Source organism: Schistocerca serialis, chromosome 5, assembly GCF_023864345.2.
Source record: "Schistocerca serialis cubense isolate TAMUIC-IGC-003099 chromosome 5, iqSchSeri2.2, whole genome shotgun sequence".
Taxonomy (NCBI): domain Eukaryota; kingdom Metazoa; phylum Arthropoda; class Insecta; order Orthoptera; family Acrididae; genus Schistocerca; species Schistocerca serialis.
The window spans coordinates 819,554,789-819,698,967 of NC_064642.1; the positions used below are offsets into that span (position 1 = coordinate 819,554,789).

A 144,179-nucleotide genomic window follows, 5' to 3' on the forward strand; every position below is an offset into this window, starting at 1 on the left:
GGTGGCCAACCTCTCCTGCAAGGCTGTTCCATCTTTGCATTGGATAACCGGTGCCAGGAATTGCTCTGGTAGAGCAGAATGCCAATCTGTAGTGCCCTGCTGCCACGTTGGAGACTGCTCAGTGTGGACAGTAGATGATTAGATGGTACAGTGTGAATGGCCCCCACGTATGTCAATGAGAGCACCGCTAGATCAGACGATACCTTCTCCTCCAGGTCGGCAGTTGTGTGATGCGCCGTTGCATACAATTTGGTCTGAGATGGCCATCTTGCTGCATTCAAAACAAGTATTTGGTTGGCTGTCATAAATTACTGGCATGGAATCCTCAGATGTTGAAATAGGATGGGGCATGTTTAATGAGGTTTGTGCACACCTGGCGCACCCCATTAAAAACTGGTTACGAGGTAAAGTGTCCCCATTTTGCTACAGAGTCTCAACGCTGCGACCAATGTATCTGATGGTACCTCAAATGGCAACTCGAATACACGAACTGTCCTCTGGCCTACACATGCATGTTTTACTTTCACAGGGCCAATGTGTCCACACAAATGTCTGAACTCAAGGTCGCTCGTCTTTTCGAGAAGCCTTTCACAAGCGTGCACCAGTTTCACGTAGACGAAACTGCACACGACGGAGAAGTGAATCCCTATTTGTTCGTGATGAACACCTTTTAAAAACTGTTCAATTTCCAATGCTTTCAGTCGTGCATACACGATCGTAAAACTGAACCTCAATGTCAACCTCCGTTGTGAATATGTCACGGGGCGTCGAAGGAAGTCAGCTGCACGGAGACTCGCAACAACACAGCGGATGCGCTAACGCAGCACGAGAGACGTAAGCAGGACGTGCGAGCGCCTGCCCTGCTGAGGGCAGGCTGCCCAGATGGCGATCCGAGCAGGACTCACGGCCAGAATATGTCGTCAACCATGTTGTCTACACATACAATGGAGGCTTTCACGACCGGACGTTTCAGTTGTTAAGAATTCTTCCGGGCTGTATGGACGTGGTCCATAGAACTCTTCAATCCCTGACGTTTCGTCCAAGGTTACGTTGGACATCTTCGGAGGTGCTCCTGGTTGTGCTGTGTCTTGCCTGTACTAGCACATACATTATGCATATTCCCGTACAGGGGAGACATTTTACCTCAACGTCGCTTACCCAGTGTCAACGGATATTCCGAATAACGCAGGCACTGCAATATTGTATTTATCCGCTGACATCGGGCAAGCGACTTTCAGGTAGAATGTCTCCCCTGTACGGGAATAAGCATAATGTATGTGCGAGTACAGGCTGTGGACACGTGGCTGGCAAAATATGGAAGTTTGTGTCTGGCCGTGAGTCCCGCTCGGGTGGCCAAATCTCAGGACGGCCGCCCGCGATGAGCGGCAAACAGGGGTTCGAGTCCCGGTCCGGGGCAATGTTGCCTGTCGCCATTCCATTATACAGCTGATGCTTGTTCGTATTCGCAACTGCGAATACATTTCATAAACATTTCTAAGGGCAGATGGGGGAAATTGAAGGCGCATATTGTATAATACTTACTCCAGAATGTATTTCAAATGTGTTTCAACGCGTCCTTCGCCGTTATTCGTAATTGGAAGATACTTTAAATATAGTAATATACTGTGAAAACTGATTAACAATTGATATACACAATTTTATGTGTCGTACAATTTCGTGAAATAGTGTTGCACATTTACTCTCTGAAAGAGACAGATTATTCGAAGAAAGGTGAAGTTAAGATTTCATGTAGGGCATCATTTAACTAAGTAGGCTGTCGGATAAAGATGTAGAGCCAGACTGTTGAAAAATTGAGATATATATCAGTTGCGCTTATTTGGGGATTTGAAATTAGAACAAGACGTTTATTCAAATTTCGCACCTGTCGCATAAGAGTAACGCTAGTAACGCCAGTATGGAGATGCAAATCAGCTTTGCTTTGAAAACTCGCTGCGACTGTCGTGAGAGTTAGTTACCTGTGAGGCTGGATGGATCGAGTTGATGAATGTCATAAATGTTTAAAGGGTACAGTACCGCCCAAAATTGAAAATAGGTACAACATACTTCATTATTTTTGTCAGAACAACATATTTTTTTCTAATAATAACTCAATTTCAATTAATACAGCGAAGCCGGATACCAGTGTGGGAAAGAATGACAATTTATTTATTTAATTGATCACATGTGCACTCCCACAAAATAAATCCCTACATCCAGTTTGGTGAGATCTGTGAAATGAATGAATGTATGGTCATCTGCTAACCGCAGATAGTGAATGTGAATATATGATCATCTTTGAGACGATCCTTTGGCCACCTTTGGTGGGACCAAAGAGATGAAATTTACCTGAGCTTTGAGCGCCTGAAATGTGGCTGACCAATACGGTAGCAAGGTGCTCCCCCACTTCGACAGAGGTGCGAGATGACCTGCAGAAGGGCCATGTTTCAGCACTCTGCCGCTGGATCTTGTGCTGTTAAGACCTGCCTTATGTGTGCTTCGTAAAGACAATAGAGTGGAGACATGGTATGCATGTGGAATATTTAAGAGTAGTTTGAAATAATAATTTCTCTATTTCAGGAACTTTTGTGGGGAGAATTAAATGTCAGGCAGGTAATATTAATGGGATCGTAGTAATCTTCGGAAGTGACCAACGGTCACAATGAAACCACGTGTAGCAATAAGTTGAAATACTTCCGTGTCCTTAAGTTAAGCTGAATTACTAGCGTGTGTACTATAAGTTGAAATATTTAAGAAATAGCGTGTGTACTATAAGTTGAAATATTTAAGAAATAGCGTGTGCAGGACTTGAAATTAGAGGCGAGTACTTCCACGTGGTGAGTACTGTGTGAGTCTCAATCTGTGTATGAGACAAAGGATAGAGAGAAGTACTCGTCCATGGTATCAATTGAGGACTCGTGTGTGTGATGAATATGTTCTTAATATTACTTTGCGAGATATGTTTCCGTGTGACGCTTGATTCAAACTACAACACTCTGAGAGAGAATCAAGGTGAGTCACCCGTCTATCCAGCAACGCCACTTGGCTTCCATTGCACAGGAAGACGTGCATATATCTCCAGAGTTCATAGTAGGAAAGTAGAATTACGAAGTGGGGCAGTGTCGTGTGAAACTGGGATAAATATTAATTGAAGTGGGAAAGCTGAAAGTGATAATGTTGTGACTATTCCGTGTGTTGTATTTCATGTTGTAGTGTGGTGTATGTCACGTAATTTAAGTATGTGTGGTTTGCATGGGAGAGTAGCAAGGTAGTTTCAGAGGTAGTGGGTTATGCGTGTTCCTTTTGTACTGCTCGGTCTGGAGGAAAGTTTCGTGATGATGATTGTGAGAGTCGAAGTGTGAGAAATAATAAAAGATCCACCATCCTGTCCAGAAAGTGCACTGTAGCGTTAAATAATTACGAGACCATAAGAGAGATTCACCAATGTAAAGCCATGCCCACTGGGCGGAATTTCTCATGTGTTATTGTTGTAGGTTATAGAATTTGTGTGTTTAGGTTATAGAATTTATCGGAATAAATAAGATAGTGAAAAGAAAAAGATTGGTGGCCTTTTCCTTCGAACTGTATGTTGTCATGATATCCAGAATTTATAATGCATGCGCCATTCATATTCAGTGCGATGGCCACGTGTTGATAAAAGCCGTTCGATAAAAAAAAAAAAGGAAAATGTGGTATTGCCAGTGTGTAGTGAACAGTCAGAGTTCTGTAAATTACTGATAGTCAGATGTGAGTTTCCGTTGCGTATTATTCATACAGGAGGATAATTTGTAACTTTATTGTGAGTACGAGAGTTCATATTACTCGATAAATAAGAATGAATTCACTCGCTTGGCAGACCACTCATCTTGCAGGCCTGACTGCTTGATGCCGCAGTATGAGCAAGTCATGTGGGTGCCTCTCAATGTCTTAAAGGCGACAAAGACGACATGATCAACATCTCACTGAGTTCGAACGCGGTCGTGTAATAGGGCTACGTTAAGCTGGATGTTCCTTCTGTGAAACTGCAGAAAGACTTGTCAGGAACGTAGCCACTGTATATGATTGCTGCCAGCGGTGGTCGCGGGAATGTACGGTGGCTGGAGGACCACGCTCTGGATGGACACGTGACACTACCGAGAGGGAAGACCGTTATACTGGACGTGTGGCTCTGTAGCATCATCTGCATCTGCAGCAGTAACCTGAGGAGCAGTTGGCTCCATAGTGAAACAGCAAACTGTTGCAAATCGATTACTCCAAGGAGATCTCCGAACCAGACGCCCCGTATCGTGCATTCCACTGACCCCAAACTACCTCCATTTGCGATTTCAGTGTTGTCAAGTGGGAACTCATTGGAGGGCTGAACGGAGGTCTGATGGAGGTCTGGTTCTGCCGCAGTGCCAGAGATGGACGTGTTTTGGTTAGAGAGAGTGGAGTTGAGGTCCTGCAACCACCCTGCCTGCGTGTCAGACACACCGGATCTGCACCTGGAGTTACGGCCTGCGATGCTTCTTCGTATGACAGCAGGAGCGCTCTCCTAGTTGTGCCACGCTTCCTGGATGCAAATCTGGTCAATCTACCTGTTGTGCTGCCATTCGTGAACAGCATTACAGGGGGTGTTTTCTAATAGGATAACGCTCGCCCACATACCGCTGTTGTAACCTAACGTGCTCTACAGAGAGTCGACATGTTGCCTTGGCCTGCTCGATCACCAGATCAGTCTCCAGCTGAGCACATATATGACATCATTGGAAAACAACTCCAACGTCACCCACAACCAGCATTAACCTTTCCTGTATTGAGCGACCAGGTGCATCAGGAATTGAACTCCTTGCCACAAACTGACATCCGGCACCTGTGCAGCACAATATACGCAGCTTGTGTTCAACATTCCATCGGTTACACCTGTTATTAATGACCCAGCATTTCACATTTCCAATGGCTTATCTCGCACTTACATTAATCTGTGACTCGCAACGTTAATCTCTTAAATAAGTTACCTTGAAAAATGCATTCCAGAAATTTCATTACTGTACTCTAATTATTTTTTGGTATTGCGATTTTTCCCTCTGTGTGTGTAGGGGTAAGCCGTCTAAGACATAACAGCCCTTTTATTTCGTGAACTGTTCCTTGTATGCAAACGAGGTTTTCGGCAAATGATAGTACGCTAAGGATGGTGAAGAGCGTTGTATCGATCGAGATACCGAAGCATGTATAATTTTTTAAGTAAAAAAAAAGGTATACATTTTTGAAGGGCATCCGAAGGCTCTGGAAAAGACGAGTTAGGCGATGTAACACTTGTTAGTATTGAAACTCTTCGCGAAGCAGTCCGAGAAATTTTCTAAAACTGACACGCATGTCGGCCGGAATTGGCTACTGCGTCGCCCGGTTACGTCGTTGTATCAAAACTTTCGGCTGTTTACTTGTCTGCACAGTAGAACTAGCTGGCACTGTGTCGCCCATCGGCGGGTCATTTCTGCTTCAACATCCTTTGCACGCAGACGTGTCCACCATCGAGAAGGAGTCTGACATGGTGCTGTTATGGGAGAAATGGTGGCGGGAGACGTTCTGCCAAGCAGTCCTTGATCAGCCGGAGGAGTGCTATTCGCAGCTTGGACTGACATAAATTCCACCCTTATCATCTGTCACTACGACAGACACTCCGAAGACGTCGTTTCGAAAGTCGTATAGAAATCTGTTTAGTTTGCTTTCCATACTTTCTCTAAAGTGTGCTCTTTACAGACGATGCAAAGTTTATGTACTACGGTAATGTAAATTTACGTAATATGCGCTAGTGGGCAGCTGAAAATACGCGCTGGCTTCGTCAGTTACAACAACGATCGTGAAGCGTAACCCTTTCATGCGGTGCCATAGGAAATTCTATTGTGGGACCTTACTTTATCCCACGGCTGTTAAATCGAAATGCATGTGCACACTTTCTTACGAACATCCCGTCTGATCTTCTAAAGAGAGATAGCACTGTCTAACAGACAGTGTATGTGGTTGCAACACGGCGACGTCCCAGATTACTTCAATGCAAGTTCAGTGACCGCTGGATAGGGCGGAATGCTGCACTACGATTTCTGGCCCGGTTTCTTGATTTGGCTACTCTTGATTTCTCTCCACGGGGAACGCTGAAATATGCAGTCTGTCATGCAGCCTCAACTACGCTCGACAATACACGTCGTCGAATCGCCGCAGCATGCAACGGCATATCATCGAATGTACTTTCGTCTGTTCATCTAACTCCCGAATGCAGATTGCAAATGTGCCTTGCAGTCAATGCTAAACAATTTGAGCGCGTAGTTAAGTAAAGAGCAAAGCTACGTTACGTTAAGAAAAGTTTTTAATTTGTGAGTGACTTGTCATCAGTCATCCTGTATAAACTGTTCACTTTGTTTAAAGTGCATTCCCTGTAATTGCAATTATAACTGCTGCATGCTTTCTGTACAAGTTACAGATAACATTTCGCTGACTGTATTTTAACTTCGACAATTGTGTAACAGTCATTACTGTCAAAAGATTTTTCTAATTTTTCAAGTACTACAAATGTAGATTCCCCTTTCTTCATATTATCTTCTAAGTCAGTATTGAATAGGGTGTTGCAGTATTTCCTCGGAATCAGATCTATGTTCCCCGAGATCAACTTCTAGCAGTTGTTCCATTCTTCTACGGGAAACTCTTTTTAGTAATCTTCAACTCTGACTGACGAAACTTGTGATTCCTCCTTGAGTGCGGGGGTTGTTAATTTCTTCGCGTCAGAGGTGCCTAATTTCGACTTATATATTTCAGTACTTTGTCATATTCCTTCTGCAGTACCAGATCCCATACCTCAGCTTCATCAACTTTCTTTTCCTTTTACGTAACACTTTCTTCGAGTTTGTTTATATTATTATTCTTTACATTCCTTCTAGCTTCAAGTAATAACGTCTTTGCTTGTCACTTGGGCTCCTCAAGTTCATATAGTTGCTCCAAAATTTTCTTTAATTTCACTGTATGGAGAAACAGTGTTTCCCGAAGCCATGATTCTATAGTTTCACATTTCTCCTCCTTTCTTTCTAGCTTTACCGTTTTGCAACTGTTACTCTCATTTCTAGACGCCTGTATAACCTTTTGCCTCGATTTTTATACTATCGTTTTTCATCACGTAGATTTAATATCCCTTGTGTTATTCACGAACTCCTGCTGTGCCTTAGTCTTTTCTAAGTTCTGTCTTATCAGTCTTAAACTTTCCGGTGTCTCCAGATCTCTTCCACGCATACATTCTACTTTCACGATACGCAAATCAAGCGGTAGCTGTGATAAAATTGCATAACTTTCAGTCCTTCCCCCCAGTCCTGAAGCTTTTACTATTCAACCTATCTTACGTTTCCTGCTGTCCACTTGCAGGCTCCCAGCACAACGGGAATTTTGTCTCCCTTACTGTGATGGGTAATTTCTTTTATTTCATCGAATATTTTGTCAGTTATTCAGCCATCCACGCACAACTAAGAATTTTTCTTCTCCCCTCCGTCAGTGACTGAAATGGGATGAAACTTCGATAAACGACAAATAAAGAAAGTAGTTTCCTTGGGACGCAATCCGTAATGTTGCACAAAGAAATACGTGTAGATCTACCTCTGTACAAAACCACGATTAAGAGAATGACATCCCACAGTGCAGCTACTACAGTCAACAACTTTACGACGAGAAAACGGTTTGAAGGAACAGATAAACAGGAAGGCACAGAAACTGGAGCAGATTTTTGCTAATAACGAAGGCATGGAAAAGTAAGGGGGGGGGGGCACCAGAGGATATAAAAGGAGAAACTGCTTAGAAAGTAGGAAAAAATATCGTGAAACAAAATTCTTACAAATAATGATAGCAGCTGCGAATTAAATTCTTTACTTTCGCTGAAACGGTTGCCTCTTCGTCAGATGGTTCACTATTGTCCTTGCCTGTCATACACAGATTGATAAGTTCCCGCGGATTTAATTGACTGGCTGTAGCGCGTAATATGTGAATATGTAACTGAAGCAGATATTTTTCGGAGATTCGTTAAGAAAAAAGCATTGTTCCCACTATCAGAAGCCGTGCACTTATCTGTTTTGAAGACTCCAATTAATAGCAGGAATCAAATGTATTTTTTCCGCCGGCTTCAAGTGGGAAACTCTTGAGAAGAGTTGAGGTTGCTCGTGTGGAACACACTGATATCTAGGTCCTGCGATAATTTTTTGATAGGGGGAAGATATATAAGGCCAGCCTCCAGCGTCTGGTGGAAGGGAAGACAGTAGCAACATGAGTCGGTTGGTGGTGATTTTCACACTGCTCCTGGTAAGCCACATTAGTATTTACAGCCGATTGTTCTGATATATCAGAGGAGGCATTCTTCCTCATGCCGTTTTATGTTTAGTGTTATCGTATTCTAATCTGTAAAGTCCCTAACATTTGCATCTGTGTACACATTTCGGCCACGCAGTAGTCAGAAGTAATATTGCGCCACAAAATAAGATATGTATATGTCTCTATGTTTCTGGCCTGTCCGAAGTTGCGAAGGTTTGAAGTAATACGTAACTTCTGTTTTCCAGATTCTTATGAATTTATATTTGTATTTAGAAGGAAAATAGTTCCACGACCTTAGAAGCAGTTGGAGTTGGAAATTTTCCGAACGTTAATGCTATGGTTACTGTTTATTGGACGTACCTTTCTCACAAAACTAAAAAAATCTACTTAGTAATTCGAATGCGAAGAGAGTACTGTGTTTAGCACGTAATTCGTTTTGTTATTAACCACGTGACATATTCCTAACCTACTGTCAGTGAAAGTATCCCTCCAGCTGAAGCCAGAATTAAGGTACTGTGTGTGGTGTATTATACACTGTTGCCTAGAGGCAAATTCCTTGGAAACTATTGTCTCCGCTGCATGCTGTCTTTAATCTTTCCTTGGCTCAGTTGCTAGTATGCTGTCCAGTGTTCATTGGCGAATGGAGAGTACTTGATTGTTGCACGTTTAGCGTCAGTACACTTGTTGCCACTCGTGCCCATGTGGTCCGGCATCCACTGGAAACAGATCGACTCATGGAGGTTTTTCGCTCTATAGCCGAAGTAACATTATTTTACAGACGCCGCGTTGTAGCTGGTTCCCTCCAGGCAGAGCGTTCAACGTCACGTCACGAGCGAATCGTTCGCCGTTACCTCACCGTCACAACAGTTAGTTCACTTCCAATTACTTGTTCGGCTTTCTTCCTTGATGTGTTTGGATGCCGTATTCGGGGTCAGACCGTTTTATTTCTTATTTTATCACACATGACAACAATATCATAAACAATACGCACCCACAGACACACATACTCACACACTCACACACAAGAATGCTAAGGAAATACACACGTTTCATACACAGCACCAGCCGATAATTTCTGGATCATACCGCACGAGACGCGAGTCAGCGTCCATTATACGGGTATAACATTCACAGAGACTGGCACACATTACGTAAGCTTCGCACGACGTCGAGAGAAGCCGAATTTTTGAAGGGCGTCAGTTAGTCGATGCGACTGGAACACCAGAGTCACAAATACAACAGCGTATTACTACCAGTGTAGTGGCGTAGCGAAGCGGTCCGCGGATAAACTCGATGTTTTGAAGCTTCAACTGCAGCGAAGCTTTTCAGTTTCCTAAATCTAATGAAAAGTCTTTGCTTATCACATTTAGTCAATTAATTGATTTAACTGTAATATCTTTTTATTTCTAATAATTTATCGCGTCATCGTACTGACTTTTTTTATTTCCTGTTATTTTCCTTCCCATCATTCTTTTTTTTCCGTTTGGAATCTGCCTGTCTCGCCTATAATCTGCAAGCGAGTGCCACCGAGGACCGGTCATTGGTTGGTAACGCGCTAGCCCGTGCAGACAGTGTTAGGATAGTTTCACGTAACCAATGACAGCGAGAATTTACAGTTTGCTTTCACCGCAGCAAGCAAAATTTTACTACGGGAGATGGCAATGCAAACAAAGATGTTAACAAGTTTTCCCGTCGTGAGCTGCTAGTAGAGGTTAGCCTTAAACGCCGTGAACGAAGCGATGGCGATTTCAGTTCTGCCGCAGACTGCTCATCACAGTCTCCTCGGATGCATCGCACATCTCGAGGTTGTGGTCAGGTTAAGACACGAGGCCACAAAACTCGTCGCCCGCCGCAGCTCGGTGATTGGTCGGCCGTCGACAGGGCGCGTCCCGTTTCCGCCTTACGTCGCGGCGGCCGCTTCCGGCGCTGTTCCTCTGTACGCATTTACAGCACCTGTGAGGCGGCGCGACGTGGCTGTGTACCGCCTACAAGCGGGCGCTAGTCGGGAGCGGATGTGGCTAAACTGTAGCGCCAAGCGACGGACAGCAACTGTCAGAGTAATTTTCAGCGGACTATATTAATGTTCCTGAGGGACGTTATACGCTGGCTTCCTGAAAATTTTCTCCAAACCTACTCTCCTAAGACACAACGGGGACCTCATGAACCCGGTACATACCAATGCTCCCTAGACTTATGGTTTAACTGCGAATAGTATGTCATTTACATTTGCAAGTAACTCAGTTTTTGGCACATTCGACCCTATGGCTAATTTATTGACCTCATCGAAGGGAAACGTTTGATATTTGCATTCTGTCTAGAAACACTTTGTGCCATTCATTCCAAAAGGAATAAAATTGAGACTGGTTTAATCTCTTAAATTCGCTGAAGATAACGTCGAATTATTAATAAGACTGTCATATATTGACAAATTAACCCACGCTACTCGGGTTTTACACGTTTCTGGTTCAAATGGCTCTGAGCACTATGGGACTTAACATCTGAGGTCATTAGTCCCGTAGGAGTTAGAACTACTTAAACCTAACTAACTTAAGGACATCACACACATCCATACCCGAGGCAGGATTCGAAGCTGCGACCGTAGCGGACGCGCGGTTCCAGACTGAAGCGCCTAGAACCGCTCGGCCACACTGGCCGCACGTTTCTGGTGTCTGCAAGGATGTTCTACTAGACTAAGGAATATTCCATGACTGTACTCTGCAGTACGATGCTAATAGTAGCTGAACTTCTTCTTCGAAAGAGCATATTCATTAAGAGATATCTTAATCTTGGTATTATCGAATGCAAATAATCTGTTGACGATATCGCAGTCGATACGAAACTTACAAGGAGCCCCTTGAGTGTGAGTTCGCTAAAGGCCAATGATGTTTACGGCATTCGACGCCCCATGCAACTACAATATCGCCTGCTAATGGCAACAGGGGCTTGACTGGAGGTGTGCAGGGGTTAGCACAGCATGAAGCTATGGAGTGTAACTCACAACGGTGCTACAGTGCCAGTGGTGGTAATACAAAGCAGAGCAGTGGCAACGATAAACAAAGCAAACGTAGCATAATACCTGCAGCAGCGGTTTACATTTCGTCAGAAAGGAAACCGAGACATTTCGTAGAGTGAGAAAGAAGTGGTAGATGAAATATTAGCGGTTCTGCAAAGATGAGTCAGTGTAATGTGTGGCGTCGCGCATGCTCGACCGTGCGGACAGTGTACAATGACGATACGTGCTAAACAGGGGAGAGAGACACTGAAACAGGTGTCGACGAGCCACCTAGTTCATCATCCTTGAAGGAAAGAGAGCCACGAATTCCGTCTCCAGTGAAGCGTAGTAAAGCACAAGTCGTCGTCCAAGGAGCAGGTTCTAAACCTAACTACGTACATGGAAGATAGTAAAAACAAAAAAAGGGAGAAGAAAAGAAGTGATTTCGAATAAGTCCGTAGAAATATCACTGTGATGCGTATAAGAGGAACTACGGATATCCAAGGGAGAACAAGAGCCATTTTTCACACAAAATGGTGTTCGTGCCTTTCAAGGGTGCTCAATATAGCCGGCCGCGGTGGTCTCGCGGTTCTAGGCGCGCAAGTCCGGAACCGTGCGACTGCTACGGTCGCAGGTTCGAATCCTGCCTCGGCCATGGCTGTGTGTGATGTCCTTAGGTTAGTTAGGTTTAAGTAGTTCTAAGTTCTAGGGGACTGATAACCACAGCAGTTGAGTCCCATAGTGCTCAGAGCCATTTGAACAATTTTTTTGCTCAATATAATTTGCGGGATATGTATGATAGCGCTCTACTACATTATGCACATCAATTTGCGTGCGACGTAGATTACAATTATTTCAAGGGAAGCAGTCGATGGCTGCATAACTTCAAACAGTGCTGCAAAACTGGAAGAAATAGGATAACAAAACTTGAAACGAAATCGTCGACTTTGCAAGTGCCGTGCCTCCTGCGATTCTTTTTCGTGTGCGCGATCTTGGAAGGGCAGTAGGCAGTATTTACGTCACTACTGTGAGCAAGCGTGGGAAAACTGGCGTAAGAGAAATGGAACTATGGTATGAACTCTGCTCTTGGCCAATAGCTGGTCAAAATAACACGCATTTCCCTGATTCTGGTCTGTGTATAAAAATTATACTCCTTTAGAACAAACTACCTCCTCTGGAAAGTGTCTAACATTGTAATTCATACACCCGGAACCACTGGACAAATTCATCCCCTGGATGTCTGTTTTATTCCGTGCCTATAAAACAAGTTATCGCGCTATCTCCAGCTGTCCCTTAAAGGATATTCAGTTTCACGGTCAGGTCCGCTGGATATTGTTTCGCATTCTGTTGGCTGTCATCACATTCCATCAGTTCTCATCAGCCCGTTACACCAATACGATTCTATATGCATTCCTTAAGAGTGGATACCTAGGTGAACGCCCTGCACGCTTTGTAACTCCCCAGAACTTTGCTTTCGATCTTGAAGCTGCGAAGCTTTGTGACCACTGTGCCGCGCCATTTTTCATCCGGCGTGCAAGTTAGTCGTTTGTTTTGAACATTTCTTGAACGTCGACGATGTCCACCTTGTGAAATGTAATACATGCATCCCACAGAAGGCTGATCTCTGCACCTCCCGGACGCTCATTTTCTGCCGCCCTCCTGATGCACATGGTGTGTCGTTAGCAGCTGACATTTTTCCTGCCAGTTGTTAACACAACACTTTCAATTGAGTTTTTTTAAATATTTATTGATACAATGCAATATACAATGATACAACAAAACCCCACCACCCTAACTAATTAGTGGGTCTATATGCGATACAACATGAAAACAAAGCTGCATTGTTACAAAAAACTCTCAGGTACTAGCACAACTATGAGCAAGGCTAATCGATTTTATTAATCTACTCTAATTCTAATCTACTCTGGAGCGTTACAGATGTGCCAGTTTATATACAGACCTACTGCTGCTGCCTGCTCACCGAGCTAACCCCAGTGAGCGTGCCCCTGGCACTGGGCTGACCAACTTAGTCTGAGTCGCTGCAGTCCCTACTTGGTCAGTGTTGTTAGTGTTCTAATTATACCTAGTACTTAAACTGAGATTGCAGGCTGTTTGTTGTCTGCGATATGATGCACCCGTGGGCCTAATCCTGTAGCATGGCGGAACCCAGTCGTAAGAGCGACTGGCCAATTCCGTCACGGCGGTATGGGCGGGTACACCTCAGTCTTTATCCGTTTTGCAATTAACCATTTTGGTTAATGAAATCCCTCATGATCTTTTGTGATACCCCGTTAGCCAGATTGTTGAGGACATTGAAGGTATTGGCTCGTTGTATTAAGGCGTAAGTGTAATTGTTCGGTAGTAGAGTCCTTAAATCATGCGCCACATCATCATACAACTGACAGTAATAGATTATGTGCTCAGGTGTACCGTCTTGAGCATCACAGTCACGAGCTGGTGTAGCTCGTTTACCAAATCGACTCAGATATTTCGTATATGGCCCATGTCCCGTGAGAAAGTACAGCAGTCCCCGACTTGGCTCAAAATGACTCATCCCAAGTCTTTCCTTGATGTTGGGCAACAGTTGGAAGACCCTTCTCCCTGTATCTTCATTTTCCCAGGATTGTTACCACAACTCCTCCCCCCTTCTTCTGTCAGCAAACTTGTACCCTACCTGTACCCCCAAGATGCTTCTGGTCCTGTCTCTTTTTCCTTTGATAACCCAATACCACCTGCCCTCGAATCTTTATGTCTAGTGGACATAACCGCATTAACACCAGTAGAGCCCCACCTAGGAGTTGTTCTATATGCTCCAACACATCGTAATATCATGTTTCGCTGCACCCTTCTGAAAGCCACGGCAGGCATCACGCTCGTGAGCCCCTCCGCCCAGACCCCGCGCATATCCTAATATCGACTTTAATGCAGGTGGCAGATGAAATCTCTTATGTCCTATGTTGATTAGACTATTCAACACTTCTACGGCTCGTTGCGTTGTTATTTCTATGCGAGATGTATAATTCCATTTTTTATCAATTACGACTGCTAGACATCTTGCCTCGCGGCGGCGAAGAGCTGATGTTCCTTCTATTCTGGCTCTTGGGCTCCTGATCAGACTGCCTTTCAGGAATAGGTATGTAGATTTATGCGGTGCAACCTTCATCTTGCCCTCTTTGGCAGTACTCAGTGAGTAGCGTTGTTGCACGTTCTACTTCCGCTTCGAGGTCTTCTCGGCTACGGCCGCCAACCAACAGGAGGAGGTCGTCAGCGTAGCCTATCATGTCTAGCACCTCCTGGCTGAGTTGTAACTTCTCCAGTATGTTAACGTCCCAAAAGAGTGGCTCCAGACCGGAGCCCTGTGGACACCCCTTTGTGATGGTTTTGCTTGTTTTCTCGCTAGGCGATGATAGGCGGACCTCCCTGTCCATACAATAGCTCTTCAGACAGCCATAGAGGGGCCCTGGACACTCCTTCTGAAGCGGGAGAAGAGCGAGGGCCACCACAGGTTGTCAAGGGTGCCACTGATGTCCACCATGGTGCCAACCACGTTCTTATGCGAGGCTGAGCTGCACACCACAGCTGCCAGGGCTATTGCGTCAGACGCCGATTGCCCCAGCCGGAAGCCGAACTGCCTGTCACTCATCCCGCGCAGTATCCCGTGTGCCGTCAGTCTATCAGCTAACAGCTTCTCCAACAATTTTCCCAAGATGTCCCGGAGACTTACTGGCACGTAGGACTTTGTTTCCATGGGATCCTTGTCCTTCCCCACTTTTATGATTATCACGCTTGCTCTTTTCCAAATTTTTGGAAACTTACCAGTCCTAAGACATTCGTTGAACAACCCTGTGAGAGGTGCTGCTAGCTGCAGGGCTGTACAACCTCCGCTACTATACCGTCTGGCCCTGGGACCGATCCTCTTTTTAGTGATCTAATGTGAGCAGCAACTTCTTCCTCTCCAAAGGGGTACACCATGGCGTCATTGGTGTACTCTTCCTCATCCTCACTGCGGATTTGCTGTTGGAGCTCCGTTTCTCCATTGTCCTCGTCGTCTGGCAGCTGAGTCCGCAGGAGGACCTGAGCAGTCTCTCGCCAGGACTCAGTTGTTCGGCTACCATCTCTGATTGTGGAGAAAACCGCAGGAGACTTTATCTTATCCCTGGCCAGCTTTTAGGGGATTCCCCAAGGGTCAGTTGCTAGTTGCTTCAGTACATATCTCTCCCAGCTTTTGATTCTTACCTCCATTAGTTCTTTTTGAAAGACGTCTTTTGCTTCTCTGTATTGCTGCAACTAATACTGTTTTTCTTGCCAGACGGCACTTCGCGGGTAGTACTTCCTCGCCCATCGCACAGACAGGCGCAAACGTTCGAGGTCGGTAGTCCATTGCGATGGGGAGACCGCAACGGCTCTCCTCCTAGTCGGCACAGCAGCCTTCACCTCCCTAAGTACTGACCCTACCAGTTCTTTGGCGTATCTATCCATGTCTAGGTCACCCTCAGGCAATGGAGGAACGTCACACTCTCGAGCTAGGCACGCCCAGTCTGTTTTGTTGAAATTATATTGGACTTCCCACCCCAGGTCCCAGCGGCACTCCTCGTCACTGAGACGAAAAACAATCAAGTTATGGTCACCTGTGGAGACTTGATCTTTAACTTCCGAATTTTTAATGTTGCTGATTGCACTAGGTGTGTTGGTCCCTAATCCCCCTTCACCTCTATAGGTGGGGGGATTCCCCGGTTTATTAGCCACAACAAGCTGAGAGGCCATCATTAGCTCCTCACCCTTCTCGCCATTTACATCTCTAGTGGCGCTGTACCCCAGGGGGGATTTTGCATTCATATCGGTCGCAATAATGACCTTTCGCCCGCGCAACGCCGTGGTAACTAGTGGAAGGTGGTCCAGGAAGTCCTTGAAGTTCCCTCCATCTTGAAAATACATATTTATGACGTATACCGTTCCCTCTGGTGTCTGTAACTCAACGACGTTGCAATGGCCCTAACCCCTTGTTAGCTACAGTTAGGACTGCCTTGGGTTCTTCTCTAATGGAGATTACCTGCCACGAGGCAGACACGAAAGGAATTTGCCCAGCCCTAGAATATGGCTCCTGCAGGCAGATTACGTCCAGTGTCCACTCCTTCACTACCCTTCGCAGCTCCTGCATGACTAGTCGGCTATGGTGAGTGTTAATCTGTCCTATCATAATTCCAGTTCTCATTATAGGAAATAAATATGAGAGTTGCAGTCAGGCCAGGTCTTGTTCCAATCTGACGTAATTCGTCCATTAGCTAGGACGGACTGTATATAGATTTCCTCCACATCAAATTCCTCACCTCTTCTTTCAAACACCTTCCTGAACAGGTCACGCAGGGCTCCGTATTCGGCGGGGAGGTTCATTGACTTTAACTGTATTGTCTACAGCCTCCATTGTTGAGAAGGTGACCATTCTTCCATATTTGTGTCTAACACGTACGACGTGCCTAAGTGCTGTTGTGAGGACAGCCGCGGCAGCTGCATAGCGAATTCCAAGTTTGAATATATCCTTCTTGGATCCAGTCCTGAAAGTCCATGCGCTACCTCCAGTTGCATTGTACTTGTGACAGTGCTGCCTTGTACAACTAGTTTCGAAAGTTCTTTCTGCACAGGGACGATGCTGTTTGTTTGAGTAGCATGCAGGTTGTTATCTGACGTCTGGGCGCCTTGTGCTGTTATTGGTCGGCCCATTGTTGCTGGTCGCGCGACAAATCTTTCAGCTGTCGGGTTGAGTGTTGAAGAGGCACCTGGGGTAGCCTGAGCCACAAGTTCAGTCTGGATACATATGTTTATCCTGTATATTATCTGTTCATCTGAAGTGGCCGTGCGGTTAAAGGCGCTGCAGTCTGGAACCGCAAGACTGCTACGGTCGCAGGTTCGAATCCTGCCTCGGGCATGGATGTTTGTGATGTCCTTAGGTTAGTTAGGTTTAACTAGTTCTAAGTTCTAGGGGACTAATGACCAGTTGAGTCCCATAGTGCTCAGAGCCATTTGAACCATCTGTTCATCTGGCTCTCCTTCAGGCTCGGTCTGCATACATATGTCTACCATGATTATTTCTTGCTGTTTTATTTCTTGTAGTGACTTTAAAAATTCTTTAAATTTACATGCCCTTTCAGCATCTCTCCTATTTTTGCTAGGAGACTTTCTTTCGTTAGCTGTCTTGACTTTATTTGCAGCATGAGCCATAATCTGTTCTGGATATCGGGCGCTGTTCCATTTTGTATGTTTGGCAGTCCCTTTCAGTTGTACAGCACGACTTTTTTTACCATGTGTATGCACGGTATGCAGTCACTTGGGCTTTTCTGCAATGCAGCTCGTCCACCGGCCTTGCTCCTAGACCAAGCACCCCTCAGAGCTATCGGGTTCAACGCGCCGTTTCCAGAACACTGGTCCCCTTCAGTACCCGGTCACCACCGATTTCACTCGTCCCGCATCGGCACGTGTGCCCCGCACTCCATAGAGGTGCGAGTGCACCTCTCTCCCTTCACCCCCTACTACACGAGCTTCCACCTGACAGCCAAGGACCCACTCCTACTCGGGTGGTGGGTCGGCCACCCAGTCGTTCGGGGGTCTGGACCCATCTAACCTAACCCAGGCTGTGTTACCACTTCCTGGGCTTGGCGGAACACGCCTCAGTAGACCAAGAAACGCGGCGAAGCACACTTGCCGACGTGGGACAAGGTCCCACGACGGCAAACTAGGCCACCGGCAGCAGAGACACAGATGGTAGCGCGTCCCAGCATTCTGGGCAGTAGCAGCTCCAGGGAGGAGCAGCACGTCGCAGCCGAGGCCAGCGACGCGCCGCACCCGCCCTGCGCCGCCTCTCAACCCAGAACCCGGAAGGGACAGAGGTAGTGTCCCTGTTGCGCAGCGCCCCCCCCCCCCCCCCCCTGCGCCATGCACCCTTTTGTTTTGCCTTGGGTTGGGAGACTTTTAACGTCGTCCAGGACGTGAGGAACTGCAGCAGTCAGACCGCAGGGTTCCGGGATCGTCGTTAGACTTACCCTCATACCATCGCCCAACTGCCAAGCTCGACTCAAGAGAGACAGGTGGTGTGTCTCTCGTAACGCAGCTTGCCCTGCGCCACGCACCCTTCGCTTTCGCCTCGGGTTGGGGGCGTTTATCGTCCTACCTTGAAGGGAGTTTAACGTCCTTCCTTGACACACGACAACCCTCACCGTTCCACAGCCCGGAGATGTTATGAGATTGTGATGATGTTGTGATTTGCGATGTTTAGACCCGGGTCTTATCTTGTGGAGTTTGACATCGTCAAGATGGTGCGGCACTCAAACCCGAGCTATGTTCCCTGGAGGACCTCCGCACGTACTGGGGGATCATGACCAACCGTGTCACACCAACTGCTTTTGATAATTCACGGTGAACCAGTGTGGACCAGTAAGGATTGCACCCAGTTAAGGGCTAGCCTTTTAACGTCATGCATGGACGGCCCTTCATGTGTTAGCTTCGCCCCATCTAAGGGGGCTACTGGGAGCCAGGGCCATGTCAAGGCCATGGGATAGGACATTACAGTCCCCACCTCACTCAGGTTCCCCTGAGCCATGAGAGCACTTCAGAACAAGTCTGAAGATCTCCGGGAATCAGAGGGTCTCCTGGGGGCTTTAACCCAGTTACGGAAGGCAATACACCTCCCCCATGTGGCGCCACGCAGACCGCTTTCCCAGAGTTCAAGGATTGAGTATGCGACCTCGCACTCAACGCGTTCCTTGCTAAACGGTCAGTCTTCTGTCTCGGAACGTGTGGAGAGATTCGAGAGTTCTATGTACTTGACTGAAATCGGCGTATTACACCCCTCTCGTAACAGTACAGAAAAAAACTGCTCTCTTTGTTATTGGTACCGTTTACGCGCTTCTAGAGTTGTTTGACGATCCCAAAATTTCGCCCGCAATCAGCTCAAGCTAAGGCTTGTCAGTAGTAACCTCTTGCGGTTCTAAGGATGGAGTTCTGCAATAAGTATTTTCCATAAAAGTCAAGAATTGTGTCACATACTAAAGAAATACCATACAGGGGCCCATGTAGTTCTTGCTGATTAACCTGAAAGGAAATTACATTGGGGTGACTTCCACATCCGGTGAAAACAGCCAACTGAATCTTCCGAGGTACTACTTCTCTTCATTTATTTTTCAAAGTAAAAACTGTCTCGCTAATACTAAGCTGTAAGATGTTACGGTGTTAGCTCTTGCAGTTGTCCTTAAGTGTATCGCCAAATGATCTTTCATATTTTAAGAAGGAGACGTCATCCAAAGTATATGTTAACAAATAAATTACTGGCAAGAAGTTCGACAGTAGTAAGTATTCATTCCATTTGTTTCTGAAGTTGAATCCAGAGGAGAATAGTAAATGGGATGTCCATGGCTTTGCTATTGCAACCGTAACAAGTCCTTGCATACTTGGTAACAGCATCTACAAATATTTAAACCTTTCGCTACCATTGGTGGGTATGTGTTGCACGATAGATGAACAGAGAACCAGTGTAAATTTGTTGCACTTTACTGGTGTGTTTCAGTGTCTCACTGGTAAGAGTAAGCCTGTTAGTGGACTGCAGATTTCTTATAATTACAGCTTGTGCTTGCTGGTTGTGTAGTCTTCCTTGAGAACCCTCTGCTCCGCTACGCTCTGTATAGTCGCATCGAATTCGTTTGCGCCTGCAGACAGGCAACCCAGTGGACAGGAGTACAAAACTGCCGTCACACCTTACCGCACAATTCGTGGCAACGAATTCAGAGCACGCATTCACGTCTGTCGCATCACAAACGGTGCCCATGTTGTGCCCTGGTAACGTGAGTTCTGTCCAGTGATACGCTGCGTCTTTTTCCGCACCCCTTTTAGTTCCCGCGCAGTCGTCTTCTGAAACCCTGGAGTTACTTCACGCATAACCTATATTCCACACCTCCCTGCGTTGGAAAAGAAAACGGCGGGCGATATGTTTTTCCTGTTGTTACTTCTAACTACGACATTAGTTAAAATAACCATACATTAATGTCTTTAATTCTGAAGAAAATGTAGTGAAAGGGTTAAATACAGGGCAAGACAATTAACTGTGCTTGACGGTCAGTACTCTGTAGCAACAGAAGGACTCCAGTTTTAGGTTATACAAGAACAGTGAAAGAAAACAGAAAGTAATTAAATCACAATTTTGCATGCATTCGAACCAACTTTCTTTCCGATCTGACGCTTGCAACCGAGAAACCTCTTACTGGAGGTGCTCAACGGCTTCTTAAGGTTCCCAGAATGAATTTTCATTTCGAAGCGAACTGGGAGTTGATGTAGAACTTCCTGGCAGATTAAAACTGTTTGCTGGACCAGGACTTGAACCCAAGACCTTCGTCTTTCGCGTAGAGTCCTCTCTGCCAAGAATGCTAGTCCCACTATAGAGGGGTCGTGTGGAGACCACTGTGCATGAAGTCAGGGTAAGCAGCTGGGTACCAACGAAGCGCCTCTGACGCTAGTAAAACACTGTCGGAATTCCATTGTTTATACCACGTTTACGTCTCGCTCCACACCGACCTTGTAGGGGTACCTCATTCAGCTACGTGTTTGATTCCGGCTGAGGGCCACCGAGTCAGCTCCTCGTCTGCAGGCCCAGGCGAAGACTGCGTGACCTCGAGCCTCGGCACGCTGCCGGCACGGATGACCTCGGACTAGCTGGTGGAGTGTGGTCGACCCCACTCCGAATTCTGTGTTGCCCCTTGATCACCCTTCCGTTATATGCTGTTGTCGGAAGTCGTTTCGTCGGTCGATTCCTTCCTACCGGGCGGGTAGGTTTCAGTACCCAGAAGTTACAGTGTAAGGCCAGTACAAGCCCAGTTTTGGTATCAAATTTATATACAAATTAATTAAATTTATCAATTCATTTACTCCCACCCCAAACTCCCAATACCCCTGGCCACCAAGGCTGTCCGAGAATTCTAAGTTCTCCCGAAAACGAGCGACCAAGTCGCAGGACCATCCAACTCCGAGGCAGATCAGATCCCGAATTCCACTCTGTTATGCAATGCAAGAGCGAAGCTAGCATTGCTCAACTCCCTACTCTCCTCGAAAACCGCGAATCAGCATTCAGTGCTGATAGCAAAATTCCCCCACACTGTCTCAGTATATTATTCGCGCCAACAGCGACTGTTCCCTCCAATTTAGAGCAGGGCTTTATGACGTCAACTAGCCTCAGTTTAAGTTGACCAATCATTCTCTGCTATCCAGCTGAGGGCACTGAACTTGCCATTTGACCGGATATGAAAACAACCTGCCTAGACCACCGGCCATCTGGGGCCAGACAGTCGCACCCAGCAGGGCACAGTCCTCAAGTATTCTTAGAATCATGAGCACAATGCAGTCAGTCGGTGCCAGGAGTCTTCGTTCGGGACGCTTCGGAACGGTAAAAACATAAACTGCGGCGACACTCAGACGTCTCACAGGTTGTTTTACCCTGCATACACTAGGCGAAACTCGGCCGACGTCAGTCGTTCCGCCAGGCGCTTAAGCCTATTATACGAACCCCTCAGAATTCAGGGAAGTGCAGCCCCCAACCGGAAATGCTGTGTGCCGCGTTCTCCGATGCTTGCCTCGCACAGGCCACCCAGGGAACTAACCCAACATGTATAGGAATCAAGTGAAAAGTATTTTTTAACTCTCAGTACAAATATTCTCGTTACAATAACCTTATTCGGTCTGTTACTACTGTGCAATGACATAGAACATTAATAAAATTAAAGAAAATGAGAGGAAACATGCAAAAGAGGGCAAGGAAGCTCTCAATAGTAGGAATTAGTGGCGTTCGGTGGCAGGAGGTTCAAATGGCTCTGAGCACTATGGGACTCAACATCTGAGATCATCAGTCCCCTAGAACGTAGAACTACTTAAACGTAACTAAGGACATCACATACATCCATGCCCGAGGCAGGATTCGAACCTGCGACCGTAGCGGTCGCGCGGTTCCAGACTGCAGCGCCTAGAACCGCTCGGGCACACCGGCCGGCGGTGGCAGGAGGAACAAGATTTCTGGTCAGGTGAATACAGAGCTATAAATACAAAATCAAATAGGGGTAATGCAAGAGTACTTTTAATGATGAATAAAAAAATAGGAACGTCGATAAGCTCCTAAGATCAGCATAGTGAATGAATTATTGCACCAAGATAGGCACGAAGCCCACACCCACCGCAGTAGTACAAGTTTGTATGCCAACTAGATCTGCAACTGATGAAGATATTAAAGAAATGTATAATGAAATAAAAGAAATTATTCGGATAATTAACGGAAACGAAAATTTAATAGACATGGGGACAAGAATTCGATAGTAGGAAAAGGAAGAGAAGGAAAAGTCGTAGGTGAATATGGACTGGGGAAAGGAATAAAAGAGAAAGCTGCCTGGTAGAATTTTGCACGGAGCATAATTTAATCACTTCCCTTAAGAATCATGAAAGAAGGTTGTATACATGGAAGGGGCCTGGAGACACGAGAAGGTTTTAAATTGTAAGATATATCCATGGGCAGATGTTGACTCTGACCACAATTTATTGACTATGAACTGTGGATTAAAACTGAAGAAGCTAAAAAAAAAATTAGGTATTTAAGGAGATGAAGCTTGGATAAACTAGAGGTTGAAAGAGTTTCACAGGGAGCATTAGGGAACGATTTGACAAGAAAAGGGGAAAGGAACACAGCAGAAGAAGAATGGTTAGCCTTGAGAGACGAAATACTGAAGGCAGCAGACGACCAAGTAGGTAAATAGACAAGGACTTGTAGAAATTCTTGGGTAACGGAAGAGATATTTAATTTAGCTGATGAAAAAAGAAAATATAAAAATGCAGTAAATGGAGCAAGCGAAAGGGAATACAAACGCCTCAAAAATTAAATCGACAGGAAGTACAAAATGGCTAAGCAGGAATGGCTAGAGGACAAATGTAATGATGTAGAAGCATGTATCACTAGGGATATGATTGATACCGCCTACAGAAACTAAAGAGACTTTTGGACAAAAGAGAACCACCTGTATGAATATCAAGGACTCAGATGCAAAACCAGTAATAAGCAAAGAAAGGAAAGCAGAAATGTGGAAGGAGTATATAGTGGGTCTATACAAGGGAGCCGTACTTGAGGGAAATATTATGGCAATGGAGGAGGGCGTAGATGAAGATGAGATGAGCGAACATGATACTACGTGACGAATTTGACAGAGCACTGAAAGACCTAAATCGAAACAAGACTCCCAGGAATAGATAATATTCCGTTAGAACTACTGATAGCCATGGGAGAGCCAGCCACGACAAAACTCTTCCATCTGGTGTGCAAGATGTATGAGACAGATGAAATACCTTCCGACTTCAAGAAGAATACAATAATACCAATTCCAAAGAGAGCAGGTGCTGATAGATGCGAAAATTACCGAACTATCAGTTTAATAAGTCACTGCTGCAAAATACTAACACGAATTCTTTACAGACGAATGGAAGAACTGGTAGAAGCCGACCTCAGGGAAGATCACTTTGGATTCCAGAAAAAATGTAGGAACATGCGGGGAAGTACTAACTCTAATACTTCTCATGGGAGATAGATTAAGGAAAGGCAAGCCAGCGTTTATAATATTTGTAAGAGAAAGCTTTTGACAATGTTGAACGGAATACTCTCTTTCAAATTCTAGAGGTGGCAGGGGGAAGCAATGGTTTACAAGGGAGTGAGAGAGCGTTGTAGCCTATCCCTGATGTTATTTAATCTGTATATTGACAAGCTGTAAGGGAAGCAAAAGAAGAAATTGGAGTAGGAATGAAAAGTCTAGGGAGAAGAAATAAAACTTTGAGGTTTGCAGATGACATAGTAATTCTGTCAGAGACAGTAAACTACTTGGAATAGCAGTTGAACAGAAGAGACAGTGTCTTGAAAGCAGGCTATAAGATGAACATCAACAAAAGCAAAACGAGTATAATGGAATGTAATCGAATTGAATCAGGTGATGGTGAGGTAAACAGATTAGGAAATGGGACACTTAAAATAGTAGAACAGTATTGTTATTTGGGCAGCAAAATAACTGATGATGGTTGAAGAAGAGAGGATATAAAATGTAGACTGGCGATGGTAAGGAAAGCTTTTCTGAAGAAGAGAAGTTTGTTAACATCGAGTATAGATTTAAGAGTCAGGAAGTATTTTCTGAAAGTATTTGTATAGTGTGTAGCCATGTATGGAAGTGAAATAGAATTGGGGAGAAGAGAACTTTGTGGTGCAACCTGTCTAAAAGAAGGGATCGTTTCGTAGGACACATTCTGAGGCATCAAGGGATCACCAATTTAGTACTGGAGGGAAGCGTGGAGGGTAAAAATCGTAGAGGGAGACCAAGAGATGAATACACTAAGCAGATTCAGAAGGATGTCGCTTGCAGTACTTACTCGGAGATGAAGAGGCCTTTGGACTGAGGACCACAGCAACAACAACTAACTATCGTGGAAAATGATCTAACAGGGTAAGAACATATTTATTACCTGCTTGTGTTCTATTAAAAGGTCCCAGGACATACAACCCTAACAAAGAGAGTGGTTTGTCAGGTGTTCGTCCTTGTAACAGAATTTTCTGATGACTCAAATGTGCTCGTTGTGCACATGGGATGCAGTTCCTTACATATTGTTCTACATCACTGCTACTCGTTTTCCACCGAAACTTTCGGCTATACATTTATCAGTTGTCTGTTTTCGTCTGTGACCCGGTAATACTCCGTCGTGTGCTTGACTTAATACTTCCAGCCTCAGCGCTGCAGAAACTACAGTGCTAGGTCTGCACTTTGTAGATCGGCACAGCAAGCCTTCTTGCGTTTCAAACTGACGCTGCTATCGAAACAACTGACATTCACTGTCAGCCTCTTGTGCCTTTATCCACTCTGTCTGACTATCACTATCACTTGCGAAGCTACTATCTTTCTGCTTACAACATCAGCATTCGTCTGTTTGACTCCGGACTTGTGAATCACTTCATAATCAAACTCACTTAATTTTAATACCCATCATGCTAATCGACCTGAATCATCTTTCAACCCTAGTAACCGTTTGAAGATGTGTGGTCTATAACCAATTTGAATTTACGACCATACAAGTGGCAAATAAAATAATAGATTCCGTATATAAGTGCTAACATTTATTTTTCAGTTATTGAATAATTAGTTTCAGCCTTATTCAATTGTCTGGATGCATATACCACCGGATGTTCTTTTCCATCAACATTTTGACTCAAGACACAGCGTCATTAGACGCATCACACGCAAATATGAACTAACGCTTCTTGGTGTTGTGATGTCCACTGAAATCTGACATCTTTTCGTAGCAATTTAATTAATGGTCGTGGAATTTCAGATAGGCCCTTCATGAACTTGTGATAATAATTAGATAACCCAATGAACGACTGTAATTGTTTAGTAGTTTGTGGTGTCGGGAAATAACGTATGGCGGAAGCAAGTCGAGTATATGTCCTCATTCTGTCTTGACTGATAACATGCGCAAGATAAGTTATTTGTGTCTGAGCAAAATGGTAATGTAAGGTGTGCTGCCTTCAATTACTAAAGACTTCATCCGGGAGTTTAATATACTCTTATATAGTTTCTGAATAGACGACTACATCGTCATGATATACCACACAGATTTTCGTTTTTAATCCACGATGTACACCATCCAATAGTCGTAGGAAGGTAGCTAGAGCATTTTTCAGTCCAAATGGCATTCTTCGATATTGGTAATGAGCACAATTTGCTATGGAAGCAGGGAACAGTTCCATCTAGTGATAACCACTTCTAAGATAAGCCGTTGAGAAATATTTACATTTTCCTAGGTTGTCTAATGCGTCATTTGTGTTCGGTATTGGATATTACTCCGTTGTGGTTCGTGCGTTCAAGTAACGATAGTCAGAGTGAAATGTCAGCTGACTTTTAGGGTACAGGGACAATATTTGTCGACTAAGGGCTATCGCTATGGTCGATAATACCCTCACGCAATTGCTGATCTATAAATTCGTCTACTAAAGGCTGTTGCTGTTTCGCTGTCCTGTATGGTTTCCTATAAACTGGTGGATTGCCACCTTATGGTGTGCAGTGTTGTGTGATAAGTGTTGCTGGTAGTGGACCATATGAACTGAATAAGTCTCAGTATTATAGCAACAAAGCTTCTATGGCTTCTCGTTCACTACCTTCCAAGTGACAAACCTTGTAACGTAGTACAGACGCATCGACGGTCTGTTTGATGCTTTAATCATAGCGTGAGCCTTCGATATCCTCGTCTTCGAGTATCTCTAAACTCGCTACAAGTAATCCTTTCAGAAGATTCACTTCATCTGTCGCAAAGTTATCTAAGCTTACCGGAACTATCAGTTTCCCATTAACGTTGGTTACGAGCGCAAAGCTTCTTCGTATAAAACAATGCAGCAGAACTTCTGTGAGAGCTTGCGTTGTCATGATGAATAATAATACGTCGTTTTCTGTTGTTTTCCAGACTTTATAAATAAACTGGGACAAACGAATTCTCATGTAATGTTCGACACTTAACAATTCTTCGAAACGATAGGGTAAGGAGGATGCCACATGTCCTGCGTGGCCAGAGAAATGTTGGAACTGCTTCATTGATTGTTGACTAGTTTCTGGCTCGTATGAGTATAGCAAAGTTTCGTCTCATGTTAACGTTGTTGTATTCATATTTTTCATTTCGTCATTCGAATTTCTTGGAGCTTGTCATTGCACCAAATGACAGAAGGCGGTTTCTGAGCTTCGCTCTGTCCGACTGGGATCCACTGCGAACAGATTTTTTTCGCACCTAAATGTCCATGCATTTTTACGAAAACAGTATAGGTGTTATAGCAGTTGTATTCTGCTAAAGTGTTTCATAGTAGAGATAACGGTAACAAAGTTCGTATAGGTAATATACTTTCGTCAGCAGGGGAGCTCTGTGAATACAGTTCCTATTTTTGCTGTGGCAGAAGCGATAAAATAACTGTATCATCCTGATAATAACGCAATTAGGGTCCGCCTTTTATACGTAGCAAGAATTTATGTCCAAGTGTTTGCTTTGTTTCTACAAGGAACGGATGTATTGACGACGTGAGCGTTGCATTCAAATGATTTTCACATTGCTCCACATTGTAGTTCTCAAATTTCTCTAACATATTTTTATCTACATCAACAACATTTATCTACATTTTTCCTTCTTTTCCCTAGCGTTTATCTTGTCTAGTTGAGAGTTCGCTTTTGCAGCAATTGGAAAATTTTATTTTGATACTTTGCTGCGTTCATCATAAGAATAAATCTGATGTAAACATTACACAATGTATTCTTACGAATTTGCTGGAATCGCATTGGACTTCGTTTTATGTGGAGCGGAAGAGAAGATTTGTCGAGTACAGTTAAGTACGAAAAACAGAATACGTTTTGTGCAGTGTGTTAGGCGTCCATCGACTCCGCGATAATTCGGGACAGCATGTTTACCGGCTCATTTAAGGAGACCAGCAACTGCCAACAAATAGTCCAATTAACCTGCAATCATGTGAACTGCTGCAGTTAAGTGTAAAAGCAGACGAGCAGAGACCCAATGGAACTTCGTCATTTAATTTTTGAACGGAGTGAAGTAATATACAGCAAAACTACGGCAGTACGCTTTTTAGGGGACCAGATGGACAACGTAACATGCTTTCGTCCTTAGCTACAATAGTACTGCAATTAAAACCAAAACTGATGAAAATACCTAAGTTAAGGACAGTGTAATATTTCTGCGTTGCATTGACTGACGTAAAAACGTATTGCAGGGATTTCACTATGTAGTTAAACATAGAAGCCACTGAAGCCACTTCCACATCTGAATCTGGGGAGCACACCTCAGCACTGGAGCTGTCATTTCCTGCGTTGACAACGAGGCGATCAGCAACAAAATCCACGAAGCCGTCCAGGCGCCACATTTTCTCCTTTTATGAGGTGCAGTTCTTGGTACCCCAGCGTTCGGCAGGGACGCGTGACAAAGCTTCGCGCATTAGCTCCAGCACCTCTGGCAGCTTAAATGTCTTGTTATTTCTCGCGACAGATCAGCTCTACTGGGTTCAGATTGCAGGGGTACAGTGTCAGCTGGAGGACTTCACTTTATGTAAAGTGTGCTCGATGCTGTGACAGTGAATGGTTTTCTTGTTTCCACGATGCTTACCACACTGGCTCGTGTCAGATCACATTTGAGGTATAAAACAATGGACACAGTCCAGATGAAGAGCATTTGTTTTCTTACTCTAAACAATCTTGTTTAACGATCTTTTATGAAATATCGATAATGAATCATTTATATTTGCAATGAAAACTGGAATTTTGCGTGCTGCATGTAATCACAGACAAGAAGATGTTCATTTTTTATAAGAATTATGTTTAAGTGCGTGTTAATTAACATACATTTGACGCATTTTATATTTAAATGGTGTAGATAAACGGATCAAAGAAAAAAATTTAAAAAACCAAAACAAAAATTTGAACCAGTGATCCATTAAATACACGATTACCATTCTCGAACGTTACTGATTAAGCAGCCCATCTCGTTTGTAAAATTGCACGAAAGAAAGTTTCTGGGAAAAGCCGTTTCCCTCTGTAAACTTGCGAAAAACATTATGAACAACGTGTTTGTCTCCACTACGCAGTATTAAGCACTGTCAGCCGTTTTGACAGCACGAATTTACAGCGCGGCTATCAGAGCACATCTGGAGTTTACAGAGACAGCGACTGCACACGATTTTTTAAATAAAAATTACGTAGCTAAAGCAAGATTAAAACAAACATTGATGGCCATTAATACATTAGAATATCTTAAGGTTTCATTCACAGTAATACAGTTACGAGAAATCTGATACATAAGTAAGACGCACTTCCAAGAGCGCCACAATACCAATGTACAATCGTGCTCAAAAGTATCCGAACGACCTGAATTGCATTTAGGCTGATTCGCATGCAATCCGCATAACGCAGCTGTCTAGCAGCTCCTCTAATCGCTCCTCGTTATAGTCGTTTGACTATTGAAAATGGGTCCAACAAGTCACCACCAGAAAACACTGCTCTGTATCGCAATAACTCAAGATGTAAAGAAATACCACGATAATACAAATATCAGGGAACACCTTATCACAGGTAAGACTGTCCATATTTATTACAATAAATGACATACCTGAAATGTTACCACTCCCATTATTACGTCAGATAGGTAATGCAAGTAGTAAGTTCGTCGTATTCATGATTTCCTCTTCAAAGTAACATACCGTACTTATTATTTGACACAAAATGACATTAAAAATTTAAGTTATTCACGAGCAGCTAGTTGAGAATATGTACGAACTTCAAATGACTCGACGAACCGTCTCATTCTGCATATGGATTCAAACCCAGGACATGCAGACTAAGCAAAGATCACGTGACTGACGGAAACTAACAGTCATTCCTGACTAGGCACATACCTCGATTTTAGACAGTATCAGTTAGCAAATATCAACTTTAAATTACATAACGTAAACATTTTTAACGGATGGGAATTCCTACCCAGCATCTATCGTCCCTGTTAACGAACTATGAGAAATGTTAAATATTGCTTCTTCACAAGTAACTTACTTGAAATGCCGTGAGGTGAAGCTTTGTGTTGGACAGGGATTCGAACCCAGAAGCCAATCGGATTGATATCGAAGCACAATCAACTGTGATATATCGGATTTTCTCGGCAGTAGCTAGATGTTTAAACTGAAATGACGAGACGAAACATTAATTTTTTACTTCCCAGGGCTCCAACGCGGCACCTATCACTGTTATATTCTAGAGAAAACGAACGTTAAATATGGGTTTGTTACACCAGCAGCGACACGTGAGCATGTTTGAACTAGAAATGATGTGAGTGCTGACTGGCTCTGAGCACTATGGGACTTAATATCTGAGGTCATCAGTCCCCTAGAACTTAGAACTACTTAAACCTAATTAACCTAAGAACATCACACACATCCATGCCCGAGGCAGGATTCGAACCTGCAACCGTAATGGTTGCGCGATTCCAGACTGAGGCGCCTAGAACCGCTAGGCCACACCGGCCGGCTCAGTGCTGACTGGGAATCGAACCCCACACATGTCGTTGTTGACTACACACAAAGAGACGTCAGCTACCGAATTTTTCTCCACCAGCAGCTCCGAATAACATCTTTGAACTTACAGTGATCTCGCAAATAGTTCTGTGTCTCACTGGGAGTCAAAAGCGTCAGATATCGTTATTGTTGACAACGAATGAAAATACATTAAAAATTATTATCCACCAGCAGATAGGTGTTCTCATTCTAAAGCTAGATAATACATAATGACAACTTTAGTACCAGGCCAGGATTCGAACCCATTCACGTGCAATATATGGAGATGTTGAGGAATCTGCAGTTTTGAACAAACAACAAATTTTAGTCGAGCTATATTGTCACGAAGGGATCATATTCCGGTGGTCTGAGCTGCATTCCCAGTTCAGAACCAATTTTATCGACATACAGAAGCTCAAATAAAAGATGAAATAAGTGTCCTGTGTTCCTACATTGCGTTTGTTTCGTCACTGTAAGTAAATAACTAGTATAAGAAAGGTTACTGGTGACAGAGTTTCTACATGTCACCACTCCTGGCTTTATTGTGGGCCATCCTAATGTCTACTTGTAAAGAAGGAATATCATGTTTAATGTGAATTTCAGAGCACAATGTCATTATGCCTTCTTCACTTGGCGTAATCAGAACAGAAGAGAATCTGTCTCTCCCTATCAAAAATCATCGGCAGAAGTTGGAATCGAACACAGACCATAAGTATATGTATCTATCATCAATCCAACAGACCATCAAATCCTCTTCTCTCTGACTCATTATTCTATCATAACGCCGTTGCGCCACACTGGATGAGAATTCTGACACACAGGCTCCCTGTAGTGGTTTGCAGCATGTTCAGTACATTCATTTACTTGGGTGACCGAATCGCCATGGACTAGCTACCTCGGCTACCCAGTGCATACATTTGACTCTATTTTGTAATCGCCGAAATAAAGTCACGTAACTGCCACCTACACAGAACTGCTAACAGTGTAGGACGCAGAAATTTAAATATAAAGTGTTCCTTTCCCCTTGAGCTGCTCTACTGCGCTATCTGTTTGTTGAAAACGTCGTGCAGTTCAAAAGAAAAGCTGTAACTGTCTGTCTCTCAGAAGTCTAGATTTGGCCATATGCATTATCTCACAGCACTGGAATGCGGAAGTTCTGGAGGAACTATTGTTGACTTCTGGAGGTGCTGTAGGTAGATGACAGCTAGTAGCATCACGGTAAGTGTCACGCACCGTAGATAAGACGTCGCGAGTTCCATTTAATTCGCTGCTACATTGCAATTCTGCTGTCTGATGAAGTTATCAATCTAATGGAACTTTGAACATAATTCCTTTCATTAAAAGGAAGGTCAGCATTGGCCATAATATTGATGTTTCATTGATATCAGAATCGATTTTCGATCACATAGTGATCACCTTCAGTGCTGTACAAATTATTATTGCGATCGCTTCTCAGTTTTGGTTATTGATAACTTGATACCAGTGTCTGAATTTAATTTGTACAGCACCGAAGATGATCACTATGTGATCGAAAATCGATTCTGCTATCAATAAAACATCAATATTACGGCCAACTCTGACCTTTATTTTAATTTAACATATATGGTCGTTGTGCACACAGCACTCCGTAGAGTCTCCAATAAATAATTCCTTTCACTTCTCAACCCAAAATAGTCGCATGTGGTAAAATGGCTAACTTCTGCGACATTTGGTCTTTTCAGGTTTAATAGACGGCCAGGCATCTCTAAACTTTTGTATTATGTAAGGGGAGAGCACATCGTGCCAAAATTCGTCAGAAAAGTATTTCCTACGTTAGCTGTCGTGTGGTAGTGGAACTTTATTCTTCTTCAAACCTTGTTTGACGGCTTTAACTCAGAACAAGTTTTCTACATGCATGTAATCAATAAACTGCATGTCCATTGTCAGACTGTTATAGATAACATCAGAGAATTCGCATATATCGTTGATGATTAATTTCTCTTTCATGTTTACTATTGTTTTAACAACACTAAAAGAAACCTTACGAAAATTGTGCACTGTATTATAAGAAATGAAATAAAACTACCCACAATAACCTTACGACGAAAGTCTGTTTAATAAAACTGAGTATCTGTACACAAGCGTGCCTCTACCGGCACAAATTAGTAAAATACTACTCACTTAGATTTCGATTGGGTCTGTGTTTGATTGGTATGCTGTGTCATACTCAAGAGGTATGCAAATGTGGCATTTCATAAATAAAGTTATGTATTCCTAGAAACTCGAAATTTGCTTGTCAGGAGCGGGAAGAGGCGTTACCTGTTGTGCAGCATTGTAAGTTTTTCTCTATTGCACTATGAGCCGAAAGTATTTTCTTGCGATTTACTTATCGATATTTGATATGACTGCTTGTAGCTCTTTCACAGAAGGGATGAAAACGTTGCAGTCAGCGAGACTAGAACTGTGAACCATAACAGACGCTTTTTCACAGGCAGCACGTTGCCGCAGAGGTGGCGAAGATGTATGTGTCCTTGCTTTCCCTGACGAGGTGGCTAGAACTCGTAAACCGCTATTTTAAAGGACGAGACTCGTTGCGAGTTCCACGTGCAACAACTTTCCTGGGCTAAAAACCGTAAATTTACAATCTTTTGTTACACATCAAGCGATAATAACTCAAATTATTCAATGGATATGACAGGAGAAATCAAGTGAACTTTGAGATGACTGTTGGACCTTTACAGATCTTTACGACCTTCCTTCTTAATCCATGTCGTTGTCTCCTTTTCCCAGGTGTCCTAGAAATGATAACCTCCTCTTTCCCAAAGTCTCCAGGGTTTTCTCCACCTTTTTGTGGATTTCATTGTTGCTCCGAAGTTTCCAGCCGGTTTCACCCTGGACTAGATCCATGTTTTTCCGTAATATTCTTCTTTATAGTATCTTCAGCTTTTCCACCCTGTAATTCACTGAGAGTCATTTGCTCTCAAACAGGCACTCTGTTTTCGCCACAGCACTGTAGTGCTTTATTCTGGCATTCCAAGAGATGCACTTTTTGTTGTAAATGTTTTTAGTTAATCCGTAGGCTTTCTCCATTTTTGAGATCCGGTCCCCCACAGCTGCTCTCTGCAATCCTCTTCACCGAGGTATTTGAATTCTTTTACTATCTCAATCCGTCCAATATCTGTTTCAAGGAATTGTGGGCCATTTCCGTCACTTGTCACGAACTTAGTCTTCTCTTTCGAGATCCTAAGTCCTGTCTCGCCAGTGATCATTTCTAGTAGATTGATCTGTATGGGCGCTTCTTCTAAGTACTCTGGAAGTATTGTAAACTCATCATCGAAAGCCAAGCAGTTGGCTTTGATTCCTCCCGATTTTCTTCCTAGACAGATTTGACTAATCCCTTGATTTTCAAGTTCGGAATTCCAAATTCTCCTAATCTTCTCCAGGAGACATCTTAAATACTATTGGTGATAATCCATCGGCCTGTCGGACATCCGTCTTGATTTCAAATGGGTGGGACTATTCTCCAATAAACTTCCCTTTGAAAGTTGTGCCTGTTACGGTATCTCTGATAATGTTTCCCAGCTCGTTTTTGACCCCAAATTTTCTGATGATCCTATCTAGGGTCTCTCTGTCCACCGAGTCAAAAGCTTTTTTGAAGTCAATGCAAGAAATCACTATATTTTGCCATTCACCATTCTGTGTCGTGTTATTGATTTCAGATTAAAAATTTGTTCGGCACAGGAGCGGCATTCCGGAACCCACCCTGGTATTCTCCAAGTTGTTTATCCAGGATTGCTTTAGTTCAAATTCAAATGGTTCAAATGGCTCTGAGCACTATGGGACCCAACATCTGAGGTCATCAGTCCCCTAGACTTAGAACTACTTAAACCTAAGGCCATCACACACATCCATCACCGAGGCAGGATTCGAACCTGCGAACGTAGCAGCAGCGCGGTTCCGGACTGAGCGCCTAGAACCGCTCGGCCACCTCGGCCGACTGCTTCAGTTCTATTCGGTAGTGTCTTTGAGACGATTTGTAGATGACTGGGAGAAGTGAGACGCCTCTGCAGTTGTATACATCTTGTTTCTCACCTTTCTTACGGAGTGGGTCGATCAGTGCCGTTTTCCATTCATCTGCAACTGCATTCAGTGGTACTGTCTGCTAAATTTGTTGGAAATAGAGTTAATAGTAAAGAAATAAGACATAACCTTTTATTATTTTATTTCTTTACTACTGACTCTATTTCAAAAAAAATTTTGCAGACAGTATTCACATGTACGACTGAATGCAGATGCAAAAATATGTTATTGTATGACACATAGTTCAGAAGATATGCCGTCATAAACACAGAGACGCGCATAGAGCCGCCCCATCATGCGTGACGTTTTAATTTATTATTTCTTTACTACTAAATCTGCTCGCCCCACGCGTCGCAGACAGTTTCCAACGGCACCACTGGATGCGCCTCCAAAATTGTACTGTTGCACCAAACATATTTCAGATGATGTGACATCACAAACATTGAGATGTGGGCAGACGAAACTACTGCAGGATGAAATTCGCTAGTGATGTAGTTGAAATATGTGTACAAATCTGTGCGAAATATGTTAAATGTATGTGACACTTCCGTATGCGGGTAAGGTCTAGCTTAAAAAACTCTACCTGAAATCGTGAATCGATTTAACTACACTTGTCACACATATTATTTACTACATGGATAGAAATACTGTGAGGTTTAGAACGAGCTACCTCCAGTTAGGTTGGAAGTGATAACATGGAAAGGGAATGGGAGAGGAGGAGGTGGATGGAGAGGGGAAAGAAAAGATGGAAAAAGGGACGGGTAGCACGAGCTGAACAAAGAAAAAGACAAGAAGAGGTGGAATTAGAGGGGGAGGGGAGGAGGTGATAGGTGATGCACAAGGGCAGGGGTAAGGCGAACTAACGGAAGCGACATGTATACGTACCCAGGCAACGCCTGGTGCTCAGCTGTGTACTGTAATTCACTCAATCTGTGGCCTTATCAGCTAAAGCGTTCTTTTCAGTTCCTAGCGTTCCAGATTCCACACACGCAAGCATGCGCAAGTTACACATTGCCAGTAAATTCAGTTGCTTCGTGTTGGTATTCAGGGCATGTTCTCCATGTTAAAAGGTTTCGGCGACCGCAGCTGTCCCCGACGTCTTACAGATCCTGACATCTGTCGTCGTGAATCCGTATGTGGACTGGAATGGCACTGAGTGCATGGGAACCACCCCTGGAGACCGTGTATGCAACTACAACTGCGAGAAGGTGAGACCCCAATTAAGGCACTGCCTAATGCTCTGACTGTAACTTACCATGTATTTGTTATTACTTTCTATTTTATTTCTTGTCATTTACACCTAGCGACTCAGACAGGTCATATTTTGACGATATTATGTTGCACATTTACTTAACGGGAAGCTTATGCTGTTTCTTAGTGTTTCACCAATATTGCAGCACTTATACTTGCGTACTTGAATGCAAGTGGGAAACGGAAATGCTTAAAATTAACAATTTTTGCTTTAAGAAGATGGGAAAATAGGAATATACGGAAGTGTTTACTGTTGAAGACTGCCACCCCCAATGCTGTCCAGGAGGGAGTACCTAACAAAGACACTGAGGCTCTCGCTCGTGGACATACACTGCCCAATCGACTACTACTGGCCATCAGAGGCTGGGGAAATCAGCAATACTTCCGAGTCCCTCGCCCACAGTTGATATGGTCACACATCTAGGTTAGGTTCCTTTTCTTCCGTCTATTCTGGACAACTGCATGTACTTCATATCTTCATTTACCTTAAAATCTAATATTAGTTTCTGTGACACTCCAGTTTCCAGGAACGTTTAATTACAATGTGTGTGTGTGTGCATTTGTGTGTGTGTGTGTGTGTGTGTGTGTGTGTGTATGTGTGTATGTGTGTGTGTGTGTGTGTGTGTGTGTGCGTGCGTTTGTGTGTTTGTGTGTGTGTGTGTGTGTGTGTGTGTTTGTGTGTGTATTGTGTCCTGCTAGTGAATTGTTCCATGTCTAAGATATATGGTTCACCTTCATTAGCAATTAGCAATTCTACTGTATCACAGAAAAGAAAAAGAAATGGAAAATCCAGCACGAAATAACGACAGTATTAATGAAAGGATACATTCCTCGCAGACGGGCACAGCAAAAAGACTGTTACACAAATAACTTTCGGTGAAAAGGCCTTCTTCACACATAGAAAACTCACACATTCAAGCAAGCACAACTCACACAAACATGACAACTACTGAGGTCATTTGGCATAAAACTGTGCCTGATAGGAGAAGCAATCTGAAAAAAAAATGGTTCAAATGGCTCTGAGCACTATGGGACTTAACTACAGTGGTCATCAAGTCCCCTAGAACTTAGAACTACTTAAACCTAACTAACCTAAGGACGTCACACACATCCATGCCCGAGGCAGGATTCGAACCTGCGACCGTAGCAGTCGCGCGGTTCCGGACTGAGCGCCTTAACCGCGAGACCACCGCGGCCGGCGAAGCAATCTGAGCGGTGGGGGTAAGCAGGCGTCCGTGCCATGAAGGGGGGGGGGGGTGGAGGGGAGGGTGCAGTGCTGCTTGTGAGAGCATGCAGGGATGTAATGAGGGCAGGGTAGCTGCACTTGCGAGGTCTGAGGGGGGTGGAGACAGAAAATGAGAGAAGGGGGAAAACAGGTAGAGGTGTGGGCATTGGTGGGATAGAAGGCTGTGTATTGCTGGACTGGAAGCAGCATAGGGAATAAAGGGTGACAGACAGGGATTCGTGAAGTTACAGGAATGTAGGGTATACTGCAGGGAGAGTTCCCATCTGCACAATGTAGAAGAGCTTCTGTGTAGAGAGGATACACATGCCACAGACAGTGAATCAGTAATTGAAGTGGAGCACATTGTGTTGAGCAACATGTTCAGCAACTCTGTGATCCAACTGTCTCTTGGCCACAACTTGCCAGTGGCTGTTCATGCAGACAGACAGCTTGCTGCATGTCAAGTCCGTGTAATATGACACAATGGTTGAAACTTAGTTTGTAGTTGACATAACTGCTTTCAAAGGTAGCTCTACCTTCGACAGGATAGTTGACACTTAGGCCAGACTTGAGGAGGTGATGATGGGATGACGTATGGGACAGTTCTTGCATCTAGCTCTATTACAGAGTTATGAGTCATGAGGCAAAGGGTTGAGAGCAGCGTAGGGTAGGGTTGAACAAGGACATTGTATACGTTGGGTGGTGGAATGAAATTGTGGAATGGGAGGTGAAGTGGTAAGAGTGGGAGGAGAATGGTAAGATGGCAAGCCACTTTACAAACACACCTTAAAAAGAGATTTATTGATAGTCTCTTCAAAAGTTTAAACACTTGAGCAGAGACAGTCAGCTCAGAACCGGGGGATTAACAGCAGCATTTAATCTGTAGGGCGAAGCGGTTTATGGGCCACAATACTGGCATTTGTTTTACAAATGGTAGGTCCTGCTGGTGTTTCTCTTTACATTAGTCCATGTCTTGGCCCTTCTGGTTAGAATAACTTATAATACCTGTAACATAAACCTATTAGCACTAGACATAGACAAGAAGTCACAGCGCTTAATCAAAATGTTTCATAATGGTAGCAAACATACGTAACCTCACACACACAAACACAGAAAGTTTGCAGTGCAGCAATTGCAAGTATTAGAATTATCCCTTGGCATTAAACACCACAAACCCATTTAATTTTAACCTTTTAATTTAGCTTTCTGTGAATTAAGGCATTAGATGACTGCTCCCTGTCATACCAACTTAACAAACCAACAATCTGAATGACTTCAAGACACATCAAGTAAGAAGAACGAGAAGAGACGAGGTCAGCCCAGTTATTATAAACAATTCAGTGATCATCCACCCAGCTAATCTCTACATAATGATTGAGTAAAAGGAATTCCCTTTAAAGCACAAAACATCTACAGTACTGTAAAACGACAACAACAACAGCACATGATAGTTCTTTAAATATGTATACCTTGCTAAATTACAGCCAACTGAAGGTAAGACATTTCTTAATGAGTGAAATAAACTTGAACAGTAAAACGTGGGCAAATTACTAACATCAAATCACTTTGACCAAAAAGCTGTTTCCGAACATACGCTCAGTAGTGCAATTAGGTCACAGAATAGTACATAATAGCATAGCTGTACTTGTACTGCGGCGGTGCTGGTTGCTCTCTCACTATCCTTTAAACAATCAGTGCACCTACCAGGCGAGGTATGTAGATACTGCGATGGTAGATACTGGTTTAGCCGACAAAAACAGCGCTGAACAAAATTCGACTAAATACCTACCAGGCAAAGGCCACATAACTCCAGTGCATAGGTAGTAACTAAAAGTTACGTCGCTTGAAAAAATGTCAAAAATTTCCTTTTAGTTGATGTATTGTCTTTAAAGCAAGAAAAATGGCTACCAAGTCCATATTTAACATCCCGACATCAATTATGCAATGCTACTGTCTCCATAACAGGTTTACACTCAAAAGCAGCCGAAAATATTTAGTCCGACCCGATATTTTAAACACGATGAAATAATAGTGTTCCAAAGTACTTTTAACTACGCCAGAAATTGTGGTAATGAAACTTAAGAACATTCCAGGAAATTAGATTATATGAACTTACCCTCTTGGGTCCAGTTTCAACTGATACTATAGATGAATACATTACAGTCCCTAACTCCGTTTTTCAATGCCAGCATGGTTATTATGTGTTTTACGTAAAAATTTATATCTCCTGTAGTATTGAAGCTATTGATCCGACATTTTAACATCATGGTTGTGTTAGCCATAGAATTTGGTATACTAAGTATGAAAGAGATCGATTTATATTTAATAGTACTTCTTCAGATTCATACAGAGTATGTGTAACGTATTGCACGCAGCGTTGAGCAAGTATACGACTCGATCGGCCCAGCAGCCAGCGTCAGCTCTGCGAGCGGGAGAACCAAAATCTGCTCCCCTCTCTGCTCCACACCAAGCTACGCTTTCAATAGCATACGACAACTTGTAATAATTTGCATTAATTACAGTACTTTTACTGTAACAACGCTGTGAAACACACTAACGCTTTAAACAGCCGTATAGCCACCAACCCAGCCAAACTAACAATCCGTCACTGCTGTTTGTGAACACCAGAGCAAACTGGCCCCTCAGACTCGAGTACAGTACTCTCGTTGGATACCACACACCCCCTTACTGCACCGCCGCCTCTCTCTCTCTCTCACACACACACTCTCTCCCTCTCTATACCAGCAGCCACGTGTCCTGCACCACCGCAGAACCAAACTTGAAGAACTCGAGGGCAACAGACTTGCAGCGCAAGCTTAAGTAGTCTTCACCTTAAGATCAGCGTCTCTGATCGAAAGACTAAACCACCGACGATCATTGGTAACTAGAGAGGTACCACTCTGGTTGTGAAGCCACTGTGCATGGCTCAGGTGGAGAGGGTACTGGGTAGGGTACTTCTCATTTCTGGGCACGAGAAGAGGTAGTCGAAACATTGGGATAGAAGGTGATTCATTTGCTCTAGTCCTGGGTTGTATTGATCAGGAGAGGAATTCTCCTTTGTTGCTGGATGGTAGGAAGGTGGGAGGCGGTAGGTGGCTGGAGAGGCAAGTCCAGGAGATCCGTTGTGCACCAGGTTAGGAGGCTAATTTCGGTCAGTGAAGGTCTCAGTGAGACACTTGATAAATTTGGAGAGGGACTCATCATCACTGAAAATGTGTTGGGGACTGGTGCCTAGGCTGTATGTAATGAGCGGCAACTGTTGAAGAGAAGGTATCGCTTGTAGTTGGTAGGTTGGATACGGATGGAGGTACTTATGTAGCCATCTTTGAGGTGGAGGTCAACATTTAGGAAGTTGGCTTTTCAGGTTTAGGAGGACCAGATTAAGTGAATGAGGGAGAAGGTGTTGAGTTTCTTTAGGAATGTGGACGGGATGTCCTCACCCTTGACCCAGGTCATGAAAATATCATCAACGAATCTGAACCAGGAGAGAGGTTTGGGATTCTGGGTAGTTAGGAAGGGCTCCTCTACTTGAAACATGATCAGGTTGGAACAGGATGGGACCATAGAGGTGGCCATTACTGTTGGATTTGTTCATAGGTAATGCCTCCAAAGGTGATGGAATTGTAGGTGAGGATGTTGTAGGTCATGGTGTCCAGGAAGGAAGTAGTAGGTTTGGAATCAGTTGGGCATTGGGAAAGGTAGTGTCCAATGTTCGCAATACCATGGACATTAGGGATATCAGTACACAGGGATATAGCACCAATAGTAACAAGTAGATTACCATGTGCTAAAGGAAAGGGATCTGTGGACAACTGGTGGAGGAAATGGTTGGCGCCTTTGATATTGGAGGGTAAGTAACAGGTAATGGGCTGAACATGTTGGTATATGAGAACAGAGATTCTCTCAGTGGCAGCACAGTAACTGGCCAAAGTGGTGTACCCTGCTAGTTGAATTTATAGTCATTACGAAGCATGTACAAGGTAGGAGGGCGAGGAGTGGTACGAGTGACCCATTGTCATCAGGTAGAATTATAAGGGTAGGGTCAATTTTTAAGTGGTGGAGTGTGTTTTTTTCCGCAGATGGAACGTTAGCTTTCATGCTGGCTGAAGGAATGATGGTGAAACAAGATTTCAGGTTAAGAAATTCTGTAACTTTAAGAGGGGGAGTTGTGTCATCGTCAGATGGAGGACTGAGCTGAGTCAGAGGGTGTTCATCTCATTTCACTTCTACATCCAACCGTGATCCAACTTCCACTGCCACGAAATAACCCCCTCTTAAAAGTCCAGAACCTCTTACCTGAAATCTTGTCTCACCATCATTTTCCAAACCTTCAATATGGAGAGTAACCCGACATCTGCAGAAAAAAAACGTAATCCATCACCCAAAAATTGATCCTGGCCTTATAATTCTACCTGCTGAAAAGGCTCCAGCGCTATGATTTTGAACCACAGTGATTATGTGGCAGAAGCACCAGCTGTCAGATTCATCCATCTACATACCCTTCCACAACGACCTCATTCCAAAAATATAGTGGGACCTCCTGTCTGTCCCCAAATCATTGCCTATCCACGGATCTTTCCCATGAATCTACCTCTTTCCTCACCCCTACCATTCCCTGAACTTCTACCTTGCATATGCTTCATAAAGTCCATAAACCAGACCCTGTAGGATGCCGCATCGTAGACAGTTACTGTGCCACCACTGTGAGAACCTCTGCTCTCATGGAACAACACATTAGCCTGTAACTCAACCTCTTACATCAAAGACATCAACCATTTCCTCCGCTGATTGTCCACAGTTCCTGTTCCTTTACCACAAGGCATCTTGCTTGTCACTATTGATACCACCTCCCTGTGCACTAACATCCCAAAAGCACATGGCCTTGACACTAGCCCATGGCCTCCCAATGCCCAAGAGACCCCAAGCCTATGACCTACCGTCCTTGTTTCAATTACCACCATACCCTCACTCAAAATTACTTCACTTCTGAAGGCATAACCTACAAACAAACCCATGGTACAGCATTGAGCACCCACATGGCGCCATCCTAGGCAAAAATTTTCATGGGCCATCTAGAGGAATCCTTCCTAATCATCCAGATCCCCAATCCCTCACCTGGTTCAGATTCTTTGATGATATTTTCGTGACATCACACCCACACTCGTCCAGAATCATAATATCTTCTGCCCCATTCTCCTCAACCCAACAACGCACTTTCCTCGATGTTGACCTCCACCTGAAAGACAGCTACATCAGTATCTCCATCCATGTCACATCTTCCAGCCACAAGCAATACTTCTTCCATACTGTCAGCTGCCACATATTCCATTCCATTCCAAGATGTCCCTCCCATATGGCCTAGTCACCTATGGACATGAAATCAGTAGTGACGAGTGGTCCCTCTGCAGATACACCAAGTGTTTCACTGAGACCTTCACAGACTGAAATTACCCTTCCTGATTTGTATGGCAACATATCTCCCATACCTTGTCACTTCAGTTACCTACCAGCTCCCAGATTTCCACTGTCCAGCCACAAAGGAGCACTCACCTCATGCGATCTGTGCCACTCAGGATTGGAGCAACTGAATCACATTCTCCACCAGGGTTTCAACTGCCTCTTACCATGTCCAGAAATGAGGAATAAGCTACCCACTATTCTTTCCACCCCTCCTAAAATGGTATTCAACCACCCAACCTACACATTATCCTTGTCCGTCCCTATTGCACCCCTGCTCCCAACTCCTTTCCTCATGGCGCATAGCTCTGTAAGAGACGTAGTTGTATGACCTGTCCCATAATTCAGCCCACCATCTCCTATTCAAGTCTGGTCATAAGTGTCACCTATCCTGTCGAATGTGGAGCTACCATTGAATGCAGTCATGTCAACCACAAACTAAGTTGCAATCACTGTGTTACATGAGCATGAGAACCAGCAAGCTGTCTGTCTGCATGAATGGACGCTGACAGACTGTGGCGAATAGACAGCTTGACCACAGAGTTGTTGATCATGTTGCCCAACACACTGTGCTCCACTTCAATGACTGATTTACTACTTGTGGTATGTGGATCCTCTCTACACAGCAGCTCTTCTAAATTGTGCAGATGGGAACTCTCCCTGCAGTATACCCTACATTCCTGTAACTTCACGAGTCCCTGTCTGTCACCCTTTATTCCCTATGCTGCTTCCAGTCACTTCAGTGACTACTTCACTGCCCATGGCATTTGTATGCATTGTACCAACAGCAGCTCTTCTGAATTGTGCAGATGGGAACTCTTCCTGCAGTACATCCTACATTCCTGGAATGTCACTAGCCTCAACGTTCGCCACATACTGCATTCCCTGCTCCCACTCCAGTCTTCTATTCCACCAAGGCATGCAATAGTCTCTCTCTTTTTCCTCTCCTCTACTTCTCCACTTTCCTGCTCCCTTCCCTCCTCTAACCTCCACCTGACGACAGGTACCAGCCCCACCCTGGCTCCACCACATCCCTGCATGTTTCCACAAGCATCACTATACCCCCCCCCTTTCCTAGCCTCCTCGTTACCCCACCACCCAGATTGCTTCTCTCATAAGGCATAGCTGATTTCAGTCTCGCCTCAGTGCCCAGAGACAGAGGTCATTGGTGTACGAGTTGTGCTTGCATAAATTTGCGTGTGTGTTTTCTGTTTTAGAAGATGTCCTTTAGGCTGAAAGCTTACAGGTACAGCAGTCTTCTTGTTGTGCCTGTATCAACTCAGCTTCTCCTCTGTATGGTAAGAAGCAATATATCGTTTTCCTAATACCGTCGAAAAGAAAAAACAAATATACACTAGTATTACTTAATTGGACTAAATTACAGTGGTCTGCCTTCAAGACTCGTCCCATAGGACCTTCTTAACTATAGCAGAGGCCCAAGTATGGAATCGTTATTAGTGTTCAAAAGGATCACTAAAGGATGCCCACATGGGTCGATTTGCAGAACTATTTTCTGAAACATCACCATTCAGTACACAAGGAGAAGGTCTTCATAGTCGTCATTATACTGTGATGTCCACCATCACACTTTCTTTGGCCACTGGCTATCATCCATTCTTTCAAGTAGTCCATACCATTTTAAATGCTTCTTCTGTATGATAAAAATTATTGGTTTTTCTACACCCATAGTCTCTCTCATATTACTATTTGTGTGATATCGTCCAAAAATTGCGGTGCCACAGCAATGTGTATCAATACCACAGATATGAGCGATGTCTCTCTGAAATCTGCAACGATGTATGGAAGAGGCTGAAAAAGATTCCTCTTATATTAATATGACTTATGCCTAAACCATCTATTCATTATCTTTAAAGCATTATGTTAACATAAGTCTATCAGCCTATTCCCATTGTCATTTAACGCATTTACGCCACACTGATCAACAATGGAGTCATTAGTTCTCCGCCCAGTACGTGCACTCAAGTGCCCAATAACTAAACTTTCTTTTCGATCACTTATCTCCTCCGGCGATTCCGTCACTTGCGCGTAACATTTCATCTTACGCCTGCATTTGAAGCATACATTTCCACGATTACGACTGATTGCCCTAATAATTCCACTAGCACATGCAGGATTCTTTCACCAATACGATCCCAGGATTTTATATCTTTCTTGCATTTTTTCCGTAATGCTATGAAGACCGTCCTCTGGCTCTCTTCTCTTTTGGCACTACTCCATATCATCCTTTTTTTATTTTACGAAATGTTTCCTCACCTTTAGTGGCAATCCGAGAGACCTTCCAATTACCTAGATTAACTGTCTTTCTCTGTGCGAAAATTTGTTTTCCAGAAAAACAAACCTGTTCATCTGAGGGTGTTTTAAAGGGAAACTTGGCCATGGCATTTTTTACAGGTGATGGGGTGCAGACCTAACGCCCCAATGCCAGCCTGGAGAATCGGTCAATGTTTACTGGCGGTTTTCTTCCATTAGAACGACTGCCTGTCTAGGCTCAGTCCTCATGCAAAATGTATGTTGCCAGCGCTGGAGTCCTCCTGTTGTCAGCTTCAAAAGTCGGTTCTCTCCAGGGATTCCCATTTGAACTATCTAGTGAGTGTAATCTGACTACTGAAGAAGAAAAATTACTCCCCATGCAAAGTGACTATCACGATAAATTTAAATAATTAGCCCATCACTCTGATGTCAATGACTTGGCGCATGATGGTTGGAGTTGATGACTAGGGCACCAACGATATGATTCTTCACTTGGCGATTTTTTTGTTGCGGCGATATCTTTTAATGATATTTGAGTCTCTCACCTACACAGAGGTATTACCGAATTTATGAAGTGATAAGTAATATAAAGCCTATAATTACAACTTCTCTGTGCTGTTACCGTAAGACAGCGTCTGAAAGTGAGAAGGCGTCCTGTTACAGTGCTAGATCTCTGCACTCTGTCATGAGCCATAGATGAGTTCAATATTCTAGTCCTGTGATGCATGACGTGAGAGTCAAGGAAAGATATTTTTCTACCTGATGAAAGAATACTTAGAGGGAATATAGCGTATGCCATAGTCCTGTACAGGATTTCACAACAAGTAACGATACTTTAGCGATGTGAAAACGCGTGTCGTGTCCAATCTCTTCTACCTTTAAAAATAACTCGTTTAAATAGGAGCAATCTACATTTCGTGTGAGAAATTCGAGGTGTGTGGTCAACAACATCACTGCCTTTGATTGGGTAAAGTGGGTTATTTAAACTGGGTGGTCTACATTGGGGTGTAATTGTTTAGACTACTGTATTCATCCAAGCTGCAGCTGCTTGTTTCTCAGTGCACTGTGGCTGCCTGCAGCGGCGGTCACGAGGAGTCAGCAACCGGAAGTAACGGATTAGCACAGCCTGGGTCGGGTGCAAAGAGTGCACCGACCTGTCTGACTTTGCCCACAGCAGTGAAGGCTGGCGAAGTGACCAGTGTGCTGGGTGAGCCCGACAGAAGCGGACGTGTGTGTGTTCAAATGGTTCAGAGCACTATGGGACTTAACATCTATGGTCATCAGTCCCCTAGAACTTAGAACTACTTAAACCTAACTAACCTAAGGACAGCACACAACACCCAGCCATCACGAGGCAGAGAAAATCCCTGACCCCGCCGGGAATCGAACCCGGGAACCCGGGCGTGGGAAGCGAGAACGCTACCGCACGACCACGAGATGCGGGCGGACGTGTATGTGTTGCATGAAACGAGATTCAAAGTGGTGAATATTTGTGCTGGACATATTGATAACATCTGAATTCCTACCACTCCAATCATCCTCGCGTGCCCTCCACGGCGGCGGTGGTGCAGTCTGTCATACATGTGCATCCACAACTGCAGTTGCAGCTACGGCTGTGGCTGTAGTTTCCTCTGGTCCTTGAACGTTGGCGCCAGTGATGTACGAGGGCACAGGGGTGTTGTTTGTGGACGTCTGTGAGGCGAGTGTGCGACATCTACCCACGGCAACTACGGCTAGCGGCTGGCTCGTGGTTCAAGTGTGTCGTGTTTAATTCTTGTCAATACATTGCAGTAGACTCTGTCTTGCAGTGGTATTTGCTGTTGTCCCTATGCAAATGGTGGTTACTACACAGCATTTCATTCCACTCCCTAGTGATTACACTTATTACATATTGGGGAACAGGGGTGGACAGTTGAGTCATGATGTCTACCCAAGTGGGGAAACCCCACTCCTGCAAACTGGTTGACTAAGGAATAAATATCATTATATTAATGACTTTGATTTGGATTTTGCGCCATCAGCTCCTTCCTCTCCATCACAGAGTGAGTCTTTTCCATACCAATTCTTTTCTGGGAGGGTGGTGAGGGGTGGGGGCGATGGGTAGGGGGGATGGAATGTTCTCTGGTGGTGGCACTGTGCACTAGCTCAGTCGATCCCTGCATGTCAAGATGAGTACACACACAAAAATTTTCCAATAAGACGACATCTCCAATTGGCAACAGTGTAATTACATACTTATAACAGGTAGGTGTTGGATGTGAGCTTTTACCACGAAATAAAAGTGAGATCCAGCCCCTGCAAACTGAATTTTGTAAAAAAAAACAGTATATCCTATAATATACACTACTCGCCATTAAAATTGCTACACCAAGAAGAAATACAAATGATAAACGGGTATTCATTGGACAAATATATTTTACTAGAACTGACATGTCATTACATTTTCACGCAGTTTGGGTGCATAGATCCTGAGAAATCAGTACCCAGAACAACCACCTCTGGCCGTAATAACGGCCTTGATTAGCCTGGGCATTGAGTCAAACAGAGCTTGGATGGCACGTACAGGTACAGTTGCCCACGCAGGTTCGACACGATACCACAGTTCATCAAGAGTAGTGACTGGCGTATTGTGATGAGCCAGTTGCTCAGCCACCATTGACCAAACGTTTTCAATTGGCGAGAGATCTGGAGAATGTGCTGGCCAGGGCAGCAGTCAAACATTTTCTGTAACCAGAAAGGCCCATACAGGACCTGCAACATGCGGTCGTGGATTATCCTGATGAAATGAAGTGTTTCACAGGGATCAAATGAAGGATAGAGCCACAAGTCGTAACACATCTGAAATGTAACATCCACTGTCCAAAGTGCAGTCAATGCGAACAAGAGGTGACCGAGACTTGTAACCAATGGCACCCCATACCATCATGCCGGATGATACACCAATATGGTGATGACGAATACACGCTTCCAATGTGTGTTCACCGCAATGTTGCCAAACGTGGATGCGACCATCATTATGCTGCAAGCAGAACCTGGATTCACCTGAAAAAATGACGTTTTGTCATTCGTGTAGCCAGGTTCGTCGTTGAGTACACCATCGCAGGCACTCCTGTCTGTGATGCAGCACCATGGGTAACTGCAGCCATGGTCTCCGAGCTGATAGTCCATGCTGCTGCAAACGTCGTCGAACTGTTCATGAATCTGCTTGTTGTCTTGCAAACATCCCCATCTGTAGACTCAGGGATCGAGACGTGGCTGCATGTTCTGTTACTGCCATGCGGATAAGATGCCTGTCATCTCGACTGCTAGTGATACAAGGCCATTGGGATCCAGCATGGCGTTCCGTATTACCCTCCTGAACCCACCGATTCCATATTCTGCTAACAGTCATTGGATCTCGACCAACGCGAGTAGCAATGTCGCGATACGATAAACCGCAATCGTGATAGGCTACAATCCGACCTTTATCAAAGTCCGAAACGTGGTGGTATGCATTTCTCTTCCTTACACGAGGCATCATAACAATGTTTCTCCAGGCAACGCTGGTCAACTGCTGTTTGTGTATGAGAAGTCGGTTGGAAACTTTCCTCATGTCAGCACATTGTATGTGTCGCCACCGGCGCCAACCTGTGTGAATGCTCTGAAAAGCTAATCGTTTGCATATCACCGCATCTTCTTCCTGTCAGTTAAATTTCGTGTGTGTAGCACGTCATCTTCGTTGTGTAGCAATTTTAATGACCAGTAGTGTATAATTGAAGTTCTTGTTGTGAGATCTTTCATCTCCAGCATGAACTGAGTCCTTTCCCCGCCAATTTCCAGATTTGGGAGGGGAGGGCAAGGACTGGAGGAGCTTGCAGAAGGGGGGAGTTTATTTAATTTATCGATTTAATTAATTAGTCAATCAAACTGATATCAAAAGTGTTCTTTCATCGGTGAGGGGAGTTTCCAGAGAGGTGGAGGGGGGGGGGGGACGAGTAAGCGGGGAAGGGGGATGGGTGAGCAACAGGATAAGGACCTGTCAGTGAAAAGAGAACGGTAGGTTTGCTTCTAAATGTATACATGCTCCTGAATGTAGGCAACCCACACTAACAAAATTCACTGATGTGCTTGCTGCCCTACTACTTGCAGGGTCTCCATGACTGACGTCACTCTAATCGAGTTCGCTCACAGGCACCTAATTCGTGGGGAAGCATGGTTTTGAGGGAGGAAATAGTGAAATTTTGGCACATTTGAAAGATTTAACGGTCATCTTAGTGAAATACTGCCATGAGTTTCTCATTGTCGGTAGAGGACGTGAAGTGTTTCATATACAAGACGCCGATAGGTTCTATAGGACCTGGTTGCCTGTTTGACTGAAGTTGCAACCACTGTTGGTGAAACACCTGATTGTCATGTAGGTATTAGACATGCAGATGGGAATTGTGCATTAGTGTAAACATACGACATTTTTCTGCAAGATCTCTAAAGAATATTCATCACACGGCAGTCTGAACAGAATCTCCGAACATCACTTCGTGGACACCTAGCGGGGAAACGGTGAGTTGTTTGTCATATACAAGAAGTGTTTACTTTCGTGCACGCTAACCAGTCTAAAATTTTGTACGTAGTGTTTTACACCCTATATATTGTGCAGTTATAGTGTATCTATAGTGCATATGAAATTTCCTAAAGCTAGTCAAAAAACATTGCTGGTTGGAAAAATAGAGTTAGAAAGCCATAATACTACGTCAGATCACTTACATTACAAAAGTTATTTCTTTCCACAGGTACTGCTCTGCCAAGGGGAAGAACAAGCTATTGAGTTGCTAACATGTCAGACCAACTACGGATGCGTTCGTGGGGAATGCGTCGAAGGCGAATCGGAGTGCGAGGCGGGAAACGACCCCATCACGTGTACAGGCGAGGGGCTCTTCCCTGACCCTTACGACTGTACCAAGTTCCACATCTGCAAGGCGGAGGGAAACTCTACCGTGAGATACTGCAAGGACGGCTGGGCTTACAACCCACTTACAGGCGTGTGCAGGTAAGGTATAACAGTTTCCCTGCTGAAACGGAATTCCCAATACTAACGACGTCTTTTCACGCACTTTGAGACAGCTACCACAGGGCCCCCTAAGATATACTATCTGGAACGAGAACGTATACACAACTAAGTAAGGAAGAAATTTTTAGCGTTTTAGCTGCCGAGTTATGATACCGTCGTTATTTTTAACTAAACTATACACTTTTCTGTACTCTGTGGCCTTGGAAGAACTCTTTACAGAGGACTTCAAAGATATAACATGTCGATGAGGCAGTATCAAGATACCGCCACAAACAACTATCCCTCTGCTAGGAGAAAAAGTCTTATAAACCTCTGCCCTGTTGTATCAAATGAAAGCAATCACACGAATCTCGTACAGTTCGAGTGTTTATTATTATCGCTGTCATATCAAGTGCTCAAAATCTTTACCCCGGGCAATGGTATAAGCTAAAAAGGCCTTTCAGAAACGTTGAGTTTTGTTCAAATGTGTGTGAAATCTTATGGGACTTAACTGCAAAGGTCATCAGTCCCTAAGCTTACACACTACTTAACCTAAATTATCTTTAGGACAAACACACACACACACACACACACACACACACACACACATGCCCGAGAGAGGACTCGAACTGTAGTGTCACCGCCAGACACCACACTTGCTAGGTGGTAGCCTTTAAATCAGCCGCGGTCCGTTAGTATACGTCGGAGCCGCGTGTCGCCACTATCAGTGATTGCAGATCGAGCGCCGCCACACGGCAGGTGTAGTCTAGAGAGACTCACTAGCACTCGCCCCAGTTGTACAGCCGACTTTGCTAGCGATGGTTCACTGACTACATACGCTCTCATTTGCCGAGACGACAGTTTAGCATAGCCCTCAGCTACGTCATTTGCCACGACCTAGCAAGGCGCCATATTCAGTTACTATAATGTATTCAGTTACTATAATGTATTCTGAACAGATAATATTGTGAATCATGTACCGTCTAGAGCGACGTTCATCATTAATGGATTAAAGTTAAGTATCAAACCAATTATGTCCCTTTCTGGATGCTAATTCCTTGTCATGTTCCAGACCTCACGTCAGTATAGTTCTTCCCTCCTCACGCCAGCCTGCGTGAGCTAAAACGCGTGCATTTCGGCCTCTACTCGTAACACGGTGTTGGCTCTTCTGCCAACACAACACGAACCTCCGCCGGGATTAGCCGCACAGTCCGTGACTGCAGCGCCTTGGACCGCTCGGCTAATCCCGCGCGGCCGTTGAATTTTATTTGGATCTATAACACAACAATTCCACATTCAACGGCATTTCACGTTTCGTGTCTCATATGAGTTTCCTTGTAAGCCTGTTGTTTCATTTGACTCACAGCTGTAAGTCCAAAAGCGTTACGTGTGGTAAGCAGGTTATCTGCGGGCATCTGAGACAGCCCAGACCTTAAGCATGAGATTACACTAATAAAGATTTCCACTCTCAGGTTACACACTGGGGTCTCTAGGTGCCCCCGACTCCCTGCCCCGTTGGAGAGCCGCTGGGAGTTTACCGAGGTCACCCAGGGGAACCCTCCACATGTCGTAGGGAATTGTGCTAATTACGTAGGTTGGTACTTAAATAGTGGCAACACTGCTGTGGAGACACTATGCAATGGAATCTACAATTGTTTCTGATAGCACACGTTGTTGACATACCTACCTTACCTCCGAGCAAATAGACTCGGCCGTCCAACGTCATCGGTGAGAGCCCACAATCGAGGGGAACACAGTCACCTGTGAGCGAGCGGTCTGACGTAACGGTGTCACTATGTTTTCGAAACGAGAACTTCCCCAAAAGTAGGAGTAATCCGCTCAATTACAGGCCTATATCACTAAAGTCGATTTGCAGTACAGTTTTGGAACATGTACTGTGTTCGAACATCGTGAAGTACCTCGAAGAAAACGATTTATTGATACACAGTCAGCACGCATTCAGAAAATACCGTTCTTGTGAGACACAACCAGAAAATATCGTCCTTGTGAAACACAACTAGCTCTTCATACTCATGAAGTAATGAGTGCTATTGATAGGCGATGTTAAATTGATTCCATATTTTTAGATTCCCAGAAGGCTTTCGACACCGTTCCTCACAAGCGTCTCCTAACCAAACTGTGTGACTCTGGAATATCGCCTCAGTTCTGCGACTGGATTCATGATTACCTGTCAGAAAGGTCACAGTTCGTAGTAATAGACGAAAAATCATCGAGTAAAACAGAAGTAATATCCAGCGCTCCTCAAGGAAGTGTTATAGGCCCTCTATTGTTGCTGATCTATATTGACGACATAGGAGGCAATCTGAGTAGCCATCTTAGATTGTTTGCAGTAGATGCTGTCATTTACCGTCTTGTAAAGTCATCAGATGACCTAAACGAATTGCAAAATGATTTAGATAAGATATTTGTATGAGGCGAAAAGTGGCAATTGACCCTGAGTAAAGAAGAGTGTGAAGTTATTCACAGGAGTACTAAAAGAAATCCGCTAAATTTCGATTACGTGATAAGTTACACAAATCTTAAGGCTGTAAATTCAACTAAATACTTAGGGATTAGAATTACAAATAACCTAAATTGGTACGATCACATAGACAATGTTGTGGGTAGAGCAAGTCAGAGACTGCAATTCATTGGCAGAACACTTACAAGTTGCAACAGATCTACTAAAGAGACTGCTTACACCTTGCTTGTTCGCCCTACTCTTGAGTATTTCTGTGCATTGTGTGATCCGCATCAGGTGAGACTGACGGCTAACATCGAAAAAGTTCAAAGAAGGGCAGCTCGTTTTGTATTATCGCGAAATAGCTGAGACACTGCCACAGACATGATATTTGAATTGGAGTGGCAATCATTAAAACAAAGGCGTTTTTCGTTGCGACACTATCTTCTCATGAAACCATCACCAATTTTCTCCTCCGATTGCGAAAACATTCTGTTGGCACCCGCCTACATAGGGAGCAATGATCATCACGATAAAATAAGACAAATCAGGGCTCAGACAGAAAAAATTAAGAACTCGTTTTTCCCGCCCGCCGTTCGAGAGTGGAACGGTAGACAGACAGCTTGAAGGTGGTTCATTGAAGCCATAAACTTTACTTAAATATGTACAAAACATTATGCACAAAACAACAAAATTTCATAAAAGCAATTCTTCCTGTTTTCAGACAAGTTATGAATATTATTATTATTATTATTATCACTGACATTGGCTGTAGTTGTATAAATATGTTGATAAGTATGACTGTCGTACAGCAGGTGCTATTAATTTCGCACTCTCATATTTATCTGAATTTAGAAATTTGTGAACATCCTGAGTGTACACCTGCGAGCCGCCACTGTCCATAAGAAGAACTGTTTGTGGAGGGTAACAGCAAATACCGATTCAGCAACGGCTGAGACAGTCGTACAATTAAGGTGTGGCCATCAGATCGCCACAGCGGGTAAACGCTGCTGACCTTTCAAAGAGCCAAACACTCTCCTCACCTTCCCCTTTCTCTCCGAACCAGCGAGAAACAAAATGCCCCCTCCCCAACCATCATGCTTCTAAACTTGCGCTTATGCGTGAACGACACCATTTTCAGCCAGGCAGCACTCCAACGTTGAACGAAGACACTTAATTATAATTACCGTACCTAAACAAAAAAGACAGCTATGTTGTTAATATACGCGACATTACTAAAGATCACTTTCATTAAATTCATTAAATACGGGAAAATCCGAGTATAGCTATCGCTATTAACGTAATTTCGAATGATCCCTAGAATTCCAAATACACAGCCTGGACAACTAGCACTTTGCAGTATTTAAAAAAATTAATGCTCCCAAAACTTACCTGTGCATTAATAATGAGCAACATCGCATATGTATGTACGGTTTTAACAGTGGAAAGCCAAGAAATAACCACTAACCTACCACTTACTCAAATAAACCCTGCAGTAGTATTAGTTAGTGGCGATGCTAGAGTACTCATAAATACAATTCTGCAATATTACTGACCGTAGATGAGATCCACCAGCGCTCAGTCCGGAACCGCGCGACTGCTACGGTCGCAGGTTCGAATCCTGCTTCGGGCATGGATGAGTATGATGTCATTAGTTTAGTTAGATTTAAGTAGTTGTAAGTATAGAGGACTGATGACCTCTGATGTTAAGTCCCATAGTGCTTAGAGTCATTTGAACCATTTGAATAGATGCGGAAATAAGGCGAAGTATACAGGTCCTCAGCACACACAAATGAGATTCAGCGAAGGCCACAGTGAAACAAAAACAAACTATATCCACATATACACTCGGTCATAGAACCCCAGAGGCCACGGCACCTCTCTCACGATGTGAGAAACTCTCTAGTTGCATTTTTTGCCTAGCGCTGTACTACACGTATAGCGTCTTTGGTTGGAAGCACCAGAATTTCTCTTTGATGCGACACAATCCAGCAAAGTGGAGGTGGCTTAGCAGCGTGTTTATCCGTCGCGGCGTCTTATTTTTTATGCGTGCGGTACCTTTGGTTGCAAATCTATTGTGTTATGAAGTCATTAATATGAAATGACAATATTTGTATCATCGTGTTCATTCCTAACACTATGGCGCCAGCCACACTAGTACCGAACTGATGGCTTGGCAGTGATAAATAAATTGGGCCCGTGCTGCATTGTGATTGTATGAGAGAATCATGACGTCGACAGGTCGCGGAGGCGTTAGAGTGGATATTACATAATTGGATAAAACGCGAAACTTGACGGAAAAAGAGTATTCAGATATGTGCCTGTTTGTGATCTCTGCTGGCGCCTCGAATGACGAAATATTAAACTATTGTTATCAAATAGTCGTAGCCTAGGCCTCACTTAATTGGTTATTAACAAATACACACAGCCTACAGATTCTCCTTCCAGAGTGCCCCAGCTACAAATGCGGAAAATTGTGTAGAGATAAGGAATAAATACGATAATGGCGTTTTATTGATTGTTATTAACAAATACAACCAAGTGGTGTGACTTAATGTAATTTGTTATTAACAAATAGCACGTCATGACCCTGTCTGTGCTGTCCGGCTCCGAAGTGAACGCCTTCCACTTCCACTCAAGTACCGCATTTACAAAGCGTGGTATGTGGGTGGAGGGGTGCCCATGTCTTATTGGTCTACTGAGACTCCCGCCATTTTATTCTGCTCCCATTGGCTGAGAGGAAGAGGAAGGTCTTTCCCGCCAATTTTATTTACATAACCACTATTGAGTTGCATTATAACCTTGAATATGAATCAAACAATTTCATAAGATATGTGGGAGTTTCCCTCGGTGACCATGATTAATTGCTGATGTTCTCCGAGGGGGGCGGGGGGGGGGGGAGTGGTGTTGGGGGTGGGGGGGCGGGTCACCAAGGAGCCCAAGGGCGTAACCTGGCATTGGAAGTCCTTATCACTGTAACCTGGTGCTAAAGGTCAATGTCATGTCGTAAGCACGCTGATAACGTACTCCGGTGAGCGTGCGGGCCTTTTGGTGTTTCCATGCCGAACAAGGCAGAGATATACTGTAGAAATGTCCTGTGGAGAAGGTCTATAATTATCTATTTGGAATGGCAGGAACAGTCTTGTTGCTACCAAATGCGCAGTAGGATATCTTTCACAAAGTACGGCTACATTTATATTAGGTTCTGCAGATATTTGTGGCCGTTTTAAGCTCACATCAGTGAAACAGGGGCCAATGTCGATATTCTTGAATAGCATATTGACATTTTGACGAGCCCAAATCGTTGTTTATCCACTTGATGGTGCAGTGTCGTTGCTATTTCTGAACTTACCTCAGTGGGCTGCTCTGGACGACTGCCCGACCTGAAGCAGCGTGTTCTTTGGTTCAGTGTGGAAAGGTTCTTTAAAAGACAGGTTGTGCTATGCGTGTCAGCAGGATGCAAAAATGTTACTGTCTCACAATTGACAAGAGGATTCATTCCGTCAGGCCCCACTGAAGCTTCATAAGATCTCGGATTGGGGCTCATTCGCAGCATCGTGAGAGGCAAGATAGATTTCCGTGTGAAATGACTGTGAAACATTTTAATCTGTCGCATTAGGTCCATAGCAAGGATCGCCACTGGGATACGTCCCACAATGCGAACATTGTCTGCAAAACATAGATTTACTGAGATGCCCATTAAACAATTTTTGTTTGAGCCATCAGACATCAGACAGTTTTGACGACGACGGCCACCAATTGCTCTCCTGTGCCATTCTCTTCACCTTAGGGTAGCACTTGCGATCTACGCTGAAGGTATTCCAGACACTATCGTCGTCTACAGTTTTTACCCTCTGCTGCAGCGTCTTCTACCGTGGAAGCTATTCTCAGATATCTTAACACACGACTTACTATCTTGTCCTTTTTTCTACTCAGAGTTTTCCACATGTTCATTTATTCCCAGAATCTTAGGAGAACTTCCTCATTCCTTAACCAAACAGTGAACCTTCTATAAAACCGCGTCTCAGGCATTTCGATCCTCTTTTGTTCTGGTTTTCCTATAGTCCTCCATCCACTAACATACAATGTTGGGCTCCAAACGTACATTCTCAGAAATTTCTTCCTCAAATCAAGGCTTATTTTTGTTGCTGGAAGACTTGTTTTGGCCGAGAACGCCCACTTCCCATGTGCTAGTCTGCTTTCTACGTTCTCCTTGGTTCGTCAGACAAGGATTATTTTGCTTAAAAGGTAAATGAATTCCTTTACTTCCCTACTTCGTGATCACCATTTTTGATGTTAAGTGCCTCGCCGTTCTCATTTCTGCTACTTCTCACTATTTTCAGCCTTCTGCGGTTTATCTCAGTTCATATTCTGTACTCATTGGCTTGTTGATTCTATTCAACAGATCCTACGATACTTGTTCACGTTCACTGTGGATAGCAATGTCATCGGTGAATCTTATCATAGATATCCTTCTCCCACGAATTATAATACTACTCTTGAAGATTTCTTTTAGTCCTGTCATTGTTTCTTCGATGTATAGATTTAGGGGTGGAAGCAGCATTCCTGTCTTAGCCCTCTTTCTAACCGGAGCAGTTCAATCTTAATGTTCTAGTCTTATTGTTTCGTCTTCGTTCTTGTACATACTGTGAAGTTTTCTCGTCTTTCCCTATAGCTTAGGGGATGTTCATTAGGTACGTAAGAGGGTCTCTTTAAACTTTGAACCCTACTGGTATGCACTTGCAGCTATTGGGCTAGTGTTAAGGAAGCAGTTGATATTAAATTAGGAAGTAACCCTATAAATAGATGCCGGCCGGAGTGGGCGAGTGGTTCTAGGCGCTTCAGTCTGGAACCATCGCAGGTTCGAATCCAGCCTCGGGAATGAATGTGTGTGATGTCCTTAGGTTAGTTAGGTTTAAGTAGTTCTAAGTTCTAGGGGACTGATGACCTCAGATGTTAAGTCCCATAGTGCTCAGAGCCATTTGAACCATATAAACAGAGATGGAGGTTTTTGTTCAAAATCTGCATGGAAACCTGCTATCTCGCTTGTCAAAAAAAACAGAGAACTGACTCAATGCTCCCTCACCGCTTCATTATTAATTTCACTATCGATAACTCCTTATGTCTGTCACCTTTGGTTTGTGATGGAGCTAGTGTTTACACTGTGTGTGTGTGTGTGTGTGTGTGTGTGTGTGTGTGTGTGTGTGTGTGTGTGTGTTATGTTTCGAGAGTTTACTGTAAACCGCGACGTCACCCTCCTAGTACTTTGTATGCGAACACAGGTCTTTCGTTTCCATCTGCAATTTCGTATGTTTTATGATACCTTTGAAGTAACTTTGTAACAGCACAGTATGTGCATCGTTAGCTTCTGGATGCAACATACAGTTAGGCCCCTCTGTCTCTTTGCTCTAAGGCTACAAGTAGCGCCCCTGCTGCCACGGTGAGCAAAGCTCCATATCTTGGAATCTTGGCTGGGCTACGGCAGCTACAATGGTGAAAAATCAGTAAAGATTTATTCACTAATTTCTAAGCGTTGGCTACCGCTACCCAGACAGAAAAAAAACCAAAAAGCTGAACACACCTGTTTTGTTGCTATTTTAGACTCTTCGAATCTACCTTTAAGTAATAACTTTAATGCAAACATTTGGTTACATTATGTTTGTATTTTATGTATATATGGGACTTTGTTGGCGAGGTGACTGTACAAAGCACTGATTCCCAATGGAGCGTACAATCTGTTTCAGTGAAGAGCTAACGGGCAGCATATGCAGCAGCCTTCCCATCGTGTGCGACGCCCTAGCCGATACCAATACATTTCCTGGAAACCCCAGCATCTACTACATCTGTGTCAGCGACGACGGGGTCGAAATTTACCCCTCTTTGTACAGATGCCCACACGGAGGAATTTACAACCCGAGCACCTACCAGTAAGTGCACTGCGTAAGCTATCAGCAGGACACACCTGCCTCAGTTAAACCATTGTTGTTGTGCATGGCATGAGACGACTTTAATTTTTGTGCTTTTAGCCTACGATAAAAGAAAAACTGTGTAACATTAATTCTAAAAAAAAAGGCTAACGATCTTCATTATTTTGATAGACAATGTTCTACAGCTGACTCTGGAAAACACAGTTTCCGAAATCTTCTGGAGCTCATTACAACAGATATTGTGCTGAGGGTTGTGGTGTGGAAATCGCATTTATTTTAGGTTCCTTGCAAGGCTGCCATGTGATATTCCCCGGAATTTGAACATAGAAGGCAAATTAACATTATTATCAAAATGCTCATTCAGTAAGAAATACAATAACCTACTATGAAATAGATTGTTAAGTGTGTCGGAGAACATACTCTAAAATGGATGACAAGTAATTTAATCACCTTATCTAATAAGAGAATTAACATGGTAAGAATATATATGAAACTTCAGATCACTGTGCAAACGCACTTGCTTTGACCTCCAAAATGAATTAAGTCGTTGCATACACCCCACGCTTTCGTCATTGGCTTGAAACACGTCGTCCTTGCAGGTAAACTAGCCAGGTGGTCTCATCCTTTGTCTCCCATAATTTCTTCTTTAATTATTGCGATTGCAAGGTTGGTGGTCCTCGCCCCCAAAAGTGCTTCTTTCCAGACTGTAGCATGTGCACCAAGTTTAGCTGAAATCTATGCAGGGGCATAGTGGGAGCTTTTTACCTGCGGCTCCACCCGTGTATACACATGTCACATACATGTAACATTATTATCCCATATTTGTACACAATTTCATCTCTATCTCTAGCGAATTTCATCCTGTGGTTTCGTTTTCAGGCAGTTCCATGTTCATAGCGTCTTATCTTCTATCTACAATGATATAATTTTGCAGCTACGCTCAGCGACTATGTGGATACTGTATGAGTAATTTGTTGGGAGTACAGTTAGCAGAAATGCAGTAATAAATTAAAACGTCAAACATGATGCGGCAGTTTTCCACGGATCCAGTAATTATGACGTGATATCTATTGAATTATGTGTCGTACAATGACATAATTTTCGACCTGCATTCAACCGTATGTGTATAGGCCTACTGCCTGCAAAACGTGTGGCGAATAGAGTTAGTAACAAAGAAGTCGTGTCTGTTGTGGCAGTTTCATTGTATAAAAACTAAACTACACTCTGCCCGAGCAGGCCACGAAGGCTCAACGGTACCGACCGGCCGCCGTGTCATCCTCAGCTCTCCCGGTCGTATGTCAGTTTACGAGACTCGAGCCGCTACTTCTGAATCGGGTAGCTCCTCAGTTTGCCTCACAAGGGCCGAGTGCACACCGCTTGCCAACAGCACTCTACAGACGGCATGGTCACCCATCCAAGTGCTAGCCCAGCCCGACAGCGCTTAACTTCAGTGATGTGACGGGAACAGACGTTACCACAGCGGCAAGACCGTTAGCAGTTGTACTGTATTGCAGCGAAAATGCATTAAGCGATACACTGTTTCCTTTCATCATTTTGTACGAGGTGTAAGTGAGAAAAATTGTCGTAGAAGTTTGATATTGCGCTTACAGTTTGTTGCAAGTGACAATGATCTCTCATTCTCAAATATTGGCTGAAAAAATTCTGGTGTCTGCGCGTCACGGACTGCACTACGCCTTCACCTCATTCTCGTAGACAGATAAGTGGTTCCTACCCGCATAGTGCTTCTTCCCAGGCAGTAAGCGATACATGTAGGCCCTACCAAGTTTGGTTTAAATCGATCCAGTAGTTATGGAGATTTGGAACAGACATACATACATTGTTATAATACGTGTGGATTTCTAGAATAGTCGCAGTACGCTATTTAAAATGGGAAATTGTGAAATCTGGTTGCTGAAACAACCAGAAACAGAGCTCCTCCTCTACCCAAAAATCTGTACCTTAACCCCAACATACACTTCCTGACTTTATGCTCAGGATCATTATTTTTGGAAGGCAGAACATCCTCTCCTTCTCGTTGACTTTCCCCTTTTTGCATTTTATGGGTATGTGACGTTGTTTGAAAAGATCAGTTTGAGTTAATCTCTTGTACCAAAATCAGTAACTTAAGCTAACAAACAGTTGGTCGAGCTTTCAATTGCAAATTTTCAGAGGTACGCCTATGCTGTGTGTATGTTGTGCACTGCGTCTCATTCACGATCAGATACCTCCTTCAACATAACCCTTTCAATCATGGCGTCCTCATATAAGGACACACTAAATAAATGATTAGTATATTAAAATTCGTTAAATTGTACCATTTGTGATTATTGTCCTCAGATTGTCACAAACAGAGAGTTTATTTGAAAAAAGTGTCGACATCTCCTGTCAATTTGTGGTCCCACAGAACAAAACTGAATGTGCTCAGTGACACGGGCGCTTCCCAGTAATCTTTGTACCTCCCGTCAGCCGGTTAATGTCTTCTGAATGTAGGTAAAAAATTATTTGTGCTTAGAAAGGTGCATTCTTGAGGGTGATAACTAAAGACGTCTTTCAGAACGAAAGGTAAGTGACATATCTGTAACTTTATGCATGTCTCCAAATGAGGAGATTATGATTGAAAGCTTGTGATAGCATAGAAATGTATTTGGCTGTCTTTTTAGTCTTCTTATGGTGATTTCACAATGCCCCGAGTCCAAGATAGACGAAGGCCACTTTATTTATTTATTTATTTATTTATTTATTGTTCCGTGGGACCAAATTAAGGAGAAGTCTCCATGGTCATGGAACGAGTCAATACATGAAATTATAGCACGATAGTAGAAACAGATAAAATGAAATATAAAAAACATATTCAGGCGACAAGTGGTAAGTTTAAATAAAGAAAATCAACAATGTAACACTGGAATCTGCTTAATTATTTTGCTCTTCCAGGAGCTCCTCGACAGAATAGGAGTGAGCCACAAGGAAACTATTCAGTTTAGACTTAAAAGAGCTTGGACTCCTGCTGAGATTTTTGAGTTCTTGTGGTAGTTTATTGAAAATGGATGCCGCAGAATACTGCACTCCTTTCTGCACAAGAGTCAAGGAAGTGCATTCCACATGCAGATTTGATTTCTGCCTAGTATTAACTGAGTGAAAGCTGCTAACTCTTGGGAATAGGCTAATATTGCTAACAACAAACGACGTTAAAGAAAATATATACTGTGAGGGCAATGTCAGAATTCCCAGACTATTGAATAGGGGTCGACAAGAGGCTCTCGAACTTACACCACATATAGATCGAACAGCCCGTTTTTGAGCCAAAAATACCCTTTTTGAATCAGAAGAATTACCCCAACAAATAATACCATACGACATAAGCGTATGAAAATATGCGAAGCAGACTACTTTTCGTGTTGAATTGTCACTTATTTCAGATACTGTTCTAATGATAAATAAAGCAGCATTTAGTTTCTGAACAAGATCCTGAACTTGGCAGGGCGACAGCCACGCCTATTGGGCATTTAGCGGGCTTTGCACCCGAAGACAGCAGTTAGCGCTTGGAACACGATTTTCGACAACCATTTTCGTCGGTTTATAGCCGGTTTTGCAGCCTGAAACATATTCCATCACTTAGGCGCTGAAAAAATCTATACGGCCGTGTGCTCACCACAATCGACATAAAATGAATTTAGCGTCTTTTTCATCTGGGTCACTCAGATGTACGTTTTCTATGAGTTTTTATTTTCGTAATAGCATTTTTTATTATAGGGTCTGGAGAAATATGTTGAAATCGACCGACCAGAAGTTATCGAAGTTTAAATAAACGTATGGGAGGGATCTACAAGATGTATTTTCTGATCACATTATCGGACATTCATCAGATCGCGAAAGTGGACCCTTCGCTCCTTTGCTCATGGATTGATATTGCGTGTGTAAATGCATGGATTGAGTACAAGAGAAACGCATCAGAATTAGGTGTTGCTAAAAATAAGACCCTCGATTTGCTTCATTTTAGGGGATGAGTGTCCAAAGTACTGACAGAAATAGGTAAGCCAGCTGCCAGGAAGGGGCGTCCCACTAATGAGAGTGCAAGTACTTCAAAACAAGCCAGTGCGGAAGTTCGTCCAGAAGGTGACGTTCGTCTGGGCAACGTTGGGCTTCTTCCAGTGGTCAGTGACAAAAAATCACTTGACAGGTGCAACAAACCGGGTTGCAAAGGCAAAACACATTTTACTGTGTAAAATGTTACATTCATTTATGTCTGGATGGAAAAAATTGTTTCTTTGATTATCATTCTTCACAAGTGTAAAACCATAGTTTATGTATATAATCATTAAGTAAGCTTTGTGTAGTTTACGTATTTTGATGAAATAAAATCAAATAAGATACTTCGAATTTTCGATTTGTACTGCACCCACTTGAACGCAATGACCTCATTTGGGGACGCGTTGTATCCCCCTTGGGGGGGGGGGGGGCACCTCGGAATATTTCATGCATCTGAAAACCCATAATTTAATTCGAAGAACTGGGTAGCAAAGCCATGATTTTTTTTTTCAGGAAAAAAATAATTGGTGACCAAATGGGTTAAGAGAAAGACGATGTATATTTTGAGTCTCCGCGCTTTTTAATTTATCGTGTTTAATTCACATAGTACAAAATGATTGGAACCGCGCTCCAGCTACGTTCGCAGGTTCGAATCCTGCCTCGGGCATGGATGTGTCAGATCTCCTTAGTTTAGTTAGGTTTAAGTAGTTCTAAGTCTAGGGGACTGATGACCTCAGAAGTTTAGTCCCATAGTGCCCAGAGCCATCTAGGGGACTGATGACCTCAGATGTTAAGTCCCATAGTGCTTAGAGCCGTTTGAACCATTTGAACAAAATGATTTTTGAGATAAAATATTCTTTCATCCATTCACGACGCCACTGTAATATTACTGCGCGCCTAGTGACAGATCCCATTATTTCGCTGAATGTGTTAGCAAGGCACCCGAGAAAAGGAGTGCAATTGCATCTCATCCATAGAATACTACTAATGTATTGGAACAGGTGGATTATGTTGGAAAAACAATCAAGAAATACTGAGAATCTCGAATGATGACTTGCTACCGCGGGAACGCTGCGCTCGTGACGTTTTTTAAATGAAGTAATTATCGTGTGGATTACAAAGTCTTTTAGTGGTACTTGATATCGAATTACAAGTACAGACCATCTTCAGATCCTCAGAGACAGAGGTGCTAAACGAAAAAAAAAGTTGTACAAAAATTTCGCGAAACACGGCATCACAAAAAAAGACATATAGATTGCACAATATATGTTCTATACGAGACACAGTGAAAAATCTATTTATCCTTGACCGCTAATACCGGCGTGCCGTGTACACTTAAAGGCTTATTGTTGCACAAAAGCACAGTAAGGAGGTCATATGAGCATGTGTGAGCTCTCCAGCAGCTTCATGTAGCACGTCCACTGTACGGGCCTAAAACGTCTCATAATAATTTGAAAAGGAACGTTGGAACAGCTTTCAAAAGAATTTTGTAACACACGTACGCAAAAATGTTTATTACAGTGTTTTAACAAAAAAATTGTACTCAAAACTTGCAGTAACGTTTCATTGTAAACTGTTTCATGTGTAAAGTGGTTGTACATTTAGATTTTTTCTCACTACTCCAGACGTTACTAGCACACTCTGGCCCCTCACAGTAGACAGTGAGGTGACGAGAGTCGTGGGGCATAATGCTGCAGCTCGACGTAGCATCGACCCAGCAAGTCGTTGGAAGGACCCTGCACAAATACCGAGCCATGCAGCCTCTATAGCGGTCCACAACTGCCAAAGTGTTTTTGGTGTAGGAGTATGTGTACGAAATGAACTCTCGGTTATGTCCGTCAAGCTTTGCATGGGGTTCACGTCGGGCTATCTGAGTGGCCACATCATTCGCTCAAACTGCAGGACGTTCACCAAACCAGCCACGATCAACTGTCGCCCGGTGACGTGGTTAAATGTCGTGCGACTAGGGCCTCCCGTCGGGTAGACCGTTCGCCTGGTGCAGGTCTTTCGATGTGACGCCACTTCGGCGACCTGCGCGTCGATGGGGATGAAATGATCATGATTAGGACAACACAACACCCAGTCCCTGAGCGGAGAAAATCTCCGATCCAGCCGGGAAGCGAACCCGGGACCTTAGGATGGACATTCTGTCGCGCTGACCGCTCAGCTACCGGGGGCGGACGGTGACCTGGTGCACTGTCATCCATAAAAACTGCATCGTTGTTTGGGAACATGAAGTCCATGAATGACTGCAGATAGTCTCCAAATAGCCTAACATAACCAGTTCCAGTCATTGATCGGTTCAGCTGGACCAGAAGACCCAGTCGGTCCAAACCGTGTAACAACAGCCCACACCATTATGGAGCCACCAACAGCTTTAACAGTGCCTTACTATCAGCTAGGGTCCAAGGCTTCGTGGGCTCTGCGCCACTCTCACCAACGGAAGTCGGCACTCATCTGGCCAGGCCGCGGATTTCCAGTCGTCTGGGCTGCAATCCATTCGGCCACGAGCCCAGGAGGGGCGTAGCATGCCATGTCGTGCTTTTAGCAAAGGCACTCGCGTGTGTTGCCTGCTGCCACAGCCCACTAACGCCAAATTTCGCCGCTCTCTCCTAACGGCTATGTTCCTCGTACGTCCCACAGTGATTTCTGCGTTTATTTCACGCACTGTTGCTAGTCTGTTAGCACTGACAACTCTAAGAAAACGCCGCTGCTCTCGGTCATTACTGAAGGCCGATGGCCATTGCAGTGTCCGTCGCGTGAGGTAATGCCTGAAATCTGGTATTCTCGGCACACTATTGACACTGTGGATCTTGGAAAACTGAATTTTCTACCGATTTCCAGAATGTAATGTCCCATGTGTCTAGCTCCAACAACCACTCCGCTTTCAAAGTCTATTAATTCCGGTCATGCGGCCATAATGACATCGTAAACCATTTGATGTGAATCATGTGACTACAAATCACAGCTCCTGCAATCCGCTGCCCTTTTATACCTTGTGCACGCGACAGTACCGCCGTCTTTATACGTGCGTATCGCAACTTTTGTCTGCTCAGTGTATACATACAGTATATGAGGGCGCCGTAGGAGACAGACAGAGTTATGTGACCTTTTTAGTTGCTTTCATACGACTAGAGGATAAATTTTCTCATCATTTAAAGCATAAAATCTATGTAAGAATCAGGTCTTATAGACAAAAGTTTTTTTTCGCATAGGTCCCTTCTTTAAGGTGTATTGATTTTCATTTGGTACGGTATAGTTTTTATTTCGTTTTCCATTTTCATCCCTTACCGTCTGAATGGGGTCCATACCCGTTATATGACTGGATACTGACCAACGTTAGTGTGCTCCATAAGGCGAGTTTCTTAATAGTGTTGCAGCCTTCCACCAACACAAAACATGCAGCTTGCGTTGCTGTTTCGAGATGGCGGTTCAAACAAATCAAGCAAATTCGGATTCCATAATATCTGAAGTTCGGGGCACGCTCTTTTCGTGCAATGGCAAACAATACTTTTCCTCAAAGGCTGAGAAACTTCATCAACGTCTTTACAGAGACTGAACAAAAATGCATACACAAAAACAGTTCATTCTGGGCGCTATGTACTCAGATACAGTACTGAGTATGTGATGCAAATCTCTTGTGAATATGCTTACGTGCCTTGGTGGAGAATTTGACGAGGCTTTTCTCCACTTCAGTGTGTACGTCAGACTGTGTTTTAAATACTGCCCGTCCGTCCAAACGTTTGTAATTCACTTGTCGTTGTTTGGGAGGAGACAAATTGTTCCTGCAGTTGGGCACAAACTCAGGGCACATTAATTTAAAGATAATATAGAAGGACGCAGCAAAGAATGGGAAAGGTAGAATCATGAAGGGAAAATGTGAAAGAAGAGAGCATTACGGATAAATAAAATCTAAGTATACGACGAGGTATCTATCAGTGCTCCATGGCAGTATCAAATACGTCACAGATGTTTTACTGAAAATGAAATAAAATAATAATAAAATAATGGATCATTTTTGTACACTGTTACATTTACTGACATATTGTTTTATACATTTTTTATCTAGCTATGAGTTTTAGTCATACATTACTGAAAAAAATACAGCAGAATGGTCTTTCTAAAATGTCTAAAAGCAGTAGATTCAGTTCCCTAACTAAATTTCCGAAAGCCGCATGAAGTTTATATTTTACGATTTACCAAGTTTCTTTACATTTCATAGCAGTTTAAATAACCTTAAAACTGTTTTGGTATATAGTAAAAAGGTCAAGTACCTCTAGAATCGAGTGGAAAACTCTCAGATTCGATTCAACGCGTTGGTCGGATTTTGAATTAAAATTGCCACTATAAGAAATCACAGTTACTGTGAAAACAGGTTCGTCAAATGGCTGGTTTCCAAGCCTTAGGGTTGATGCTGCCAGTGAAGTTGCAAGGATCAGAAAAGAGCAACGACGTGAGGGTGCAAACGTTAGTGAAAGGCTTCATTAAGAAGACGATAACTGTATCAAAACCATTGAAAAACATTTTCATGGTGACAGCTTCCTTTCAAAAAAATGTGTTGATAGTCTGGTCATACATTCACTGTCTGAAAGAGGAACTTGACGACAACTGAGGCTAATATAAGAATTTGAATGTGAAAGTAAAACATTGAATGAGAGAATATGATAAGAGAAGTAAGGCAAGCTTAATGTAGAAGAGACTTATTACGTGGAATGGTGAAATAGTGAGATTTATGGCAAAATGATTATTGATACTGAGAAAATCAATTAATGTAATAACAGCTGTTACAATCATCATAAGCAGAAAAATATTATAGAAACAGAAGAGTAAGTAGTTAAGGATGGGGGCAGATAATTTTAACAATTTGGCAGCCACAGCTAAAATTATTATACATGATTGACTGACAGTTCATAAAAGACAACAACTGTTAAAGCTACTGAAATATAAAAGTGAACGAAAAGTGCAACAGTCCGCTGCAGCTGTACTTATTGAAGTCGAGTAGAGACCCAAACATCCCGCTTCGCAATTTGTAAGTTGCATTCTTAGTGTATATCTGCACAGAATTTTCTTATAAATTAATGTTTTGATTTGAAGTTGTCTGAGATATCTTAGAATAAAGGATGAAAAGACTCAAATATGGAATAAAACATTACGCATGTAGTGAGGCAACTAGGTGTGGATCACATACGCCCCACAGAGAACAAATAAGATCTGTAATTTCATACCAAAAGAAGGGTACCTACTAATGCTACGTCATGTAGTTTAGGGCTTACTGACAGAATGCTACAGAGTAACAGTTGGCGTGGCTAGGTAAAGTTCTCAGTCCTCCTCAATTGATCATCAATGATGAACGTCATGTTTAAAAAACGAAAGAACAGAATCAGGAACTAGAAACTGATTCTTCAGTGAAGCGATATCTAAAATGAAAAAGAGATGAGGACAGTCCCGAAGTAACGTGGACCAACTGCCAAAAAGGGATTGACTTGCGTTAAAATCACGGACTGTCATAGTTTTTACAATTAAAATATGTTCCTGTCGGCCTATCCTAAGCAACAGACAATGTTCCTCACAAACGTTATCTAGGAGAGTATTGGGTCGTTGAATGATTGAAGAATAAAGTGAAGTTGGCGATGAAAACTAGTAAAACTGATGTAGTGAAATAAACTGAAAAATTATTTTTAGTATGTTTTGGAGGCCACGAATGTCCGAAAGGAAAAGCTTTTGCTGCCGGTCAAACTTACCGAAAGCCGACACGATTATGTGTATTCGTCACCAACACGGCAGCTGACAACAAAAGCTACGAGCGTCCAGTGTACAGTCGAAGCGTGTGCGGTGACTGCCGTCCGGGTGCTGAGACTGTGACGCAGTCTGAAGGCACCCGGGCAACAGGGAAGACAAGAGAAGCGCGCAGCCAGCGGTCTGCAGACGAAATGCCGTCACCACGCTAACTATTAAACGCGGTCCTCTGTATTACACAAAACCTGCTGTACTGTATGAATTCTCAATCAGGCAATCAATCAATCAATAAAGGTGGGAGAAACGATGCTGTGAGAACATTTTCACAGAGTACCCAAAGACGAATGTCGAAACAAGTCACCTGGAGGAGATGACGTTTCTGCAGAATTATTAAGACCGTTTCCGCAGAATTATTAAGTCCCTTTGGAGGTCCGACGGTGACAAAATGACTCACCGGTTATACAAGTTATATGGGACTGGCGAAATAACCCCATACTTCAAAAAGTGTCAGATAATTTCAGCTTTAAAAAAGGCATCAGCTGGCAGATGCGTGTATTACAGAACCACGAGATTAACAAGTCCTCAAACGAATTATTTATGGAAGAATGGAAGATCCGAGAGAAAGCCACTACAAGAGAGACTTAACTTAGAAAACAGCATGAAAAAACGACAAATCTACCTTTACAGTATTCGTGAATTTAGAGAAAGGTGGAATTCACTTTAAGAAAATCTGGAGGCAACAAGGATATAATGAAGGAAGCAAAAGCTTATCAACAGCTTGTACAGAAACCAGACTTTGGCTATAAGAGTCAAAGGGCATCATAAAGTAGCAGTAGATCAGATGGAAGTGAAACAGGTTTGTACCCTATCCCCAGTGTTATTAAATGTGTATACTGAACAAGCAATAAAGGAAAGCAAAATTATATTTGGAAATGGAGTTACAACTTAGGGAAAACTTGTAAAAACCTTTAGGTTTGCTGATGACATTGTAATACTGTCACAAACGGCGATGGACGTTGATGATCAGCTATACCACATGGATAGTCTCATGAAAAGACCTTATACAATGACTACCAACAAAAGTAAAAGAAGGGTAATGGAATAAAGTTGGCTTAAATCACGGGATGCCGAGGGAAATAGATTAAAGAAAGATATGCTATATGTAGTCTATGTGTTTTGCTATTTGGCAGCAGAATAAGAGACATGGTCAGAAGTAGAGAGAATATAAAGCACTGCCTGGCAATAGGAGAAGAAATATTTCTGAAAGAGACAAAATTGTTAACATTTAACTAGCAAGTCTTTTTATGACGGTATTTATCTGGAGTGTTGCTTGTACGGAAGTGAAAAATGTACAATAAACTTTTCAGACAAGAAGAGAATACAAGCTTTTGAAAAATGTTGCTACGGAAGAACACTGAATATTATGTGGGTATATGGAGTAACTAGTGAAGCATTAGTGAACTGAATCAGGAGAAACGAAATTTATGTCATATCATGATTCAAAGAAATGATCAGTGGATACAACAAATGCGAATGCTTATTAGTAATGGTGGTAAATGTTTCTGTGTGTATGCATGTGTGTGTGTGAGTGTGTGTGTGTGTGTGTGTGTGTGTGTGTGTTTGTGTGTGTGTGTGTGTCTGGAGGATAGTGGGAAGAGGGTACCAACCCTCGAGTACAGTAAGTTCAAACGGATGTAGGTTGCAGTAAGTTATGTAGATTAGAAGAGTCTTGTACAGTATAACTAATTGGACATGTAGAGCACAGAAGGACCCAAATTACTGAACAAACAATATCGTCTACATAAAAATCAACAGCATCCCACAAACTACATGCATTGGCATAAATTAACATAAAAAGATTAATTATTGAACAAGAAATATTAAAAATGGATGGCTCAAAAAAACTAATAACTCAAAAATAATGAACCAGGCTAAATCAACGAATTTCAGTAAAAACAAAATTTCTACAACATTAAATTCATCATCATTATATTTTAGTTTCTTCATCCCCTTGAATCTCAATTTTATACTCCCATCTTCCAAAAACTGAAAATAACAATCAATAATTAATTTCAGGTAACTGAAATTTTAAATTTATTATCAAGGTCAATACAATTTTTTTCACCTTACCTAGTTTTTAAATAGGAGCATAATATAAATTAATTACTTCTCACTCACTGATCTTTTTAAACACATTACAGCTGTTTGCTTTATTGAGCTTCTTCAGTAGAGCCTCCATTTATGTAGATTAAAATTTTTTTTAAAATAAAAATTATTTATCTTCTAAATAAGGATGACTATGACTAATGTATGGAACTAATTTAAATTTGACCAAAATATTTCTGTTGAGAGAAATATTAAAGCAAAAGAGAAGTAACTTAAATGTGATACTTCCAAATATTAATTTAAAACATGTTGAATCATAGCACATTTGAGAAGTATGAGACATAATGCTTATGGAGAACATGAGACATTTGGAGAAACTGATATAGAAATATTGGAAGCAATAGAAAAATCATGTGTGTTATAACTGTAAAAAATAGAGAAGTGTCACTTTAATCATTATCACTTACCAATAATTAATATACCAAAAATAATAAAAAAAATTGCAGTAAGGCTTGTACACTACTTTTAAAAGTTTTTTATTCAATAACCAGAAAATCTACGTCTAGTGATATAGATATCAGAGAATACAATAAAAAACAACTAATAATTTTATTCAATCGTTATAATGAAATAGCTAATATAATTACATTAGAAGATACAGAAAGTTTATTTTAATATCCATAAGGTACTGTATTATAATTATCTATAGCTTCACTTTTATTGTGCTGAAATAAAAATTCTTTCTTAACTTGCTTGCTTATTACATTTTTAGTGTCTACATCTCTTGTTGTCTGATTGGAATCTAATGTACCTTTTCTTTCACTTCATTCTCAGTTAATCTTATCATAGATTTATCGTTCTACTTTTGACTATTTTTATAGTTTAAAGTGAAGCCCTTTACTTTCATCTCTGTGCCTTTATCATTTTACTCAAAATAATAACTTTTCTTTTCTTTTAAAGCCCAGTCTGTAATCCAGTTATTTCCTTTCTCATCAGTCCATTCACCTATCAAACAACCTGCTTCCACAGTATTTTTACCATTATCAATTTATACTATACTATCCATATCAATATATATAACAGCTTTCTATAGAGCTTATCTAACCTATCATACAACCTAAGCCTTGTATTTGATATGATGGATATCGCTATAAAAATATTTTTGGCTACATTATTTTCTACATAATGCTCTTTGAAATTGTACTTCATCTCTACCATACACTCATTAATAAAATTTATATCTATATTATCTAATCGATCATCAATAGTATTTCATAAAATTGTTGTAAATCTGTCACATACTCAGTTTGGCTCGTATTTTGCTGTTGCCCAAATTTTCTCCATAATGAAGCAACAGTTCGTTTTCCAGGGTTTACTTTTATTGTGTCAATATCTAAGTCAATACCTATTTTTCTTCACATATCTTCTATATAACTCAGTAGTTTCAAAATTATGGAGGCTGGTTTCTAATTTCGTTTTCCTAAAGTTTTTCATGTAATTTTGACAACATGTTGCTCTTATTTTTAAAGTCCCACACTTCATAGTCATCTAAAATTTTGAATCCTTTTTCTGTAGCTTTAATTACTTCATATAGTGGAGATGCAGACTCGAGGCCCAACAAAAAGACTGTTACAAACAGACTTTCGGCGAACAAGGCCTTTGCCTTTGTCGAAAATAGATGACACACACACACACACACACACACACACACACACACACACACACACACACACACACAAACGCATGCAAATGCAACTGACACACATTTGACTGCTGACTCTGGCAGCTGAAGCCACACTGTGAGCAGCTAAAGCAGTGCATGATGGGAATGGCAACTGGGTGGAGGTAAGGTGGAGGCTGGGACAGCGAGGCGGAGGGGTAACAGAGTAGAGGTGGGGGCACTGATGTGCTGCTGGGGAGCATGCAGGGATGAGGTGGAGAGAGCATAGAATAGCTATGTGCAGTTGGGAGTTAGACAGAGGGCAGGGGAGGGGTAATGGGATGGAGAGAAGTAAAACGACTGGGTGCATTACTAGAACGAGGTCTGTGTAGTGCTGGAATAGGAACAGGGAAGGCGCTGGATGGGTGAGGACTATGACTGACGAATGTTGAGACCAGGAGCGTTATAAGAACGTAGGATATATTGCAGGGGGAGTTCCCACTTATGGGTTCTTTACTATAATTTTCTTTTTGTTTTTTATCAAAAACTGCATGATTATAGATCCCACCGATCATGCTTTAGAGCAAGAAAAAGGTGAAACACGTGTGGGAAGAACAATGAAGTTGCAGCAAGTAAGACGGTTCTATTCACAAAACAAGTATTCCTGTGCTTGCTGCGGAGGATGGTTACGCAGAGAAGCTTGTTATTCACGACAAGCCAGGCATTTCCATGTGGTTTTTACCAGAAATTCAGAAGACTTAACGTCGATAAAACCATACAACACATGAAATTCAATAACATGTACAAATGTAACGATCTTGTACCTAAATATATCAATGTAAAGATTAAAAACAGTTCACTCAGCGCCCAAAAACTAACACAGGCGGCTCAGCAAATGTGGTTAAAACACGAAATCAAATCCCTAATCTCTACAAAACAAAATGAGCAATACGAATTATCTGAGACACATTTACAACTTGCACACACAATTAATAAATTAATAATATGACAGTTTTCTCCCATCTGGTCAACAAGGTCGGAAAACACAGAAAAACGGCTGTACCTAGAATGTGAAGATCAGCCAACTCAAAAAACTCCAGTCACAACACAAATACCTTTACACACAACCAAGAACACACCCAAGATCAGTGAACCTTACAGACACACAGTTAACCAGTAAAGAAAGACTGCTGTTCGAGAAAGGATTAAAATACAATGTAAATTCAGAAATAGATGAAGATTACGTAGAAAATCTAATTACAGAAACAGAAAGTGTATTGACAAGGGAAGACATTAATGGAAACAGCAGTGACAACATTAGACTAACTAGATAACTAGTAAAAAAAAAGAAATTAATAATATAATAACCAGTATAAATACACAACACAAAAATAATGCCCTCAGGGACTCAGCATTGATTTGTTGGGTACGGGCTTGGCGACTCCAATGTTTCTGAGCTAGGGGACTGGTAAGCGCCGCCAGCCCTCTGTCACCGTAAGCTCTAGGCATGCTTCAGCAACGACCATGCGGCGCGGCGGTAGAACGTTGTGTGTCTCAGGGAACGGGGATCTTGGCTTGACTGCCCGGATCGCGAGGACGGAATAAACCTCTATAAACAACCCCTCAGTCGCAAGGTGTGCTGCACGCTGATGGGATGCAAGGCTGTTGAGGTGGAATAGTCCTTAGCGGGCAACCTCTGGGGAATCTGCTGCACCTCAGTTGTGTAAGGCTTACCTAGGCACACGGGGCTCTGTCTAGGTGGACTTCTAGTTCCCTAGCTGCTCGAGGGACCGAGATGGATCCTTCTAAATCTTCTCTTCCTGCTCCCAGCGGAAAGGGTGGGCTGCTGATAAGTACAAACACCCAAACAAACAAGAGGGCTCATGCAGGCAGTCCTCCAGACTCAGGGTTTGTGCAGACTCTTTCAGGTATGAGTAACAGAACGAATGCTGGTGGCCAGAATGTGTTTCTTATAAGTAAACGGAAAGAGGGAAGCTTTGAGAAAGTTTCACCTTTTTATATTCAAAAGGGATTAGAGTGAATCGCTGGAACTTTAAAACTATCAAGCGGTTGTGGAATGGGACCCCGTTGATCGAAACATCCAATTCTCAACAGGTGAAGAACATCCAGAAAGCTCAGTGGATCGGAGAGTATGCAATCGAAAGTGAACTGCACAATACCTTAAACTATAGTAAAGGTGTTGTGACTTGCAGGCATCTGGTTGACATTCCCCAGGAAGAACTGAAAGCTGAGTGGTCCCAGGAAGGAATCGTTGATGGCCAGAATATTATGAAATGGGTGGATGGTGACCTGGTGAATTCAGACTCATTTATACTGACTATCAGCAGCACAGAACTTCCTGAGAACATGAAGACTGGTTTCCTCTGTGTTAGTGTGTGGCCTTATTTCCCTAAACCGATGCACTGTTTTATCTGCCAGCACTTTGGGCGCACCAACTCGCATTGTAAAGGGGCTGCCACGTGTGGCAAATGTGGTAAGGCCACCCATGGTGGTGTTGGCTGTTCATCTCCTCCAAAGTGTGTCAACTGCTCTTGATCACCCTGTCTGGAGTAGGCACTGCTGTTCCTTGAAGAAAGGAAGATACAAGAAATCAAAATGAAATGTCTAGACATATTTCATACGGAGAGGCCAAAAAGATCTATAAGGCCATGCAGCCCCCAGCATTTGTTACCTCCTTTGCGTCTGCTCTTAAACAACCAGTTCCAAAGAACGATGCTGTTACCAAAGCGGAGGTTGCTTGTGTCAGCACTAGCACCTGCTTTTTCCTGTGCACTTGTGCTGCTGCGAGTCGCTCAAAGTCGACTCCCAAAATATCAGACAAGTCTGTTGTTGCTGACATTGCAGAGCTCCCTGCTCCCTCAAAGGCTCAGTCTGGTCTAACGTCCAGCGCTGCCACTGCCCCCGCAGCCATTTTGGCCCCAATGCCTACCCAGGGCAATAAATCGAAGCATTCCCATCCACTGGAGTCTGGATGTAAACAGTCCAACGATGTGGATATCCTTCTCTCTGACGTCTCTTTTGACTCCACAGTAGAACTAATGGAGCTTGATGTCAGACATGGGCAATCATCTCGCCCAAAGACTGAGCCCCCAACCATTAATTAAGTGCTCCCTTCCCTAGCGCAAAGACAGGGTGAAAGTAAAACGCCCATGATAGATGGCTTCCATATTACAGTAAAACACTAATCGGTTCAGGACGCATGAGGAGGAACTGAACGTTTTTGGAGAGGAACGCTCTCTGTGCCTGTGTTTACAAGAAACACGTTTTAGAGCCATTGACTCCCCCAGGCTACTTGGCTATACCGTTTACCAGAAGGATGACCTGTCTGGGGATAGGGCAAAGGGGGGTTTTGCTGTGTTTGTCAATGATGTGCATCAGTCCTCTGCTCTCCCCCTGGCTACCAACCTGCAAGCAGTTGCTGTCGAAATTTATGTGTGTCAGAGGATCACTATTTGCTCACTGTATCTCCCTCCACAAGATGTGATTGAGGCCCTTACAGCTCTCGTGGAACAGCTCCCTCGACTTTTTCTTCTCCTGGGAGATTTCAATGCTCACCGTGTTTTGTGGGGCTCTACCTCTACTTGTCCTCGGGGTCGAGTTTTGGAGAACCTCATGACGTCTCCCACGTCCTAAACACAGGTACTCACATTCACTTTTGTACTGCTACTGGGTCGTTCTACGCCATTCACCTCTCTTTCTGTTCTCCAGCCCTCGCAGACTGTTCAGTGGGCGGTCATTGACGGCCTCGATTCCGGTTACCACTTCCCGCTCTGCATTCAACAATTTGACAGAGCCATACGTGAAGAGCAGCGACCAACATGGTTGGTCATCAGAGCTAATTGGACGCTGTTCAGCCGGCTGGCTGTGTTTGCAAAAGCGTCCAGGAATGGGTGGACCATATCACACAAGTGATCCACCATGCTGCTGACTTATCCATCCCCAAGTCCTCAGATAATCTCCAGAGGCGACCTGTGTCTTGTGGACAGATGAATGCCGTTCTGCCATTCGGAACAGGCTTGCGGCTCTTCAACGATTTAAAAGCTGCCCTATGGCAGACAACCTTATAGCCTTTCGAGTTGCGAGAACAAATGCTTGATGTGTCATCTTAAAAACTAGGAACGATCATGGCAAGTGTTCCTGGACTCCATCAGCCATTCCACTTTTTCAACGAAAGTATGTGAAGCCATCAGGAGGATTTCTGGTAAGCACAGTCGTTCACCAATAGCTGCAGTGATGACACAAGGATGTCTCCAAACAGCACCTGGATACATCGCTCAGACGCTAGCGAAGACCTTTGCACAAACAACTGCAGGATCTGGCGTTTCGTTGCTACGGTGCGACTGCAGAGAGGAGTAAATTGTGCTTTTGTTCCAACTATTCCGAAAGTTACAACCCTTCTCCATGTAGTAGCTGGAATCAGCCCTATCTGAGACTCGTGACATGGCACCTGGTCATCATCAGTTCCGGTACTGCATGCTTAGACGTTTGCCAGCAGCGTCGAAAATAATCCTCCTTGAATGTTTTAATCTTATATGGCAGACGGGTCACTTCCCCAACTCGTAGAGAGAGACAGTTTTGATACCTCTTCTCAAACCAGGAAATCATCACACGTCTCCCTGTAGTTATCAGAGTATCGCCTTAACGAACTGTTAACGAAAGACCCTGGAGCGAATGATTAACCAGTGTCTGGTCTGGCTATTAGAGCCAGGCAACTCCTTAGCCGCACTCAGTGTGGATTTCGAAGATTTCGGTCCACTGTTGACAACCTGCAAGCCGTCAGTTGAAATGTAGATTCAGTGCGGTTTCTGGGCCTCATTTTTGATTCCAGATTGTCGTGGTAGACACACCTGTAAGACCTGAAAACCAGAATCCTACAGGCACTGAATATCCTTAAAGTGCGTCAGTCACAGATCTCGGGTAGCGGACAGGGCGCGTGTCCTCCAGTTTAATAGGTCTTTCGTGCGTTTACGGCTGGACTAGGGATGCACAGTGTATGGATCGACAAAGTCTTCCCATTTGAAGATCATTGATTCTGTCCACCACAAGGGGCTTTGGCTGGCCATGGGTGCTTATCATACCAGTCCCATACCCAGCCTCCGTGCTGATGCAGGGGAACCGCCACTTACCATCCAGTGGGAGCTCCTCCTTGTGCGCCAAATGTGTAAGTTTCTCACAGCTCCACCTTCACCCGCTCACCATATTGTTGCTCATCTGCCTCTGGACTGTCTTTTTTCCCAACGTCCCTGAGCCACAATGCCATTTGGAATCTGCATGCAACGTGTGCTGGAGTCCCTCAGTATTGAGCCTGTACAGCCTCAAATCCAGGGTTTTAACCACCTGCCACTCTGGTTAGTAGAGAGGCCCAGAGTGATTTTAGATTTGGTGCAGTACAAGGGAGATTGCACTCCTGCTTCCGTTTTTAATGCAACTTTTTCCGCCATTTTATCTGAACACCACGACTATGTAGCAGTTTTTATGGATGGGTCGAAACAGGGGGATTCTGTTGGTTGCTCTGTCATTTTTCCGGATCGTGTTCTCAAAGTCAGACTGCCTCCAGCGTTTACTGTCTTTGATGCAGAATTATCTGCGATCTTGTGGGCACTGGAGCAGATGAGATGCTCTTCCCATCCTAAATGTCTTGTCTGTTCGTATTCATTCGGTGTCCTTCACTCGCTGCAACGTTTGTATCCAGCATTAAAATGGTCCAGACAATCCTAGGTGCCCTCCTCCAACTACAACGACAGGGGAAGGAGATGGCTTCTGCTGGGTTCCTGGGCACATCGGCATTGCTGGGAACGAAAGGGCAAATCTCGCAGCCAAGGAGGGGTGTCTCGATCCGCAAGTATTTCAGTGTGCCATCCCCCTGCACGCTCTCACCTCGCTGTTGATCTCAAGAGCCTCGCGTCAGTGGGAGGATGAGGGGCTGGAAGTGACTGACAATAAGCTCCGTTTAGTCAAGGCCACGACGCATGTGTGGTGTACTTCCTTCCAGCCCCATGGACAGGACGAGGTTCTCCTCACTTGGCTTCGCATAGGCCACGGTCCTATGATGCATGCCTCCCTGCTCCAGCGAGAGGACCCTCCAATGTGTGGTGCTTGTGGCGTCCAGGTCACTGTGCGCCACGTTTTATTGGATTGCGTTTTATTTTCTGACCAGCGGGCCGCGGCTGGCTTGCCGGTGGATCTGCCATCTCTTTTAGGTAATAATCAGACGAGTGTGGTTAGAATTTTAAAGTTCTATGACTTGTCCAATGTTTTTACCAAGGTTTTAGGGAGAATGCTTTAATTTGTTCACAGGGCGACTGGCTCGCTCATATTTTAAGTATGTGCCCAGCCAGTGACAATTTCCTGTGGCGTCCTTGAAGCTCCTTTCTCATTTCACTTAAGTTTTATTCTTTTGCACAGCATTTTTCGTCTTTTCCCTCTTTCTTTCCGTGTATGCTCCCATTTTTCAAATGTTTTCCACATTCGTTTTTTTTAATGTGTGTCAGGGCACTGATAACGTCGGTGTTGAGCACCCATAAGCCCCAAAACACACACACACACACACACACACACACACACACACACATACACACACAAAACAAAAACACAGAATCTGCAACACTAAGAAGATGTAGGAGAAAACTTCAAAATGAAAACGTTATCATTTCAAAAGCAGACAAGGGGAACACAGTAATACTGATAGTCAGAAGAACAACATTGAAAAAACACAAGAATTCATCTCACGAAATAACATTACAGAATTATAATCAGACCCAGCAAACATATTCTAGACAAAAGTAAGAAACACTCTAAAAAATATAGACATCATACTAGATAACAAGAAGAACGAAAGTTGACACAGATTAATACCATTGCACCTGTCATCCAAACCAACCAAAGATCCAAAAACTGAACCTTCCTGGATTTAAGAAAATGCTCCGCCTACAAGCTCGTGGGGCACAAGAAGACAGAACCATTGAAAACGCTACACAGCTAATACAACAATTAAATATATAAAAAGCCCAGACACAGCAACACTCCTCTCATTTGATATAGAAATCATTTATTCCAACAAATCAGTACCATAAACAATAGAAAACATAGGGAAGAACCAGATTAAGGAAATACGCACATTAATAACTCATAACAAAACAAAATTACTTCCAGTTCAATAATGAATTTTATTTACAAGTAGTTGGATTACCAATGGGGTCTCCAGCTTCAGGAACCTTAGCAAATATTTTCGTAAACCACATTAAACAAATCATTTTCACAAAGAAATAGCAAAAGAATACAACATATTATATTGGTTCAAGTATATGGATGATGTCCTTTATTTAACAGATGAACCACAAACAAAATTTTAAAACTACATGCTGACATCAACAAGGTACATAAAAACATAAAATTCACAATTGAAAGAGAACAGATAAACCAAATTAATTTTCTGAATATAACAATCATAAAACAAAACAGTAAGCATATGTTTGAAATTTACCATAAACGCACAGCAACAGACATTATTATTCCTCAACCATCAAACCACCCACACTCACAAAGGCATGCTGCACTTCGACATATGCTCCATAGACTCAACACAGTGCCACTCAGCAAAGAAAGCTACCAAAAATAACTGGACATAGTAATGCAGATAGCACAAAGCAATGGTTACAATAGCAACATAGTCACAAAAATAAACAACAAAATTAAAAGTAAAATAAAAGCAGAAAACACCAAACCACAGTCAACAACACAACAGAACCAAACACGAACATGCAGTCCCATAACTACTATACAGAAAATCAGAAAAAGATGGAAGGAACCATAAGATGGCACACACTGATATACAAACTCACATATAAAATTACAAACAAAGAAAATCACTTCTTAACCCTCCAAGAAAATTGCCACATATAGAAAACCAAAGCAGAAAGGAAAACTCTGTTGAATGATCAAGTTCACATGACAAACAATCCATTGTTTTCACTAATAGATAAAATAATAGAATAACGCTCCCAAAGAGGATTAATACAATAATACCACCCAACATATTAATAATACCACCCAACATTTTTACACTCACTTATCCATGAACCCCTACAGAATATTGAAACAAAAAATCAGATCAGCTGTCACGAAAGCTCTCAACCACTTGTTAACAGGTATTTCATGGTGGACGATCTGAATGGCTGTGTACTCATAATGTTGTGCATAAAATAAGTTACTTTGATAGTTTAACGAACTTAAGCTAAACATATTATGGTGTGTAGATGTGGATTAGTAATTGTACTCTGTGTGTAACTAAAAGTATGGCGATCTGTTGAAAGAAAAGGGACATATTGTGTTTTGTAACTAACTAGTGCACAATGGCCACGACCAGTTAGGAAGATTTGAGTACTATTTACGAGATAAGTGAGGAAGAGTGGAATACACCGTGTTCCTGTAACAAAACAGCAGGAAAAGGCGTGAATTGTACAAAGTGCAAGGGGAAATTCCATTATTCGTGCGTAAATGCAACGAATAGAATGAAAAACTGGAAATGCAGTGATTGTTTTCGTGCTGAATGTGACGATATGGACGAAATCAAAACAGACACGTTAAAAAGGTGTGTGTGTGAGAAGTTAGAGAATGAACTCAGAATAGTAAGAAAGGAACTTAAGTGTTCGAAAACAGTTATTTGTGTATTAACAAACGAACTCCAGAAGCGAGAACCAGCCAAGAAAGAAACGTGTAAAAACTATAGATTCGAGGCGTCCAACATAATGAACGATTCACAACACAGCGTGCATACCACAACACAGAACGCAGTTCTAAAAGGAAAGCAATCTAAGGGTGCAGCAATGAAAATACAAACCTTTGCTCCTGAGAGTCAGTTAGTGAGTAAGCGACACAAAATATTCGTTGCCTCTGATAGCCATGGCAGAGACTGAGCAAGAAACATTTTAAAGTTTGCTTCAAATAAATATGACATTGAAGGGAAGTTGATACGATGTGCCCCCACTAGTGTAATATTACAAAAATTTAATGACCTGCATAAGCTGATAAATGAAGATTTTACAGTTATTTGGGCAGGGGCTAATGACGTAGCAAAGAATGAAGCTGACTTGGCAATTCGTGCACTACAAAAAGCTTTGTCAGCATTACAAAATACAAATGTGATTAAAGCTTGTTTAATAGAAGTGACAAAACCTTATGGTTATGCATCAAGGTTTATAAAGTTGACTTAGGACATGGCCTGTTTTAGGCAAACATTTAAATAATATTTTATGTTCTGAAGAAGACGTTATTACTAACGTTGAAACCTAGGTAAACGGTAATGTTAACCTGCAACTCTAGGCTGTATATTCTTATATAAACAGTATCAGTTGCTGTTGCTGCATAAAAATGTTAAAAGTTGTGAATTGCCATAGGGAATATTTTACAGTCAGACTTGCAAGAAGTAGACTTGCAGATCATGAGTCACTACTCCTTTAATTCTGTAAGAGGCAACCACTTAAAATTGAAGAATATAAAGTAGTAATGGTATGAGGGCAAAAGGAAGATTGCATAAGTATGTTTGTTGATAGATTAGGAAGTGCAGATTGGGACTTTCAATGTAATTGTCAATCTGGCAAAAGGGAAGCTTAAATTACCTTTGATAACTTCTTTAAAAAGTACACAGATATATGTTACTCTTGCTCACCAGTAAAAAAAATTAGATATCCAAGTGAAATGAAAAAGAAAAGTGTGAACTGGTTTACAGAAGAGCTAGCAGAAATTAGAGTAAACATGCATATGCTGCACCAGATGCATAAGCATGACGCTAACCAATGGGCAGAACAGAGTGTGAACATTCATAGGTCAAACTGAAATGCAAAAAATTCTTATGATAAAAAAGCGAGCAGTGGAAAACTATATAGAAAGGGCTCCCAATAAATGCAAGACAGCATGGCTAATAATAAAACAAGAGAAAAGACCAAAATGTACAGAAACAGCCCTGCTTGAACCTGAGGAATTAAATCAGTACTTTTTAAACTCAGTTAAAGAAATAACTAACAGTATTAAAACAACAAATTCATCTACAATTGACCTTGTTGGATCACCACTGCCTGTTAACCTGGTATTTGAATGGATGGCTGTGACACCTGCTGATGTTATAAAGGCTGTATCCAAATTTTCAAGTTCTAAAAGTATGGACTGTTATTGGTTACCGAATAACATAAGTAAAAAGACAATACACTCAGTTGCTAAGCCATTAGCTTTTTTATAATAAATGTGTGAATCTGGAGTTTTCTGGATGCACTTAAAATATCAAAAGTTTTCCCAGTTTTTAAAACAGGGGACAAACATCTTCCCCAAAGCTACAGACCAGTCTCCATTGTTCCAATATTCTCAAAGATATTTGAGGCACTGATACACACACAAATAAGCAGCTTCTTTGAAAAATACAATATCCTATGCAGCAATCAGTTTTGGCAAGGGGAAAAACACAACAGGTGCCATCTTGGAAATCATTGACCAAATCGTAACAGTATTTGATAACAATAACATGGTATCACTGGTGTTATGTGACCTAAGCAAAGCTTTTGATTGGATTTCAGTTGACGTAGTACAGAAGAAACTAGAGTTTTATGGGGTGAGAGGGAGCAGTTTAGCTGTGATAAGTTCTTATTTACGTAACCAAAGGTAATCTGATCCAGTCGGAAATGTAAAATCTTCCATAATGGAAATCAGCACCAGTGTACAACAAGTGTCTATCCTTGGACCCTTCTTCTTCATTGTAGCTGTCAATGATTTACCTAAAAATATAGTCCAGCCTGTTGTATGTTATGCTGACGATGCAACACTACTTATCACACATCAGAACATTTCAGATCTGAACAACGTGACAAAAGAAGCTCTTGATAAGGCCCTGGACTGGTCTGCAGCCAATAAACTCCTGTGCGATCCTTATAAAACACAACAACTTTTAATGGGAATAACAAATGAAGTAGGCAGAACTCTTACATATTCACATTGACTCAAAACTCTATAGGGAGGAACATGTTAATCAGGTATGTGAAAAATATCTCGGGTGGCATATCTTATCTTGAAACTAAGAGAGGTAGTGAGCTTGGAGTACCTTAGGGTGACATACTTTGGGCTATTCCAGTCACATATTTCATATGATCTGAATATAAGGGGGCACTCCCCTCACATCAAGAATATCTTGAAATAACAAAAAATGTCTTATGATTAGTAAGTAAAAGAGGTTGTAGGGACTACCGTCGTCCTCTTTTTTCCAGGCTCAAAATACAATTATAAATTTATACATTTATGTGTCTGTACTCTATATATTAAAAATAATATTTCAGAATTTATTGCCAGGGGGGAAATACATGAACACAACACCAGGGATCAGGGTAATTTAGACATACTGTGCCACAGATTAGCAAGAACAGGAAATTCCTGCAAAGTAAACCCACTCAGAATGTTCAATAAACTGCCAATTCATGTTCAGTCTATGGATATAATTTTTTTTTAATTATGTGGTACAGCTGGCTGTCAGATCATCCATTCTATGACAAAGAATTCTTTGAGATGCCTGAGGAGGATATTAGCGTTTAAAAGTTGTTTGTAGTTAAACATATTGTTGTGTATTGTGGTTAATTGTGTGTAATTACAGAGTGTATAAAATACACAATGCACTATATTCAGGACTAGCTGACCCGGCGAACTTCGTACCGCCTAACAGTCAATGAATGTCGTGTTACCTTTTAGCTGAACTAATTTAGGTTTTGATGAATGTAATACAATGATACAAAATAATATTAATATAGATAGAAATATAAAAGTATTTTATTTTGATGAATGATGATGAATACATACAGAATGAGAATAAAAATTAAAAAAAATAATAATAATTAAGTATTTCAAACACATGTCAGAAAAAAATCATTGAAAACTATGTTGTGCAGGTTGGGATACGCTCTGATTAATTCATTAATCGGATTTTCATTCAAGCACCTTGTGGTAAACGACATTCTTTGTTTTTTGGTCAGGCGCAAGAACAAATAATGCGGATGGTTTGCCGACACGTGAGCATGCCACGTACAATTGACCATGAGAAAAACACGCATTTTCTAGATTGAGGCCACAAATAGTCAAGGATTGGCTCTGTGATTTGTTGATCGTCATGGCGAAGGCAAAACGAATCGGGAATTGAATTCGTTTAAACTCAAAGGGCATATCTGTTGGGATCATCGGAATCCTTGGAATAAGAACTTCCTCATCCTTAAATTTTCCTTTAAGTATCGACGCGTGAATCACATTGCTCATCAGTTTTCTTATCACCAAACGCGTTCCATTGCACAGTTTTGGTTGGTTTAAATTTCTAAGCATGATGACTACCGAGCCAACCTTCAGTTGTAAATTGTGCGGTGGTAAACCAGGCACATCCAAGGAGTTCAAAAATTCAGTTGGATAATTAGTGGCCTCTTCTTCGTTTGTTACACAGTCGGTAGATTTGAATGAATACAGAGTACCTACGATTTGATTTTGAATTATAAAATTGAGGTCATCTACATCTTTATTTTTAGCCGCCAAAATTGCTCGCTCACTTAACCATTTAGTATTTTTGTGGTTAGCAATGATATCCGGAAATACTTTGTTGATAAGCTCGTCTTTTGATGAGACGAAATTGCAAAAATTTGGAGGAAATGAAATCAAACCGCTCGATTCGTCAACAGGAACACGGCCATTACCGATAGTTAGCAATTGCTTCGAGAAATCATCAGCAGATAGATCGTTCAACAATGTAACTCTCATATTTACAGACAGTTGAAATTTGTTTACATATCGCCACGGATTTGATGCTTTGAGGCAAGCGCTTATTTCGTCGGCAGCAGTAGATCTTGGAATTACTGGTAGTGTTTGTCGGAAATCGACAGATAATAAAATCATTGAACCACCAAAACATCTCGAGTCATTGCGCAGATCTTTTAATGTTCGGTCTAGTGCTTCCAATGCGCGTTTGTGCGCCATTGTGCATTCGTCCCATATGATGATTTTTGATGCTACTAAAACTTTGGCCATTGCGGGGTGTTTTGAAATGTTACATGTCGGTTGTTCAGTAGTTTGAAGGTTTAATGGCAATTTTAACGCTGAGTGAGCCGTACGGCATCCGTCTAACAATGTGGCCGCTATTCCAAAAGAAGCAATTGCTACCGCAATTTCGGATCTCGCACGTACAGTGGCCAAAATCAATGACATGAGGAATGTCTTCCCAGTTCCACTGGGGGCATCCAAAAAAAATAAGCCACCATATCCATCATCAATTGCATTAATCAGTGTATCATAGACTTCCTTCTGCTTAGGATTCAACAGTGGTACATTCGTTTGAACTGATTGGATTAGTTCATGTGGATCACATTCACGTTCACGTTCCAATTCTCTATTAAATGCGTCATTCATTCCGCGATCTGGCGCTGGCATTCCTAACCTAACTAACAAACTGCCGCACATGAGGTAAAACATATCTTCGATCAAGAGCAAAGCCTGGTTATGCATCTCCTCATTCGCCTCAAGATCGGGATTTCTTGAGCTGACACGAATTCGATATAAAATGTCTTCTGACATGTTATCTTTTTATTTGTTCCACAGGTCACGTGGGTTCGATGGGAAGCATGTCGAAATGATGATAGCAAATAATGTGCGTATCTGACTTGGAGATGCAGAAATAATTGCTTCAGCAATTGTCGTGTCCCAATGAGTATCGTTTTCAAGCAAATTCAGCTCTTGACATGCTGCACGAAATGTGGGGCACACTATACCATTAACAGTTCGTATTGATTCAAATGATGTTGGCCCTCGAACATGTACCAGCAACAACCGCAAATAGAAACATTCATCATTCTTCGGATGAACTGTGTAAATACGACCAAGAGCATCAGCAGAACGCATATCTGGATGACCAGGAACTGCATCGCCTTGCTTCCGACGTTGAAATTTCTTCGATGTAGCGTTCCAAGTGTAATAACGTGGCATTTCCGAGTAAAGCAACGTTCGTGCGAACGGATCGTTTTGACAAATCGCAAAGAAACTGGTCAGTGTTGTCGCTGGAGGTGTTGCGGCACGTTGAGCAGCATTCGACGCTGTGAAATATACTCTCTGACCGTTCTCTAGATGCACCCCCAAATGTGCAACAGTGGGATAACGTTCGTGAATAGGGAATGAGAATATACGCCAAATTGCTTCATTGCAGTTCACATATCTACCAACTTGATAGCGCGTGATTTCATCGTTGGTATTGGATGTTTGGATACCAAAAACCGCCATGTCGCTCCCTTTCGTGACATATTTGCAAATGTATGTAATAGATTTGACCGAATTGCAATACTCAACATTACAATGTGCCTTGAATGTTTTGGAAAGAAGTGGCGAATATGGAACAATCCAACTGTTGTCAACTATGAAATCGTTTCCTTTCACTTTAGTTGTGATAGTTCTACCATTGTCATCGGGCGATCGACGCCGATACAATGGATAACCATCGTTGCCTGTAATGGTCTCTGCCGTGAATTTTCGCGGATACCGTTTGGAACACTTGCCGTCGACCATGCATGGTGATTGGCGGTTGATAGTGCCACATGGTCCATGAATCATATTCGTGATTACAACATCATGTAGGTCTGGATCGGTCTCAGGAGCAGGAATCTCCGCACATATGATGTCATATATTTGATCTGGCCGAATTCTGTCTATTAACCAAATTAGAATGTGAGCATGCGGTAGGCCTCGTTTTTGCCATTCGACTGAATACATCCAGCATCGAGTAATCCCAAAGACGTGTTGCTTAACAATGTAATTTATTAGTGACCGAATTTTTTGCTTGAAACCCCGTGCAGTGATGTCGTGTCGATCACTTGATGTTTGTCCGGGAAGCAGCAATTGAATAATTTCCATCCATTTCGGATTACATGTAAATGTAATGAATAGATTTGGCCAACCATAATGACGAACATATGTCATTGCATCTTGCGCATATTCATGCATATGACGCGGGCTACCTGTGTATGTCGCTGGTAAAATAGTCAATCGACCAACATTTTCTGAATCTCCTTCTGTGCTTATTGCATCGCGTAAATGGATATACTCTTCCGAACGCAATTTAGCTTGATTCAACTGGATGAAAGTCAAGCGCTCCGTTTCGATTTTAACGTACATGTCAACGCAGTATTGTTGAAGCAGTCGACGAAATCGCAGCAAATAATTGTCAGAATTTTCACGAATCATCAAACGATATGCGTAATAATTCATCGAACTAACCTTCTTGGTAGTTTCATCACCTGAAACAAATACAGTAAAAATTGTATTTTAGAGCCCCTAATAGGTTAACGACTCTTACAGCTACTCTCTACTACATTAGGAGTGACAACTTTTTTTATGTACCAAAAGCAAACAGAATAAAATGTATATCAAGTTAAAATGAAAACAATGATATTGATCTTACCATTCAATGGATTAATCATTTTGATATTAAAGTAATATCCATCTTCTCCTTGCCAAAACATCAGCGGGTATTGTAACGCGTCATATGAACGGTGTGTTTCATATATTCTTTGTAGTTGCCCAGTATTGCGTCATGTAAGCACAATCACGTGTTTCCAAGTTTTCACCAACAATCAGAATTGCCCCTTCATCGATTGTTGGAGAATTAAATGTGCGTTCATGTGTTCCAGCTGGTCTTTTATCTGCTCTGATTACAACTTTATAGTCATCACTTGGCATGCGCTCTAAAGCAGTCTTGAACAGCCTGACCAATGCATGATGTTCATGAAGCATTTGCTGCAAATCTTGGAGAATTGCTCTTTTCGTAGCTGTGTTGATCCCTTGACGCCGGTCAAGTTGTTCTTCCATATTGCCCATGAAGTATATTTGCAAGAATTTGTGCTGTGCACCTTCAATAGGTTGCAATGATCCAATGCGATGGCACATCTGGCCTTGAATCTGTAAATTCAAAGCCATAGTTACAATTAGATTTACAAACACTTTTTTTTCAAATAATAACATACCATTTTCATTTTAGAGACAAATACAGAAATCTAACAAACTACATTCCAAATTTTTTTACAATCATAGAAAATAAAGTTTTTAACGTAAATTACCTTAAATGTCGGATTATATCGGTGTTCTTCGATAATTTCCGCCCCAAATGAAGTCATTTGGAAACAGACATTGTATTTTTGAGTGTTCGCTAGAAAATGTAGCGATTCTAGTGTTTCGCCATAAAGCAGGGAACGCAATGGCTCTGGTGGCGGGACCGCTAACGGCAATGTCACTTTGCCACTAAGGCCGCACAAACCAGGCGTTTCACCAGCAAACTTCAATGCGCCACAATGCTGGCAAACAACGTCCATTGGACCAATGCAAACTAAACGATGCAAGCTGTAGTCGATGGTGCAATCATATCGAAACGCTGCTCGATTCAAATCAATACTTGAACCATTTCTTCTTGCACTTCAAAGATTATTCCTCTGTTCATCTGTACGATAAGCTCGACGATTTCTCGTTTCGAATCAAGCCGTTTCACGGGCTGCCTCTCTTTGCTCTTGTGTTTGAGAAGCACGAATTAAGGCCCTTCTTTGCTCCATCCTAACGCGGCGCTCATCTCGGGAAATTTCTCGTTCTTCGTCAGATAATTGACTCGCGATATTCCGTTGCCTAATTGCATTACGGCTCCGCTGGGAAAGATTAGATCTTCTACGACGCGGCATTTTTATTAATACTTATACTGAATATGCACTTGCACAAAACCACATAAAACAATCTAGACATAGACAATAGCTTATCAAGAAAAATCATAGACAACCTATGAAAAGACATTTACACTTTTGTTAACCTGTAGAATAAATCTTTAATTAATTTAATAAATAATTTTCACAAATTAATGTCTAAAACAAACAAATATAACAGTACCTACCTGAACTTTCGAGACATTTTACACAAAATAAATTTCTGAACGCACACATAAATAGTTGTTACAGTATTTGACAGGATTGGACAACAAATGTTTGACATGTAATAAACAAATGAGCATTTATTGAAATGATTAATTTCTGAATGCACGCGTAATATTTTTCAATCTTTTTTAAAAAAATACACATAATAGTTTATTCATCCATTTTAAATAGTTTATGAACGCATGCATAAATGTCAATCATTACTTACAGATTTTGACAAAAAAATTTGACAGCTCCAAAACTAAAGAACTTTTAGGGAAAATAACGCATTTTTCAAGTATTCGTCAATTTTTCATTATTTTTAAGATGTATTCTGCTATTCGGGGCGGAGACAAATCCAACAAATCAAAAACCATGAAAATTTTCATTCGTCAATTTTTCATTATTTTTAAGATGTATTCTGCTATTCGGGGCGGAGACAAATCCAACAAATCAAAAACCATGAAAATTGGTCCAGCAGATCTCGAGTTATAAGTGTTGTAACAAACCTGACTTTGTTTTATATATATAGATATACTGTACAATACAAGCATATTATAGTATAGTTAATTGTATTAACTTTTAGAAACTATCCTGGTGTAGTTTGGTACACTGCCATGCTTAAAATTTATACTTGTACTATAATGTATTGACACTAGTTTATTTTATTATTATATGTGTGCTACTACATCCTCTATGACAAAGCCAGTATCATTGTAAAATGATCTATGCTGAATAAAATTCTTCATTACATTCATATTCAACACTCAACAACTCAAACGAACAACTCTCCCCCCCCCCCACAGATATATATATACTCCAAAAACATATACACACTCTTCAGCTCTCTCTCTCTCTCTCTCTCTCTCTCTCTCTCTCTCACACACACACACACACACACACACACACACACACACACACACACACACACAATATAAACATCATGAATAGAAATTGCTTTTGAACATATGCTTCAGTAGGCTGGCAACATGCAGGTAAACAAACCAAAGAGGAGGAAACACAAATTGAAGTAACAACATTTACGTTGTTTAAAACACAGTGACCAAAGCAACAGGTATATCGAGTGGCAAAAGAATGATAATACACCACAAAAAAGGAAGATAAACATGGTAACAATGTAAAAAAGTTTTGAGTATAAACTTGTGCTTATGGTCGGAAATAAAGTGGTAGTGCGACCTCCAGACCATACGACAGGAAATGCAGATTACAGCAAACTGTAAGTAATTACTTATTTACATAAAAAAATCGCGACGTGAACTGCTGTCTAATCTAAAAATAACAAAACTGTATCGCTATAGATCCCACTGATGATGCCTTAGAGCAAGAAAAAGACGAATTTCGTCTGGGAAAAATAAATTCACTTGCAGCGAAATAAGGTGGTTTTATTTACAAAACAAGTATATCTGTGCTTGCTACGGAGGATGGTGATGCAAAGAAACTTTTTGTTAGAAGTATATTTATAGAAAAACTTAAAAGGATGGTCTTTCATAATTTTCAAACATGTAATCTCAATAAAATCTTCTGCCCAGATTCAAATGTTGTTCGTCTTTGTACCTTATTTAGAAGTGGTTTTACAGTAACAAAATATGCCACCTGTGATTTTCCAAGTTTTCTTTACTCTTGCTCTTTTAACGAGTTCCATCCACATGTGTGGAACATAAACGAAAGATACTTGTCTTTTCTTTTTTGCAAGTAACCCAAAAACACGCTCGTAGGGTAAATAGGTCCGACCAGACATTAGGTACCTAGGCTCCATAACATCGAATCTCCCTAACTGTGCTGAGTATATCCAAAAGCTAGCCACAGAGAAGTTTTTATTTTGGCCAAAGCAAGACTTTGAATGCACCCGCCCTACCACCTACTTTCTCTGACCACACCATTCCTGCATCATTATATATATATTATGTATGCAGAAGTTAAATGACAATAGTGAGAGGTGACGTTTCTAGAATGCGACTCCTACAGATAAGGGGGTCCCAGGCAGACGTTGCTGCATGTCGAAAGCAACGATCATAAAGAGTTCTTAGCTTGGAATATTCTGAATCCCTTTTCAGATTTTCATACGCAGTTCTAGCCTGTTTAACATGATAGTTGAGTTTTGATTCTATTCCTTTTCTTTTCTGACGCTTTCTCTCAGATGAAATTTGCATCTTACGGCGATCACAAATGTGACAGGTATCATTTCCTTGTTTTACAAAGCCAGTATTGAAAAACTGATAAAATATTTTGTGATACATGCCAAGGCTAAGGGGTTCCTTGTTGCTGTCTATGCATTTATCTTAATAAAGACTGTACATCTTGCTAATTTGTAGATCTGGACACAAACACATGGTATTGAGGTTCTTTTTCCTGGATTAGTTACTTGACTACGTAGGAAAATTATTTATATGAGCCCACGGAAATTCCTGGTCCTGATCGCTGCATTTATTTGGGCGATTGTTATGTCTCACATACTTATCCACCTTAAATAAAATGTTTATCCTTTAATTTCATGTTACACAAAAATCTATCATTGTGATTGTGTATCTAGTGGTTTGTTGCATAAAATAAACGCAGAAACTTGCCACAGGAGCTGTTGACTCGCATGGGATAGGTATCCATTGCTTACACCGAAGATTACTAGAAAAGCTTTCTTACAAATCTGAACGTCAACTTCATATACAGTAACTATATTGACATTAGTTATCTGTCACCTACTCCTCCCTGGATTATCAGTATACCTTCGTTTGACAGTATTCATATTCACACATGCAGATATATAAGAATTTTAAAAACTGTTGTTACTTAGGTTCCAGAAATCAGGGAACAACTTATCATGTGTACTTGTAGGTACAATATCGAAGCATAGGCACAATATGACCCTGTGATATTGCCCTTTCGCGACACCCTCGTAATTACTGTACTCTTTACCACTGTTTCGCTTCTACTTGTTACCTTCTTTGCGCCAATCCTGAGGATTATGCTTTCTCTTTCGATAATTTCCACTGATTTTCACACTTTCGTCAGCGTTTCCCATTTCTACACCCACCATGTTTATTAATTGTATTCTGTTCTGAATCTGCCAACTGAACATTTAAAAAGAACTCTAAACATGGTTCCCAAAGCGAATAACATTACATATTACACAAGGATTATATTTCATGCTTACAGTTTTTTTTAATTCCAATATAATCTACCTCTGCCCCTAAACCTTTTTAAATTTCAGTCAATTGACTGTTGTCTGTTTACCATTTAGCACAGAGTTGGCTACCCTGTCACACACAGCTGTTCAGTTTCTTTCCAGTGGAAGGAAGCTGAAGTGTAATGGAAGGTTAGTCCATTTTTGACATTACAGAAATCATACCTAGCGAAATGCAAGAAATTCTCTGTGATGTATTACATCCTAATGTGATATTTAGGAATTACACCAATTTCAGCTATGATAGATATTGAATCCAGCAACAAATAGCAGCACTTATCTCCAGTTTTTTACATCTGAGGGTTAGCCCATTTCTCCATGCATGTCTACAGTTATGTCATTAGAAACAAGAAATTTTTTTAGTGTGAAGAAACAAGAAAGTTTCAAAAATAATTCAACAATGCTAGAGGTAATCATCCAAATTTTGAAGAAATTTTAAGACTGAATTAAGATCCCAAATCAAAATATTTGCCAGAGAAAAAGTGAAAGATTGAATATTATTTGCTGGATAAATTACTTTAATTTTATGAATGGCTACACACAAGAAGAACTGATTAATGATATAATGAATCTTCATCAATAAAAGTTAAAACCTAATTACCTTTATGTAATTAAATTTTGTATAACACTCATAATGATTTTTATGCACATGTAATAAATAAAACACACTGAATGCATCTGATTCAATCAATTCAAACTTAAAATTCTCAGTTAATTCTGACCCTACATCATTTATGCTAACTTATTGTTTAATACCAAAATATACTCTATCTTTCTTAACAAATCAATAGGTATAAATAATATTGTAATCAATATCAAACAATTTTAAATTTTCAATAACAAATTCAATATACATATAAAAATTTTATAAAACAATTTTATTTTCATCTATTCAAATAATATGTGAATTATCCAAACCCAGCAACTTAACAAATGCCTCATCTCCCATCTTCCTCAAGACCATATCCACACAGCAGACATCAGGATAACTTGTTTTCTGCACTTCTTGCTCACAAGAATTTCCTTTCATTTCTTCACCATCAAATACATTCGATTTATAAGTGTTTGGATGAGAATGAAAAACCCTTTCAGTTTCCAAAATTTTTATTGACCAATTGGCTGTGCATCCTTTTTCAGATATTCTTTTAAGCTTACTGTTTCTTACTTTATCTCGCATTTTAAATTTTGGTTTAACACTAGATACAATGACAGTTGGCCTATAAATTTTATCATTAACTTCTTTTGGCTTCATTTTTAATGATAAATGTATTGTGTTGTTGAATTCAACAAATAATGCTGAGACTATATCTATCTGTTTATAATTTCACACATTTTCTTTGAAAGTTCTGTTAAATCTTTCTGCAAGAGATGCTTTTATTTCTGAAAAAGTTGTTTGATGTTTGATGCTATATTTTTTCCTGAGTTCTTTAAAATCTTTACTGTAGAATTCTTTTCCATTATTTGTTTTTCAGATTTCTTGGTGTTCTTACTTTACATGTTCCTTCAATAGCATCAGCCACATTTTACCTGTTTTATATCTAAGTTGAATAGCCCAAAACATTTTGAGTAAAAATCAGTCTCAATTAATAAATATTCATTTCCTTTATTTATTTTTGATATTCCTTTCAAGTTCTCAGAATCCGTATCTACTAGTAGATTAGCTTGTCATATTATCAGGATACTACAGCACCACTTAAACACTGTGACAATTTAGAGGTTTCCTATACTGGCTTTTCTCTCAAGGACCTTTATGTAGGCTAGAGGAGTGGCCATTTACGTGAAAACCGGTATTCCGTTTTAAAATATTGACATATCAGAACACTGCACTGAACATATTGTTGAATACTGTGCAGAAGCATTTCAATTTGGTTAAACTAAAAACTGTTGAGTTATATTTATCTATAGGTCGCAAAACATAATTTCAGACATTTCTGTTCTTGGTTCACTCTGTAGAAAGTGCCGAAACTCTATTATATGTGGTGATTTTAATATTAATTTTATAAGTGATAGTGCAAGTAATAGAATGTTGGAGGGTCTCCTAAATTCATATCACCTGATGCAGACTGTATTCCTTCCAGCCTGGGGAACAGTAGCACAGCTCTAGTCAACATTTGTTTTTCATTCATTACTAGAGGGGCATTCTGTCAGTAAAAGGACAAATCGCCATTCAGACCACGATTCACAAATATTAAGACTTAAAGGAACTTGTGCACACACATGTTAAATATAGCTATATAGTACTGTTATTCCAGTGGCAACAGACTTCTTTGGACCTCATTAAACAACAAAGATGGCGGGAATTTTGTAGCACAGATAACTTATACGGTAAATATAATGCATTCCTGAAGAGATTTCAGATGCTCTTTCGACATTACTTTCCATTACAACGTTTAAAACAGGGAATTGGCACTATCAGGCAACCTGGACAGGCTCTTTGAACGTTACTTTCCATTATAACGTTTAAGGCAGGCAACCTGGGTAGGTTAATAATGGGATAAGGATATAATGTAGGACAAACTGCGAATTATATCAAAACTTTAGTGATGGGAAAAAAACACCTGCATTACTCCATTACAAACAATACACTAAGGTGCTTAAAAAAGTCCTTAAGAAGACAAAAAGCAAATGATAAGCAAATACAATAGCCAACTCTAAGGATAAATTGAAATTATATGGTCAGTCGTGAAGGAAGTGTCTGGAACACAAGGTCGAGGATAAAAAGACTATATTTAGTAAAAATGTTTTTGGTATTGATAAGTCAGATACATGGACAGTATTTAAGAATCACTTTCTGAATATAGCAGGTGAACTGAATAAAAACTTACATTCGACAGGGTATCATAATGTGCCAAACGCTTACTTGTGTGCATAACTTAAGGACGAAAGTAACTTAAGCGTGATGCATCACTGCCAAGAACTCGATGAATCTTAGCCCATACATAGAAAGAGAGATGACAAGTTTGTGAAAAGACCCTAATTTCACTGAAGACGTCCCGATTTATGATGGTTCCATGGACATTACAAAAGACGGGACAAGCTCGTTAGTAGGTCAGGATATGTGATGTCCACGGAGAGCAGTGCGTGCTCCGCACCGTGCACCCACGCCGGCCACGAGGTCGGCGAAGAGTTGTTGCGCTAGGGCGTCCCACTGCTCCACCAGAGCGGCAGACAGCGGCTGTGCGGCCGTTGGCGCATGTGGACCCGCTCCACACGTGCTGGATGGGGTTTAGATTTAAGTTGGGGGAACTGGCAGACCACTCTGTTCACTGAATACCCTCTAGTTGCAAGATCTCCGGCACCTGCATTCCAATACAGTCGCGCATGACTGAAAGTTACTGCCAGTATTCGCTGATGAAGAACGCTTGACAATTCCGTGAATGTGATCTGTCAACCGTATGTTCGTAATTACCTCTAGGCTCAGATCTTCTGCTTCTGCACTGCCTCGCTCCTGCTCTGCAGTGCCACTCATAGCTATATCAAACTTCTGTGGGAAAGCGCTGTGATATTGGAAGTTTATGTTTGCTTTTACCCACTACCTAAGAAATCATGTAACCACTTGCTCTCAAAATCCTTCTCTATTTAACAGTCCCCATAACATTTTCAACATATCAACTGAACATTCACATTTAAGCCCTTAATAACCAAACTCGTCGACAGACAGAACGTTATTATCCAAAAGTCAAGAAATATGAAAGTAATTGATTATGTAATTCCGTATAATCTTCTTTTGTTGTTCTTTCCGGACCAACAGCCACTGTCGTCCCGACTTCTTCTTCTTTGGCATCCACGACACTCTCAGGTTGCGACGTCAAAATGTAAACAGCTCCTTCCATGGCAGTAAAACCTCGCCCTCTGTCGCGCCTTGTGGCTGTACAGAGCTCACGTTAGTGTTTCGTATCTGCGCATTAACAGAAAATGAGAGCACAGTATGTGGCCTTTCATCTGCTACCACTACCATAAACTGAGCTTTCTACATGACATTCTTGCCTCAGCACAGTATAAAGGAAGTGGTACTTCTTTCTATCTTGAATAGTGACATATATCAGCACAGATCTCCTGTCTAAGATGAAAGATGAATTTAAGTAACTAATCACAGTATTGTATAGCTCTGACTTTCCATAAATTACTGTTCTTCCATATCAAGAGCCTCTTAAAATAAAGCATTATTCACATTCTTTCCACAACATACTACACACATTCAAATACTTTCAGTTAACCATTTTTCTATTTGCTATTCCTTGGTTCTCGGATATAGGTTTTAATCTCTTTATGCATGCCAATTCCTCACGGGGTATGCCGTTCTTGGTATATCTTTATACTTTCACCATATGTCACGCTCTACATGTCAGTGTATGCTGTTTTTATTGCCACAAATTAATGAATCACTTTAAAAGAAAATTATTGAGACTTTACTTCAAAATACGCGCCTAGCCGTGAAAACCAACAAGAACCATTTTCCATGACTAATTAGGTTTTTTCTTTTTTTATGTGTGTACTGATAGTGGGTAACCTCTGTAACTGCTTTGCAGCCACATAGTTCCCTCAGTCTGTTCATAGACAACGTTCTAATCTTTTAGTTACATAAGGAGTTTTGTTTTCATTGCCACATACTCTATTTCTCCCATATTCAAATCTCAGATTTGCCTTCATACAACATGCACGGAAAAACGAATATTCAATATAATCAACATTAACCAGGCAAGTCCATATGCTTTAGCTATTTTGGAGAACACTTCTTTAAATGTTCTTCCTCTTACTTTACTGTTACTTCCTTTCATAACTGATTTACTCTCATCCAATCCTCTGGACAGATACTAGGAACTTATTTTCTTACATCGGAAATGCACGTATTCCTTCAATATTTATTCCATACAAAACTGCTTTAGGTTATTCCTTTTCTAGATTCACCTGACCATGGATTTGACTATTCCTATATTTTGGATCTGTCTGTGCTTTATTTTGTAACTCCTTGTAGATCCAGATACACTTCATCTAATGGAGGGGCAATAGTATGTGTAGTTTCTGACTTTTCCTTTTCAGTATTAAAATGCTGAAGTTTCTTCATAGCACATTGACCTCACCAGTTTATAAAACATATTTTTTTTTTACAATAACACAAGTTCACCCCAATACTCCTGCCTTGCACATCATAGTGACACATTGGTCTTATCAGCGAAGCAACTACAGTTGCTATGCACCTCTGTCCTATATAACTTATCTCCTGTATTTACATGTTAGAATCTCATAATATCCTTTGCCAGAGTCGCGTGTACTACTCTTCCTCTCTCTCCCATCTCCCCCCCCCCCCCCCCCAATAGTGTGACATTCCTAACATAAATGTTTAAGTATGACTGAATTAATTCTAACTGTCCATTTCACCTGTCCATGTCCATGTGTTATGCAAGTGATATCATACACCTTTGACCTTATACAGGTTGTAATCACCATTATGTGCTTTGCTCTTTGTCTTAATAATGATAATAATCTTGGATCATTCATTGATTGGCCGTTTTTGTAGAGTTGTTAGAAAAATGGTTCAAATGGCTCTGAGCACTATGGAACTTAGCATCTGAGGTCATCAGTCCCCTAGAACGTAGAACTATTTACACCTAACTAACCTAACAACATCACACACATCCATGCCTGAGGCAGGATTCGAACCTGCGATTGTAGTGGTCGCGCGGTTCCAGACTGAAGCGCCTAGAACCACTCAGCCACACCAGCTGGCTCAGGTGTTAGAAGCCAGCCAAACCAAAAAAGATCATTTGACATTTTTCGGTTTTGGATAATCTTTGATGGCCTTTATTCTTTCTGGTTCCGGTCTAATTATTTTCATTCTTACCATGTATCCTTATAACATACAGTGTTCTTCCCAACTCTTGGATACTAGTAATATATCATCTACATATACCTCCAATAATTCCTTACCAACAGCTTCATCTAGTGCTCTTATGAACACCGAGACCAATATGTTTAAACCAAAAGTTAATACTATTTAAAGTATACGAAGTAAATAAGATTTACCATCAAAGAGTAAAACAGCATATTTTCTTGAGTCATTATGCTATTTTACTTGCCAGTAACGATCCGTCAGATCCATCAAGCGGAAGCACATTCCTTACTCAAACTTAAATCATCGATAAATATTGGTCTATCCCTTTCTGTTTCTATATATTTGCTCAATGTACAAGCATCTAGAACTAAGTGCACGCCCCCTGTGGCTTTCTCCACTGCTAGTTAATGGTTATTATATACGCTTGGATTCCTTTCCATTACCTTATTTTCTATCATATTCTTTATTTCATCGTTCGTAGCTGGTCTTAAACTTACATAAAGAATGGTTCGTCATTTTTTTTAAAAGCTACAAATGTAGTTTCCACTCAAGCCCTTGCTTTTCAGGAAACACACTCCTACACTTAAATAAAATAATATACAAATAATTTTGTTGTTCTTCCGATAACAGAGATGATTCATGAGCTTTGTAACTAATTGGTTCGATTGACACATTAATGTCTTGTGTTAGTTCTTTGTTACTTACTATTTTAGCTGTAGCAAATAACTGTACAGTATTTAATATAAGTCGGTATCATTTCCTACAAGATTCACCTTAAATTTAACTATAGAATTCTGAAAATCGTAATTCCAGTGTAATAATAATTTACTGTCGAAGTCCATTTTTGCATTGTACATTACTAACCAATATATACCAAAGGTATAAGGTGACATTAGGGACCACTAACAAAGTTTGCATAAGTTTAAAATAATTTACTTCTATAGATAAGCGGATCTTTTGTCAGATTTATTTTCCCTTGCTGCCATTGATTTCTATAATGCACATTCTTGTCACTGACAGAATAGGACCCAGATTTCTATTTCCATTTGTTTTGAGGTATTCCTGTGATACTAATGAAGTTTTCCTTCCTCAATCTCTGTGCACATTTACTCTCTTTCCCCATACATCTTATTGATGGTTTCACTTGTTCAACCTCCTTTCTTTTATCCTCTTGTAATAGTAACTCTCTTCTGGATACTATTTGAATAAAAGGTACAAATCGTTTGGTATATGGGCCTGCTATTGGTTTATTATATCCTGGCCTGCATTCCAGGATGATGGGTGTTTTCAGTCACTACTATGGGATAAATACCCGTTTCTGTATTACGTTTAGAGTTAGATGAAGTGTTCCATTGTTCTTCATGTTTTTGTTACTCGATACAAACACCTGGGAATTATTACTTGTATTTATTTTTTCATTTACCCAAACATTGGGCCTTCAGTCTATGTAACTAAAATTTCTTCCTTTTCGTCATTGACATTTTGATGGATAGCTATCGCACTCATTGATCTCTCGATATTTAACTCAAGCACTCTGGTTTTCTCTCTGATTGTAATGTCCTCTTTCTTTATATAGTGTGTCTAACCCGTCAGTGAATGTTAATAAATTATCCATATTAGCCCATCAATTATAAATAGCGCAAAGTACACACTAAGATAATCATCACACAAGAACCTGTACTAAATGTTTTTCGTCTAGTGGGTTGTCTGAATATTTTAATCTGGTTAAATGCCGTTCAAGAGCTTTCTTATATGATCCATGAACTATTATAATACTTTGTTTGGGACATGTTGCTACTTGAATAGCACCATGTAACACCATTGCTGTAATATTTCTCCCTGATACATTCCACCACTGCTGGATTCCGAATGCACGCGTGACAAAATTCCCGTAGGTAAGGAGTACATTACCACAATAATGTTGACTTGTGAGTGTATTTTGTTCAAGGATTTGGGGTCAGTATGCCCATGTACCATTATACTGCCCCACATCATAACATCTGGACCACCAAAACTATCATGTTTGACAATGTTCTTGGGTTCATTAAGTGTTCCCAACCCTCCACATATCAGAGTATGTCCAGAATCCTTACTCAGATTAAATCTGCTCTCATTCAAAAAGGGCATACGACACCATTCCAGTTCCTATGCTCTTGGCACCATCGCCGTTACTTGAACAGAGTTATGTCACTGTGATACTGTACTCCTTCCCCATGTGCAATTTTTCACGTGTGCGTTTGGCCCAGCCTTAATTTTTATGGATGACAATGAGCCACTGCATCGAACAGCACTAGTGGAGGCTTCTGCAGCTCGTGGTCTGGTGGCTAGTGTTGCTACCTCTGGATCACGGGGTCATGGGTTCATTTCACTGGCGGATCAGAGATTTTCTTCGCCCGGGGACTGGGTATTCGTCTTGTCCTCGTCATCTCATCATCGTTGAGGAAGTGGCGAGATTGGAATGGGCCCTTGGAAGAAGAGGATAATGAGCGAATCGACTATCCTGCCAGATCACCCTACTTACATCCCATCAAGCACATGTGTAATAATTTGGGGAGACGTATTACAGCAGATCCAAGTGCACCAACGACCATCCAGCAGTTGTCAACCATACTGGTGGAGGAGTGGAATGTCCTACCACAACTACTCCTAGCCAACCTTATGGCGAGCATGGGAGAACGTTGCAGAGCATGCATTGCTATCTGTGGTGATGACACACCCTATAAAAATCATATGACGAGGGCCTCCCATTGGGTAGAACTCTTGCCTGGTGCAAGTCACTTCTTTGACTTGCGCGTCGGTGGGGATGAAATGATGATGATTACGACAACACAACACCCAGTCCCAGAGCGGAGAAAATCTCCGACCCAGCCAGGAATCGAACCCAGGCCCTTAGGACTGACAGTCTGTCGCGCTGACCACTCACCTACTGGGGGAGGACACACACCCTATTAAGAACCATGTCTTTTGTATTGTCCAGTAGACCATCACTAATCTCACTGACTTCATTGTAATTATTGTCTGTGAACAAAAGTGTCATTTCTGTTCAGCCCATGGGCATTTTTCTTTCAGCTATATTCTGTTCTACACTGTGCCAGTTCCTCCTATGTATGGACCAAGTTTCATCGAGCTATGTTATCTGACTGTGACATGTCTTGCGATAATTTCTTTTGTCCTTACCTTTAGCACACCATTCTATAACTCTCGTAGGAAACAGCTCTCCAAAACTGCCGTCTGAAATACATCTAGTCATATTGACAAGGGAAAGTCGGACACAATAATTACATTACTGAAGGCTAAAGACTCTAATGGATGGGATGCGATTTCTTGAACGATTCCACTGTCCTGGATATGTTAACCCAGCACTTAGCCGCATTTTTAATAATTCCTTTGGAATGGTCAGTTTCCTGAACTATTAAAGTAGTGCTTTATAAAAAGGAGAAAAAGAATAATGCAAACAACTTTAGATCCATTTCTACTCCACTGGTGTTTGCAACAGTTATTGAAAAGGCTGTATATATAAGGGTAATTCATCAGTCCAGTTCACATAATTTGCTGTCTAACGTACAATTTTTCTTTTCAGAAGAGGTTTATCAGTTGAAAACGCAATGTTGTCTTTTCTCTGTCAGGTACTGGACGCATTAAACAAAAAGCTGCAAAGCTGGGCATCTTCTTTGATTTGCATAAGGCTTTTGATTTTATCCCCCCCATGAACCATGGACCTTGCCGCTGGTGGGGAGGCTTGCGTGCCTCTATGATACAGATGGCCGTACCGTAGGTGCAACCACAACGGAGGGGTATCTGTTGAGAGGCCAGACAAACGTGTGGTTCCTGAAGAGGGCCAGCAGCCTTTTCAGTAGTTGCAGGGGCAACAGTCTGGATGATTGACTGATCTGGCCTCGTAACAATAACCAAAACGGCCTTGCTGTGCTGGTACTGTGAATGGCTGAAAGCAACGGGAAACTACAGCCATAATTTTTCCCGAGGGCATGCAGCTTTACTGTATGCATGGAGAGCTGCATCAAACCAGTCTCTGGTCTGAAGACAACAACATTTGATTTTATGGGTTACAAAATATTAGTACAGAATTTGGAGCATAATGTGAAAGAGCAGTAGCTCGAAATTGGTTTCTCTCATTAAGAACAGACTGCAACACGCCATTCACCACAATAATAACAACGGTCATGAGGTGGTGTCTGACTAGGGTACAGTCAGGAGAGGAGTGAATCAGGAGTCAATGCTGATGCCACTGCTGTTTCTTATGTGTAGTAATGTTAGCCTTTTCACCACAGCTTCGTTTGCATACACGATCGACATATATACTGCGCACACCTCCTCCTAGACTCTTTCTGTGTCCACATCTATTTCATCTCTCTGTCCACCTTATCTTCCAATTCTTTCTGACCATCTGCTCCACCCCACTCTCTCCGTCTTTCTATCTCTTCCTACCTCCTCTCTCATCCACGCCTCTCCCTGACCATAGCTTCCTCCCCCTTCCCACTGTCCATAACCTTCTCCCACTCTGTCTGTTCATGTCCTCCTCCCCCTCCTCCCTTCTTCCTGGTTCACGTGTCCAATACCTTCCTACACCTTCCACCAGTTTCCTGCATGTCCCCTCCTCTCTCTCTCTGTTCATCTCCTCCACCCTCCTCCATCTCCTCTTCCTACCTTTCTCTGACTTTGAGTCTTGTTCATGGTTATTGTAAATTCAGATTCCGTAGTACTGTTCTAATCACAAGCCATAAATACAGCTTCTTTGGTTCTGTGAACACAGGGCGCAAGGAAAAAAACAAAACAAAACTTTGCTGTGTGTACAGTTTTTGCTCAAAAATATATATAATGACAAAAAACAGTAGATATGGGAGAAACAGCTTGTCTAATGGTCTCTATGCACTGCTATCATAGTAAAAACTAACTGCTGGAAACAAACCAAAATCGCCCATTTTCGCAGCAGACCAAAGTGCAGCATTTTTTTCTCGCAGTTGGGTTTAACACATCTGTATGTTGTTGTTTAAAAAAATGTATAGCTTTCTCTGCCTGAATGCTTATTACTATATCGTGCAAAATTTTGAGGTAAATCGATCAAGAACATTTCGAGATCTTAGGTAACAACTTTCTCCTTTATACATCACATACATATTTATGTATAATATACACTAAGACATGTATATCCTATATCTGCTAGAATGCTCATTAGAACATCATATAAAAATTAGAAGTAAATCAATCAAGAAATTTTCGGTATTTTTGGTAATAAAGTTTCCAAATTATCAGTTAACTACATATCTACATATTACATATATTAAAAATATGCAGCGTATGTCCGTCGGAATACTTATTAGAGCATTGTGGAAAAGTTAGAAGTACATCAGTCAAGAACTTTTCGTGATTTTTGATAACCACTTTTCCCCTTAATATTTTACATGCATGGTGTAATTGGTATCAGTGCAGATACTTCTACTGGCGACTGAGGACGGTGTACTGAACAATATTATATATGTATTGACGCCATTTCGAGACTAATAATTAAAGCAGTATGTTTTTAGGTTGGTTAGTATCTCCAAATATATGTGGCGAGAGCAGTAATGTTTATTTTCCCCTGTGAAACAAGTCAGGTGTTCAAGTGTGGCACATAGATGGAAAGTGGTTGGCCTACACTGACAGATATAGTTCACTGAATGGTGCAGTACAACCATGCAGAAAACATCAGGTTGTGACAAGTTTTTGGGAACACAACCCGCACACTGATGTATGTAAATATTAAGGTGCCACATATAAAAACACACTGAAGCGCCAAAGAAACTGGTATGGGCATGCATATTCAAATACAGAGATATGTAAATAGACAGAACACGGCACTGCGGTCGGCAACGCCTATGCAAAAGAAGTGCTTGGCACAGATGGTAGATCGGTTACTACTGCTGCAATGACAGATTATCAAGATTTAACTGACTTTGAACGTGTTGTTATAGTCGGCGCACAACCGATGGGACACAGCATCTCCGTTGTAGTGAAGAAGTGGGGATTTTCCCGTATAACCATTTCATGAGTGTAATATAAATATCAGGAATCCGGTAAGACATCAAATCTCCGACATCTCTGAGGCCGGTAAAATATCCTGCAAGAACGGGACCAACGACGACTGAAGAAAATCGTTCAACGTAACAGAAGTGCAACCCTTCCACAAATTGCTGCATATTTCAGTGCTGGGCCATCAACAAGTGTCAGCGTGTGAACCATTCAATGAAACATCATCTTTATGGGATTTCATATCCGAAGGCCACTCGTGTACCCTTGATGACTGCGTGACACAAAGCTTTACACATTGTCTGGTCCTGTCAACACTGTCACTGGACTGTTGAAGACTGGAAACATGTTGCCTGGTAGGATGAATCTCGTTTCAAATTCTGTCGAGCGGATGGACGTGTACGGGTATGGAGACAACCTCATGAATCCATGGACCCTCCATATCAGTAGGGGACTGTTCAAGCTGATGGAGGCTCTGTAATGGTGTGGGGTGTGTGCAGTTGGAGTGATATGGGACCCCTGATATGTCTAGATACAAATCTAACAGGTGACACGTATGTAAGCATCCTGTCTGATCACCTGCATCCATTCATGTCCATTGCACCCCACACGTCCAGAATTGCTGCAGAGTGGTTCCAGGAACACTTTTCTGAGTTTAAACACTTCCGCTGGCCCCCAAACTCCCTAGACATGAACATTATTGAGCATATCTGGGATGGCTTGCGACACGTTGTTCAGAAGAGACTGCCACCCCCTCATAGTTTTACGGATTTATGGAGAGCCCTGCAGGATTAATGGTGTCAATTCCCACAAGCACTAAGTCAGACATTAATAGATATACGATGATATGTTACTTCAACCTACTTGGAAATCTCCGACGAAATACTAGCAAGCGTGAAGCAGTAGTCCCATACAAGACTGTAAGTGTGTATTTCCACTGCTGTTGGTCGTTTTGAACACAACCAGTGATGCTCACTTTGTTTCGTTACTGGTCAGATTCCGCATAAGTCGTGTATGCACATGTGTTGTTCTGTAGTGTGTGCTACCACACGTATTGATCAAGCGTCAGTGTGGGAACTTTTAAAAATACGGTATCTCATAAACGTTTCGTACTAGAATCCTGTCCCCCCCTGTCAGACGTTCAAGTCCTCTCTCAGGCATGGGCGTGTGTGTTGTCCATAGCGTAAGTTAGTTTGAGTTAGATTAAGTAGTTTGGAAGCAAAGGGACCGATAACATCAGCAGTTTGGTCCCATCGGAACTTAGCACAAATTTCCAAATTTCCTAGAATCCTGCAGCAAACACCACTGCTATTATATTTTACCATACTTTTAGTTTGCTACTGTCACTAGTCAATGTTCCATTTAAAAACGTGTATGTGAATATATATATATATATATATATATATATATATATATATATGCACACACACACACATACACATTGGTAGCAAAATTATTAAAAAGTTCTTGAGTGATTTATATCAGATTCTTGTATGCTACTCTAATGAACATTTGGACAAAATGGTTCAAATGGCTCTAAGCACTTATGGGACTTAACATCTGAGGTCATCAGTCCCCTAGACTTAGAACTATTTCAACCCAACTAACCTAAGGACATCACACACATCCATGCCCGAGATAGGATTCGAACCTGCAACCGTAGCAGCAGCGCGGTTCCAGACTGAAGCGCCTATAACCGCTCGGTCATAGCGGCCGGCAATATTTGGACATACAAAGCGAACATATTTTCTGTATAATAAATAAATATACATGTATTACATAAAGGGGAACATTGTTACCGAAAGCCTGGAAAAGGTCTTGATCAATTTACTTCAAATTTTTGCACGTTACTCAAATGAATACTCCGATACACAAAGACAATATATATATAGCTTATGTACATCTGTATGTTTATTGAAGAATTATGGAAAATTTTAAATAAACCATTCAGTAACTTTTCGAGGGTTCTTTTTTTTCTTTTTATTTCGAACAGCATTACACACCGATTTCCTTTAATACAGTAATGTAGATTTTTGTGTATATATTTATAGACAACATGTATTAATTATGTAGCTCATGTCTGTATGAGCGTTTCTTAGAGTATCATGTAAAATTTAAAATAAACCAGTCAAGAATGTTTGAGTTATTTCACTAAGAAATTGCTGTATATGTATAATGGAAAAAACTCGCAACCCCAAAAAATAATTTATGTAGAATAATGAAATTTCGGATACACATTTGTCTAGGTGACATATTTAAGTGGTTGACGTTGCAAGTTCACATGTTAATTTAAGTGCGAGATAGGCCATTGCAAATGTGAAATGCTGCTATCTTAATTACCGATGTAGCCGCCAGAATGTTGAATGCTAGTATTCAAACAAACATGTATTGTGTTGTACAGGTGCCAGTCGTCAGTTTGTGACACGTGCCTGATGCATTTGGTTGGTCGATACAGAAATGGTTAATGATGGTTGTGGGTGACACCGGAGTTATCGTCCGATGATTTCACATATGTGCTCGATTGGAGACAGATGTGCCGATCAAGAGGGCCAAGGCAATATGTCGATAGACTGTAGAGCATGTTGGGTTACAACAGCGGCAAGTGGGTGAGCGTTATCCTATTGGAAAACAAAAAAATGGTTCAAATGGCTCTGAGCATTATGGGACTTAACCTCTCAGGTCATCAGTCCCCTAGAACTTAGCACTACTTAAAGGTAGGAAAACAGGTCGAATCACCGAGTTGATGTACAAATTTCCAGTCAGGGTGCATGTGATAACCACGAGAGTCCATCTGCTGTCATAACAAATTGTGCCCCGGACCATAACTCCAGGTATAGGTCCAGTGCGTCTAGCATGCCGACAGGTTGGTTGCAGGCCGTAACTGGCCTTCTTCCTACGGGCACACGGCCATCACTGGCACTGAGACACAGGAAGATTTCATCAGAAAACATAACAGACTTTCTGCCTTCCCTCCAGTGAACTCTCGCTTGACACCAGTCAAGTCACAAATGGCTGAGGTTTGGAGACAGTGGAATATCCGCTGCAGGGAGCTGTCCTTGAAGAAACCTATTTGTAACAGTTCGTTGTGTCAACTATCGTTCAAACTATTGCTGCAGAAGCAGTACGAGGCGCCAGAGCCCTACGCCAAACATGATGGTCTTCCCCGTCGGCAGTGCCATGTGGCCATCCGGAGCAAGTCTAGTTGTGAACGCACATTCTCGTGACCACTGCTGCCAACAGGAACGTACAGCAGTTACATTCCTGCCAAGTCTTCCAGCAATATCGCAGAGGGAACATTCACGCTCTTGTAGCTCTATTACACTACTTCGTTCAAACGCAGTGAGGTGTTGATTGTGGCATCTTTGTCGTCTCAAAGGCACTCTTGACTAACAACAACTCACCGCGCCCATTCTCAAAGGTAACTAACACTCAAAAAATGGTTCAAATGGCTCTGAGCACTATGGGACTTAACTTCTAAGGTCATCAGTCCCCTAGAACTTAGAACTACTTAAACCTAACTAACCTAAGGACAGCACACATATCCATGCCCAAGGCAGGATTCGAACCTGTGACCGTAGCGGTCGCACGGTCCCAGACTGTAGCGCCTAGAACCGCTCGGCCACCAGGGCCGGCAACTACCACTCACGACCGTGTTTAAAGCATACGTGATTTGCACCTCATGGTAGCGCCTCCAGCGGCACTCTTACATGTCTGGTGCGAAATCAAAATAGACGTCATCTTCCAGGTGTAGAAACACGCCTACCAACTTTCGTTTATACAGGGTGTTACAAAAAGGTGAGGCCAGACTTTCAGGAAACATTCCTCACACACAAATAAAGAAAAGATTTTATGTGGACATGTGTCCGGAAACGCTTAATTTCCATGTTAGAGCTCATTTTAGTTTCTTCCACCTACGCTCAATGGAGCACGTTATCGTGATTTCATGCGGGATACTCTACTTGTGCTGCTAGAACATGTGCCTTTACAAGTACGACACAACATGTGGTTCATGCACGATGGAGCTCCTGCACATTTCAGTCGAAGTGTTCGTGCGCTTCTCAGCAACAGATTCGGTGACCGATGGATTGGTAGAGGCGGACCAATTCCGTGGCCTCCACGCTCTCCTGACCTCAACCCTCTTGACTTTCATTTATGGGGGCATTTGAAAGCTCTTGTCTACGCAACCCTGGTACCAAATGTAGAGACTCTTCGTGCTTGTATTGTGGACGGCTGTTATACAATACGCCATTCTCCAGGGCAGCATCAGCGCATCAGGGATTCCATGCGACGGAGGGTGGATGCATGTATCCTCGCTAACGGAGGACATTTTGAACATTTCCTGTAAGAAAGTGAAGTCACGCTGGTACATTCTGTTGCTGTGTGTTTCCATTCCATGATTAATGTGATTTGAAGAGAAGTAATAAAATGAGCTCTAACATCGAAAGTAAGCGTTTCCGGACACATGTCCACATAACATATTTTCTTTCTTTGTGTGTGAGGAATGTTTCCTGAAAGTTTGGCCGTACCTATTCTGGTGTTGCAGTTTTCCCCACCAGTGTACTTATACCACATATATTTAAAAATAAGTGTGTAGCCTAATTCAATCCAAATCTTTTTTAGCATATCATTGAAAAATCTGAAGTATATCGGTCTAGAAATTTTCGAGATTTTTGGTAACAGCATTGACCAACGACTTGTCTTTATATAGTATCATAGACATGCCTTGTCATATGACAGCTGATTCTAAGATAATTCTGTTTGCTATGACACTATCTTGTCGTAAGCTATCATTGAAAGCCCGTGTTCAGGATATTGCTCAAAAACTGAAGGCTGCTTGAATTACCATTTCAACAGTATCTGTAATAAGTGATGTCCAACAGGAAAATTAGTCTGCTTTACCTGTTTCCATTCTCTTATGACATATGCCGTAACACAGGGTGGACAGAAAAAGTCTGAAAAGCTGGTAAGGGTGTTGCAAGGAAGATTGTGCTGAGAGATAGTTGTTCAGAAAATTTTTTAGATATATTGCGCCTTTTCAGAGGTAACAGTATTGACGTTAGCCAATCAGGTCACTGTGACCTGCCAGAAACGGTATAGCCAAGTGTGTTTCTTGTTTGGTTTCCCAAAACCGAACAATAGAGCGATACAAAAATTGGACATGGAATGGTAGTAAGTAACGAACCTGAGCCAAACGCTGAGCAGTCTCGCACGCCATCATCTACACTGTGAGTACAGCTGACTTTGACTGCATTTGACGGGCCACTTGAATTTGCACAGACAACAGCCTTTCTGTCTAACTCCAATGGCAAAACGGAAACGGCGCAATATGTGGATTTTTTTCGGATCAGTTATTTCTCAGCACAACCTACGACGTGACAACCTTACAAGCTTTTCAGACTGTTTCAGACCATCCTGTTTATTAAGATAAATCTTCCCATACATATTGGGAATTTAGACTCAGAAACGGTGATGTAAGTTCGCGAACCTCTTGACCGCTTAGAGTTTGGGAATTCTGACACTGGCCTCTGAATATATATTTTCTTCAATGACGTTTGTTAGTATGAGCTTATTGCCAACAATTAGCACCTTTCACTTAATACTAGGCAGAAATCCAGTCTGCATTTGGATTATGCCTCACTGACTTCTATGCACACAGGTGCGCAGTACTTCTCTGAATGTATTTTCAGTAAGCTATCACAAGAAGTAATGTATCTTAGCAGTAATCCTCGCACTTTCAACACCAAACTGAAGAATTTGCTCATGACTGACACCTTTCATTCTGTCAGGGAGACCTGGAAAAGAAATTAAGTTAAATCTGGTCTCATATTTTTGACTACGCTAATATATTCTTGTAGAATGTCAACTGGATAGAATTCGTGTAAATTTTATTTTATCTACTAACCTTTTCTGCACAGCTTCGACACATACAGTGCACACTCCACCCCCACCCCTTTTTGTGGATCCATATTCTCCTCATCCAGTCTGCACATCTCCTCCTCTTTCTCACCATCTCATCCATCCCCCATCTCTCTGTTCATACCATTCTCCCACCTCTACCCATCCCAACGTCGTCCCTCCTTGTCACTATCTCCTCCTCACTCACATCTTGCCCATCTCCACCTCATCCCCTCACTTCTGATCTTCCCGCTTCCTTGGCCATTTCGTCCTACCACTCTGCCCATCTCCTCCTGTCAGTCTCCCACTTTCTCTCCGTCTCCCCCTCTGTCCATCTCCTACTCGCCTTCTCCTTTTCTGTCACTCTCTATGCCTCCCTCTTTCTATTTATCTCCCTCTAGCCCCTCTCCCAACAACTCCTCCTCCACACTTCACCTTTTTCATCTCCTCCTGCTCCTTGTCCCCATCCACCTCCTACTCCCCCTCTGTCTGTCCCTTTCCTTCCCCCTTTTTCTGTTCATCCATTCCTACACCCTCTTCCTTTCCATCTCTCTCTCTAACCATCTCAACCTTTCCCAATCAGTGCCGATTTGCATGTGTGGTCTGTAAGCAACAAGTTGATGAAGCAGGCTGATACTGCAACACACCTGTCAAGTAAGTCAGTCTACTATTAGAGACATGAAAACCGGTTTTTCTCCTGAAGTGTAGGCTGCCATGCAAAGCAGATCGATAAGGCAGGTCAGCACTACTACAACACACCTGTGTCATGCAGGGCAGCCTACATTCCAGGGGCTGGAAACTCGTTCTATGCCACTAACGTTTAGCCCGCCCTGCAATTCAGGTCGATAAGGCAGACAAATGGTATTGCCACATAACATACATGTCATACAGGGCAGTCTATATGCCAGGGCCCGATAAACACCTTTTTGCCACATCTCCCCTCGTATTTGTGCTATGAAGTAATAAACAGTGCTGATACAAGTGAGACCTGCTGTTTCTGTGTGCAATTTGGTTGAAATCGATCCAGGGGTTTGGGAGGGGATCTGGAACATTCACATGTACACACATAGACACAGCTTTATATGTACTGAGATTATTACTTTTCTGATGTCAGTTTAATGCTGTGGTTCATTTCATAACCATAGAGGTTTGCTCCTGAATTTGGTCCTATAGAATCCTTACGTATAAAATAAAAAAATAAGTATACCTGAATTATTTCTTGCCAGTGGTACAGCTGCAGGTGATAAATAAGCCACTTCCAGTGGCCATTAAATTGCACCTGTTCTTCCTGCAGGAAATTCTTTTCATTAATGAGCTTTTTTTCCTTTCTCTTAGATGCAGCGATAGCTCAACAAATTCGCCAGCGACGAGCTCTTCATCATCATCCTCAGATGTAAGTTCGTCACTGACTACGACGTCTGTCACGGGATCTGGCAACCCTTCCTCTATGCCTCCCAGCACGCCACAGCCCTCGTCTTCGGATACCCCACTTACACCTTCACCCACTGATTCGTCACCAACAACACCGTCACCTGACGCAACATCTGGCACACCTCCCACCACATCTGGCAGCACGGCAGGACCTACGTCTTCAGACACTCCGCCAGAAACGTCTTCAGCCACAGCATCGTCACAACCAACAGCGTCGTCCGACACGCCTGGCACTCCCCCTACCGTGACTGCCAGCACAGCACAGACTACGCCTCCGGACGTGCCAACAACGCCTTCACTGACGTCCTCTTTGCCCAGCACGACTCCTCCCTCCACTGGCGGCGAGTGTTCCAACCCGCTGGAAATCGTTCCAGATCCCAGTGACTGCTCCAGCTACTACGAGTGTCTCCCAACGAATAAGTGGACGCACATCGAATGCATTTATGGATATTACTTCAATCGAGACGAGAAGAAGTGCCTTTATGGTTCTTGCCCTTACACTTTGTGGTGATCCCTATTTCTGGTGATAAATCAGAATATATTTCAGAGAGTAGTTCTGGTTCAGTTCTAATAACTACCTTAACTGTGACACTTGTATTTCATTTAGTTAGCTGTCTCGGCCAAGAACAGAAATCGTTGTTAATGTATTGATATGTATCATTAAAAAAATAAATAATTATGTCCAATTATGCATTATGTTTTCCTTACACAAACTGGCCTCAGAGGATGCCCTGCTGGTGTATTACTACCTTTTGATGCCTTGAAGTTATCTTTATTTTGGTCACTTGAATTCCTAACAAAAATTTGTCTCTAGTCCTGATAAATGTAACCAAGACATTTCACACTGTGGTTTAGACGCAGTACTCGTATTCGCTAGGTCGCTGGTTCAAATATCCATCCCATCATCCACATATAGGTTTTGAACGCTTTTTCTAAGTAACTTCGAGTGAGTGCCAGGATTATTTTTTTAAAAGAGTTATCTTTAAAAGAAGTGGTCGGCCACACCCCATTCATCGAATCTTTTGCGTTTGTAACAAACTCAACTCGATTAACTATTAAAACCTAACGCTTCTTCTTCCACCAAATCTTAAAAATGAAGTCAGAAATTATGTTCATCCCTGACAGTATTCAGAGAACAACGTATTGATGTAAATTAGAGCAGTTGTTAGATTGTAGTGAAGAAAAGTATAAAGTCTCTGAATGGTATGTGTAGGGGTACCTGACGGAGCTATAGAGAGTAAAAGCAGTAGGGGAAGAAATAAAGTGGAATAATTTAGCAATAACTGAGTACAATTGGTGCTAGTGTCACTCATAGGTGAAGAGGTTCGCACAGAAATCAGTCATATGATTCTATAGAAACCCTCATTACTACACATTGACAAAACAAGCTTGTCTCCTCTCAGCCAGTGTTGTTTGTAATGTGAGCAGTAGTGCACATAGTGATCATGGATTTACCAGTAGCATGTAAATGACCAAAATCTGTAAAGACTCCTGTAGAAAAATTGTAACAGTTTTTTAAATTCATTTCATTCAAGCTGTTGATTGGGTGAAATACGGAAAGCATGACATCTGTTGTAATATAGGATTGCAGGACACTGGACTGTGTGTTACTGCTGCTAAAATGTTAGTCGTAATCCTGTCATATGTTATTGTTCCTATACTAATAGAAATGCGTCACGTGCGTGACTGACATGGAAACATTCCAAAGCGCTAATAAACGAACTTGATGAAACTTGGCGATTTATAGAGGGGGCAAAGTAATGCAATATGTAACTTTTGTTTGTGCCAAATTTCACTTTCAAGGAGAACAGCACATCCCAAAATGTGATTTGGGGTGTTAAGTTTCGATGGGATATCTTCACAACGATGAAATGTAAAAAAAAAAAATGTTTCCATGTAAAAGTTGATGTGTAATTAACTTTCATGAAAACTGTATAACCAACTTTTGCAATGATTTGAAATTTCGCAAAATATCCCACCACCGTTAATTAATTTAGAAAACTGAAAACTTTTGGTTCATCATAAAGCTTTCAAGCCACATATATCTGTGTGTAATAAAGCTTGTTTATAACATAACATTTTTGGAAAATATACTGTAGACAGTGTGCTGTCAGAGTATTTCCAACATACATAATTAAAATATCTAAAGATTTATTACTATTTTAATTATTTATTTTAGGTATTCCTGTTTCATATTTTAAAGTGTTGTTTAACATTTCACATTCTTGTTTCTCTTTGTTTTTTAGTTTACTGTTTCATATACATTTATTTTTTAAACTGAAAAAATAAGTAACCCATTATTATGATACAAAATCAATACAATAACGATAATCTGTAAAGAAATTCTTAAAATATAACAATTTGTTTACACATAAAATGCACATAAAGGTGTGTATAAAAGGAACGAAATTTCTTCACATAATATACATGATGGAGAACACAATACCAAACAAAATTCAGTAGGATATCAAATTTTCACAGGTGATCCACTAAATATTCTAATTTCATATTTCATACATTGGTAAGCCTTGGTGAAGAGGATTGATTATATACTGCAGAGAGTGACATTACAGTCATTTAACAGAGCTACATTTGAAAATCTTCTCTCAAAGTTCTTCCAGCATCAAAGGTTTCTTACCCCCAAGCACAACATTCAAAACAGCTTTTTCACGCTGACTACCAACTTTTTCACAGTTTTTTTGTATTGAGGATTCGAGAGTCTCTTTTTAAAAGCTACATATGTTCTTATGATTGCATCGAAATAGGGTAAACAAACGTCTCACCAGGTCCAAAGATATTTGGTAGATGTTTTCTTTCCCAGTGAGGAGAAAAATTGTTAGATTCTTGGGGTGGTCAGTGTAAAGAAGAACAATAAGATTGTTGATAGTGGTAGCTATAAAAATAATTTATAGATGTACAAAATAGATGTTTTCTGATATAGCGAGATCTGAAGAAATGAAATTTAGGGAGACTCCACCAGCTAAGATTAATGGACAATGAAGAAAGTCTGGTTGGAAAGAATGATGTACAGGGGTAATGAGTGCATGCATGGTCAATGGTAATCAAAATTGTTGCATTAGTAGATATATCATTAACTGTCTTCTGGAGCTGAAGATGTTACTAAGTCCTCTATTGCTTGAGAAACAGGTTCCTGCTACTGAGAAAGACTTCAGGAAACTGAGTGAACGATGAAGTGGAACAGAAAAGATTTTGGGAATGGGTGTTTCTCCCACGTTGTTCAGACAAGAACGTTAAGTCGCGGGGAGATACAGGGGGGCAGTATACATTGACAAGACATTAGAGAATCTCTGCAGTTCTCCACATGCAACTAGGGTAGCTATGAATACAATGGTTAAATATGATCAAACATCACAAACATAACGAACACAGGCATTTATAGTTAGTTCCACGTTTCTTGGGTGAAAATGAGAAGAATTTAAAGACCTTTCTGCAAGGACTGAACAGTATTCTGAGTAACAAAAATAAGGGCAGAAGTAAAGAAGAGCAGCCAAAATAAGATTAGTGATTAACTTAACATTGAAATTGGTGACTGAAAAGTTCAAGAAGTTATATGATTCTGCTGCTTTGGAAAATAAAAAGCACAACGTGACGACATAAGAAGCAATATAAGTAAAGGCAAAATCCATTGCCAAAAGATATGTACTGGTACCAAGATTAGGCCTTAGTTTCAGAAATAAATTTCCAGGAATGTGTGACTGGAGCTCAGTATATTGATGGTGTGAGTCATAGTCATTAGGAAAAATGGAAAACAAGAGAATCGAAACGTTTGACAGGATGTGCAATGACAGTCTGCTAAAACGCAAGTGGACTGATAAGCAACAAATGTAGAGATCCTCCACAACATCTACGAGGAAAGAAATATCTGGAAAGCATTAAATAGAAGACAGGATGGCTACATGTGTTAAATAAGCAGGGAACAGTTTCAGGGCACTGGACTAGTGGGCAAGCATCGCAAAAGAAGCCAAATATTTGGAAACTTCCAACAAGCGACTGAGGCCGCTGTGTGTAAGCGCTGCCCTGGAATGGGGAGCTTCCCACACGTGGGGTGGCTGCCATAACTGATGACCTTCCATGTCTCCCCTACTTCGGCCACCACTCCCCCCCCCCCCCCAAAAAAAAAGAAACTTGTATTATATGAAAAAAAGGGAACAATCCTGATGCGATTATATTTAGTGCTTTTCACTGCACTGGCCATATGTGTACAGGTTCAAATTTCACTCTCTTGAAAATGTTACTTTTCAGTATTCTTGGTCATGTTAACCAGTTGCTCCTTGATGATCAAGTTCCTTCGTAACATTGAACGAAAATTCACATGAGGACACCACCCCGTATCACGTTATAAAGATAAATCACTGCCATCGAAATCAAAACTATACCTTACCCTCGATACACAACTAAACAATTGTTCCACTGCTACCAGATGCTATAATGTGACAGCCATTAGTATTATCAAGTCAGTCAGGTGTTACGGATCACAGGAGGGAGTAAAAGGCTTGCAATCCTGTACAACAATTAGATTAAGTCTAGTAGTCCCCCTAGTTAATAAATGAAGAAAAAAGTCTTGTAACACACTCCAAGTTATAGCAGTTGACAGGTTATTAACAGTTGAATTGAGAATGCACACCTGACACTAGTAATAGCTTAAGAGCGACTCAGGCGGGATTTTTATATCGAATTGATATGCAGATTAATTAAATTGACCAATGAATTACCTCCACCCCAGATGACACAATGTGTTTTCCGTAGCCAGCACGTGGGTCCCCGCATCCTTCCTCCTCCGTTCCCCCTCCCCCACTTACCCTGTTTGCGGGAATTTCGAATTTTGCGGGAATTTCGAAATTTAGCGGAAATTTCAGAAATGGCCGTCAAGGCTGTGCTAACCTCCCACCCAAACCACCACTCAAGAATTGGTGCCCATTCTAGAACTCAAAACTTTGTCCTTCTGGACGGAAAGCCCAAGTGCACCCAGCAACACATCGAGACTGCACAGAAGCAAGAGACGAACGTTAGATTCGTGTATTGTACTTATTCTGGTTGGTAAATTGAAGTAAATATTGGTTCAAATTACATTATTAATCATAAAGATCGTTCCCAATTACACAACTACATGCATAGCACTACACATGAGTGCCCAAAATCGCAATACAGCTCAAAAATTGACGATGTCATACAACTGGTGTTACCCTGCTGGGAAAAAATTTCCCAATACCACTCGAAACTAGTGGCCAATGTACTCAAACTCTAACCTTCACCTACAAAGTAGTGGGGAAAGGGCTGGAGTGGAACATACTATCTTTCTTCTTTGGAGGGAACTGTGTTCAACTGATGAGATGGTGGTGTTGGACAGAGAGGAATTCAATAAGTGTATTACCTGTAACCACACTGCTGAGGACTGCATCTATCGCTGTTTGACGCCAGTGTTTGCAACAGACGCCTAACCTGCATTACTTGACAATACCCCTGCAGCCATACTCTCGGTAGTGCCATGTCATCATCGAAGGCCTGGACTTCTTCCAACCCTACAGTCTCGTGACCACAATCATGTGTAGTTGCTACATTCATGCAAAGTCTTGCTGCAGTATTGCACAAGGATATTTTGCATATTATTGGGTCACATATTTTAGGAGAATGAAAACAACATTCCCTATGAAGTGAGCAATAGCTATTTTTCGAAATCTTCATATACAAATGAAAAGTGGAAAATCGAAAAATGGGTATCAGATTAACCAGTAAGAGATCTGCATTTGTTAAAAAAAAAGGAAAAAAAAGATTAAATTGCCTGAAAGTAATCATGGCAATTAAGAAAATTTAATTCGTAATTTGAGGTAAAATTAAACAATTGATTTTTGTCCGAATTTTCATAGCCAAACGCAAAGTGAGAGTTTGAGAATTTGGGTGTGAAATTGGCCAGTGTGAGGTTAAATAGGATTTAACTGTCTGAAAATTGCCATGGTAATTATGGGAAAAATTTGATGTGAGGGAATATTGTTCACCAAAAAATGCAGCTAGCTTTATAAATGAAATGTCACAAAGTTCATCAGTTATCAGTTCAAGAGATTTGCATTACATTTTATTCACAAAAAGTTACATTGGAATTAGTGGAACTCCTTCTTTCATATAGAATAAATAAAATAAATTACAGCACAGACTGAAACTTCCCTACTTTCATTTGATCTATATACTCTTAATGATATATATATATATATATATATATATATATATATATATATATATATATATATATATATTCCATTAGAATCAAGTTATTTGTAATGGTGCGAATAAGGTCATTTCGATTGAATATTATTTATCCAGCATGAAAATAAATTGATGATATACTCTTGATATTTAGAATCTTGTAGGATTTTGAAATCCGTAACAGATAATAAAATGAGTGGTTACTTTGTATTTATGTAAATGAGTGAGCTGATTGTAACCTTAATGCTCTCCACAATGGTTGTTACAGACTACAAAAACAACAGAGATAAGAAAGAATAGTGCACATTTACTTCATTATTGATACATAGGTAGAGTATCAAGGAATACTTGGAAATTAACAATGAAATGAGATACTAAGGGATGTACTTATCTTGCTTCAGCAAAAGTTTAATTTCAAAGTGACTGGAGAGATAAATTAAAAACATTCAGAAATACCAACAAACCAAGTTGTGGCACAGAAAAGTTCCAATAGTTACAGTTTATTTACATGTAGAATGAGAAAACCAGAAATTATTTTGATCAATGAGGAAAAAGAGAAAGTTAATCTTTTAAGACATGAAAGATTATGTAGTCTTACTTTTTGAAAGTCTTCATAAAAATTACATCATACTGATCTTAAACAAGAGATAGTTACAAAGATGTTTTTGTATTACATCATACACTTATTCAAATATAAACGACAGTGTAGCGAAAATTTGTTTTGTTTAAGTTACACCACTTTAATACTAATACAAGAACTAAAGCAAAAAAATATATACTTTTATACTGTCTTGCTTCATGAAATAGTGTATACATTACGAGTAGCTCATGCCAGCATATAACACTTCTGAGAAAATATTGATTTGTATGAATGTGACTTAGTGACTTACTTGAAACTAGAAGTTTGTGCCCAAGAACCCTCAATGAGGATGAAGCAGAAAAACGTGTAGAAATTCTACCATGGTTGACTGACTAAGTTAAGAATTTCCTTTTTTCTGTCATTGTTCTACATTTTTTTAAATAGAAACTGACTCTGAGTCTAAAACTGATAAAATGTTCCCTTAAATTTCTTACAAAATATTTGAAAAATATCACTGCTAATATTACGAGTTTCTGGAAAATTGATGTTAATAATTGATGATTAACAGTATGGAAGGAGATTGTTGTATATTATAACCTAAAGCATGAATTAGGTTTTGCTGAACGTGCATATAAATCATGGAACATAAATAATTTATAGCTAATTTTATTTATTATTCCAAAGGTAAATATTTCATGCAGATATATCAGTTAGATGCTTTATTTCTTTAAAGGAAATTGATCAAATTGAGAAAACAGAATCAGTCAATTTCAGTCGATTTAGTTTTTAGGGTTGTTCAAAGGTTGTTGACGATTTTATAGATCGTGTACATTGACTTATAGACAGCAGAAGCTCGCATATTGAATCTAGTACTTTCAGCAGATTAACAAGTTCATGCTGGGACACTTCTACTAATTTCATAAGGATGTTATGTCTATATTTTCGTATCAGTTTTTAGGAAATCGCAATAGAGCTTCCACATGTAGTTAGGTTAAGCTGTCGTTAAGGTTACCAAGTGGTGCTGACAGAACTGTGGACTTAAACATTCTATAAATGCTCTAAAATAGGTACAATGACACATAGCAGTACATTAGTGTAACTGCTTATGCTACCATTCTAAATAGGTTTTTTCTTTAAAACAGGTTAATCACGGCGACAACCTCACTAAGCAGTAATTCACTGCCAATGACAACTGAATCTGTTGGTTGAGATTTCCTCTGTGCCAAAGTAGTAACAGCATACCTTTTACATGGTGGCGTGCAAGTACCAGAGTGAGTGGGTAACCGTGGAAATAGCAATGTTCAAATTGTATTTCTTTTCTACTTTCATACATGTGACCTTCATTGGAGGTCATCTTCAAAGCCTGCTAAAATCATTTGTTCAACAGCAAAGACGGTTGTGTTTGGAACAATGTTGTTAGTTTTGAAATGTGCAGACATTTTCTTCTGTGGTTCATTAATGACATCAGCATAAAAATGAAATAGTGTGGATGACAGTGGACATCCCTGTCTAAAGCTGCGCATTGTCTCAGCTTGAGTTATTTCATCTCGATTTTTTATATTTGTTTACTCGTACATAACTTTCTGTGTTCTTTAAGATCTTGTAGGAAACTCATGTTCTCGGAAACCTGAAGTAACTTTATTCTGTTCACTCTCTTGAATGCGTTTTCATTATCAATAAAACCAATGTACATTGGTAAATCGTATTCTTTTCAATTGGCTGTGCCATAGTGAATAAAGGGTCTGTGGACACTCTGCCTTTGCAGAAACCATTTTGGGAATCACATTTGAGTGCTTTCAATTACATTAGCGTGAAGGTACAAGAAGTAGGCCCTACTACTAAACGAAGAATCAGCACAATATAAGCTCAGTCATAAAACGAAGCGTGGTAATTGCTTCACATAGGAATGTTATGCATTTTTAAGTAGACATCCATGCCCTGCATTAGCTTCCAAATTAATATGACTTTATTTTTTAATTTTAAACTCACTATTTTCACTATAAAGCTACTTTAGTGCTGTAAAGCTTTGGACATTACGCAAAATGCAATAATGAGAAAGTAATCCAAGACTTACTACATAAATGTGCCCGCAATTACTATCTGTAACTAAATAAATTTGAATAATGTTTGTAAAAGATTTTCCAAGAACAATAAGTTCAAAAATTATCTCTGACAGTCATATTTTGCTTGAAACATCTAATAAAAGATTTTGGGATGTAAATGGGCTAGAGTGATACATAATAATTATTGCACTTCGTTGATACGATATTTCGGAGGGTCTACCATGTGAGTCTCACAAAGTTTCTACCAGAAACTCACTGCCAAATTCAAAGATATTTGGAATTCTATGTCCATCCAAAGCAGTTTTGCTCTTAAGAGGTTGACAAATGTGCAGAGATGATGGAAGAGACAGTTGGAGAAATGGCTGAACATGAGACACACTCGATATATGCTGAGGAACTGTTTGAGTCAGAGTGCTTCAAAATATTTGATAGAATAGCATGTGAAATGGAACACTGATCTAACAGATCACACCATTTCATCCGAGTTCAGTTTCCTGTAAGGAAAGTCTTAAATGAAAGCTGCATACTCATCTCCAAAAATGTGCAGCTAAGTTTGGTACCAAATATAGCAGAGATATAGGTAAAGTGGAAATAGTTAATGAAACAGCTGCTGACAAGTACCAGGTGAAAGATGTGATTAATGCTTCCTCTTTGGATATTATAACAGTTTTTTAAACTATTGGGTTGACAGATGCTTATCCAAATACCAAAACAGCTTTGACTGTGTTTATGACAGCGCCAGTGACTAAAGCGTTTTGTAAACGCATTTTTGGCAAGCTGGATATGATAAAAAACTACATAAGATCAAGTATGGATGAAAGCAGACTGTCAAATTTAGTTATGTTGTCGGTAGAATATGACAGCTGCTAAATTTACTTTCAGTGACATAATAAAAGAATTTGCTTTGCTAAAGATGGGAAATGTGGAATAAAACTATGTTAAAGAGACAATTCCTGAAAGGGAAATTTTCCAAATTTTAATTATAGCTTATTTCCTTTTATTTACATTTAACAAATTTATTGATTACCAATAATTTCAGGATCAAATAATATATGTTCTTTATTATTCATGTATATTACCATGTATAGTAGCAGCCATGAACAATAAGATATAGATTCTGACTTACTTTCAACCTTTTAGAAAGTTTTTATTTACTACAGCGATGCTTTTAATTTGTTTTGTATAATATTTTTCATCAATACAGTTTATTTAAGTAATATTTTTTCAATAATGCTTAATTTTTATTCAACCTAGAGGCAAAATTATGAAATTGGCTAAATCTCTGCAGATATTCAAAAAATTGCAGAAAAATCACTTTATGGGAAGGGAGGCAGAGGAGGGCACCTTTGCCAGTTCTGAGAAGGGTGGAGAATCACCGCAATATGCTTCTAGTGACTCAGTACAATTTTAGCCACAACTACTACGCAACTACTAACAGCAATAGCTCGCAACTACGTGAGGTTGTAGCAGAATTTACATACAGAGGAATTAAGCATTTTCAGATCTCATAAGTTAAGCAAATGCAATGATGTAATATATATGAAATAAATTCAAAACAAAGCTGAAATTTGCAGACTTATTACTTTCGAAGAAGATATGGATGATGAGACGTTCATTTAAACAAACATAAATATCGAGCTACTGCACTACTGCACTGATCTTAGACGTACTAGCGACTCTTCCAGCTCTCAGTCACACACCACAGGCACGGAACCTTAGTGTACACTGAACACTGTAAGAGTGAGTGGTTTTTGGGCAGATTGAGTTTCTTCATAAAAACGATTTTTGCAGCCTTCTAATCAAGTATATTTTATATGTTGATTCATGCACCATTCAGTCTGGTCGTTGTTACTTATATAATCATGGTTGTAGATTGGCGTCATTGGTCTAGTTCGTGTACAGATCTTCTCTGCTGCTTCACAACTTCTTCCAAGGTAACAACATCGTTTTTGATGCCAATTACGTGCTTTTTAACTACCTTACGTTTACGTTTGAAGCTTTTTAAACAGTTATCACATTAGTAAACTGAAATTTCTCAGACGACTGTGGGATTGGGACTGCCATCAATCATTGTTGTAATGTTCACATCATCAGCGGTTCATAACAACCACATGCACTGAGATGCTTTAGTATTGGGACAAAGTATGTTCTACACCAAAGTATTATTATCCAAGATGGTGGCGGATTTTGGCGCAAAGTTTGAATTTTGGCCGTAAAGATAGGTCACGTGGGGTTTCTATACCAACATAAGAAAATCGTGGGAAGATAGGTCGCTTCGGCTACCCCCACTAACCTAAGTCACCCGACCGCCACCTCCTCCTAGGGGTTGGTGATAAAAGGACTTAGCCTGCACTGGGCTGCTGGAGAGAGGAAGGAATGTACTTTATTTATTTTGGAACAATTTATTTAGGGATGGAGTACATTTATCACAGTGATACAGAACACACGCTATGACATGCCACACAGCATACAGACCTGCAAACCACTCCAAAATAAATCATGTATAATGCTCTACATATGCGCTTGCTAATTCAAATGGCTCTGAGCACTATGCGACTTAACTGCTGAGGTCACCAGTCACCTAGAACTTAGAACTAATTAAACCTAAGGACATCACACACATCCATGCCCGACGCAGGATTCGAACCTGCGACCGTTGCGGTCGCTTGGTTCCAGACTGTAGCACCTAGAATCACACGGCCACTCCGGCCGGCGCTTGCTAATTGTAAACTGTCAAAATAAAGCATTGCACAGCCTACAGACATGCAAGCCACTCGTAAATAATGCAATACATTTCTGTCCAGAGAGCCAAACAACTCGTAAATTGTCAAAATACTAATCCATGTAAAAGACTCTGCAAACATGTTTGCTAATCGTCAACTGTTGAAAACATGCACCAGTCTTTATTTAAACAATTAGAGGAAGCACCAGCATCCAGTGTGTTTGCCAAGAGGTCTGCACTCCAACTGACCTAGTACAGAGTACCACCACCAGAGGCCACTGTCGTTCATTCCATGACGTAATCCAACATGGCAGCCACGATGTCAGCTGATCAGCTGATGACGCAAGTACCATTATCCAAGATGGTGGCAAACAGTGAGTTCACCATGAGGGTTGGACCTAGTACACAGTACCACCACCAGAGAGTGCTGACGTCCATTTCGTGATGTAATCCAAGATGGGGGGGCGGTAATGGTGGGAAAACGACTCTGCCTGTGATAGACATAAGTTTTCATTTTGCAGGCAGTGTCTCTACCATTAGGTCTAGACACCAAGTGACCTAGTACACAATACTGCCACCAGAGGGTGCTGTCATCCCTCCTGTGATGTTATCAGATGGTTCAAATGGCTCTGAGCACTATGGGACTTAACATCTGAGGTCATCAGTCCCCTAGAACTTAGAACTACTTAAAGCTAACTAACCTAAGGACATCACACACATACATGCCCATGCCAGGATTCAAACCTGCGTCCGTAGCAGGTGCGCGGTGACAGACTGAAGCGCCTAGAACCGCTCAGCCACTCTGGCCAGCGTGATGTAATCCAAAATGGTGGTCTGGAGGGGGAAAATTGCGCAAAAATGACTCAGCCTGCGCTGGGCTGCTGGAGAGAGTAAGGAAGGAGTTTGCTTTATTTATTTTGGAACAATTTATTTAGGGATGGAGTATATTTACCACTCTGATACAAAACACATGTTGGGGATCACACCACACAGCCAACAGACCAGTAAACTACTCCTAAATAACACTCTGCAGACATGCAAATAACTCCTAATTGTCCCAAATAATTGCAGTTCAGACACGCACTCCTCATAAATAATGCAGTACACTGATGTGTAGATACACTCAGTACTCAGAAAATGTCCAAATAATGCATAGTGCAGCATACAGACCTGTTCGTAAAATAATGCAACAGACACACAAACAACATACGCAGACACCGTCTGCCACGCCTGTCCAGTAGATCGCACCGGAGGCTACCTGTAGCCCCATGAAGTGACGCAGCCATCAGCTGTCAGACCATGCACAGGATGCCCTCAAGCATGAGGTGGCGACATCCCTTTCATATTTGGTACCTGAGAATTTCCTCTCAAAATACATGTTCACCTAGGCACCGTTGCTGACTCGATTAGGCTCCACAGGTGCATGTGCCATCACAGCCAAGAGCCGCTGTTGGATGCAGGTGAAAGTTGCCTCTATTTTCGGGGATACAGACAGTGTTTTACTGACATCACAGAACTCCATGGCGTGCCGACACAGCTTGCATATGCAGGACACCTCCGGGCAGCACTTGTCTTTACCATTGATGAAAGAATAGTGCAGGGTGCATTGTTCCTAGCGCGACATGAGAGAAGCATCTAACCATGCTTAACTGCCCAGCATGCCTGACGCAATGCCGCAAATTGCGCACACGTAGCTACAAACCATTGCAAGCACATCTAACGAGGTTCTTAATATTCAATTGATTTTACATGACTATGTAAAAAATAAGAACCGAGTCAACCTCGTGGAAATTGTACAGTGTCCCAGAAGTAGTTAACGCTCGCATTCTTGATGTCTCAGCTTGTATGTATGGAAATTCTTTCTCTGACAGTACCTGATTACGAAAATAGCGCAGAATAGCGTCGAATGCAGTCTTCCTTGCGGACCTAACGTGGTACTCCTTCATCACATGTTACCCTCCCTGCTTTCAACACACACGAACGTCCCCTCCACTATGTTGAGGCTCCTGTAGCCTAGCACAAAGGATGTGAATGAATTGGGCATTATGACTGGCTCTTATAGAATTTACCCGCCGAATTACTGATGCCACCGGTATCGAAGCACCGTCCACCTTTTTTCCTTCTGCAGACAAGACTTTCAGTAGTTATTTTAGCAGATCGCCATGTTGCACTGGCAATAAAATCTTACAAACCTCCATACATATCGTCAAATACGGAAAGACCATTACTCAATTACAGTTCTATCTAACTGAGGACAGGAGCTTGAATATCAGAGCATGAAACATCCACCCCCAACGTGCGATCCTCAGCGGACCGAAGTCGCTCTCAGAGCCGTTCTACAAATTCGGGGTCGTTTCCTCTCGGCACAAACACGTTACTGTTTCAGCTCCGAACCTGCTTCCTTCCTTGCTCACTTTTCTACACACATCTCCAGACTTGGGGATTACAAGAACACATGTATTTTCGTATGGTTCGCCATAGTATCATACCATTCTCGCAGTACTTCTCGATATCAAGCACTACGTAGCATCCTACCGATCACTAGCGCAACATAATTACCAGGATATAGATTTGTCACGTCTGCAAAGACATTTACTTGGCAACGCGAAACAAATAGAGGAAACTGATATTACCACTCTTGAATACCGATGTCGGTAATGTAGTAGATTCCAAATCATCCCTATAATTTGCAAGGCCAATTAAAGTGTTTCTCATGTCTAGAGAACTAGCAAATGTGTCTTCTAGAGAACAACACGGTTAATTCATCTACATTCCTACAATTTAACAGGCATCTCCAGTCTGACAGCTCCTACCGTTAACAGGAAACGTGAATCACCTCTGCACAGGTCACTGGCACTGCAGGTTGAGCACGCACAAGTAGAAAGTTTATCCTAAGAATTCGGTCTCATATATATATATATATATATATATATATATATATATATATATATATATATATGTATATATATGTATATATTACCTCTGTACTTACAACTAAATGCTACGATCTCAGTCTTAGTTGAATGACATTCAACATTGAGTGAAGTATCGGAAATACACTCTGTTGATGGCTGTGGCTCTGGAAATAGAAATATCAGTACCACTCTTATGACTTGACATACTCCTCCCATGCTATCACAGTACTCCACATCAAATTCATACCTTCCTTATAACTGGACATAGTCACTTCCTTTGCACATGTCGGAACACAAACACATACTCTATATTACAAGCCTGATGCTCAAATGTGAACATATCACGCACCCTCTACTACTAAGTATAATACTTCGGCAATAACCAATCACTGGCGATACGTAATAATACTGAGTGGACATGTCTCATAAGTTTTTTCTTGTGAGTGTCACCACCGTGCCCTAGAAAGAGAGACATAATCGGCCAGATGTTAAAAAAAACTCGATCCAAACAACTGTTGTGTGTTACTCTCACAAGCAGTCATGATTCTACAGCTGCAAACAAGTATTCTTGTTAAAAGCTATACTGGCCTCATAAATGGAGGTACAACATTACGTCTGAATGAGGTGATTTTTCTATCCGGACAACTACCGAGACAGTGATTGCTGGAGTGTATATTATCAGACCAGCATTCCAGTTACATGTAGCCCATGATTAAACCTCGTTATAAAATCGCTGAATTTTGAAAGTGATTCGGCTAAGGGACGTGGTATGTAAGCGCTATTTGCGACTCCCTCACACCACCCCAGGCAGATATTTCTGTAGTACTAGTAATGTATTCTGACTCGATACCATACCAGAGGTTCTGCGATATATCCACTGAGTTATAGGCGATGACTGATTGAGAAGGAACACAAACAGTAGTAGTAGATGATGTGCTGATTGAGGTCGTAAGAAAATGTCCACCAGATTTTCAGATCTCTAGTGTTACACTATCTGCTAGAAATGATGTCCATTATTTGGAATCAAGTCTTTCCATTCATCCACATACCTGCATCAGATCACACCAACAAGTGAATCATATTTATGGCACTCTCATATTTCAAAATGAATCACCTTTCTCAAACCTCTCTGCTACAGTAAAATTCCAACCTGGTTTTAGTCAGCCCCCTATGCATCTTACAACTGCTCCCATTTCTACAGCTTTGTGCATGTGATCGTTCCAATTTAAGTTGGGACTGAGCAGAAATTGGAGAAAGACATATCCGCCACCTTTTGCAACCCGTGTAGAAACAGAACGACCTGAGTTAGTGCAGCAGGAGCGTGTTTTGACCATTTGGTGGATATGCTGACATTGTGGTGCACCTCAAAATTACATACAGATACTACAGTCCGAAGCAGATCTGTGACAATTCAAATCAATCAGCCCAACATACTATGATCGTTATTGTCTACTGCCCAAAAGAGAAAAATTACTAACTATAAACCTCCACTAACTTCATCCGATATAGAGGTCACCTAGGCACCAATGCTGGCGCAATGACACATAGATGTGGTGTGGTCCAGCATGGAGAAAGAGATTTCGCAATGCTCCCCAGAATAGCTTTCCTAATGGGTCACCCCATCTGTCATTGAATTTGTCTGTCAAACTGCTGCTGCTGTCTGTACAGGACGATCCTATTAAATATACAGATTCTGATCCATTGCAGAGGACAGTTTAAGGTTTCATCACCCATACTGTAGGATGATGACTATGTCCCACAGACTATACTGTAAGTCGCAAGAGACGCTCCCTCTGACCCTGTGTCGTTTTTTGAAACATTGTTTCCTAACACGCTTTGTACACTGCCATACATTCTGTTTTTCTGCCATGACTTCGAGGTCTGTATCAGATCCTAAACTGACATTAAGACACTCTGATCCACGGCTTCTCACCGAAAACTAGACACTGCATGGTGTAAACCATTTTGTTACTAAAGCTACCATGACATGCAACACATGGTGGATGATTTTAAATAAAAGACGGTTCCAACATAAGGAAACTAGAAAAGTTTGGGTGTGTTGTGGAGAGTTTCCAATCTGATATCCAAAAGTGATTGACGACCGCTACATTGAAACTCATCTGTCACAGTGACGAAATAGATTATGGTTCTGCATTCCCTTTCGGCTGATTCCTCATATTGCACTCATGCACCCAATCACTGTTTCGCTGCTAGCAACCCCACCCATCAACAAAACTCATTCCCAACTCAAACAAGCCCTGTCAACCAATCATTATGTGGTAACCAACAGCGTGCCAGTACATGGCTGGACTGGAAAAGACACCATATACTCTAATTATAAGCATCACAGTTGATAGTGAGAACAATTTTACAGTAATTTCAACACCGACCAATGATGTGACAGCATGTTTCTCAATTTCAGTATCATAGCTAAACCACCCCTTCTCCATTTTGCGTATCATTGTGAATGTGGATAGATAGATTTCCCTGCATTTCGATGTATATTGCGTCAATTTATACCTATTCCCTCGTCATTTTTCGCAGTTCTATCGATTCAATGTCGGATATATCCATGTGATCATTACATAATCTCTCGTTCTGTGATCTAAAAATTGCTTGTAAATGTAGCACAGCTGCCAAATTCAGTATAACACTCATTGCATACCTGAAAATAGAGACAACTTTCACCTGCGTCCGACAGCGGCTCTTGGCTGTGATGGCGCGTGCGCCTCTGCAGCCTTGTTAGGTCAGCAACGGTGCCTAGGTTATTACGTATTTCGAGAGAAATTTCTCAAGTACCAAGAATGAAAGGAATGTCACTGCCTCGTGCTTGAGAGCATCTGTGAGTGGTTCGACAGCTGATGGCCGCATCACTTTGTGGGGCTGCAGGTAGCCTCCTGTGCGATCTACTGGACAGGGGGTGGTGGACAGTGACTGCGTACATTGTTTGTGTGTCTATTGCATTATTATGTGAGCAAGTCTATATGCTGCGCTATGTGTTATTTGGATATTTTACTAGAGCTGAGCATGTCTACACATCAGTGTACTGCATTATATACGAGGAGTCTGCATGTCTGTACTGAAATTATTTCGGTAAGTTGGGTGAGTTGTTTGCATGTCTACAGAGTGTTATTTAGGAGTAGTTTACTGGTCTGTTGGCTGTGTGGCGTGACGCCAAGCACGTCTTTTATATCAGAGTGCTAAATACACTCCATCCCTAAATAAATTGTTCCAAAATAAATAAATTTAACTCCTTCCTTACTCTCTCCAGCAGCCCAGCGCAGGCTGAGTCATTTTCGCGCCATTTTCCCCCTCCAGACCACCATCTTGGGTTACATCACAGGTGGGATAACAGCACCTTATGGTGGCAGTATTGTGTACTAGGTCACTTGGAGTCTAGCTCTCATGGTGGAGACACTGCCTGCAAAATGAAAACTTATGTCTATCACAGGCAGAGTCGTTTTCCCACCATCCCCCCCCCCCCAACCATCTTGGATTACGTCACGAAACGGACGTCAGCGCTCTCTGGTGGTGGTAGTGTGTAGTAGGTCCAGACCTCATGGTGAACTTACTGTTTGCCGCCATCTTGGATAATGGTGCTTGTGTCATCAGCTGACATCAGGGCTGCCATCTTGGATTACATCATGGAATGAATGACAGTTGCCTCTGGTGGTGGTACTCTGTACTAGGTCAGTTGGAGTGCAGACCTCCTGGCAAACACACTGGATGCTGGTGCTTCCTCTAATTGTTTAAATAAAGACTGATGCATATTTTCAACAGTTGACGATTAGCAAGCATGTTTGCAGAGTCTTTCAGATGGATTAGTATTTTGACAATTTACGAGTTGTTTGGCTCTCTGGACAGAAATGTATTGCATTATTTACGAGTGGTTTGTATGTCTGTATGCTGTGCAATGCGTTATTTTGACAGTTTACAATTAGCAAGCGCATATGTAGAGCATTATATATGAGTTATTTTGGAGTGGTTTGCAGGTCTGTATGCTGTGTGGCATGTCATGGCGTGTGTTCTGTATCACTGTGATAAATGTACTCCATCCCTAAATAAATTGTTCCAAAATAAATAAAGTACAGTCATTCCTCTCTCCAGCAGCCCAGTGCTGGCTAAGTACTTTTCCCACCAATCCCTAGGAGGAGGTGGTGGCGGTCGGGTGACTTAGGTTAGTAGGGGTAGCCGAAGTGACCTATCTTCCCACGATTTTCTTATGTTGGTTGAGAAACCCCAAGTGACCTATCTTTACCGCCAAAATTCAAACTTTGCGCCAGTTCCTAGTAGGAGGTGGCGGTTGGGTGACTCCAGAGGTAGTCCAAGTGTCCTTTCTTTCGCGCCATTTTCTTAGCGCAGTAGAGATACATGAATTGATCTTTCTTTACCACCAAAATTCAAATTCTGGCGCCAGTTCCTAGGAAGAGGTGCTGGTCGGGTGACTTACGTAGTGGGGGTAGCCCAAGTGACCAATCTCCCCGCGATTTTCTTAGGTTGTTAGAGGTGTGATGCATTACCCTTTTGGAATTTGAACTTCCGCCATTTTCTAGGGGAGGGGACTGGAGGGGGGGTTTAGGTTAGTGGAGGTAGACCAATTGACCTATCTTCCTGCCAAAATTCTACTTCTCGCCAAAATCCGCTATCTTGGATGACGTCGTGGCTGTTATCTTGGATATAGGTACTTTGATGTAGAACATACTTTGCCCAATGCTAGCTTTCCAACATTTCTGAGATTTTGAAGTAATTTCAGCATTAGAAAGTGCTATCTTGTTCTATTTCTTTTCCGCAAATATGAAAATAATCTTTGTTTTCATGATTGGGAATCGTGATTTTAATGAAGAGAACTTCCAATTTGAATGAGCGTCAGCAATAACAATGATTTTCTGCTTATCAGCTACGCACATCATTGTACAGGTGAGATTTCATTATTGTGGGATCTTGCCCACTCGTTGCTTATAAGCTGCCTAAAGGATGATGCGTTCTTGAAATGCTATACAACAATTCAAACAAATAACATTAGTAGTTTTATTTCTTTAAAATAGATTTTACAATGCTTCACTTTTTATTACGGTGTCCTAAGTAACATGCACACAGTATCGCTGTAGTCAAAGTTCAGACAGGTAATTGATAAGGATCACAACTAGTTGTAGGATGCTCCGCAAATACGTTCCACTAATGGCAGCACAATGGGGCGATCTGAGTGGCCGAAGCTAGTAGGAACGGTCCTTATATTCACTTCTTCCAGGTGTTGCCCTTGGCACGGCATGGTCCAATTCCGCAAACCATTGGCCTACATTTCCTCACTGCCTTCTCTGATATTTCATTCCGCATCTTCATTTTGGCGCTTGTGGTTACACCAGAACAGTTATGACTGTAATAGTTGTCATGGGACCTAAACCCAGGGGTATGCACTGGATGTACACCACAGTGGTTAGACCTAGGATTTCCTATGGGGCCGTAGTGTGGTGGAAGAAGGTAGAACAGCGGGGTGCTGCTAAAGAGCTTGCTAAGGTGCAGAGATTGGCCTGCTTAGCCACAACGGGCGGAATTAGCAGCACACCAACCGCTGGAATGGAAGCCATGCTGGATGTGCCTCCACTTCACCTTTGGGTTAAGATGGAGGCAGCAGCTGGGGCGTACAGACTTAAAACTGGCCAAAACTGGGTCTCATTTGGATATCCAGAATCTCACACAAACATAATGAGTGAGGTAAATATAGGTATGGCTGGGGAAATGCCTGCTGACTATATAATAACTCCAAAATGCTTCGACAAGCCTTATAACATAATAATTTCAAGTTGGAGCAGTGGGAGAAAACAGTTCGACACCGTACGGGGACATCGTTTCGTTCACTGATGGGTTGTAAACAGATGAAGGCGTTGGGCAGGGTTGTACAGGATTCAGGCAAGACTGGAGAGCACCATCTCTCTAGGGAAACTGGCCTCTGTATTCCAAGCCGAAATTACTGCAATCAGGGCATGTGTGGAGGAGAATATGAGTAGGTGCTACAATGACCATAGCATCTACAACTATTCAGACAGTCAGGCAGCCCTGAAATCATTGGCAGCTCCTGCAACAAGATCTAAGATTGTTGCAGATTGCCACAGGGCTCTGGTGGAGCTAGGGGAAAGCAATAGGGTGTACTTAGTGTGGGTCGCTGGCCACTCAGGGATCTGAGGCAATGAACAAGCCGATAGATTGGCTAGGATGGGGGCAACAACTTCATTTATTGGACCAGAAACTGTCTTGACAATCACATAGGCTATGATCAAATTAGAACTATGGAACAGGCTTAGGAAACAGCACGTAGGATATTGGACCAAGGTCCATGAACAAAAACATGGTAAGGTAATGATGCCCAAGCCATGTTTTAAAAGAAGCTCTGTAATCCTGGGATTTAACAGGAAAGAGAACAAATCAATGACTGAACTGATGACCAGCAAAGGGAACTTCAAAAAACACCTACACACAATGGGTATAATGGAAGAGGACTGTAAATGTAGGATCTGTGATGAGGGTGAAGAAACTGCATCACACCTAATCTTTGAATGCATAGCATTGGAGAGTAAAAGATACAGAATCTTCAGGACAACTAGACCTGAAGAAATTGTGTCTGACAAAAAACTGGTAGAGGGATTCCTTGCACTATATAAGGGCACTGGTTGGCTTTACTAGATATACAGGGAGCGATACCGCACAATAAACCTAGTTTCGGTGTGGGCAGTGGCGGGTTAGACCTAAGCTGTTTTAGCTCTCCTGTTAAAATCAATCAATCAATCAATCAATAGTTGTCATCCATGTCAGACAGAGCGAGAGGGATATATATATATATATATATATATATATATATATATATATATATATATAGAGAGAGAGAGAGAGAGAGAGAGAGAGAGAGAGAGAGAGAGAGAGAGAGAGAGAATGAAAACATCCACACATCTCTTCATAAAGAATTTGTTCATTAGGTTCAATGTATAACACCAAATCTTCATAATTTACTATGAAATTGTGATTCATAGTTTTGTGTTAGCAGAAGAGCCAACACCGTGTTACGAGTGGAGGCCGAAATTCACGCGTTTTAGCTCACGCAGACTGGCTTGAGGAGGGAAGAACTATACTGTTGTGAGGTCTGGAACATGACAAGGAATGAGAATTCAGAAAGCGGACATAATTAGTTTGATACTTAACTTTAATCCATTAATGATGAACGTCGCTCTTGACGGTACATGAGTCACAATTTTATCTGTTCAGAATACATTCTTGAAGATATGAATTGTAGTAACTGAATATGGTGCCTTGCTAGGTCGTAGCAAATGACGTAGCTGAAGGCTATGCTAAACTGTCGTCTCTGCAAATGAGGGCATTTGTAGACAGTGAACCATCGCTAGTAAAGTCGGCTGTACAACTGGGGCGAGTGCTAGGGAGTCTCTCTAGACTAGACCTGCCGTGTGGCGGCGCTCGGTCTGCAATCACTGATAGTGGCGACACTCGGGTCCGACGTATACTAACGGACTTGCTTGACACACACAGGCCCTGGAGGATTGTCAGTATTTGTGCCTTACTTTTATATAAATAAGTTGTAGTTTCATTGTTTTCACTGGTAGAAAACTATTGTTTGGTTGTGTTTTCCAATAAAATAATAAGCCTTCTTGGAAAATGAGCATATACATGTGGTGAGACGATATTTACAATCTTATGGACCTGTATAAAATGTCGGTAAACAGTGGAAACTGCAAACTATTAGAAACGTATCATTTAAAACAATTCCTGTTTAACCTTATGTTACTAAACCTCGTAAAATTTCTACTGCAGTTGCTAACAATTCGTGGTTCCTGCCAATCTGATATCGTCAGTATAGGGTGTAGAACAGGAAATTCTGTATTTATTTTATGTGAGACATGCTATTGGAGACCTTATCATTATAATTAAGCAGAGCACAAACTATAAATTATGACTCCCTTTGAATAAAACATGGAGTAGTAAAATTTATGACGATTTAGTAACAACATTACAATTTCCCCCTTCAGTGATTTAGAGTTAGATATAGTAATTGATTAAATTAAAGTATTTGTTACTAAACTGACTATATTAATTTTCTAAAACAAGAAAAAGAAAAAATATCATGGCAGCAGCAGAATCGAACCCAAGCCAGTGAATTTGCAGTCAGCACTACACCACACCACAGATTTGATGATAATTGCTCAAAAATCCCTCATATGCTACTCTAAAATCTTTTGATAGCTTTTTACCTTCTCCTATGGCCCACTGAGACGAAATATTCTAGGAATATGGAAGGGACATCTACCTGCTTCTATTCACACAGTTTGAGCGAAATCGGTTAGCCCCATCCCCTGTCCTCCCTTCTCAGCATCAGGGGTGAACTTATAAAGTTAGAACTGTATCCTGCTATCAACCACCAGACTCACTCCACATGTGACCAAAAAAACTGTAGATTATACCTAAGCTCGATAGCACATAAGTTCCCCACTAGTACTGCCATTATTTAACAATTAATTGGGAAAATTGTAGTTTTGTAAGAGGTGAGTGTGACAAGTCATCCTGTGAAACATTACTAGATGTCTACTCTGAGAACATATTGTTTGCAAGCACACTCGTGATGGAATCTGACCTCTCTGAGTATTACTACATTGAAACATATTAGTGACTATGAAGCAGTTGTAACAACAATCACTACCAAGGTACAAAGGACAATGAAAACATGTAATTTACATGTTCAACATGTTGGTAAAGAGGAAGTAGTGTAGTATCTCAATAAGAAACGGTAAATAAGATGTTGAGTCGCAAACAGGCACAGAGAAAACCTGCTATACATTTTAAGCTTTCAGTCAAAAGGCCTTCTTCCAGCCACTGAGTCCACCCTTCGTAACCAGTGACAGTGGTCGTGTCTGAGAGTTACATTTGTGTGAATATGTTGTTTCCAGAAGAAGGCCTTTTGGCCAAAAGCTTAAAAGTATTGCAGGCTTTTCTTTGCGCCTGTCTGCGACTCAGCGTCTCCTCTATATGGTGAGAAGCACTCTATCCATTTCATGTTGTTGTTGTTGTTGTGGTCTTCAGTCCTGAGACTGGTTTGAGGCAGCTCTCCATGCTACTCTATCCTGTGCAAGTTTCTTCATCTCCCAGTACTTACTGCAACCTATGTCCTTCTGAATCTGCTTAGTGTATTGATCTCTTGGTCTCCCTCTACTATTTTTACCCTCCACGCTGCCCTACAATCTTAAATTTGTGATCCCTTGATGCCTCAGAACATGTACTACCAACCGGTCGCTTCTTCTTGTCAAGTTGTGCCACAAACTCCTCCCCAATTCTATTCAATACCTCCTCATTAGTTAAGTGATCTACTCATCTAATCTTCAGCATTCTTCTGTAGCACCACATTTCAAAAGCTCCTATTCTCTTCTTGTCCAAACTATTCATCGTCCATGTTTCACTTCCATACATGGCTACACTCCATACAAATACTTTCAGAAACGACTTCCTGACACTTAAATCTATACTCGATGTTAACAAATTTCTCTTCATCAGAAACGCTTTCCTTGCCATTGCCAGTCTACATTTTATATCCTCTCTACTTCAACCATCATCAGTTATTTTGCTCCCCAAATAGAAAAACTCCTATACTACTTTAAGTGTCTCATTTCCTAATCTAATACCCTCAGCATCACCCGACTTAATTCGACTACATTCCATTATCCTCGTTTTGCTTTTGTTGATGTTCATCTTATACCCTCCTTTCAAGACACTGTCTAGTCTGTTCAACTGCTCTTCCAAGTCCTTTGCTGTCTCTGACAGAATTACAATGTCATTGGTGAACCTCAAAGTTTTTAGTTCTTCTCCATGGATTTTAATACCTACTCCGAATTTTTCTTTTGTTTCCTTTACTGCTTGCTCAATATACAGATTGAATAATTTCGGGGACAGGCTACAACCCTGTCTCACTCCCTTCCCAACCGCTGCTTTCCTTTCATGCCCCTCGACTCTTATAACTGCCACCTGGTTTCTGTACAAATTGTAAATAGCCTTTCTCTCCCTGTATTTTACCCCTGCCACCTTTAGAATTTGAAATGTCATAATATTTTCCTTATTCCATCCTGGACTTTCCATTGTTTGATTAAGGAATAGTTAATATTTAGCTGTGAACAGGAGCTTTTAGAAGGCCTGTGTCTCACATGTAGAACAACATTTTTCCATATACTGGTTAGATACGTTTCTAATAGAACTGTTTAAGATGAGAAGGACCCTCCACTATATACTGTCGATGTAAGGAAACTACTAACGGAACACACTACTGCACAGTAGGTGTAAAAACACACATGGGGCTATAGATAAAGAGATATGCTGAATGGAAAGCATTTGGCTATCAGGAGTCAGACTATGTGTGAAGCCTTTAATAAATACCTTAACAATATAATCAAAGGATCTTTCACTATACCCAAAGAAACTTGGGTCACATGTACATGTTGTTAGTACTACCAAAAATTTAGTGTCCAGAATTGACCCTCACCAAAGAAAATTCAAGGATATTGTCCCTATTTTATTTTCACTGTACTTCAGAGATATTAGTGTCAGCGGTGTTGAGAAACAGTTGAAATACCTTGTAGAGACTGCGGGCTGTCGCGATTGGCTCGCCACTGACAGCTGAGTCTGCGCACCAGCCGCAAGGAGTGCTGGCAACTGACTGCTCTTTGCTTAGGTGCGGATGTTCCGTGCAGTGAACTTTTGTTTCTTACTTTTTTACTCAGTTGTTGACGGTGACTGTAGGTTAATACTAATTGTGCTTAACTGAACTTTTTTTTCTTTTACTGTGTTAGATGTAACCCACATACGTGTCATTAGAAATGAAGTGTTGAGTAGCGATCACAGTCCTCTTCCGTATATGGACACTTTATTGGCCACTGGTTTCGCACTTTTATCGACGCCACAGACATTGATGACCCCGATGTCATTACGACCGCGGAGACTTCCAACTACACCTTTACTGTTAAAGACAAAATATTTTGGAAGCGGAAATATGGAACCGGCAGAAGCGCCAGCAGTCTCCAGACTAGAAGCAAGTCTCCCACCATTTTGCCGCATAATCTGGCATTGTGGTTTGCTCAAGTGGATGCGAGCTTCCTGCATGCTGGTGTAATGGTGGTCCCAACAAAATTCGCATCGTGGTCAGCCAGCTGAACTATACGAGATGCAACAATAAAGTAATGAGACTGATTTTCTTTGCAAGATGTGGCAACCCTGCAAGCTTGCTTAGGCACTATATTTGACCTTGGTCTATAAGCTGCTTCTAGTCCAAGTGGCACATCGATGTAACTGCTCAGTCATGAGTTGTGCTGTAATAAGTTAACATGTGTTTGTGTCTCTCGTCACAGAAATGCAACGGCATAATATTGCGCAACGGTATGCCATTGCTTTTTGCGTTAAATTGTGTGAAAACGCTACGACAACTTACGGTAAGCTTCAGAAGGCTTTTGGAGAAGAGGTTATGTCAAGAGCTCAAGTTTTTCATTGGCATAAAACGTTTATTGATGGCAGAACGAATGTTGAAGATAGATGAAGACCACAGCAGACGACCATCAACCTCACAGACGGATGTGAACTTGGCCAGGGTGTGTGAACTCGTAAGATCTGATCGAAGATTGTCCGTGAAAATGATTGCAGAAGAACTGAACATCAATCGAGAAACGTTTCGTCTAATCATAACTGAAGATCTTGGTATGAGAAAGATTTGTGCAAAAATGGTCCCCAAAAATCTCACACTACAACAGCGAGAAACAAGGAAAAATGTGGCAGTCGATCTGTTAGAGCAAACGGAAATCGATCCAAAAGTGTTGAACTGTGTTATCACTGGTGATGAAAGTTGGTTTTTTCAGTACGATCCAGAGACAAAACGCCGAAGTCCGCTATGGTGCTCAAAAGGATCACCCAGACCAAAAAAAGCTCGCATGTCAAAGTCAAAAGTGAAATGCATGCTTGTGTGCTTCTTTGATTCCAAGGGAATTGTTCATAAAGAGTGGGTGCCTCCTGGACAAACAGTTAACCAATATTACTACAAAGAAATTTTAGAATACTTCGTAAAAGAGTTCTTCATGTCCGTGCCAACATTGCTGATAGTTGGATTCTGCAACACGATAATGCGCCATCCCATACTGCTCTGTCAGTACAGCAATTTTTAAACTCAAAACAAATTTCAGCCACCTTATTCACCAGATATCGCTCCTTGCGACTTTTCTCTATTTCCAAGAGTCAAAGCGGCGGTCAAGGGACACCATTTCCAAACAACACAAGATGTCCAATAAGCTGTGACGAGGGTCTTGGAGGATATTACAGAAGATGAGTTCCAAAAGTGTTACCATCAATGGCAGACGCGCTGGAAAAAGTGTGTGCAATCAGAAGGGAACTACTTTGAAGGAGACATCACTAAACTAGACTAAAGCGGTAAGCAACATTTTTTTTTCTTCACATCAGTCTCATTACTTTATTGTCGCACCTCGTAGATATGCCGCTGAGCCGGGGGACATCATTATTTCCCAACCATAGCGGAACGTACCCGACACTCAAAGCTCAACTAATTCGCTCAAGAAGAGCGTCTGCGGAAGTGCTCACACAAGAGGTCACAGGCGACTGCGAGCTCCCACAGTATCACTTGCATTTGTGCGACCGCGATGTGAACCAGTGCTATAATGAAAGCCAAGCGGGATGATAGTCTGTCGGTAAAGTGAAGAGCGAGCCAGCGAGTCCCCACTCTGCCAACCCAGCTACGTCACGAGGCTCTACTACAGGCTGTTCCCCAACGTAGTGCCGGCCCTGCCGCGGCGCGCGCTTTAAATCTGTGGCGACGCCGTGTACAGGTACGTCCCGGCTGCGTTTATTTTTAGACAAATGCATTAAGACCATAAGGGATACAAAAAACGATAACTTCTTCCGAAACACGACATTATAAATAATTGAAGATAAGAATGGAAGTAAGTATTATACTACAAATATAGAGTGCCTGTTCATGTGAATATGTGTTCCCCTATTGCTATTCGTGAAACGAATCCCATATAACGCAATGAATCTGTAGAATTTATGGCTTCTTCTTACTTTGTGTTTCTACTAAAGGGAAGAAGTTTTCTTTGAAGGACTTGCAACACAAAGAGTGTTAAAAAGTAAGCAGAAATTTATAATTTTGTGTGTTGTATTAGTCCGATTTGCACTACTTCTTTGTCCCTGTCGTCGTAAACATGTCTCAAAAGTACGTGTACAATGTTATGCGGTATTTACTCTGTTGTCAGCTGTCAAAAAGGTTACATGTGTTTTGGTAGCATCAACGACTATTTTTGTATATAAACAGATTAGAGAATATGTAACAAATCTTGTTATAGGAATAGAATAAAGTGTATGAAATTTTTAGAAGTGTTAAATATTGCTTTTGGTGAGCCTTTTATGAGTGAACCAAAGGCATACAAGTGGTATAAACATTTCAAAGCAGGCGTTAAAGGACAGCAGTTTTACAAGCATGAATGAGATTGAAAATGCACAATTAAGAGACCTATAAACTACCCCGAAGGAACAGTTCCTAAAGAATTTCGGGAATTGGAAAAAGCACTAGCGCAAATGTATAGTACGTAATGGGGAATATTTTGAAGAGACTTGTTGTAGATTAACAAATAAAGTTCTTATCAAAAAATAAAAATTAATATGTGAACGCACCTCGTATGCCAAGCTTTTTGCTTAGAAGTCCAGAATCGATGTACATGTTTCGAGGAAAATTTCAGCAGTGTTTGCGCACATATTTAAAGCAATATGTCTCAGGGTCAGGTGAAGAGTGACCGAGATAGAGATTTAGTGTTCCATAAGCATCAAAGGCCTTACGTGATTTTTAAACTGTTTATAACGATGTGTTTCCTCCCAAAATTATTAGTTTTCCTCCATGGCGATTTCAGTAAACCATGCGGCTTATTTTTCCATTTCTTACTTGTGCGTCCTATTAGGCGAGGCTGACGTTTGCATAAATTGCAGCCCTTTCATTGGGACTGGTAATACTAGCCGACAGTTCTTTTTGGGTCGCCTCTTTAATACAAGCTGTAATAACATTAGAGACGATCGAACGCTCGTTACTCCGCAAATACCTCCTCTTCCTCGTATTCTGCACTTTTTCTTGCAATTCTAGACGATTATCCATCACTTCCGGATATCGAAGTGTATCAGTAAGTATGGAAAGTTAACAGACTAACACTGGCAACTAAGATCCCACCAACAGAAACGACATATATCACTGCACGCCGATCTACACCGCTACACAGGTAACGGGCAACACAATTTGAGTGCCCCTGTGGGCCGGTGGCAGCGCTCTTCCGAGAAAGGCCACTTCCCCCACCTACAGCGCTGCTAACTCTTGAGTTTACAGACAGACTATACTAGAGCCTACCGAGCAAAACTGAATCCCTGAACACGCGAATGAGTAAGGATCTCATGGACTGCCTAGCCATACAGATGAGTGGACTGCTCGCTAGACGTGACGCAAAAAGAAAAGATTGCACTGCAGAACACACACTCAGTCTTTGTCCGACTGGTCCTCCGATGACGGGAGTGTGCTGGTACCTGCTAACATCAGAGATACACACGCCTCCTATACTGCCAGTTCACCAGCGCAGTTCACTCCCCTTCTCTATTTCTCTTCACCCTCCACCACAGCCTCCCAATACTGTACTTGGCATCCCTATCCTGTCCCCTTCGACACCCACATCTGTGCACACACATGAGGGGAACACTGGAATTTTACCCCATTCCTACCCTCTTTTCCCTCCACATCCCCACCCCTCACCTCTTGTGTGGCCCCCACTACCCGCCCCAGCTGAGGATGCTGCTCACCTCAAATGCTATTGCAGTCAGTCCTCGCCACCCAGAGAAGACAGTGGCCATGTGTGTAAATGTGTGTGTAAAGCTTGTAAATGTCTGTGTGTTGTCTAATCCAATGAAGCACTTAGTCCGATAGTTCATAATATGTAGCCGTCTTTTCAATGTGCCTGCCCACTACCCAATGCCTCCTCTATGTGCTGTATAGCAATCTATCCGTTTCTCATTCTTGTTCCGTCTCAGATTTTCCACTGTTTCATTTTTTTATTGTATACACAATCCTTGATTTTAATTCCATTTGGCCTTTAGTTTACAATCTTCTGATACAACTACTACTACATTACCTGACAGTACTTAACTCCACTTCCAGCAAATTGATCTCAATCTTTGATCCAGAAGTTCTGAAATTAATTTACATAAGTAGAAAAGTAGTAGAAGTAGTTGCACTTCTAAGGTCCATGTTATGTCTATTTAGCCAAGTTTCGTGTAGTAAGGCATTGCACATTCACCCTCGGTCCAATACCCGTAATAAACTTTCAGTTAGATAAGAATTCCAAAGGTCCAGGAATATCGTGCATGGCAGCCGGACACCCCGACAGTTGTGCCGACAAGCATCAGTCTGCCAGGGCTGAGAGAGTTTCATGATACGCACGAACGGTGCCGATCCTCGTCTACTTCTGATCCCTGTAACCTGGAACTGACACGATCACCTGATGTGTACATTGCATACTAGCTGAGGCATCAAGCCTCCAGTCAGTATCGTCACTCTCCAGCTGGTCAGTCTGTCAGTGGTTCTGTCAATGGTGATATGAAAGACATTTTCTAAACCATTAAACCGTCAAAAGCTGCAGCTATACAATACCCTACTTTGAAGGAGAGACGTTGACACAGCGTCATTGTCTGACAGGCCTGGACATAACACACTACAAGAGCACAAACATTTTTCCGAATGATAGGAGAGCACAACTACATTATCTAGTTCTCTTACTTTGCAGCTGAAAGTGGTACAAACCAGATATCCACAGGTTCGATATATGACAACGTATATACTGTAATACTGTGAAAGTATTTGGGCCTATAAACACAAGTATAACATACATGGTTATCTTCACATTGTATGTTAATATTGATATCGGATACTTTTTATATTTAATCACGAACTGCGTGGAGTATGGCATGACAACATCCAACACACAATGGCAAGTGAAATGGGACTCAGTACTCCATTTGTGTACGCCTGGCACTGTACATACCACTGTATGTAACTCGCAGCAATGAAGTACATGGGCACAATTTTAATACTGTCTCGCTGTCTATATTACCTGCAGTTTTACTGTATCTCAGACTAGATATTAGACACAGCGTAATTCATATTATCAAAGAAATTATTCTTGAAAACAGTGTGTCACAGAATCTAAACTATCAAGCTATAAAACTTACTATCCAGCTGTCATCTTATATAAACCTTACCCATAAAAAATCTGCCCAACCTATAAGCTATACAACAGATATAAGACCTTTTTGATTTAAATATTAAAATACCTTACGCAAAGAGCACAGTATCCTGACCAGGTCACTGCTGCAATACACGTACAAGCAACTTTCAGACAATAAGATACAGAGTGGTCCACAGGTGTGCAACATCATTGTTATTCTCGTGTAGTTCTCTATCTGTTTGATATGTCACACAACTGCCTTTCCATCTGAAAACTACGAGTTGCATTCAAGATGGCCGATTCCAAAATGACCACCTTGTTGCTAACATAGGCTCACAGGCTTCACCCTCTCGCATTATAACACTATTTGTTTATGGTTCATCAAATTTTTTTATAATTTTTTGCTTTAAAATTTTCGCATATTGGTACTATATTTTCCGTATAGGTAAAGTAAAGTGTGCTATACTGGAAGTTGAAGAACTTTGCATTCTATGTGAGTAACGTATGCAAAATACTATGTAAAGTGTTTATTACGTTAAATAATGTTCTGATGACATCTTGTATTGTGTGTATAAACTGTTCATGTTGATGAAATTTGACAATTGTAAGAAAAGGTCACACTTAGGATCAATGTAAGAAATAGGTATTTTGCAAGGGCCAGTATGTTTGAAATGAAAGTGGCTCTGGGGAGTGGAAAAGGTGGAAAGGGCGAATTGGCACGCTACCTAGAGCAAGCGTGGGAAGTAAGTCACTCAGTCTGTAGGCAGCAGTTATTGAGGCAACACCCTTGTGGAACAGGAGAAGGTTTGCCTTCAAATTTGCACAGAAGTGCCTCTGATGAAGACTGCAAAGGGCTTACGGCATAGCTGCGAGTTGATGGACCACCGAAGGTAAAATTGAACGACGCCAAGAAGAGAAACTGAGCCCATACAGCGAGATAATTGCAGGCCGTACTATGTGTAGTGTAGCCGCTAAATTGTTCACCACACCCAAGCCTACAGCCACCAGACAATATTTTTTTGGTATTTTATTTTTGTACAGCGTGAACTATTAATCTAAACTGTATTTTATTAGTAAATAGTCATTCTTGAACTTTAATGAAACAGGTTCGCCCTGCTATTTCAATCTAATCATACACCTACATATATTCTTCCTTCCTGGTGTTTGATTAATCAGAGTATGCTGTTTTACGGACTTATGAAGTGCAAAGTTAATATAAAGGGGCACCATTTAAACTGTTTTTGTGTAAATAATGAGATATATGTTTTTATGGTAAGGTCTTATGGGACGAAACTACTTAGGTCATCGGTCCCTAAGTCTACACACTACTTAATCTAACTGGAAATGGAAATGCCGTGTGGCTAGGGCCTAGCGCCTGGTAGACCGTTGGCCTGTAGCAATTCTTTCGAGTTGACACCACTTCGTCGACTTGCGTGTCGATGGGGATGAAATGATGATGATAAGGACAACTCAATACCCAGTCTCTGAGCGGAGAAAATCTCCGACCCAGCCGGGAATCGAACTCGGGCCGTTAGGTATGACATTCCGTGGCGCTGACCACTCAGCTGCCAGGGGCGGACTTAATCTAACTTAAATTAACTTACGTTATGGATCACACCCACCCACGCCCGAGACAGGAATCAAACCTATGGGGGGAGGGGCAACTGCACGGAGCGTGACAAGAGCCTCAGACCACACTGCTACCCTGTGCGGTGAGATATACGTATGAGGTACTAAATCCCGAAGTAATGAAATTACATCTCAGTAGTAGGAAGAACAGGACAGAGAGGAATCGATTTTACTGGTGGAAAAGCAGGTAGAAAATATTGATTTGGGGGATGAGACTTTTATGCTGTTATGCTCATCTCAGATGAAGAAAGAAATAGATTCAGAGGAGAAACACAACGGGGAGGACAATAATCAACAAAATGAGCAACAAGCGATTGATTGTATGCATTACTACACAGTATGCAAACACAGCTCATAGCACAAAACGAAAAACTTGAAAGTCGGAATAAAATTAGTCAGGAACAGGCTAAGATTACTAAAAGTCTATCTGAAAAAAATGGTAACACAGTCTAAAAGCACTGCCAGTATAAACCAAAAACTTCAGAAACAGAGTGAACAAATGGAAAGGTACAACCAAAACTTAGAAAAAGTTCATAATAAAATAGGTTTTATGACTGAGAAACTTATTAACATGAAGAAAGGTGAGAAAGATTTAGGCAGAAATTGTGGACATTAATGACAGGTTTGAAACCGAAGTAGAGAAAATACAGGAAAAGGTCAAACCTATGGTAGAGTCAAAGGTTGAGGAAAAGATTTCCCATGCTAAGAAAGCAATAACGAAAGCGCACGAAGAACAGATTTCTCAACTGAGATAGTCTGTTCAAATGACTGAAA

At 41.5% G+C, this 144,179-nt stretch overlaps 1 protein-coding gene across 1 annotated transcript; it reads left to right on the forward strand.

Moving 5' to 3' along the window:
- Positions 1-8,268: 8,268 nt before the first annotated feature.
- On the forward strand, positions 8,269-111,496 carry LOC126482247 (threonine-rich protein-like). Its single transcript, XM_050106227.1, has 4 exons — positions 8,269-8,307; positions 35,567-35,704; positions 49,467-49,723; positions 110,890-111,496. The coding sequence occupies exons 1-4, from the start codon at positions 8,272-8,274 to the stop codon at positions 111,494-111,496; spliced, it is 1,038 nt and encodes a 345-aa protein (XP_049962184.1). The 5' UTR covers positions 8,269-8,271.
- Positions 111,497-144,179: the final 32,683 nt, after the last annotated feature.

What these genes read in the sequence shown, in the direction of transcription:
- LOC126482247 (XM_050106227.1), top strand. Translation starts at nt 8,272, where the DNA reads ATGAGTCGGTTGGTGGTGATTTTCACACTGCTCCTG. An exon ending in GCAACTACAACTGCGAGAAG is followed by an intron (nt 35,705 to 49,466) that starts GTGAGACCCCAA and finishes TTCTTTCCACAG; the next exon opens with GTACTGCTCTGCCAAGGGGA. An exon ending in CCACTTACAGGCGTGTGCAG is followed by an intron (nt 49,724 to 110,889) that starts GTAAGGTATAAC and finishes CCTTTCTCTTAG; the next exon opens with ATGCAGCGATAGCTCAACAA.